The 144179-nt window shown below is 45.6% G+C and overlaps 1 protein-coding gene and 1 long non-coding RNA gene across 2 annotated transcripts in view; one reads left to right on the top strand and one right to left on the bottom strand.

Moving 5' to 3' along the window:
• Nucleotides 1-35030: 35030 nt before the first annotated feature.
• LOC142243645 (uncharacterized) lies at nt 35031-95398 on the bottom strand. The gene is made up of 3 exons (XR_012724389.1): nt 92711-95398; nt 39732-39926; nt 35031-37219 (listed from the first exon to the last, which is right to left on the bottom strand). It is a non-coding gene; the product is annotated as an uncharacterized LOC142243645 (long non-coding RNA).
• A 48756-nt stretch (nt 95399-144154) lies between these two features.
• Nucleotides 144155-144179, top strand: part of LOC142243644 (pituitary adenylate cyclase-activating polypeptide type I receptor-like) — a 275726-nt gene continuing 275701 nt past the window's right edge. The window contains 1 exon segment of the mRNA XM_075315754.1: nt 144155-144179. This exon segment is cut by the window's right edge and continues 433 nt beyond it. The gene's annotated coding sequence lies outside the window, so the exon portion shown is untranslated.

Here is a 144179-nt window from a genome sequence, read left to right as displayed (position 1 = left end):
TCTCCGTCCATGCGACGGACCTGGGCTGCCAGTTCCTCCATCGTGCTGCTTGGGGCTGTAGGTATTGGAGAGGTTGGTAGGGCAGGGGCCACCACAACGGGGGCCGTCTCAATGGGCCACGGGGCTGGCTCCAAGATTTCTGAAGCTAGGGGCTGCAGTGCTTTAATGGCCCGTTACTTTAACACGGCAAAGTCCACATCAGGGTGTTCTAGGGCCCACAGCTGGAGTTGTTTGCGATCCTCAGGGGATCTCATCCCCTGCACAAATTGCTCTACTAACATCTTGTTGCTGTCCGCCTCATTGATAGGATTCACCCGCTTTAGCGTGCGAAGGGCGGTTTGCAGACGTAAAGCATAGTCCCGAATGCTATCCACAGACCGTTGCCGGCACTGGTAAAACTGCATCCTCAGCTCAGCTTCAGTACGGGTCTCAAAGGCAGTCTGTAGCTTCTCAAAGATGGTGGCTACAGAGAACCGGTCCCCCTCGGCCCAGGTCTCCGCCTCCTGCTCAGCCGCGCCGGTTAACTGACCCAGCACTACCGCTGCACTTTGCTTATCGGTCAGGGGGTACAGTTCTAGCAACGGGTTAAGCTTTTTCCGGAAGACCTGTAAAGCATCAGGTTTCCCGTCATACTGCGGTAGCCAGGTAGCTCCGGGCGCATAGGGCAAGGAGAACGGCATCACCTGAGCGAGAGCGGGGGCCGCGGCACCTCCTGCCAGCACAGCCGGGACCTGGGCAGGCCCATTCCCATCCACGGGTGCCACTGCGGCTGCGACCACCGCTCCTCCAGCGGCTTCGTCGGGCGCAGACATCTTGTTTCCGTCCCCCTTAGCCTCTTTCCGGCCCCTCCTCTATCAGGGCGGGGTTTTGGCCTTCGCGCCTCTACTACTCGAGAAGACGCTCGAGCGGGAACTTTTCGCGCCAAAGATGGCGACTTCTGAAATTTTCCGGCCGGATACCTCCGGCGGTCACAAGGCGCACCTCTACCCAACGGCAGAGCGGTAAGATCCTGTTCGTGACGCCAAGTTGTCGCGGGCGGAGGAGGGGACGCCGCACTTTCCCACTGCTCGGGTCCGGCTGCCGCTGCGGCTGCTGCGGCCTGCTGCTGCTGCTCGGTGGCTCGAGCGATGGGCCGGATCCCGGGGACTCGAGCGGCGCTCCTCGCCCGTGAGTGAAAGGGGATTGGGATTTGGGATAGTTTATTGTCCGTGATGCTACCCACGGTTGTGGTGATTTGTTGACACCACCGCTGCTCTGTATGGGAATCCCGGGAGTGATGGTATGGAGCAGCTAGATGTTAGTCCTCCCGTCCGTGGGTAGGGGGTTGGTTGTCCCGGGGCCCAGTGATGAGGTGGGTGATGCAGGGCTTTGTGGGGTGCAGGGACGCGGGGGCAGCGCTGTGCCTTGCGGCACTGTGGTACTCACTCAGCCTGAGACGATGACAGAGTTCTCGGTAAAACACACGGCTGGAAAGACGGTTCCCACGGACGGCTGCACTTGCTTTCCCCAGTAGTTGACGGTGACGGTCCCTTTTTCCTGCACCTAAGATGATGATGGTTGCGATGGGTTCCCACCGGTAACCCGCTCCCCGGCTTGGATATGGGCCGGAGGAGCCCTACTTTGCCCGCAGGCGCTGGCCCTGAGAAACTGGTGCCCTGGTGGTGGTGGTGTCTCTCTGTAACGGTTGGACTGTTGCCTTTAATCGGGACTTGCTTGTTGGGAGACCCAGAGGTCCCCTTCACTAACGGATTTGGCAAATTCACGGCGACTCCTAGCCTTGCCGGGATCCGAAAGGCCCCTGCCACTGGTGCTGACTGCTCTTCGTATACCGCTCCGGTACCGCCGGGCCACCACCCGTCCGCGGTCCTTCCAGCAACCTCCAAACAGTCACCCCTGCGGACAGTCACCGCCGTCTGCTGACCTTGCTGTCTCTCAGTCCGGGGCACACACCCGGACCAGCTTCAGGCTGTACTGTCACTTTCCCTTTACTTCAGCTTCACTCTTTAGCTCCTCTACCACTTCCTTCTTCTTTCACTTCCCTAACTTCACTGCCTGGTTCTCCCGCCTCCAGGGCTGTGAACTCCTTGGTGGGCGGAGCCAACCGCCTGGCCCACCCCCTGGTGTGGACATCAGCCCCTGGAGGAAGGCAACAAGGATTTTAGGTTAGCCTTGGTGTTCCTTACTGGGGTGTAGGGTGTGGTGGTGTTGTGACCTGTGACCCCTGGCTTGCCCAGGGCGTCACACCTGCATGAGGGCTGGCTCTCAAAAGAGCGCCAACATGCAGGGATGAAGACCACGAGTACAGCACGAGTATCGCGAGATTACTCGGTCCCCGCCGAGTAGCCCGAGTACAGTGATACTCGTGCGAGTACCGAGTAGTGACAAGCATACTCGCTCAACACTAGTATTCACCCCTTTTGCTATGAAGTCCCTAAAAATTTCTGGGGCAAGCAATTACCTGCATAAGTCACGAGCTCAGTGAATAGAAGTCCACCTGTGTGCAATCTAATTGTCCCGGTGTCTGTCAGTATATACACACCTTTTCTGAATGGATACAGAGACTGCAACACCATAAAGCAATAGGCTCCACTAACCAAACAGCACTGTCACAGTTCCGCATCCACGTCCACATGGATAGGGGGCGGAGCCTTCGCCCGGGCCTCACTTCCGGAGCTTGGATGCTTTAAATACTGTCATCTTCGGTGAACCAGCGCCGGCTATAAGCTGTTATGATTCAGTGACCGAGGAGGATCAAGAAATGCGGAATCCCAAAAAGGTAACAGAGTGGCTGGAAACTTAAACTGCAGACCTAATCCTGACACACAACTAACAGTAGCCATGGGGCGTGCCTACCATGACTTGGACGCCTCGACAAAGTCGGAGAACTAAATAATCTCACAGATAGAAATATAAGAAAGCTAATCTGCCTCGGAGCAGTCCTCAAAGATAGATAGATAGCCCCCCACATGTAAAGACTACGGTGATATAGAAAAACACAATACAAAGCCAGAAAGGGCAGATTCAGTAAAGGTGAGGGCCATACTATCTTTACAGGAAAGGATAGGAAAGAGCAACTGTCTGCAGCCGTAAAAAGCCCTAATATATACCAGCACTTCTGATATGGAAAAATCCTGACGTCACACAACCTCTCCCCCACTGTATCAGACTCTGATGTTACTGGGATCCAAGAAAACTAATACAGATGAGGGACTGAATTAATACCAAGCATGACAAACACAATACCTTGCAGAATGGCGCTAAGTATACAGACACTCCCAGCAGGGAATGATCCTATTCCACCAAGAACTTCACACAGACAAAATAATAATCAAGCATTAGTATCAAAAGCAGAAAAAAACAACAAGAAAGTCGAAAACAAACAGCAGAGGTACAAAGACCACTTTTCTGAGAGGAGTTCTGGTAGTGAGCAGAGCTGGCTACAGAATGTCCTTCACACACAGGAGACATTAACCACCGGCAAGGAACCAGAGAAAACTACTCAGTTAAATAGCCCAATCTGACCCTGATTGCCAATCCTCCACAGGTGTGTGGCTTTCATTCCACACATCAACTGCACCGCCAGCACTGACCACAAGAGGGAGCCCCAAACTGGAAAACGTATTCCTCTGTCCCATCTCCTTCCGTCCCACAATAGCACCAGTTGTTCCCCCCTCTCTTACCTCCCCACTTGGTTGCTTCCTCTGGTACTGACCTCGGCCTGATCTCGACCCTGTCTCTGCTCGTTCCTCTGGTCTTCCTTCTCCCTGTACTGTGCATGACCCAGCCTGCCTGACCATCCCCCACTTCTGCTTTCCGGCTGATGCTCAGCACACTGGGATTTCCCCTCTTGGCTTATTCAGCTCCGTGTAATGTATTTCCCTGAAGGACTCCAGCTCCCCCTAGTGGCAGTCTGACAAGCACCACGAAGACCAAGGAGATCTCCAAACAACACCACGAAGACCAAGGAGATCTCCAAACAACACCACAAAGACCAAGGAGATCTCCAAACAGCACCATGAAGATTAAGGAGATCTCCAAATAACACCATGAAGACCAAGAAGATCTCCAAACAACACCATGAAGACCAAGAAGATCTCCAAACAACACCATGAAGACCAAGAAGATCTCCAAACAACACCATGAAGACTAAGGAGATCTCCAAATAACACCATGCAGACCAAGATGATCTCCAAACACCACCATGAAAAATAGGGAGATCTCCAAACAATGCCATGAAGACCAAGGAGATCACCAAACAACACCATGAAGACCAAGGAGATCTCCAAACAAGTCAGGGACAAAGTGGTGAGAGGTACAAATCAGGATTGGGTTCTAAAAAAATGTCCCAATCTTTGATGACCCCCCGGAGTACAAGCAAACCCATTATCATCAAATGGAGAGAACATGGTACCAAAGCTCTCCCTTGGGAAGGAGGGCATTAATCAGAGAGGCAGCACAGAGACCAAAGATAACCCTGAAGGAGCTGCACAGTTTCCAAGCAGAGACTGGAGGATCTGTCCATACGACCACAATAAGCTGTACACTCCGTAGAGCCGGACTTTACTTACAGCCAAATATTGGAAAGCTCGTTTTGATTTTGCCAAAAGACGAGATTAAAATTGAGATTTTTGGCCACCAAAGTAAATGCTATGTCTGGCGCTAGACTAACACAGCTCATCACCCCATGAACACCATCCTCACAGTAAAGCATGATGGTGGCAGCACCATGCTATGGGGATGTTTTCAGTAGCAGGGACAGGGAAGATGGAAGGTGGATGGATACAGGGATATTCTTGAGTAAAACCTGTTTCTGTCTGTCAGTGATTTGAGACTGGGACAGAGGTTTCACCTTCCAACAAGACAATGACTCAAAGCTCCTGCTAAAGCAACACTGGAGGTGTTTAGGGGAAATGTGTTAATGTATTGGAGTGACTGAGTCACAGCCCAGACCTTAATCCAATAGAGAATCTGTGGTCAAACATGAAGATCGCTGCTCTCTAGAGAAAACATCTCACTGGAAGGAGCTGGAGCAGATTTATCTTGAGGAACGGGCAACAATCCCAATGACAAGATGTGGAAATCTCAGACACTTATCCAAAGAGACTTTCAGCTGTAATTGCCGCAAGAGGAGGCTCTAGAAACTCCTGACTTTAGGGGGGTGAACAGTTATGCACACGGATGTTTTCCGTTGTTTTGTCCTATTTGTTGCTCGCTTCACAATAAAATGAAAAACAAATGTTCACAGTTGTAAGCAAGCACTTAAAATACCCACCAGTGAAATTCCAGGTTGTGAGGTCTTAAAACACAAAAAAATCCAAGGGGTTGAATACTTTTGCAAAACAGTATAATACTGATAATCAGTTTTCCTTTAAGGAGAGACCATAAAACCCATCGGTATAGATTCTACACGAAAATTGCCAAAGGGGGGAATACTTTTGCAAGATATAACACTGTAATATGGAAAATCCGTTTTCCCTGTAGTTTTCCTTTAAAGATCGACCATAGAACCTGTTGGAACAGTTTTTTTTCGAATAAGTTTTTCTGATGATCTTTCGATGACTGTGATTTTCCTCTGTATAGTTATGTGATTTGGTGGCTGTATCCTCTAATTGTGCAGATAATCCGGCGCTCGGCCCGGCCCCGCTAATACCGACCGCCGAGAGTGCACGCGGTGGTCACAGGCGGCGCGGACAGCGCGGTGCGCGGAGAATGGAACATTCTGTAATAATTAATGAAAAGGCTGCAGAGCAAAAATCTGCTCATTACAACTAGAATGTAAGAGACACGACTGGTGCCGGGAAATAAAGGGGCCGATGGAGGAGCTCTGTTACCATGGCAGCCGTCTGCACAGTTCAGAACCCCGTTCTCTGCCTCTGATTGCTTCCCCGAGGAGGTAAACAAACAGCTGCTTTATTTTATTTCCTAGCAAAAGCCTCTGAAAATACAAAATCTACCTACACGGTACAGGAAAATGCAGATCACACGCAAAAAAGAGGAAAAAGGCGCAAAAATAGCTAAAAACGACATCAAATAGTGTAATAAATAGATTAAATATACAAGTAAAGAAGTAAAACACAATAATAATAATAAATATAATAAAACAAAACATTGGAAGAAAAAGCAATGTAATACTGGAAAGCAAAACTGATGGTGAGAAATGAAAACTATACAATAAAATAATAAAAGTATCACTATAGTTAAATAATAATAATAATAATAATAATAATTTGCATTATTAAAAGTAAAATAAACAAACACTGGAAAACAAGATGGATGGTTCAGATTCTTAGAAATTAAAAATTATTATAGAATTTAATGACATTTTTCCAAAAATAATATTACTGGTTGTTAATGAATAATAATAATAATAATAATAATAATAATAATAATAATAATAAAACCACTGAAAATACAATATGGATGGTTTAGATTCTTAGAAATTAAAACTTATTATAAAATTGAATTACATTTTCATCATTAATATTATTTGTTATTAATGAATAATAATGTCTCATTATATCATTATTATTATTATTATTATTATTATTAAAAGGCAAATAAACACTGGCAAACAATATGGATGGTTCAGATTCTTAGAAATTAAAAATTATTATAGAATTTATTAACATTTTTACCATTAATATTATTTGTTATTAATGAATAATAATGTGTGATATTATTATTATTATTATTATTATTATTAAAAGGCAAATAAATACTGGAAAACAGTACGGATGGTTCTGATCATTAGGCATTAAAAATTATTATAAACTTTAATTAAATTGTTACCATTAATATTATTTGTTAATAATAATAATAATAATAATAATAATAATAATAATAACAACAACAACAACAATAATAATATATTATTATTATTATTATTATTATTTAGTTCAAGACCCGACATTTACCCCAATCCTGACCAGGCATATTTTTTTGGGATATTGAAATAATTTTTATATATTTTTTCGTGATACATGGGTCTTTATATTTCTGTTATTGTTATTCTCTCTCTTTTTGTCACATGGAGTTTTGCTCAGGCATCGACCAGCTGTGTGCTCATTAATGATCAGGCTAGCAAGAGTTAACCTCCGCTAGCCTGCTGGTTACCTCTGGGGTCACATGTTGTTGAAAACCAATCATAGTTACTCCCTGCCTTTTTAAGACGGTGGCATCTGTCTTCCCATGCCGACTATAGTCTTATGCTGTGCTGGTCTGTGGGCTGTTGTGTCCCAGTGCTGCTGGTGATTGTGCTGCTTTGCAGTTGGTGTTGTATTGTTTCCTCTCTGCTGTTACTTTCCTCCTTATCTCTCATTGTCTTATACCTCTGTGTGTGTGCTGTTGTGTCCCAGTCCTGCTAGTGATTGTGTGCTTTGTGCTTGATGTTGTTTTGTTTCCCCCTTGCTCTTATTTCCCTCCTATGTCCTTATTGTCAGTGTGACATAGAGTTTTGGTTTCCACTGTTTGTCTATATCTGTTGGTGTTATCACACTCTTATCCTGGTCCTCCTCTTGGCTTGGGTGTATAAGATCAGGAGCAGGGCAAGGAAGGTGGCTCAGGCATCCTCACCATCAGAGGTAACTCTGAGATAAGGGAAGGCTAGGGATCCCTAGCCTGAGGGCCGGTCTAGGAGCCCCTGTCCCCAGAGCTCTCCCCATCCACCATGACATTTTTATTACAGATATCAGTGGGAAAATAAAAGTAATAAATGTCTGCTTTTCATAATATTTTAATTATTTTTTCTATGATCATAAAAGACCCATAAAATAAAATTTAAAATTTGTTCCACTTACGGTAACAATTATTTTTATATATCAAATATGGGGCTAGCAATAATGGTTTGAATTGGTGGTGGCTTTTTTAAAAATGTATTTTAATCTATTCTTAACTGATTTTTTTCATGTATTTAACCTATTGTGCCCCCTTCCATAAATTCGTAAAAGAACTTTGGAAGGCATTTTAACATTTAAGTACTTTTTTAAAAAAATATCTTCTTTCCCCTGTAACTGGGTCTAGTATATTAACCCCAGTTACAGTGGAAACTCAGCTTTTTACCTACATAATAGTACTAACTGAGTCTCCAAATCCAAGAGCTACACCCCGCGGCCACATAACCGCTAGGTCCTGAGGAGAAGTTGCCATTAGCACTTCTTATTATTGTATACACAGTGCTTGTTCAGTGCTTTGTATACAGGTATCAGGAAGGCAGAGATTAAAATATATTGTTCCTGACTTCTCTATGGGTGTTGTAGTACCCACAGGGGAGCATAGTAGTGAACCCACAGGACCACAGAGGACTGTGGCAGCTGACCCCAGAGATGGACTCGGACAAAGCTTGAGGGAAGGAAAGGACTTTAATGATCAGAGCGTGACCAGCGCCAAACAACAAATGGTTCAAGGGTACAGAGTGCAAGTACAGCCAGCACAGGAACAGTCCTAATACCCGTAGGTATGGCAGAGTAGCACTGCACAGCAGGTACGACCTGAGCACCAGCAAAGTCCGGCCCAAAGTGGAGGTAGATGGTAACACCGAGCCAGGCCTTGATCCAGTAGTAGGAAGGGTGTTGACACAGGCGACTTGGTAAGGACCACCCCTGGTGGTGCTTGATCCAATCCAGCGGGCTGAAGCAGAGTGATCACGGCTGGACAGGTATGGACTCAGTGGAGACAAGGTACAGAGATTAGGGACAGAGTTAAACAACAAAGGCAGAGAACAGGGACCTGATGGGAAGCAACGCCACACTAAGGGACAGGAAGACGTTGCTCAGGCACCTCCCAGAAGAGGAGGGTGCCTTATATATCCAGTAGCTCTCTGCAATAGGCTGAGAAGCACTTCCAGGTTAAGGATTACTGGTCCTTTAAATCACAGCAGGATGTGGCAGGCGTTGTCTAAGGAAGGTCCTGGCAGACCAGTTCAGTGCATGCATGTTTCTAGACGAGCAGGCTACAGGCAGAGAGCTGGAGGAGGATCCAGGACTGCGATCCGAGAGAGTATCCTGTATGGAAGAAAGGACAGCGAGATGGGAGACCGTACGGAGCCGCGTGCTGGGCGCTGACCCCCCCTGCCCAGTAGGGGACGGACCCGCAGGTCAGGGCATGACAATGGGGAGTTAAGCAAATGATTAGTAAAGGTAATGAATGTGCTCCGATAAAAGCAGGAAAAAGACTGTTTATTTTAGAGAAGTTACATGTTTTTATAATGGTCGCTTGGGAAAGATTTGGAATCCTAGGGGCGCAATACTGTATCATATCTTTTCAATGTTTTGTTTATTAATTTTTAAAACACATACAGTGCCTACAAGTAGTATTCAACCCCCTGCAGATTTAGCAGGTTTACACATTCGGAATAACTTGGCATTGTGACATTTGGACTGTAGATCAGCCTGGAAGTGTGAAATGCAGCAAAAAAAATGTTATTTCTTTTTTTATTTTTTTTTTAAATTGTGAAAAGTTTATTCAGAGGGTCATTTATTATTCAACCCCTCAATCCACCAGAATTCTGTTTGGTTCCCCTAAAGTATTAAGAAGTATTTCAGGCACAAAGAACAATGAGCTTCACATGTTTGGATTAATTATCTCTTTTTCCAGCTAATTAAGACCCTCCCCAAACTTGTGAACAGCACTCATACTTGGTCAACATGGGAAAGACAAAGGAGCATTCCAAGGCCATCAGAGACAAGATCGTGGAGGGTCACAAGGCTGGCAAGGGGTACAAAACCCTTTCCAAGGAGTTGGGCCTACCTGTCTCCACTGTTGGGAGCATCATCCGGAAGTGGAAGGTTTATGGAACTACTGTTAGCCTTCCACGGCCTGGACAGCCTTTGAAAGTTTCCACCCGTGCCGAGGCCAGGCTTGTCCGAAGAGTCAAGGCTAACCCAAGGACAACAAGGAAGGAGCTCCGGGAAGATCTCATGGCAGTGGGGACATTGGTTTAAGTCAATACCATAAGTAACGTACTCCACCGCAATGGTGTCCGTTCCAGACGAGCCCGTAAGGTACCTTTACTTTCAAAGCGTCATGTCAAGGCTCGTCTACAGTTTGCTCATGATCCCTTGGAGGACTCTGAGACAGACTGGTTCAAGGTTCTCTGGTCTGATGAGACCAAGATCGAGATCTTTGGTGCCAACCACACACGTGACGTTTGGAGACTGGATGGCACTGCATACAACCCCAAGAATACCATCCCTACAGTCAAGCATGGTGGTGGCAGCATCATGCTGTGGGGCTGTTTCTCAGCCAAGGGGCATGGCCATCTGGTCCGCATCCATGGGAAGATGGATAGCACAGCCTACCTGGAGATTTTGGCCAAGAACCTCCGCTCCTCCATCAAGGATCTTAAGATGGGTCATCATTTCATCTTCCAACAAGACAACGACCCAAAGCACACAGCCAAGAAAACCAAGGCCTGGTTCAAGAGGGAAAAAATCAAGGTGTTGCAGTGGCCTAGTCAGCCTCCTGACCTTAACCCAATTGAAAACTTGTGGAAGGAGCTCAAGATTAAAGTCCACATGAGACACCCAAAGAACCTAGATAACTTGGAGAAGATCTGCATGGAGGAGTGGGCCAAGATAACTGCAGAGACCTGTGCCGGCCTGATCAGGTCTTATAAAAGACGATTATTAGCTGTAATTGCAAACAAGGGTTATTCCACAAAATATTAAACCTAGGGGTTGAATAATAATTGACCCACACTTTTATGTTGAAAATTTATTAAAATTTAACTGAGCAACATAACTTGTTGGTTTGTAAGATTTATGCATCTGTTAATAAATCCTGCTCTTGTTTGAAGTTTGCAGGCTCTAACTTATTTGCATCTTATCAAACCTGCTAAATCTGCAGGGGGTTGAATACTACTTGTAGGCACTGTATAACATAACATTCTCATTGTAACGTATGCGTATCTCATCAGGATGTATTTCAGAGAAGAGCAATAACTGCATACAGTGCTTCAGACACTGGCCATCGTTAGTTTGGTACTGAAAAAAATCTTGAGAATGGCCTTAGCATATAATTAGATCAGTTACCAACCAAATCGTCAATTCAATAAAACTACCTAGAAGACAAAGGGAAGAAGAGGAAGGAGCAGGGAAGGGTGGGGTACGGGAATAAGAGATGGGTAGGCTCTGAGAGCAATCAAGTGAAAAAGAGGGTGCTTGGTGATGACAGGTTCCGCTTGTCCTCTATGTGCCTCACCCTTGTGCTTCCTCTTCTGCTGCAATTATTGAGAGGAATTCTGCGGATTTCCTAAAAGCCATCCAAGGGTTTCAAACCTTGTGGAAGGGGTCTGGGCTAAGTTGAGAGAGGGAGGCCAGTTCCTCCGTGCGAAACAAGAGGTCTATTTTGCTAAGTACCTGCTTTTTGGTCGGGATGTTGGGTGTAATCCAGAGTGTGGGGACCAAAAGCTTACCCTCTGCCACCACAAAGGCTGCCAGTTTTGACAGAGAATTATTAGCCGGCCAGATCGGAAAGTTGAGTAGGACCATTTCTGGGGTGAGCTGGACTTTACTGCCCACAAGAGACAAAACCAGCAGTGAGATGTCCCGCGAAAAGGAGCTAATTATTGAGCACCCCCACCTTATGTGGATGTACGTACCCTCCTCCGCACCACATCTCCAGCACATTGAGGAAGAGGATGGGTACCATTGGTGCGACTGCACTGGAGTAGTGTACCACCTGGTTACCACTTTATATGAGTTTCCCTGAATTCTGATGCAGCGTGAAGGACCGTGTGATCGCCTGTAGATAAGGTTGACCTGTGGGTCAGAAAAGGTGATGCCCATGTCCCCCTCCCAGTTTCCCACAAAGGCCCTCTTCTTGGGTATACTATCGGAGATCAAAAGACTGCAAATTGGTGAAAGGACCTTCGTGGGAGACCTCAGTTGAGAGCATAGTGCCTCAAATTTCGTGAGTGGCCTTGGTGGGTTCCTTTCTAGTTGCAGGCTATGGACGAAATTTTTTACTCTATTACAATACTGTATCATATCATACGTTTTCAAGCAGTTCTAAGCAAAAAGAAAGGTAAGGAAATAAGAGAGACATATTTCCCAACATTTCTTAACACAATACTTTTCTCAAATACGAGATGAAGGAGAAGTAAAATACATGTTTCTTCATTCGGTGAATTCCAAACTCAATTGACATGAAAAGTGTCTTTTAAGTGTCTCTGAATGCAAATATGGGTGCAAGTGTCGCGGGCGGAGGAGGGGACGCTGCGCTCTCCCACTGCTCGGGTCCGGCTGCTGCTGCCGCTGCTCTGTGGTGGCTCGAGCGGTGGGTCGGATCCCGGGGACTCGAGCGGCGCTCCTCGCCCGTGAGTGAAAAGGGTGGGGATTTGATTGTGGGGGATTTGAGTATTGTCCGTGACCCGTGACGCCACCCACAGTTGTGGTGATATTGGTGACACCACCGCTGCTCTAGACGGGGGATCCCGGGAGCGGTGACAGGGAGCAGCTTTGTTGTTAGTTCTCCCTTCCATGGGTAGGGGGTTGGTTGTCCCGGGGCCCGGTGATGGGGTAGGTGTGACGACATGGACTCTCATGGGTTAAAGTTTCTTAACATTCAGCCAGACTATTGTTCTTATGTGTGCTAAGTCATGTTTGCTTAGCTATTGCTCTCCAGACTTTTCCAGTAATTATTGTATTGTAGTTGTGTATTGATAATGTAATTACCTTAGTAGCCATTGTCTAGTCGGTGACTTGCCGACTCCATGTAGATATACTGAGTTTTTCTATGCACATCATTTAAATGAACATTATCCATGCAGCTTGAAATTCATCCAATGGGAGAAGCAATCTTGTCCAACCAATCGATGAGGACGCAGTGTATCCTAAGGGAAAGTTATGGCTATAAAAGGGACTTCTTTAAGCCACCAGGTTGATGAAGGTTGATGGATGCTGATGGATCCAGTCTAAGCTCTTCGGAGCTGACTAGAGGATCAGGATATCTTATGGCTTCAATCTAGGGACTCCGGTTCCGGTTGGAGACCATATCCACAGCCTAGGGATTTCGACTCCGGCTGCCAGGATTGGAACATCAAACCAGGACTACCTAAGGAGGACACTCAGGTTGGGACAGTTCAGTCACCTTTTACAGACTTTGCAGACCTCAGACAGCTTTCTAAATCTGGCATTATTCCTTTCTCGGTGGGTGCCCGCCAAAAGCGGGGTGCTGCTGGACTGGAGTAAGCGGCCCTGGAAGCTCTGAGGCATGGACATTCTAAATCCCTGGTGAGCCAGCGGAAGGGTGAGACTCTGTTGCCTGTTACATTTGTGTGTTTTGCTGGTTATGTGTTATGTGCCGTTAATTGTTTGGGGATCCAATAAAGTCTAATTATTGTGGTTCCCTCACCCTGTGTTGTCTGAGTGGTGTTACGCCCACGGTTAAGGAGGCCAGCGTTCAGTTGGGATGAGCCCTGAGCCACGCTGTCTTTCTAAAGGCGGTGGGTTTTAGTGGACGAGAGCACCCACTGAGCCCCGTGTCTCCACAATTGGTGGCAGTAGGGATGGATGGCAGGCGGGATACGGGGCCTGGCGAGGTGCAGGGTCATGGGGGCAGCGCTGTGCCGCACGACACGGTGGTACTCACTCAGCCAGTAATTCACACAGAGTCTCTGGTCAAACAAACGGCTGGATGGACGGGTCCCACAGACGGCTGCGGTGTTTTTCCCCTGACCCCAGGTTAGTACTGTAAGTCCTTTCCTGCACCTTCCGTACGCTCCTCCTGCGCTCCGGTTTCCAGCTGGCTCCCCGGTTCGGTACCGGTGGGCCACCGCCCAGCCCCGGTTACCTACGGTTCCACCAGACTGTCTTCCCGGCTCTCGCAGATGGCCACTACCGTCTGCCTGACTGCTACACGAGGGCCCTAGGCTCCAACCTAAGCCCCAGTCTGCGTCTGCCTCTCTGCAGACCTCCTCTCTCTTCCTCTGCCTGGACTTGTCTGGGCTTGTTTCCTGCCTCAGGCCAGCTAAACTCCTCGGTGGGCGTGCCCATCTGCCTGACTCCACCCACCTGGTGTGTCTGTCTGAACCCGAGGAAGAAATCAGGTCTCACTGGGGATGACTGCTGTGAACTGCTGAGGGTGGGTGTGTGTGTGTGTTGTTACCTGTGGCCCCTGGCTTGTCCAGGGCGCCACACAAGCGCCATCTTGTCCTGTATTTTGGGTATCTTCATATAATCACGTCCATAACACTACAACAAGTTTGACAGTCGATGAAGAAAAGCGTGCCCTGACGGACACAGCAAGGGCAACCAAGAAAATGCACGGGTTGAAGTGTGAAAACCGAAACTTATTAAAAGTCCAACAGACAATAGAAGAATTGGGAACACAAAAAACAAGAATGGACAACTGGGAATACAAGGTGTTAGATGGACAATTTTTGGATAAGATCATCAGAAAACATGTCCTGTGGCTGAAAATGCAATTTGAAGAAAGAAACTGAAGGGCTAAAAAAAATAGGTCATTCGAACAAATGATAAAAGCCGGGATTGAAAAGTCTTCTGATGTTGCCAAGTGCAGACGGTGCGAGGAGTCAGAAAAAACAATAAAACGGTCGACTATTTTCTCAGTTCGTGTAAAAAGAAAGTTGCTCAGACAGACTACAAAGAGCCACATAATACCGAGGAACAATGACGAAAATTACCAATATGAACTGATATGTGGTCGAAAATGAGGATTTGGAAAAATTGTTGGCCCATATCACATCCAACCTCACCAACGTCAAGAAAAAGAGGATGTGGAGCGGCGACAAAGTATTACCTGGAAAAAAAACAAAAACCTTAGGGAGCACTTTTAAAACAATGACGACAAAGTCACCGTCAGTCAACTGCAGAGATTTACTCTGCTCATCCTGTGCCGATAATTTTCAACATCCTAAATTCAGAAGAACTCAAAATGTAATAAACACTGTCACAGGGTCCTTCTCTAATATCTCACAATTAACAGAGTGAGAGATCACTGAACAATCCAAAGAACATTTATTCCAAGCAAAATCCGAAAGTCCATCAAATAATCCACCACACAGAGGGTAAAGTAGTCCAGTAATGGGATAAATGTCACAGGAGGTCAGTGACAATCCTCCACCAAATAAGGTAAAGCGGGCTTTACACACTAAGACATCGCTATATGCGAACTCGTTGGGGTCACGGAATTGGTGACGCACATCCGGCCGCATTAGCGATGCCGTTGCGTGTGACACCTATGAGCGATTTTGCATCGTTGCAAAAACGTGCAAAATCGCTCATCGGTGACACGGGGGTCCATTCTCAAAAATCGTTACTGCAGCAGCACACATCGCTGCGTGTGACACCGCAGGAACGAGGAAGCTCTCCTTACCTGCCTCCCGGCCGCTATGCGGAAGAAAGGAGGTGGGTGGGAAGTTACATCCCGCTCATCTCCGCCCCTCCGCTTCTATTGGGCGGCGGTTCAGTGACGCAGTTGTGATGTCGCTGTGACGCTGAACGAACCGCCCCCTTAGAAAGGAGGCGGTTCGCCGGTCACAGTGACGTCGCCGGGCAGGTAAGTACATGTGACGGGTCCGGGCGATTTTGTGCGACACGGGCAGCGATTTGCCTGTGTCGCACAACAGATGAGGGCGGGTACCCAAACTAGCAATATCGGGACCGATATTGCAGTGTGTAAAGCGGCCTTAAGTCAGGTTCTACCACTCAATAGGTAGGTGCAATTGAGGTAAACAAATCTAACACAATACAATAATAACCTCAGCACTCAGATATATGGGCAAGAGATCATTTTGAAAATGTTGAAATTTTTTTATTTTGTTTTGATAAACTGCAAAAAGTGCACATAAGGTATAGCAAACCTGACGTTTCGGCTATCTAAAGGTCGCTTTACACGTTGGGGTCACGGAATTTGTGACGCACATCCGGCCGCTGTAGCGATGTCGTAGCATGTGACACCTATGAGCGATTTTGAATTCTCGCAAAAACGTTCAAAATCGCTAATCGGTGACATGGCCCCCTAATCTCGATTATTGCTGCTGCTGCGTTACGGTGTTGTTCGTCGCTCCTGCAGCAGCACACATCGGTATGTGGGACACCACAGGAACGAGGAACCTCACCTTACCTATGGCCGCCCGCAATGAGGAAGGAAGGAGGTGGGCAGGATGTAACGTCCCGCTCATCTCCGCCCCTCCGCTTCTATTGGGCGGCCGCTTAGTGATGTCGCTGTGACGCTGAACGAATCGCCCCCTTAGAAAGGAGTCGGTTCGCCGGTCACAGCGACATCGCTAGGCAGGTAAGTAGTGTGACAGGTCCGCGCAATTTTGTGCGCCACGGCCAGTGTTTTGCCCATGATGCACAAACGATGGGGGCGGGTACGCACGCTACCGATATCGGTCACAATATCGCAGCGTGTAAAGCGGCCTTAAGCCTTTCTCAAGGTTTAGCGTTGCCACCATTGCTTCACCAGGACGCTTCCTCCTTCCCAGGCTCTCACCGGCAGTGGCACTATTTCCTCAATATTCTATTCCATGATCCCTAGTGGAACCTTTTGTACTGCAATAATGTGGCACCTCTGAAACTACTCTGCTTGGCGGTCGCCTGTGATTCATGTCTCTTCTCCTTCCTCTACTGTCACGCTCCCCGGGTCCCGACGTCGTTCTTCACTCACCGCTCCGGTCCCCGGGTCCCCTGCCTCCAGCCACACATCCTCCTCGGCACCGCTCCCAGCTCTGGCCTCCGGCACCCGGGTGTCGCGCATGCGCATTAGGGCGCGCGAGCGGTCACTGACCTCCTCTTAAAGGCCCAGCACTCCCTAACAGGATATTGCATCAGTCAGGGTCAGGTATATTAGGAGCTTCCTGCCTGGAGGGCGTCGCCTGCTCTACGAGTTCTGCAAGCTAGGAGTCCAGGTCCCCATGTGCCTTGCCTGTGTTAATATTATCTCTTCCATAGAGCCTGCTCTGCCTCTGTAACCGGCTCCTGAATCCGGGATTGCCAAAAGGTCCTCCGGTGTCCGTCAGCGGGGAATCCCACCACCGTTACGTCTGCCTGTGCCCATCTGTGATCCCCGGCTTCACCCGGCTGCCTCCCCGTCACTTCCAGCTAACCCGGATCCTGCCTGAGCTTCCTAACTGGCACCCGTACCGGACTCCCGTAATTGTCTCCAAGACCTCTGTGGCTAAAAAGACTCCGTTCTACCTGTTCCCTGAGGGTCGCTATCCCAGTCCCGCTAGTACTCCGGCTACCGTGTACCTAGGCCCTCTGGTGGGGTGACTGGACAGTCCCTGTATAGGGGTTAGCTCCAGGTTGCCTCACTGGGGGAGTCCGGTACATGGCCCAGAGGATCCACCATCACCCGGACCTAACATCTACACTCAAAACCTTGAGAAAGGCTTAGATAGCCGAAACGTCAGGTTTGCTATACCTTATGTACACTTTTTGCAGATTATTAAACAAAATAAAAAAAATTCAAAATTTTCAAAATGATCTCTTGCCCATATATCTGAGTGCTGAGGTTATTATTGTATTGCGTTAGATTTGTTTACCTCAATAGCACCTACTTATTGAGTGGTAGAACCTGACTTACCTTATTTGGTGGAGGATTGTGACTAACCTCCTGGGACATTTATCCCATTACTGGACTACTTTACCCTCTGTGTGGTGGACTATTTGATGGACTTTCAGATTTTGCTTGGAGTAAATGATCTTTGGATCTCCAGAGATCTTGATGTTCCTTTGTCCATGGTTCACAACATAATCAAGACGTTTACAACCCATGGCACTGTAAGTAATCTCCCTGGACATAGGTGGCAGAGAATAATTGGTGAAAGGTAGTAACACAGGATAGTCCGGATGGTGGATAAGCCCCAATCAAGATCCAAAGAAATTCAAGCCGTCCTGCAGCAAAATGGACTGTTAACTTCTGAATGTATTATTTTTATGCCAATGGAACTGTATGAGAACTTGTATTTTACAAGTGAATCTTTGATTGTTTCATGAAAAATTCAAGAAAATGCAATCTGACTAAAAAAAAAAAAAAAAAGCTATTCTGGCTTTTATTTAACGCTGATAACTGAGTAATATAAATAGCATACTCCTATTTTATAGTTTGGATCTTTACTGACTCAGTGAGACCAAATATGTATAGTTTATTTAGATATTTTTACAATAAAATTACATTTTTATATTTTAATTATTATATTTTGTGTTGTTTTATATTATTTTTTAGTAAAAACTTTTTTCATTTCTTTTTCCTTGACAGGTTTGTATGGGGACTTGCTTTTTTCAGTAAAAACTTTACTATTTATTGGTTTGATTTTGGGGTTCATGCAACTTTTTTGTTTTTTTATAAAATAATTTTTAGTTAAGATGCCCAAAAAGAGCAATTTTGGACTTATTATTTTGAATAATAATAATAATAATAATAATAATAATAATACTATAATGAATAATAATAATACTATAATTATTATTAATAATAATACAGCTCTCACCAGGTAGGATAAAGAACATGCTACTTCTTATGGGTCAATGCCAAATATATAAAGTTTTATTTATTTTTGACGAATATGGTAAAAGACCTTTTTACAATTTTGTACCTGAATTTTTTTTATTTTTTTTTATTTTCAAACACAATTGTTCTAAAAGTTTTTTCTAAATTGGTCTCACTGTAGGACAAAAAAACATAAGGTGATTTAAAATAAAAAAAAAAATAAAAAAAAAATAAAAAAAAAAAAGGTTGCACGCAAATGTAAAATGTCTCAAAATTTAAATACAATTTCGGACAAACATAAAAATCAGTCCTGGGGGAAAACTGGAACAAATTTCACCAAAAGTTTTGAGACTTTCACAAAAAAGAAGTGATGAATCATAGAAAAGCAAATGGAAACTCCAAACCTCCAATGACAACCGTAAAAAAAAACAAAAGAAGAAATATAAAATAGACCTTAAAAAGGCGGAAATTAAAAGAAGAAAAAGGTGCAAAAGATAAAAACGTAAAAAAACCAACAAAAACTAGAGGAAAATGTAAATGCAACAATGACACACACCTACCTATGTTTGGAATCAGACCATTTACACAGATATATTGTTAGGATAAATAGAACTCGATTAGGTAGGACCAATAATATCCAATGGAGCTGCTCTGATGACAATTCTTTCATGCAGACTAAACATTCGCGTGAAATAAATCTCAGCATGAACTGTAACAAACTGCCCAAAATCTGGGTCATGCATCAAATCTGTCATGATCCCTCTGTGCAGAGCATCTTGCCTTTGGAGATGCTCTGCTGCACTTTCCTGAGTTACTGAGCCTGCAGTTTGATTGACAGCGCAGGATTCCATGTTGGTGCTGTTCGCTGAGGCGTTCCACCCTCCTAGTAATTGCTCAGGCTTCTTTACTGAGCATGCTCGCCAGTTGTATTTTCTGGTTCTGCAGTTGTGCTGTTGGCTTGTGTCTCTGATAGTGCTCTGATCTTTGTTCTCTGACCCCGGACTGTTATTTGACTCCGCTCTGCCTGCTCCCTGTTTCTGTTGTGATGACGATTTCCTGCCGCCGCCAGCACAGAGAGCAGTTGATCGGTGGGGGTGCCGAGTGTCGGATCATGGGCGATCAGACATTGATGACCTATCCTAAGAACCGGCCATCAATGTTAAAGTAGTGGACAACACCTTTCCATTAATACAGACCCTTAAATATATTCAGACCCCAAAATGAATCCAGACCCCCTCTAACACTAGGTCCACAGACTGGTGCAGACACTAAATCAGACGTCCTTAGATTAAACCCAGACCACAGACCAGTACCCCTCAAAATAATCCAGACTAAAACTTAATCCAGGTTAAGCTAGGCTCAGCAGCGGTGGTGCCAAGGAGAAGTATTAGATTACTGCTTTTTGGACATCCCCTTACCGACCTTATCTCTGGACGACTCAGTGAGAACTTCAATAAACGGCAGCAACGATCTTACTGATGAGTGCAAGCCGCCTGCTTGCAACCAGAGCTTGTGAAGGAACTGAATATTACCAGCAAGGAAAATGAAAGCATTTAAATCCAAGGGTAATCCGGCAAAACTTATACTAAACGAATCCCCGAAAAATCACTTTAGTTAGAATCTGAGTTATTGGAGTAATTAGGAGAAAATTGAGTTTACTGGTATTTATTTGCCTTTCTTCATTCCTAAGCCGCCTCCACCACCAGGCGGGTCACAAGGTTTATTTGGTTTTAGCTTTTTCCGGTCCACAATATTCTGCTAATATGAAATTTGCTTGTTTTGTACTGGAAACAAGTTTCTGTGTGTCTGATACCCTCCCTTCATATGTATTCACGCCCTCCGTGAGTGATTGATATTACCACTGAATATGCTCGTCTAATGAATGCGGTCGCGGTTTTAATCACCGATGTGTTGAGTGAGTGCTGGGAAATATATGAAAACAGCTGAGAGGAATGCTAATACTCTATTAATTAGAGCACTGCGCTCTCCTGGGGTTCATAACATAAGACGAGAAAGGATTACAAAAGCAAATGAATAAAATTACCGCTCAGAGAAGGACACTAGATAAATTAATGATAGACTTCAAGAGGACGCAAGAACCCGCGCTCCTCCAGCACCGAGCCCCGGCCAAGAGGCAGACAACAACCCACATAACTCACTGGGAATCCAGGGATTGTAGGGTTAAACAGAAATTAGATTTTTAAATACAATAGTTTTATAGTAGTTATATTCTTGTACATAGGGGCAGTATTATAGTAGTTATATTCTTGTACATAGGAGCAGTATTATAGTAGTTATATTCTTGTACATAGGGGGCAGTATTATAGTAGTTATATTCTTGTACATAGGGGAGCAGTATTATAGTAGTTATATTCTTGTACATAGGAGCAGTATTATAGTAGTTATATTCTTCTACATAGGAGCAGTATTATAGTAGTTATATTCTTGTACATAGGAGCACTATTATAGTAGTTATATTCTTGTACATAGGGGGCAGTATTATAGTAGTTATATTCTTGTACATAGGAGCAGTATTATAGTAGTTATATTCTTGTACATAGGGGCAGTATTATAGTAGTTATATTCTTGTACATTGGGGCAGTATTATAGTAGTTATATTCTTGTACATAGGGGGCAGTATTATAGTAGTTATATTCTTGTACATAGGGGCAGTATTATAGCAGTTATATTCTTGTACATACGAGGCAGTATTATAGCAGTTATATTCTTGTACATAGGCGGCAGTATTATAGTAGTTATATTCTTGTACATAGGGGCAGTATTATAGTAGTTATATTCTTGTACATAGGGGGCAGTATTATAGTAGTTATATTCTTGTACATAGGGGCAGTATTACAGTAGTTATATTCTTGTACATAGGGGGCAGCATTATAGTAGTTATATTCTTGTACATACGATCAGTATTATAGTAGTTATATTCTTGTACATAGGGACAGTATTATAGTAGTTATATTCTTGTACATAGGGAGCAGTATTATAGTAGTTATATTCTTATACATAGGGGCAGTATTATAGTAGTTATATTCTTGTACATAGGGGCAGTATTATAGTAGTTATATTCTTGTACATAGGAGCAGTATTATAGTAGTTATATTCTTGTACATAGGAGCAGAATTATAGGAGTTATATTCTTGTACATAGGGGACAGTATTATAGTAGTTATATTCTTGTACATAGGAGCAGAATTATAGGAGTTATATTCTTGTACATAGGGGCAGAATTATAATAGTTATATTCTTGTACATAGGGGCAGTATTATAGTAATTATATTCTTGTACATAGGGGCAGTATTATAGTAGTTATATTCTTGTACATAGGGGCAGTATTATAGTAGTTATATTCTTGTACATAGGGGCAGAATTATAATAGTTATATTCTTGTACATAGGGGCAGTATTATAGTAGTTATATTCTTGTACATAGGGGCAGTATTATAGTAGTTATATTCTTGTACATAGGGGCAGAATTATAATAGTTATATTCTTGTACATAGGGGCAGTATTATAGTAGTTATATTCTTGTACATAGGGGCAGTATTATAGTAGTTATATTCTTGTACATAGGGGCAGTATTATAGTACTTATATTCTTGTACATAGGGGCAGTATTATAGTAGTAATATTCTTGTACATAGGGGGCAGTATTATAGTACTTATATTCTTGTACATAGGGGGCAGTATTATAGTAGTTATATTCTTGTTTATAGGGGTAGTATTACAGTAGTTATATTCTTGTACATACGAGGAGTATTTTAGTAGTTATATTCTTGTACATAGGAGCAGTATTATAGTAGTTATATTCCTGTACATAGGGGGCAGTATTATAGTGGTTATATTCTTGTACATAGGGAGAGTTTTATAGTAGTTATATTCTTGTACATAGGGGCAGTATTATAGTAGTTATATTCTTGTACATAGGGGCAGTATTATAGTAGTTATATTCTTGTACATAGGGGCAGTATTATAGTAGTTATATTCTTGTACATAGGGGCAGAATTATAGTAGTTATATTCTTGTACATAGGGGCAGTATTATAGTAGTTATATTCTTGTACATAGGGGCAGTATTATAGTAGTTATATTCTTGTACATAGGGGCAGTATTATAGTACTTATATTCTTGTACATAGGGGCAGTATTATAGTAGTAATATTCTTGTACATAGGGGGCAGTATTATAGTACTTATATTCTTGTACATAGGGGGCAGTATTATAGTAGTTATATTCTTGTTTATAGGGGTAGTATTATAGTAGTTATATTCTTGTACATACGAAGAGTATTATAGTAGTTATATTCTTGTACATAGGAGCAGTATTATAGTAGTTATATTCCTGTACATAGGGGGCAGTATTATAGTGGTTATATTCTTGTCTATAGGAGCAGTATTATAGTAGTTATATTCTTGTACATAGGGGGCAGTATTATAGTAGTTATATTCTTGTTTATAGGGGTAGTATTATAGTAGTTATATTCTTGTACATACGAGGAGTATTATAGTAGTTATATTCTTGTACATAGGAGCAGTATTATAGTAGTTATATTCCTGTACATAGGGGGCAGTATTATAGTGGTTATATTCTTGTACATAGGGAGAGTTTTATAGTAGTTATATTCTTGTACATAGGGGCAGTATTATAGTAGTTATATTCTTGTACATAGGGGCAGTATTATAGTAGTTATATTCTTGTACATAGGGGCAGTATTATAGTAGTTATATTCTTGTACATAGGGGCAGAATTATAGTAGTTATATTCTTGTACATAGGGGCAGTATTATAGTAGTTATATTCTTGTACATAGGGGCAGTATTATAGTAGTTATATTCTTGTACATAGGGGCAGTATTATAGTACTTATATTCTTGTACATAGGGGCAGTATTATAGTAGTAATATTCTTGTACATAGGGGCAGTATTATAGTACTTATATTCTTGTACATAGGGGGCAGTATTATAGTAGTTATATTCTTGTTTATAGGGGTAGTATTATAGTAGTTATATTCTTGTACATATGAGGAGTATTATAGTAGTTATATTCTTGTACATAGGAGCAGTATTATAGTAGTTATATTCTTGTTTATAGGGGTAGTATTATAGTAGTTATATTCTTGTACATAGGGGCAGTATTATAGTAGTTATATTCTTGTACATAGGAGCAGTATTATAGTAGTTATATTCTTGTACATAGGGGCAGTATTATAGTAGTTAAATTCTTGTACATAGGGGCAGTATTATAGTACTTATATTCTTGTACATAGGGGCAGTATTATAGTAGTAATATTCTTGTACATAGGGGCAGTATTATAGTAGTTATATTCTTGTACATAGGGGCAGTATTATAGTAGTTATATTCTTGTACATAGGGGCAGTATTATAGTAGTTATATTCTTGTACATAGGGGCAGTATTATAGTACTTATATTCTTGTACATAGGGGCAGTATTATAGTACTTATATTCTTGTACATAGGGGCAGTATTATAGTAGTAATATTCTTGTACATAGGGGCAGTATTATAGTACTTATATTCTTGTACATAGGGGGCAGTATTATAGTAGTTATATTCTTGTTTATAGGGGTAGTATTATAGTAGTTATATTCTTGTACATATGAGGAGTATTATAGTAGTTATATTCTTGTACATAGGAGCAGTATTATAGTAGTTATATTCCTGTACATAGGGGGCAGTATTATAGTGGTTATATTCTTGTACATAGGGAGAGTTTTATAGTAGTTATATTCTTGTACATAGGGGCAGTATTATAGTAGTTATATTCTTGTACATAGGAGCAGTATTATAGTAGTTATATTCTTGTACATAGGGGCAGTATTATAGTAGTTAAATTCTTGTACATAGGGGCAGTATTATAGTACTTATATTCTTGTACATAGGGGCAGTATTATAGTAGTAATATTCTTGTACATAGGGGGCAGTATTATAGTACTTATATTCTTGTACATAGGGGCATTATTATAGTAGTTATATTCTTGTACATAGGGGCAGTATTATAGTAGTTATATTCTTGTACATAGGGGCAGTATTATAGTACTTATATTCTTGTACATAGGGGCAGTATTATAGTAGTAATATTCTTGTACATAGGGGGCAGTATTATAGTACTTATATTCTTGTACATAGGGGGCAGTATTATAGTAGTTATATTCTTGTTTATAGGGGTAGTATTATAGTAGTTATATTCTTGTACATATGAGGAGTATTATAGTAGTTATATTCTTGTACATAGGAGCAGTATTATAGTAGTTATATTCTTGTTTATAGGGGTAGTATTATAGTAGTTATATTCTTGTACATAGGGGCAGTATTATAGTAGTTATATTCTTGTACATAGGAGCAGTATTATAGTAGTTATATTCTTGTACATAGGGGCAGTATTATAGTAGTTATATTCTTGTACATAGGGGCAGTATTATAGTACTTATATTCTTGTACATAGGGGCAGTATTATAGTAGTAATATTCTTGTACTTAGGGGGCAGTATTATAGTACTTATATTCTTGTACATAGGGGGCAGTATTATAGTAGTTATATTCTTGTTTATAGGGGTAGAATTATAGTAGTTATATTCTTGTACATAGGAGCAGTATTATAGTAGTTATATTCTTGTACATAGGAGCAGAATTATAGGAGTTATATTCTTGTACATAGGGGCAGTATTATAGTAGTTATATTCTTGTACATAGCAGCAGTATTATAGTAGTTATATTCTTGTACATAGGGAGCAGTATTATAGTAGTTATATTCTTGTATATAGGAGCAGTATTATAGTAGTTATATTCTTGTACATAGCAGCAGTATTATAGTAATTATATTCTTGTGCATAGGAGCAGAATTATAGTAGTTATATTCTTGTAAATAGGGGGCAGTATTATAGTAGTTATATTCTTGTACATAGGGGCAGTATTATAGTAGTTATATTCTTGTACATAGGGGCAGTATTATAGTAGTTATATTCTTGTACATAGGGGGCAGTATTATAGTAGTTATATTCCTGTTCATAGGGACAGTATTATAGTAGTTATATTCTTGTACATAGGAGCAGTATTATAGTAGTTATATTCTTGTACATAGGGGCAGTATTATAGTAGTTATATTCTTGTACATAGGAGCAGTATTATAGTAGTTATATTCTTGTACATAGGGGCAGTATTATAGTAGTTATATTCTTGTTCATAGGGGCAGTATTATAGTAGTTATATTCTTGTACATAGGGGCAGTATTATAGTAATTATATTCTTGTTCATAGGAGCAGTATTATAGTAGTTATATTCTTGTACATAGGGGGCAGTATTATAGTAGTTATATTCTTGTACATAGGGGGCAGTATTATAGTAGTTATATTCTTGTACATAGGGGCAGTATTATAGTAGTTATATTCTTGTATATAGGGGGCAGTATTATAGTAGTTATATTCTTGTACATAGGGGGCAGTATTATAGTAGTTATATTCTTGTACATAGGGGCAGTATTATAGTAGTTATATTCTTGTTTATAGGGGTAGTATTATAGTAGTTATGTTCTTGCACATAAGTGAGATAAATCCCATAATCTTTTTTATATTTGGGGTTACAGGTTTCGGGGGTCTCGCTCTGGGCTTCTCCCCTCGTTTTTGTGGTGTTCTGCACAGTTGTGCTTTTTTTACTTCTCACTTAGTGTGACATATGTCTTATTCCATACTTGCTGCCACTTCTGTATGGCCATTTACTGTGCAGTATGAATCTTGCACTTCTAATGTCTCCATGGTAACAGCGTTCTTTCGGTGTTCGGCATCCGGGGTGGTAAAATTTGCACAGTAGAATCCTGGACTGGAGATAGACTTCTAATTCCCAAGTAGCACTTATTACAGAAGAGACTTTTCTGAAAACCGTCTTTGAAAATCAAGTACGACAAGATGAGACTGCAGAGTCCCGCGTCTCCGAGAGATAATCTGGCCTTAAAATGAAATTCCAGAGGGACCGATGCTCATTATGTACAGTCACTTGTAAGGAAAAGCCGAGGATCCCTCTACAATCCAGAGAGTGGGACCAGGAGTGTAACAAAGGCGGTTTGCATTTTCACAAGCTCAGAAGAGGATTGGGTGCAATTTTATAACAAAAAGACAATTTTTAAATTTACATAATAAATAAAAGCTTTATACACAAGAAGGAGCTTATTATATGCAGATTTATACAGCCACCACTAGAGGGAGCTCACTCCATACAGATTTATACATCCACAACTAGAGGGAGCTCACTACATACAGATTTATACATCCACAACTAGAGGGAGCTCACTACATACAGATTTTTACAGTCACCACTAGAGGGAGCTCACTACATACAGATTTATACAGCCACCACTAGAGGGAGCTCACTACATACAGATTTATACAGCCACCACTAGAGGGAGCTCACTACATACAGATTTATACAGCCACCACTAGAGGGAGCTCACTACATACAGATTTATACAGCCACCACTAGAGGGAGCTCACTACATACAGATTTATACAGCTACCACTAGAGGGAGATCACTACATACAGATTTATACAGCCACCACTAGAGGGAGATCACTACATACAGATTTATACAGTCACCACTAGAGGGAGCTCACTACATACAGATTTATACAGCCACCACTAGAGGGAGCTCACTACATACAGATTTATACAGCCACCACTAGAGGGAGCTCACTACATACAGATTTATACAGTCACCACTTGAGGGAGCTCACTACATACAGATTTATACAGCCACCACTAGAGGGAGCTCACTACATACAGATTTATACAGCCACCACTAGAGGGAGCTCACTTCATACAGATTTATACAGTCACCACTAGAGGGAGCTCACTTCATACAGATTTATACAGACACCACTAGAAGGAACTCACTACATACAGATTTATACAGCCACCACTAGGGGGAGCTCACTACATACAGATTTATACAGCCACCACTAGAGGGAGCTCACTTCATACAGATTTATACAGTCACCACTAGAGGGAGCTCACTTCATACAGATTTATACAGCCACCACTAGAGGGAGCTCACCACATACAGATTTATACAGCCACCACTAGGGGGAGCTCACTACATACAGATTTATACCTCCACCACTAGAGGGAGCTCACTACATACAGATTTATACAGCCACCACTAGAGGGAGCTCACTTCATACAGATTTATACAGCCACCACTAGATGGAGCTCACTACATACAGATTTATACAGCCACCACTAGAGGGAGCTCACTACATACAGATTTATACAGTCACCACTAGAGGGAGCTCACTACATACAGATTTATACAGCCACCACTAGAGGGAGCTCACTACATACAGATTTATACAGCCACCACTAGAGGGAGCTCACTACATACAGATTTATACAGTCACCACTAGAGGGAGCTCACTACATACAGATTTATACAGCCACCACTAGAGGGAGCTCACTGCATACAGATTTATACAGTCACCACTAGGGGGAGCTCTCTACATGCAGATTTATACAGCCACCACTAGAGGGAGCTCACTACATACAGATTTATACAGTCACCACTAGAGGGAGCTCACTTCATACAGATTTATACAGCCACCACTAGAAGGAGCTCACTACATACAGATTTTTACAGCCACCACTAGAGGGAGATCACTACATACAGATTTATACAGTCACCACTAGGGGGAGCTCTCTACATGCAGATTTATACAGCCACCACTAGAGGGAGCTCACTACATACAGATTTATACAGTCACCACTAGGGGGAGCTCTCTACATGCAGATTTATACAGCCACCACTAGAGGGAGCTCACTGCATACAGATTTATACAGTCACCACTAGGGGGAGCTCTCTACATGCAGATTTATACAGCCACCACTAGAGGGAGCTCACTACATACAGATTTATACAGTCACCACTAGAGGGAGCTCACTACATACAGATTTATACAGCCACCACTAGAGGGAGCTCACTACATACAGATTTATACAGTCACCACTAGGGGGAGCTCACTACATACAGATTTATACAGCCACCACTAGAGGGAGCTCACCACATACAGATTTTTACAGTCACCACTAGGGGGAGCTCACTACATACAGATTTATACAGCCACCACTAGAGGGAGCTCACTACATACAGATTTATACAGTCACCAGTAGAGGGAGCTCACTTCATACAGATTTATACAGCCACCACTAGATGGAGCTCACTACATACAGATTTATACAGCCACCACTAGAGGGAGCTCACTACATACAGATTTATACAGTCACCCCTAGAGGGAACTCACTACATACAGATTTATACAGCCACCACTAGGAGGAGCTCACTACATACAGATTTATACAGTCACCACTAGAGGGAGATCACTACATACAGATTTATACAGCCACCACTAGAGGGAGCTCACTACATACAGATTTATACAGCCACCACTAGAGGGAGCTCACTTCATACAGATTTATACAGTCACCACTAGAGGGAGCTCACTACATACAGATTTATACAGTCATCACTAGGGGGAGCTCACTACATACAGATTTATACAGCCACCACTAGAGGGAGCTCACTACATACAGATTTATACAGCCACCACTAGAGGGAGATCGCTACATACAGATTTATACAGCCACCACTAGAGGGAGCTCACTACATACAGATTTATACAGCCACCACTAGAGGGAGCTCACTACATACAGATTTATACAGCCACCACTAGAGGGAGCTCACTACATACAGATTTATACAGCCACCACTAGAGGGAGATCACTACATACAGATTTATACAGCCACCACTAGAGGGAGATCACTACATACAGATTTATACAGCCACCACTAGAGGGAGCTCACTACATACAGATTTATACATCAACCACTAGAGTGAGCTCACTACATACAGATTTATCCAGCCACCACTAGAGGGAGCTCACTACATACAGATTTATACAGCCACCACTAGAGGAAGCTCACTACATACAGATTTATACAGCCACCACTAGAGGGAGCTCACTACATACAGATTTATACAGCCACCACTAGAGGGAGCTCACTTCATACAGATTTATACAGCCACCACTAGAGGGAGCTCACTACATACAGATATATACAGCCACCACTAGAGGGAGCTCACTACATACAGATTTATTCACCCACCACTAGAGGGAGCTCACTACATACAGATTTATACAGCCACCACTAGAGGGAGCTCACTACATACAGATTTATACAGCCACCACTAGAGGAAGATCACTACATACAGATTTATACAGCCACCACTAGAGGGAGCTCACTACATACAGATTTATACAGTCACCACTAGGAGGAAACAATTTAAACAATAGTAAATTACAAATCAGTATATAGGGGAAATAATTATAGTTCAAACATCTATATATTGTTTGCTAGTTTTACACAATTACATGAAGAATGAAAGTCTTACTCGTCGCTATCATTGATTGCTTTGTGTTACTTTGTTTTCATTGAAAATCTCTTCTTGCAGCTTTGGCATTTTTGACGTCATCTATATCTGATGATTCTCCACATACGCACGCTGTACATTATAGATGAAGTCCTGGTCCCAGCGGTGAAGCGCTCGCTCTTGTTATACTTTAATATTGGCTGAATGAAGGTTCGTCTACTTTACCAGCTGCGGTGGATAATGAGGAACGGGGAAGATTGCATTGAAGGGATGTAAAGGTCATGGAAGACGTGGGCTTAACTACTAGATTTTTGGCATAGGTATAGCAGATACTATAGGAAGTAGCAGTTATCCCCTCTAAAATCTGAAGACAGCTAATGTATATTTGCCCTCTCGCCTGGAATGTCCAAAAGGATCCCTTTAAGAAAAAAAAAGCAATTTCCTGAAGTTGCAAAAGAGATGGAAAATCTCTTTAATGCTGTGAAAGACACAAGTAGCAGGAGACATAGCTAGAGTCAATGGACCCTGGAACAAAATCTGGACCTGGCCCTCTCCGTGAATGTTGATTAGATGCATAGGTGCTTGCAGCGTTTCAGATCTTGTGATAACATACGTATTTGCCCTTTCATGTAGCAATGTTTCCCATCCAGCAATAATTTCCCCCACCCTTGCCTCTTCCTGTAATAACATCACCCAACCCTGGCCCCTTACTGTAATAATGTTCTCCATACTGGCCCCTTTCCTTTAATAATATCCCCCAACCCTGGCCCCTTCCTGTAATAATATCCTCCACCCTGCCCTCTTCCTGTAATACTGTCCTCCATCCATGCAATTTCCTTTAATAATGTTCTCCATCCTGGCCCCTTTCCTTTAATAATATCCCCCAACCCTTGCCTCATCCTGTAATAATGTCCCCCCCCCCGGCACCTTCCTGTAATAATATCCCCCATCCTGGCCCCTTTCTGTAATAATGTCATCCACCCTGGCCCCTTCCTATAATAATGTCCTCTACCCTGGCCCCTTTCCTGTAATAATGTCCCCCACCCTACCCTCTTCCTGTAATACTGTCCTCCATCCATGCAATTTCCTTTAATAATGTCCTCCACCCTGGCCCTTCCTGTAATAATGTCCCCCACCCTACCCTCTTCCTGTAATACTGTCCTCCATCCATGCAATTTCCTTTAATAATGTCCTCCACCCTGGCCCTTCCTGTAATAATGTCCCCACCCTGCCCTCTTCCTGTAATACTGTCCTCCATCCATGCAATTTCCTTATCCTGACCCATTCCTGTAATAATGTCCCCTACCCTGGCCCCTTCCTGTAATAATGTCCACCATCCTGGCCCATTCCTGTAATAATGTCCCCCACCCTGGCCCCTTCTTGTAATTCTGTCCTCCATCCTTGCAGCTTCCTGTAACCGTGTCCCCCCATCATGAGCTCCTTCCAGGTATAATGTCCCCCACCCTTGCCCCCTCTTATAATAATGTTCCCCTCACTGGGTCCTTCTTGTATTAAGGGTGCTTTACACGCTGCGACATCGCTAACGATATATTGTCGGGGTCACGGTGTTTGTGACGCACATCTGGCGTCGTTAGCGACATCGCAGCTTGTGACAGCTAGGAGCGACTATCAATGATCGCAAAAACGGCAAAAATCATTGATCGTTCACACGTCGCTCCTTTTCATAATATTGTTGGTGGTGCATGCCGCTGGTTGTTCGTCGTTTCTGCGGTGTCACACATCGCTGTGTGTGACACCGCAGTAACGACGAACATCTCCTTACCTGCGTCCACCAGCAATTAGGAAGGAAGGAGGTGGGCGGGATATTCCACCCGCTCATCTCCGACACTCCTCTGCTATTGGACGGCTGCTGTGTGACGCCGCTGTGACGCCGCACAAACCGCCCCCTTAGAAAGGAGGCGGTTCACCGACTACAGCGACGTCGCAGGGAAGGTAAGTCCGTGTGACGGGTGTAAGCGATGTTGTGCGCCACGGGCAGCAATTTGCCCGTGACGCACAATTGACGGGGGTGGGTACGCTCGGTATCGATATCGCAGCGTGTAAAGTGCCCTTTACTGTCCTCCATCCTTGCACCTTCCTGTAATAATGTTCCCCATCCTGGCCCCATCTTATAATAATGTCATTCCATCATAGGCTCCTTCCAGGTAGAAGTACAGTGGTTCTCCTCATCCAAAGAAGTTCAGGGTCCAAAAATCAGCCACTAAGGTGAAGGCGTCTGTGTTCTGGGATAAGGAGGGCATGCTGCTAGTGGACTACCTTAAAAAGGGTTCTACCATCAATGCAAGGTATTACACTGAACTTTTGTACCAATTGAAGGCAGCTCTGAAGGCCAAAGGGCACGGCAAGCTGTCCAAAGGAATCTTGTTCTTGCAAGACAATGCCTCCGCTTACACTGCACAAGCAACCACGGCAAAACTGGCAGAGCCGGGCTTCCAGCTGGTGACCACCCACCTTATTCACCAGATCTAGCCTCCTCCGACTATCATCTGTTTCCAAACCTGAAGAAACACCTCAAGGTACCAAATTTCACACCATTTCTGATGCCATGGCTGCTACAGATGCCTGGTTTGAGGCTCAACCAAAATCCTTTTTTTTGCTAGACTTACAGAACTTGGAATACTGATGTAAGAAGTGTGTTGCCATCAGTGGAGCGTATGTGGAAAAAATGGAAAGTTTCATCATCCTATCTCGTTTCTTTCTGGGTAAAGCCAAAGACTTATCAGCAGCCCCTCGTAATGTCCCTGTTCTGTGGCTCTTCTCCAACAGATATAAAAAAATAAACAAACCCACAGACCTTCCTCCACTCCACCACAGAGTAACATCTTTTCCATAGTCAGCGCGGAAGGGTGACTTCAGCGTGCAAACAAGCAGAGCATGACGTTACTTCCACATGCCGCCAGTAACTTGCTTGCTGATGTCAGCTACCAGCCTCTGATTGGTTGGCAGTGTGTATTGCGGTGCAGGGACCCTGTGGGTCTCTGTGCTGCAATATATATCAGCTGAATGTGCAGACACACATTCAGGTGAGTTAATTGCTGGTCAACCTCCTACATAAGCTTGATTGTGGCTCCTGCATATTTCCCCTCAACTATACTGTACCATAATATATGTTGATGAAAGAGTTAATAATGGTGAAAATTCTATGTTGGTCCATCACCTTCTTACAAATAGAAGGACTTTTACCACTTGAATCCCTCTGCTATATGCTGAAGTCTCCACAACTTTTTCTAGTTGCTTTTTCTAGTTACTATTTAGTTGTAGAGATACTAATGTGTTGTCTAATTTGCCATTTTACTGAAAAATTTCATGTTAATTCTAATATTTGCTGTTATAGGTAATATAATAGATTATATGATGTATTATTTCTTCATGCTATGTTATACGGTCTTCAGATCTAGTGACCCTCTGTATTATGTGTGAAGAATTTGAGATGTGGGAGTCAATAGATTTTGGGAGAATAGCCTTGGGTTTAAATATTCCCAGGCAGGATGCTACTGTGTAACAGCAGTGAAGTGTGAAGTATTGAATGCATAACATAAAAAGTTAATACACTGAGCTGCTGTGTAAAATCATGAATCACAGGGAGTGAGGAGGTAGCATTAACATGCATGGCCATTCCTGGTGTGCAGAAGAAGCTCCTACTAAGGAGGATGCTACCTTGTTACAGCAGTGAAGTCTGGAGTGATGATTGCAGAACATAAAAAGTTAATACACTGAGCTGCTGTGTGAAATAATGAATCACAGGGAGTAAGGTTAGTTAGCATTAACATGCATGGCCATTCCATGTGTACAGAAGAAGCTCCTACCAAGGAGGATGATATTGTGTTACAGCAGTGAAGTGTGAAGTAATTAATGCATAACATAAGAAGTTAATACACTGAGCTGCTGCGTGAAATAATGAATCAAAGGGAGTGAGGAGTTAACAAACATGGTCATTCCTGGTGTGCTGAAGAAGCTCCTACCAAGGTGGATGCAACCGTGTTCATACAGTGAAATCTGGAGTGATGAATGCAGAACATATAAAGTTAATACACTGAGCTGCTGTGTGTAATGATGAATCAGAGGGAGTAAAGAGTTAACATTAACATGCATGACCATTCCTGGTGTGCAGAAGAAGCTCCTGCCTAATGTGAGCAGGTACATGCAGACTAGCAGACTGCCAAATTCAAGAAGAATACTTTTAGCTCAGCAGATCTTGTCTATCATAGTTAGCTTGACATTATTAACTGATACGGTTGCAGGGCTGGGCTCTGTTTCTTCCTTCTTCTGGGGCCCGCTCACAGGTGGTACCTCTGCATACTCCTCTGATGTCATCACCCATAGCCTTTTAAGGCTGGCTTGGGTGGCTGTATACTTATAACACTCTATTACCATTTATTTATCAGGGGGTTAGCTTTACTTTCCTCTTGACTGATCTTCATCCAGGTGTCTAATTCTCTTCAGCTACCCCTGACTTCTATTCAGCAATCAGTGTTTATTACCAAACTCAGTTCAGTGTCTGTAGATGATGATGTCTTCATATTCAACTCTGCTGCATCAAGATACCAGATACCCTCTCCATTTCCCACCTTTGTCTCTGCTACCAAGGTACCTTAAAATTAATTTATTTCTGTTGTGCCAAGGCTGGCTACATCTTCAACCCAACTGTGTCAAATTTCCAGGTAACTATTCTGGTGCTTACTTACAATTTACAACACTGCTGCAAGATACCAGTTTGCTTATACATCTCTGCTATTTTAATGTTACTGCAATCCTGCAGCAAGTTACCAGCTTACTCACACATCTCTGCTGTTTCGGGGAGTAACCGCACAACCTGGGCAAAATAAAGGATAACATCTTGCCTATGCGTCTCCTTCACTATTTGCACATCTGACTCAGATATATATAACTATATATATATATATATGTATATATGTATATATATATATATATATATATATATATATGTATATATATATATATATATTGGCAACACTGTCCCCATTGGGGCTCACAATCTAAATTCCCTAACAGTATATTTTTGGAATGTGAGAGGAAACCGGAGAATCCAGAGGAAACCCACAGAAACGAGGGGAAAATATACAACCTCATTGCTGATGTTGTGCTTGGTGGGATTTGAACCCAGGACCCCAGCACTGCAAGACTGCAGTGCTAACCACTGAGCCACCACGAGACTGCAGTGCTAACCACTGAGCCACCACGAGACTGCAGTGCTAACCACTGAGCCACCACAAGACTGCAGTGCTAACCACTGAGCCACCATACAGTGCTAACCCACTGAGCCACCGTACTGTCCTTACTAGTACTTCCAGCTCAGCTTTTCCTTTTACTATTTTGAATACACTGTTGTAATGGTTCTCGCAATGGGGACAGTGGTGATAATGTATGTAAAGCGCCACAGAATATGATGGTGCTAAAAAAGCAATGCATCATAAATAAATAATTAATGCTCTGCTGCATCATCGGCTCTGGTCCGTGCTCCAACCTTGACCTCTGGCTTAGAGAATCCTTATCCTCAAATGAGCCAAAAATAGTTAGGTGTGGTGGTGGGTAGCACTCATTATACTCGGTGTGCTGCCCCAAGGCTATAGAGAGGCAACAAAGGAGCAAATAAAGAAGATCAAGCTTTTGTTTCAATTTTTTTTTCAGGGAATACAGACTAGCTCAACTGGATCAGAGTAGAGAGAGGATGAGAACTGCCAAAGAAAGAAGAGAGAATAGAGAATGATTCCAATCTTGGAGAATTCCCAAACTATAGGAGTATGAGTGCTGATACCTTTCACCCAGGTATGGGAAGGCAGGTACAGGTGACGGACACAGGGATAACGGGAAAGGAGCTCAGGCCCTGACAACTAGCTAGCAGACTGGTATCCAAACTAACTAAGGACGTTGTGCAGGCACCTCCCCTAATGGGAGGGTGCCTTAAATACATAGTGCCTCTCAGCCATAAGCTGATAGGAATTTCTGGGAAATGGTGCACCGGCTCTTTAAGAGGACAGCCAGTGTGCGCTCACTTGTCTTACGTGCACTCCTGAGAACCCTATTCAGCATGTACAGGGCCTGGGAGGGGAAGGAGGTGACGGAGCACATGGGATGTCGGGTGGGAAAAGGGGAGAACAGAACTCAGCTTGGGCGGTGAGTAAGTCAGCATCTCTGCAGGGACGCCGCTGCTACACTGAGTTGTCAGCAATAATATGCAATCTAAAAGACAAGAGATATTGCAGGGCTTTGCTGCCAATAATGGCGACAATGAAGAGAGGCACTATGAGTGTGTGCTCTGCTGCATGGAGTTTATTTAAATATGATGGTAAGGTATACGTTCATACGATTAAATAAACAAATGCATTGTGGGAGACGCAGATACTATGTGAAAGTGAAGGAAGTGCTGCTGAAGAGCTATGCAGAATGAATGAAGTGCTGCTGAAGAGCTATGCAGAGTGAAGGAAGTGCTGCTGAAGAGCTATGCAGAGTGAAGGAAATGCTGCTGAAGAGCTATGCAGAGTGAAGGAAGTGCTGCTGAAGAGCTATGCAGAGTGAAGGAAGTGCTGCTGAAGAGACTGCCAGCAGACTGTCAGAAAAGCAGCTAATAAGTTGCAAGTGTCATTTAATTTCTCAATATAACTGTATACTCTGTTCAAGCCCATTGTCCTTTAAAGGAAAACTGTGACTATGAAGTTTGTTGCCTCCTGGAGGGGTAAGATCTTTTTGGGTTCAATGGGACACATAGTGTGACACCTGCCATGTACCAAACATTAATGAATCCCCTACAGAGGACAACAAGACTCAACCAAGGGAGAAGAATTAAGAGATGTTCAGGTTTTTTAAAAATGTAAAAGTAACAAAAAAAGACACATTTCTTCCTCCATACACAAAATAATAAGATTTCATCAGAGCCGAGTGTGAACGCGTCTGAGTGATGGAGCCGTATGGGATCTCAACAAAACGTACATTCCCTTTCCTAAAAGCCTCCTCCTGCCTGGCAGCCATTACTGTCCTCCTCGCAGCAGCGGAGACGTCTATTTTAGCTGCTGCTTATTTCAAAGAACTGACACAACGTGTTATTAAGACGATTGTGACGATCAGAGAGGATTATTCCGAAAGGAGCTAATTACACACGAGCGAGAAATGCGCAGCAACGGCGCAGACAGGAGTATAATGGCAGCACAGACTGTTCTGCTCTGATTGTAACTCCGTACTCAGGGACACCCGGTGTGGAGCCGCAGCCGCCATCCTGCCACTCAGCTCCGCAGGGGAGAAGCTCTGCACGCCGAGAAAATACAGAAGAAATCATCTACATCAGATGCACAAAGATCCTGAAAAAAAGGAAACAGAAAATTCAGAAACGGTGTAAAAACCCGCAATACAATGTAAAGATAAATAATACAAAAACTGAGATGGAAAATATTCCTATAACAATAACTATAATACTGCCCCTATGTACAAGAATATAACTACTATAATACTGCCCCTATGTACAAGAATATAACTACTATAATACTGCCCCTATGTACAAGAATATAACTACTATAATACTGTTCCTATGTACAAGAATATAACTACTATAATACTGCCCCCTATGTACAAGAATATAACTACTATAATACTGCCCCTATGTACAAGAATATAACTACTATAATACTGCTCCTATGTACAAGAATATAACTACTATAATACTGCCCCTATGTACAAGAATATAACTACTATAATACTGCCCCCTATATACAAGAATATAACTACTAGAATACTGCTCCCTATATACAAGAATATAACTACTATAATACTGCCCCTATGTACAAGAATATAACTACTATAATACTGCCCCTATGTACAAGAATATAACTACTATAATACTGCTCCTATGTACAAGAATATAACTACTATAATACTGCTCCTATGTACAAGAATATAACTACTATAATACTGCTCCTATGTTTAAGAATATAACTACTATAATACTGCCCCTATATACAAGAATATAACTACTATAATACTGCTCCTATGTATAAGAATATAACTACTATAATACTGTCCCTATGTACAAGAATATAACTACTATAATACTGCTCCTATGTACAAGAATATAACTACTATAATACTGCCCCTATATACAAGAATATAACTACTATAATACTGCTCCTATGTATAAGAATATAACTACTATAATACTGCCCCTATATACAAGAATATAACTACTATAATACTGCTCCTATGTACAAGAATATAACTACTATAATACTGCTCCTATGTATAAGAATATAACTACTATAATACTGCCCCTATATACAAGAATATAACTACTATAATACTGCTCCTATGTATAAGAATATAACTACTATAATACTGCCCCTATATACAAGAATATAACTACTATAATACTGCTCCTATGTACAAGAATATAACTACTATAATACTGCTCCTATGTACAAGAATATAACTACTATAATACTGCTCCTATGTACAAGAATATAACTACTATAATACTGCCCCTATATACAAGAATATAACTACTATAATACTGCTCCTATGTATAAGAATATAACTACTATAATACTGCCCCTATATACAAGAATATAACTACTATAATACTGCTCCTATGTATAAGAATATAACTACTATAATACTGTCCCTATGTACAAGAATATAACTACTATAATACTGCTCCTATGTACAAGAATATAACTACTATAATACTGCCCCTATATACAAGAATATAACTACTATAATACTGCTCCTATGTATAAGAATATAACTACTATAATACTGCCCCTATGTACAAGAATATAACTACTATAATACTGCTCCTATGTACAATAATATAACTACTATAATACTGCTCCTATGTACAAGAATATAACTACTATAATACTGCTCCTATGTACAAGAATATAACTACTATAATACTGCCCCTATATACAAGAATATAACTACTATAATACTGCTCCTATGTATAAGAATATAACTACTATAATACTGCTCCTATGTACAATAATATAACTACTATAATACTGCTCCTATGTACAAGAATATAACTACTATAATACTGCCCTCTATGTACAAGAATATAACTACTATAATACTGCCCCTATGTACAAGAATATAACTACTATAATACTGCCCTCTATGTACAAGAATATAACTACTATAATACTGCTCCTATGTACAAGAATATAACTACTATAATACTGCCCCCTATGTACAAGAATATAACTACTATAATACTGCTCCTATGTACAAGAATATAACTACTATAATACTGCCCCCTATGTACAAGAATATAACTACTATAATACTGCCCCCTATGTACAAGAATATAACTACTATAATACTGCCCCCTATATACAAGAATATAACTACTCTAATACTGCTCCTATGTACAAGAATATAACTACTATAATACTGCTCCTATGTACAAGAATATAACTACTATAATACTGCTCCTATGTACAAGAATATAACTACTATAATACTGCTCCTATGTACAAGAATATAACTACTATAATACTGCCCCCTATATACAAGAATATAACTACTATAATACTGCTCCTATGTATAAGAATATAACTACTATAATACTGCCCCCTATATACAAGAATATAACTACTATAATACTGCTCCTATGTACAAGAATATAACTACTATAATACTGCTCCCTATGTACAAGAATATAACTACTATAATACTGCTCCTATGTATAAGAATATAACTACTATAATACTGCGCCTATGTATAAGAATATACTATAAGACTTCGCAAACTTACAAGATTACATTAGATTCTATGTTATGAATACACATTTTGAGGAGCAGTTCTCAGTTTTCTTGTTACCTGTCCCTCATATATATATATATATGATGTAGCAGAGTTGTATTTGCGCAGTGTCTTCTTGTTTTCGGCTCCTCTATATGTTCATCAGTCGCTCCTGGAGATGAATATTTGAGCAGACTTGTGACCAGGGTGATATTCGCCTCCTGTTGCTTTGCTAATTAGTATGTGACCTTTCAGTGCAGGAACAGGTCTGTGCTGCAGATAAGAGGACAATGGTTATCAGAGCAGCAAGCTGTAGATTCAGATGTAGCAGAGCTGACATTGTCAGTTAACTGTTTCTCTTCTGCCCGGTTGTAATCAGAATCCAGTGATATTTCCCTTATACGGGATTAAGATTTACGCAGCTGTTGGAATATAATATTATTAATACTAAATGCTGGTATCGGGCACAGGAGGGAGCGGGCGAAACGCTGCAGAGTTGGGATTTCATGTGTTTTGGTGGCTGACGGAAATGACGATATGTCAGTCTGAAATTTTTGGTTGATGTCGTCGCAGTCTGGGGTCTGAGATATTTATTGCTTATTTTAAACTTATATATTATATGAATACTTTGTAGCGCCCCCTTTTGCTGCGATTACAGCTGCAGTCTCTTGGGGTATGTGTCTATCAGTGTTGCACATCGAGAGGCTGAAATTCTCGCCCATTCTTCCTTTGTAAACAGCTGGAGCGGAGTGAGGTTGGATGGAGGCGTTTGTGAACAGCAGTTTTCAGCTCTTTCCACAGATTCTCGATTGGGTTCAGGTCTGGACTGTGACTTGGCCATTCTAACACCTGGATATGGTTATTTGTGAACCATCCCATTGTAGATTTTGCTTTATGTTTGGGATCATTGTCTTGTTGGAAGACAAATCTCCGTCCCAGTCTCAGGTCTTTTGTAGACTCCAACAGGTTTTCCTCAAGAATGGTCCTGTATTTGGCTCCATCCATCTTCCCATCAATTTTAACCATCTTCCCTGTCCCTGCTGAAGAGAAGCAGGCCCAAACCATGATGCTGCCACCACCATGTTTGACAGTGGGGATGGTGTGTTCAGGGTGATGAGCTGTGTTGCTTTTACTCCAAACATATTGTTTGCATTGTGCCCACATAGTGTGATTTTGGTTTCATCTGAGCAGAGCACCTTCCTCCACATGTTTGGTGTCTCCAGGCGGCTTGTGGCAAACTTTAAATAGCACTTATTTTGTATATCTTTGAGAAATGGCTTTCTTCTTGCCACTCTTCCATAAAGGCCAGATTTGTGCAGTGTACGGCTGATTGTTGTGCTATGGACAGACTCTCCCACCTCAGCTGTAGATCTCTGCAGATCATCCAGAGTGATCATGGGCCTCTTGGCTGCATCTCTGATCAGTCTGCTCCTTGTGTGAGATGACAGTTTGGATGGACGGCCGGGTCTTGGTAGATTTGCAGGGGTATGATTCTCCTTCCATTTCAATATGATCGCTTGCACAGGGCTTCTTGGGATGTTTAAAGTTGTGGAAATCTTATTGTAACCAAATCCGGCTTTAAACTTCTCCACAACAGTGTCACGGACCTGCCTGTTGTGTTCCTTGGTCTTCATGATGCTCTCTGCGCTTTACACAGAACCCTGAGACTATCACAGAGCAGGTGCATTTATACGGAGACTTGTTACACACAGGGGCTTATATTTATCATCATCAGTCATTTAGGACAACATTGGATCATTCAGAGATCCTCAATGAACTTCTGGAGTGAGTTTGCTGCACTGAAAGTAAAGGGGGTGAATAATATTGCACGCACCAATTTTCAGTTCTTTATTTTTTACAAAAGATTAAAATAAGCAATAAATATCGTCCAACTTCACAATTGTGTCCACTTGTTTTTGATTCTTCACCAGAACATTACCATTTTTATCTTTATGTTTGAAGCCTGAAATGTGGGAAAAGGTTGAAAAATTCAAGGGGGCTGAATACTTTCACAAGGCACTGTAACTAGTGATGAGTTAGCACTACCATGCTAGGCTGCTCTGTACTCGCTCGTCATCACTAGTTACGAGTACCGAACACCCGAGCATGGTAGTGCCCGCTCATCTTTCTTTACAGATGTTTCTATCTTTTCTTCTCCATCTGACCCAGACCAACGTAATGACTTCTCTTAATATTTGACCAGAATGCTGAAATGAACCAGACCCTGAAAGGAGTTTTAAAAACAGAGATTAATCAGCGAGCCACAGAACATTTGGGGGGCTCCAGCGACCAGAGAATGGAGACCCTCAGCCCTGCTAGTCAGTCCGTCGGGCACAGTGTCCTGCCCCTTCCATCGGCCCCATTAATGCTGAATAGTGGGGAAGCATACATTGCACCACTGCTGCTCTATCCAATGGGGGTACACATGGCATGGCCGTCATGAGTCGGACCCCCAGTGATCAGACACTTAAGGCCTTGTCACACACACAGATAAATCTTTGGCAGATCTGTGGTTGCAGTGAAATCATGGACATATTGTTCCATTTGTACACAGCCACAAACCTGCCACTGATTGTCCACAATTTCACTGCAACCACAGATCTACCACAGATCTACCACAGATCTACCACAGATCTACCACAGATCTACCACAGATCTACCACAGATCTACCACAGATCTGCCACAGATCTGCCACAGATCTGCCACAGATCTGCCACAGATCTACCACAGATTTATCTCTGTGTGTGACAGGGCCTTTAATCTTTGGGGATACCCCTTTAAGGGCCAGGCTTTAAGACTGAGCAGATGAGATGTTCGGAGCCTTTTATACAGATGAAATCTTCTGCCCATTTAACTGTCCAATATCCGAGCGCAGAAATCTCACACTCCAATGACGGGCGCAAAGGATAGTTAAAGCAATTTTATACTTCAAAGGAAATCTGGTGTTATCATTTAATTATAGCTCATTCTGCTCCGTGATGAGCTCCTGCTTCAGAATCGATGTAACCCCCGGAAATTCTGGCAGATTACATTCCTCAGAGGAGCCGAGGACAAAACTGCCATTACTGCATGCGCCATTCTCTCAATGTAAAGGAAATCTGTCAGCAGGTTTTTGCTATGTAAGCTGAAGCTAGTATGCTGCAAGGGTTAATACAGAGAATTCAGGATGCCTGTCTTGTCACAGTCCGATCTGTTGTTTATTTACTATGTTTGTTTAATCAGCAGGACCCTTATCATTGCTTGAATTAGGCTGTGTGCACACGTTGCGTTTGTTACCGCGGAAACGCTGCGTTTTGAACCGCAGCGTTTCAGTGGCAAATTGCATGCGTTCAGCTTTCCCAGCAAAGTGTATGGGAAAGCTGAAAAATCAGTGCACACGCTGCGTTTCTTTCCGCAGCGTTTTGGATGCCAAAAATCGGTGCGGAAATAAAAGCAGCATGTCACTTCTTTTGTGCGTTGTGGCTGCGTTCTCTCCCCCATTGAATCAATGATGTGGGGTCAGAACGCAGCTACACCGCATGGACCTGCTTTTTAGTTGCGGTCCGCGGCCTTTGTCGGCACGCCAGAACGCAGGCATTTACCTGGAAGTGAGGTCAAGAGGTTTCCTGTTGACCTCACTTCCTGGCAAAGCCCCCGGTGTCGCCAAAGTGCCCGCCCCGACCCCCCTCCCGAAAATCCAACATGGCCGCGCGCACAGAAGCGCACCGGCCGCCCTGCTCCTATGTTATCTGTCGCATGTGCCTTGAGACATGCGACAGAAAAATGCACCCAGGCCCTGCCCGTTCACCCCAATTCCCCCCGGTGTCATACATACCTGCCCGTTGACCCCAATTCCCCCCGGTGTCATACATACCTGTCCGGTCGCAGCGCTGATCCCCCGCGGCCCCCTCCTCCTTCACAGCAGACGCCGGCCGGTCACATGTTCCGAGCAGCTGACAGCCAGCACTGTGTTCAGAGAGCTGTGCTGGCTGCTCGCACTCTGCAGCTGTGACCCGGGGAGAGTGGGTGCAGATTTTTGGCACCCACTCTCCTCAAATGGAGGGTCTGCCCTCCTAGAAAATGGGGGATACGTTCCCTGAACGTGCCCCCATATTCTAGAAGGTCCAGAGCCGACGTGGGACATCCAAATGGATTTCTGCGGACCCATTTTTTTTATTAAATTGGAGAACAAGGGAATGATTTGGGGAGTGTTTTTTCTAATAAAAAAAATTTTGTTGTCTTTTTTTGCTTTTGTTTACTGTCAATTAGTTATGTCGGGTGTCTGATAGACGCCGTGACATCACTAATTGCTGGGCTTGATGCCAGGTGACATTACACATCTGGTATCAACCCCATTTATTACCCCGTTTGCCAACGCACCAGGGCGCGGGATGAGTTGGGGCGAAGCGCCAGGATTGGCGCATCTAATGGATGCGCCACTTCTGGGGCGGCTGTGGCCTGCTATTTTTAGGCTGGGAAGAGTTCAATAACCATGGCTCTTCCCACCCTGAGAATACCAGACCCCAGCTGTCAGCTTCACCTTGGCTGGTGATCTAATTTGGGGGGACCCCATGTTATTTTTTTTTTATTATTTTTATTTATAAATAAAAAAAAAAACCTGGGGAGCCCTCCAAATTGATCACCAGACAAGATGAAGCTGCCAGCTGTGGTTTGCAGGCTACAGCTGTCTGCTTTACCCTGACTGGCTATCAAAAATAGGGGGGACCCCACGCCATTTTTTTTTTTGTTTTTGTGATAAAAACTAGGCTAGGCACCCTTTAGTGCCACATGAAAGGTACTAAAGGTGCCAGCTTAGAATATGCAGGGGGGGGTGGGACGTTGTATATATATTTGACCTCCATTGACGCTTTTTAGGCTGGATGCCCACAATCGGGGTTTGCAGCGTTATGGGCGCTGAGTGTTTTCCCTGCGTCCATGACGCTGCGTTGTGCAGTAGAAGCACAGTGGAAGGATTTTTAGAAATCTCATGCCCACTGTGCTTCTTTTCTCCGCAGCATAAACTGACCGGTGGCGTGGCTTCCCGAGCCTCAGCATGTCAATTTATGCTGCGGAGACGAGTGTTCTCTGCAGGTAGCATAGAGCTCCACAGCAGCCTGAACCCAAATCGTGGGCATGGGCAGCTGCATTCTCCCGTGGACAACACTCACATCTCTGCAGGAGGCTGACACTGTGTACTAGACGCCGTGTCGCTGGATCATGGCCACATAGCCTTAGGCCCCTTTCACACGTCAGTGATTCTGGTACGTTTGTGCTTTTTTTTAAACGTACCAGAATCACTGACATACGCAGACCCATTATAATGAATGGGTCTGCTCACACATCAGTGATTTTTCACTGCACGTGTCTCCGTGCGGCGTACCCGCGTGTGCGTGATAGCTGCACGGAGACATGTCCATTTTTTTCTGGCATCACTGATGTTCCACAGACCACGCAGTGGTGTGGTCCGTGAAACACGTGCCAGAAAAAAACGTGCTTTTAAAATAAAAATCATTTTAATTCACCCGGCGTCCAGCGATGTCCTCTGCAGCCCGTTCTCCCTGCTGCTTCTGAGCCGGCTCATTATTGTCGCGCATATTCATGATGCATGACACAGCCGACCCGGAAGCAGCTGCTGCGGGGGTCAGCGCCGGCCGGATGCTGCACCGCGGGAGCGATCAGCACCATGGAGAGCGGGAGCGGGTGCAGGTGAGTGAATCTCTAAGTGCAATCACGGGCCACGGAGAACGGAGCCCGGATTGCACTTAGACAACCCATGTGTGCTGTGATTCACGCCACACGGAGGGACATGTGCGTGTTTTACACACCAGTGAAAAACGTCAGTGTTTTTCACTGACGTGTGAAACGGGCCTAAAAGTGAGAATATTGTTGCTACAGCAACATTTTGGGGGAAGTAGCTGTGGATTCAAAATGCTTAATATACTCCTGAATAAAATCCTTGAGGGGTGCAGATTCCAAAATGGGGTCACTTGTGGGGGTTTTCTGACGTATAGGTACCCAAGGGGCTCTGCTAATGTGACATGGTGCGCGAAGTTTATTTCAACTTTTCCAAAATTCAAATGGTGCTCCTTCCATTCCAAGCCCTCCCATTTATCCAAACAGAATGTGGAGAAGGAAATGACATCACAGGTTTTTTTTTCCAAAGGTCTGTGTTCAACCAACTTTATTAACACTGACAAGTCTTAAAAAACGCACCTAAAAAAACGCATGAAAAACGCATGAAAAAAGCATGAAAAACGCATGAAAAACGCATGCGTTTTCGATGCCTTTTTCTCAAAAAGCATTGTTTACAATTCTCCCCTCTGCCAGAGGGTGCGTTTTTTTCCGCGCTGAAAAAAAAGCAACGTGTGCACATACCCTTACAAAGTCATGTGCACAGCACTGATTAGCACCTCACTGTCAATGTACAATCATTGAGAGCATGGTGTTGTCAGAACAGCACTCTCAGCTCTGCTACATGGCTAAATCTAAAAGTTATAAAAATGGGCCGGACATTATTTGGGCCTGAATTATTGTCCCCCTGAACTTAATATTTTGTTGCGCCCTTTACCCTTTGGAATAAATCCCTTCTATCAGTCGCCTCCTGTCCCCGTCCACAGCTTCTTCCTCCTCTCACCTTGAATCTCGGACTCTTCTTTATAAGCGTCTCACGGTCTCTCATATCTAAAGGCGTCTTCTTTTCTCTTCCTCTCCTCTTCTCTCCTCTCCTCTTCTCTTCTCTTCTCTCCTCTTCTCTTCTCTCCTCTTCTCTTCTCTTCTCTTCTCTCCTCTTCTCTTCTCTTTTCCCAATTTTCAGATCTCTCCACAAGAGTCAATGGGACTCATTGCGGCCACTTCAGAACTCTCCAGCGCTTTGTTTCCATCCATTTCTGGGGCTTTTTGAAGTATTTGGGGTCATTGTCCTGCTGGAAGACTCCTGATCTAGGACGCACCCCCAGCTTCCTAACACTGGGCTCTACATTGCCACCCAAAATCCTTTTGGAATCTTCACATTTCATGATGTCTTACACACAGTCACTGCACCCAGTGCCAGAGGCAGCAAAACATATCTGACCTCCACCATGTGTGACTGTAGGTGCTGTGATCTTTACTTCGTGGGCCTCATTCTGTTTTCAGTAAACAGTAGAATAATGTGCTTTACCAAAAAGCGTTATCTTAGTCTAATCTGTCCACAAGACGCTTTCCCAGAAGGATTTTGGTTACTCACGTACATTTTGGCTTTTTATGTCTCTGTGTCGGCAGTGGGGTCCTCCTGAGTCTCCTCCATAGCATTTCATTTCATTCAGATGTGGACTGATAGTTCTCACTGACACTGATGTTCCCTGAGCTGCAGGACAGCTTGAATTTCTTTTGCCCTTGATTGGGGCTTATCCACCATCCGGACTATCCTGCGTTACAACCTTTCATCAATGTTTCTCTGCCATCCAGGGAGATTATCTACAGTGCCATGGGTTGTAAACCTCTTCATTATTTTGTGTACCGTGGACAAAGGAACATCAAGATCTCTGGAGATGGACTTGTAACCTTGAGATTGTTGATGTTTTTCAACAATTTTGGTTCCCCATTCCTCAGACAGTTCTTTTCTCCTCTTTCTCTTTCAGACACTCAAAGATTGAGTGAACTTCTCCTTTTTTTATCTGATTTTAGGTGTGATTCTCATATTGCCCACACCTGTTACTTGCCTCAGGCGAGTCTCATCGAGCATCACATGCTGGAAATATAATGCAAGATTAAAGCCCGGGCCCTTAATGGATATGGGCTTCTTTAGGTACCATTTTTTTTTTTATTTAATGAAATTAAAAAAAAAATTTAAAAAAAATTCTACGCATGAAGGATTTAGCTAAGAATCAGTCAGCTTGTTCTGTGGCTCTGTGACTCTTATATCTGTCTATTTCTGAGCTTTTCTCGGCTGATTTATATCCAGCTCAACTTTGGTCCAAAGAACAAGGAGAATGATGTCCCTCTACTAATAGGAATTAGAGGATATTATTCCTCAAATACAAAATCACTCCTTTAAGATTCAAAAATCTGCTAAATTGTTCCAACGGATCTAAAGCATTTTATTTAACGTTTCGGCCAAACAAGACCTTCATCAGAAATATGCAGATCCGTGCGGAAGCGAAGATACGTGTTGCACAATAGAAATAGCGAATCCGTCACAATAGGTGAGGTGTGGATCACTTGCAGCGATTTATCATATTTTTGGATCTTAAAAGAGTGCAGTGATTTTTTATTTTATAAATTAGCTGAGAGGAGCTCATAAAAAAACATCATAGAGTTACAAAGTTTCCACCTGGAGAGGCTCACTGATGGATTCTCAGTTAACTCAGTACGCAACTGGTAGATTTGAGCTGATTTCACAAAATTTGATTCAAGGGAATATATTTGATTTGCATTGAATAAATTCTGTAAAAATTTAATCTGCTGGGAAAGTGTCACAGGTGACAGACAGTCCTGTGGTGTCCGGGTAGAGAAGGTCACAGCGTTTAGCTGCACAAACTGCTCCCTGGCCTTCTATCATTTCTGATTGGTTTTCATCCCTTTCCCTTTATAACCCTGGGGCATACTCTTTTGAAAGCTGAAAGCTGAAACCCTCCCAAATGTGGTTTAGGTTATGAAAATAAAGTTGCTGAAATATTGATCATTTAATGAACACAGGTCAGATTTTGGCAAGACAAAAGTTTTGTCGCCCACAGAAATTAATGTGTTCAAACAAATCATTAACTTCTCATACAAAGATATGCTGCATAACATTGGTGAATGAAGCTGTGGTGCTATTAGAGCCATATGTAATATTTTGTGTGACTTCCATGAGCTTGAAGGACGGCATCCATGAGGGTTAACAATGATTCATACAATTTATTGCTGAAGTCATCAGGAATAGCAGAGAATGCATCTTACATGCCTCCCGGAGTTCATCTAGATTCTTTGGTTTTGTCTTCCAAGCTTCCTCTTTCATCCTACCCCAAACATGCTCAATGATGTCCATGTCCGGTGACGGGGCTGGCCAGTCCTTGAGCACCTTGATCTTCTATGCCAGGAGGACCTTTGTTGTAGAGATGGATGTATGGGATGGAGCACCATCCTGCTGCAGAATGTGACCCCTTTTATGATTGGGAATGTAAGAGGTAGCTAATACTTCTTGATATTTTAGGTTATTGATATTGCTTTCCACCTTGCAGATGTTTCGCACACTCCCATACTGAAAGTAACCCCAGACCATGATCTTTCCACCACCAAACGTAACTGTTTTCTGGATCCATACGGGCTCCAGTAGGTCTCCTGCAGTATTTGCAGTGGCTGTGGTGTAATTCAACTGAAGATTCATCAGAGAAATCCACCTTCTGCCACTTTTCCAGCGTCCATCTGTTTAGCAGGCTGTGGGAGTTGGCAAACGCCACACATTTTTTTAATTGCCTTTTGTTTAGTGCTGGCTTCTGGGCACTGATTCGACCATGGAGACCATTTCGAGACAGAATCCTACAAACTGTTCTAGTTGACACAGGGACTTGAGGTGACCAGGCCTGTTGGAGCTCTGCTGCAGTGGAAGAGGGGCTGGCTTTGGATTTTCTAACCAACAAACGTTCCTCCTAAGCAGTTGTCTTGCGGGGTCTGCCGGACCTGGGCTTGTCAAAAACATCTCCAGTCTCTTCAAATCTTTTTTTTAATTCTTTGTACTTGACGCTGAGACACATTAAAGGTGCAGCCACCTCTGCAGTGGATCTGGTCTTCTGCCTCTTAATAATCAAGGCTTTGGTGGCAGGGTGGATTTTTGGCATGTTCTCAGAGGTCAAGGTGCAGTTCAAGTGAAGGTCTGGGGTGCTGGGTTTCTTTTTATACACACCCACTAATTAACCGATTATTTAGTGAGCACAGGTGAGGATGTAAACTAAGATTGGGTGCATTATATGACAAAGCTACAAGACTTCTGTCTTGACAAAATCTGACCTTTCTATGTTCATTAAATGATCAATATTTCAGCTTTGCAGAAATTTTATTTTCATAACCTAAACCAAATTTGGGAGGGTTTTAGCTTTCAAAAGAGTAATTTATAAAACCAATGGATGAATAATCCCCAGAGGGGCATTGCAGCTATAAGTCCCCGTACTGGCAGCCAGACTGGCTTACAAAGTCTCCTTAAGGAGAATAGTGTTCCCCCCGTGGTCCCCACATAGCTTTTCAGAGCCAGACCAGACACCCCATACTTTGCACTGACGAGGGGCAAACACCCCGAAACACCATGTCTGCAAATTGGTATTCTGATCTGGCATATATATCCTAAGTCATATGCAAATGATTGTTAAAAATCCAATTCTGACTTTTAGGATTGCTACTTCCAATAGGTTACGCTGTGCTAGAGTTTGTCTCCTTTCGTGGAGAGACAATTTGAGTAAAACCAATGGATGAATTTAAAGTCAGGTTATAAGCTTTTATTTGCATAACATGGATAAGCGACAGAACTTCTGTCAGGGACTGTACTTTGCTTGTGTCACGCTGTACTCTAATATGTACAATAGCAGTACAGCGCAGTAATGTGGGACTGAGAGGATTCCTGAAACTATCTGAGAAGGTAGTTAGCTGGTAAACCACTAGGGGGCGTAAAAGTGGAGGAAACGTATGAGCAGGGAATTCCCTAGCAGAGGTAATACTAGTCAAGCCCACCAGATGGCAGTAGAATCGTCAGAAAGCCGTGTCACAACATGAGGTCTTGTAAGTACACAAGGGCAAAGTCTAAACGTAGTCAGAGGGAAGCAAATAGTCAGTAGCCGGGAAATCAGAGCCTAGAAGCGAGGGGGAGTGGGAAGACAAGACAGAATTCAGGTAAACAGATAAGGAACGAACAGGGAGACAGCGGGAGAGACACTGTTGGAAACAGACAACAGAGGAGGTTACCAGGTCAGGTGAACACGGAGGTCAGGAGGGGGCAGGGCAGACAACAGGTCACTCAAGAGCAGAACACAGCAGAGCCAGAAGTATCACTGGCGAAGTCCAAGAGAAACAGTGCCCTAATAAAGCAGCCTGACCTCCAGAACGAGGCAGAAAGGATTAACCCCTAACGTGACCTGCATCAGAAGTGAAACTAAAAAAAGGCTCAGCTCCAGCGGAGCCAGGAGTCAATCATGACAGCTTGTCTGGTGATATTTGATACATTTGTATCAAGTCTTCAGTGCAAGCAGGCGGCTTGCATACATCAGAAGAATCTTGGTGGTTGTTGTAGCTTCTATTCGTGAGACAACTAGAGATAAGTTGTTTGTAGCTTTCCCCTGTGTGTCCTCCCTGTGTCTTCTTTAGAGCTTAGCAGGGTTGACAAAGAGCTCATCCCATGTGCTCCCAGATCAGGGTCAGCCTAGGGTCAGGTATCTGGTTCGGCGCATAGGTGTGGAACCTATCTAGGGCGGTGAGGATTCCCAAGGCCTAGCGGTAAGCTTGTTCAGGGGTCTTCATTTCCCCCTTCCTAGGCACAGGACTTCTCTTCCTTTCCTTTCGCCATTTCCTTGGTACTCCCCCGCACCTAGCGTGCCAGAATGGATGAAAAGATAAATGTCATGCTCAGCTGTCCTCGACCCTCCCAATACCTGCTTCACCGCCTCTCCTTGTCCGTTCCTTCTTTCGTTCCTTCTTTGTTTTCTATTGGGAGCCACAACTTATAGAATGTGAAGTCATTAACAAATGCCGAGTCAGCAGCGGCAGCACCTGCCGTAGGGCACGGAGGGAAAGTAGAAGAAAAAGTAGTCGATCGGAGGATTGAACGGGGAGTGGCGCCAGAACGGGTGTGGGGCTTTCCGGAGCTGAGCATAGTAAAGTTCAGTTGATTATTGATTTTAGCCCCTTCCTGATCCGCAGAATCTAGCAAAGTAGCTGAAGGCCACCATTTTTAATTATTCGTTCAAAGTGATCACCAAAAATTTGGGTTTACCTAAATCTACAAAATTGGGGAAAATCGAAACAAAATTCTCTAAACTGTATTGTTCAATGCAACGGCTACAGAAGGCAAATGGTGCTGTCACGCTGTGGTATGGAAGACACTGAAGTAAACGGGGAGTGTTGCTTTAGGGAAGGGAGTAGTTAGAAGACCAACCACAAGGGGGCGATAGGTAGTAAACAAGCCTGCACTAATGTAACACTGCCCCGAAGGGAAGCACTGCAGCTCAGATATATGAACAGTAAGCTGGAAAGCCCACTAGAGGGCAGCAGAGTAGTCAGCAAGCTGGGTCTGCAACCGAAGGTCTCGTCAATAGGAAAGGTGAAGGCAAAGCGTGGTCAGGTGATAGCCAAAAGGTCAGGAAGCGGGAAGCCACGAAAACAGGTGCGGGAAGGATGGGGATGAGGACAGGAACGGGGACATGGGTCAGAGGTCGGGCAAAAGGCAAAAGACGGATGAACGAAGGAGGACTAGAGACCAGAGGGGAACAGAGGTAGAGACAAGGACAAGATGAAAGCCACAGGTCAAATCAGGTCAGGGGGAAGACGGAGGTCAAATCAGGTCAGGGGGAAGACGGAGGTCAGGACGGCACAGGACAGAACACAGGTCACTAACGGGAATGTAACACAGCTGAGCTGGAAATATCACTGGCGTAGCACAGGAGGTGCAGCGTCAGGATAATGCGGCCAATAGATCAGAGGATTAACCCCTCAGGACCTGGAACCAAGGAAGGAATACCAGCAATGACTCAAAAACGCTGAGTCAGGCATGGATCACGATAGGTGCAACCTCCTTAGTGAGGGTCAATTGCAAAAATCTCCAAAATCCGTGCATTTAAGTAAAAAAATAAATATCCCTGACGGTGTCAAGAAGGGGCGGGGGGTCCCTCAATGTGCAGCGCTGCTGAAGAGGTCCATTATTACAGGGCTGCTATTATTTCATTTTCTTGCTTATAGCCTGGGACGGGTCCGGAGAAAAGCACAGGGGAAAAGATTAGAAAATAAAAAAAACTATTGACACATAAGTTACTCCATAATGTGCCAAAGCCGACAGCTCCGATGTGAGTCACGTTTCTTAGGCCGTGAATTCACAAAATGTCAGCGTAGTTTCTTAAAGGAAATCGATAAAAAGTTGAAAAATATGGAATAAAATACAACTGAGAATGATGTCTTCTGCCATTGGGGCGTTCACGCTGCTCTTTCACCCTCCATCATTATACCCTGGCTATATGAGAGCGCAGCGGTCCGCTCTTACCCCCCTCCATTCCAGTTTTTTGTTCTCTTCCACTTCTATGTTACGACGCTGTGCACGAGCGCGAGGAAACAAGGAAGCGGCATTTACCGGGGAAGGATCTCAGTGTGAGAGCTGCCGCTCACTGGAAACCATCATTATGTTACCGCAGCTTTTTTGTTTTTGACAGGAGCTGTCGACGTCGATGTAGGAAGCGGCGCAGCACATCACGCTGACAGGCATTTTCTTGTCTAATTTCCCCTCACTCAATTTGCCACGTTAGGAAGATGCCGGTAATAATGTCGCCAGACTGTGCTCCCTGTATACACATCTCATCCTGATGTATACAGGGATCCCCCGCTGGGGGGAGACCGGGGGGAGGAAGACGCCGCGTTCTATACACGTGCAACAATGTATCAAATGAGGAAGACAGAAATGTAACAAATTGTAACACATTATATAATGGGCAAAATCTTATCCCAAAAGTTCCAGTCACCGGTGATAACGCTCCGGAGCCTTTCATCTGGATCTCACATGTATAAGTATTCCATTACCACACAAGCAATTCCCAAGACATTGTCATCACGAGAAGATGTTTAATTAGCAGGAGACAGATTAATGCTGAAGAGCTGGAGGGGTCCGGAGCCTCCACCGACCAATCCCGGAGTCACCACTGAGCGCACAAGAGGCCAGTACTGAACCATTCCAGGGTCCACAAAAGTAAAAGTATAGAAAGATAAAAAAAATGGTGATACAATAAATGATGTGATTGGTCACAATAAAGGAAACTAATCAGCTGCACTAATTGGGGAAATTACAAGGCAGCAACAGGCGATGGACAACGGGTGACGGACGATGGGCAACGGGTGACGATCGACGAGCGACAGGCGATGGGCAACGGGTGACGATCGACGAGCGACAGGCAATGGGCAACTGGTGACGAGCGACGAGCGACAGGCGATGGGCAACGGGTGACAGACTATGGGCAACAGGCGATGGGCAACGGGTGACGATCGACGAGCGACAGGCAATGGGCAACGGGTGACGAACCACAAGCGACAGGTGATAGGCAACGGGTGACGAGCGACAGGCGATGGGCAACGGGTGACAGACTATGGGCAACAGGCGATGGGCAACGGGTGACGATCGACGAGCGACAGGCAATGGGCAACGGGTGACGAACCACAAGCGACAGGTGATAGGCAACGGGTGACGAGCGACAGGCGATGGGCAACGGGTGACGATCGACGAGCGACAGGCGATGAGCAACGGGTGATGGACGACGAGCGACAAGTGATGGGCAATGGGTGCCGGACGACGAGCGACAGGCGATGGGCAACGGGTGACAGACGACGAGCGACAGGCGATGGGCAATGGGTGACGGACGACGAGCGACAAGCGATGGGCAACGGGTGACGGATGACGAGGGACAGGCGATGGGCAACAGGTGACGACCGACGAGCGACAGGCAACGGGTGACGAGCGACAGGCAACGGGTGACGAGCGACGAGCGACAGGAGATGGGCAACGGGTGACGAGCGACAGGTGATGGGCAACGGGTGACGGGCGATCGGCGTACTGATTACATGAAATCGCATTTTACTCTAAGGGGTACTTAACACGTTGCAATATCGCTAGCATCGGCTAGAGATGCCGAGCGCGATAGCACCCACCCCCATCGCACATGCGATATGTGGTGATTGCGGCCGTAGCGAGCATTATCGCTACGGCAGCGTCACACACATACCTGCTCGGTGACGTCGCTGTGACTGCCGAACTATCCCTCCTTCAAGGGGGTGGGACGTTCGGCGTCACAGCGACGTCACTAAGCGGCCGGCCAATAGAAGCAGAGGGGCGGAGATGAGTGGGATATAACATCCCGCCCACCTCCTTCCTTCCACATTGCCGTCGGGACGCAGGTAAGGAGATGTTTGTCGCTCCTGCGGGTTTACACACAGCGATGTGTGGTGCTGCAGGAACGAGGAACAACATCATACCTGCGGTCGATCCGAAATTATGGAAATGAACGACGTTACACAGATCAGCGAGATTATAGGCTTCTGGGCTCGTTCATTGTTCCATCTAGGATTTACACGTTACGATGTCGCTACCGGCGCCGGATGTGCGTCACTAACGACGTGACCCCGATGATATAGTGGTAGCGATGTCACACCGTGTAATGCACGCCTAAAGGCCCCGTCACACACAGATAAATCTTTGGCAGATCTGTGGTTGCAGTGAAATCATGGACATATTGTTCCATTTGTACACAGCCACAAACCTGGCACTGATTGTCCACAATTTCACTGCAACCACAGATCTGCCAAAGATTTATCTCTGTGTGTGACAGGACCTTTAGTCCAGGCTAGATGTGTGGGAAGCTCCAATGATGGGCTGGTATAACCCTTCAGAGTAGAACAAGCGCACTGTACTCCCCTGATGAGATAGGAGGGCGAAACGTGTTGTGAGGCGCTAGGGGCCCCTATAGGGACATTCTTCAAGGATTGCAGATGTGGACTGTCTTTGTAAGGATGGAAGTTTTGGGATAAAGTAGGGCCCTAGTACCCTGACAGGGACAGTGTTGCCCCCCAAACTCCAGCCCGTAAGATTATGCCAATAAGACAGAGGAGAACAAGACCTGAAAACAACACACCGGATGATACTGTTCCACATCCAGAGGTAAAATCTCTTCAAATTGAGATGAAGTTTGTATATAATGCACCTTAGGAGTTTGTATATAATGCACCTTAGGAGTTTGTATATAATGCACCATAGGAGTTTGTATATAATGCACCTTTGGAGTTTGTATATAATGCACCTTTGGAGTTTGTATATAATGCACCTTTGGAGTTTGTATATAATGCACCTTAGGAGTTTGTATATAATGCACCATAGGAGTTTGTATATAATGCACCATAGGAGTTTGTATATAATGCACCTTAGGAGTTTGTATATAATGCACCAGGAGTTTGTATATAATGCACCATAGGAGTTTGTATATGCACCATAGGAGTTTGTATATAATGCACCTTAGGAGTTTGTATATATTGCACCTTAGGAGTTTGTATATAATGCACCAGGAGTTTGTATATAATGCACCAGGAGTTTGTATATAATGCACCAGGAGTTTGTATATAATGCACCATAGGAGTTTGTATATAATGCACCATAGGAGTTTGTATATAATGCACCAGGAGTTTGTATATAATGCACCATAGGAGTTTGTATATAATGCACCTTAGGAGTTTGTATATAATGCACCAGGAGTTTGTATATAATGCACCAGGAGTTTGTATATAATGCACCTTTGGAGTTTGTATATAATGCACCTTAGGAGTTTGTATATAATGCACCTTAGGAGTTTGTATATAATGCACCTTAGGAGTTTGTATATAATGCACCATAGGAGTTTGTATATAATGCACCTTAGGAGTTTGTATATAATGCACCATAGGAGTTTGTATATAATGTGTGACGCCCTGGACTAGCCAGGTAGTCACATACATAACAACACACACACCCCCACCGTAGGCAGTCACAGCAGCCAAACCAAAAACACTTGTTGCCTCCCTCCAGTGTCTGATGTCCACACCAGGTGGGGCGGAGCCAGGCGGTTGGCCCCACCCACCGAGGAGTTCACAGACCTGGAGGCGGGAAAAGTGGGAGTTCAGTCTTGGAGGCGAAAGTGAGAGGAGTGAACACTTGAGGTGTCTGGTTAGGAGCCCAGACACTGACAGCAAGGTTGGCAGACGGTGGTGGCCGTCTGCAGTAGTTAGTGAATCTCTGCAGAGCGTTGGCCCGCCGGTACCAAACCGGGGAGCGGAGTAAAGTTAAGCACACAGGCAGGGCCATCGGACCCCGACCAGGCTTGGAGCCGCCGTCAATAGTCAAATCCGAATGTGACAGGAACCCCAGAGGCTTCTCAACGACTAAAGTCCCGATTGAAGGCAACCGTCCACCCAGAGAGGATATACAGCCACCGCCACAGGCTAGAGATCCAAGGGCCAGCGCCTGCGGGCAAAACGGGCTCCTACGGCACCTATACGCCGGGGAGCGGACTACCGGTGGGCAACCACAGGAGTCAAGAACATTTTCAAAGGTGTAAGGAAAGACAGCCACCATCAGCCGTCCGGGGAGAGCACAACAACACTGCAGCCGGCTGCGGGACCCGTCCATCCGGTCGTTTTGGTTTACCAACGACTCTGTCAGTGATTGTCTGAGTGAGTACACCAGTGCCGTCCGGCACCGCGCCGCGCAGTCCCTGCACCCCAGCCATCCGGCCTCCCCGTTACACCATCGGGCTCCGGGATCACCACCCCCTGCCCATGGAGGGGACAACATCCTAGCTGCTCCCTACCATCTCTCTCGGGATCCCCGTCACCAGCAGCGGTGGTGCCATCATCACCACGTCCCGTGGGTGGCGTCACGAACAATCTCCCTAACCAAACCACCCCCTATTCACTCAGGGGTGAGGAGCGCTGCTCGAGTGTCCGGCCCACCGCTCGAGCCACCGAGCAGCAGCAGCAGAAGCCCCGGACCCGAGCGTGGCGAGTGCGTCCCCTTTGCCCGCGACATAATGCACCTTAGGAGTTTGTATATATTGCACCATAGGAGTTTGTATATATTGCACCATAGGAGTTTGTGATGCCGAACGCACCTCCCCCTTGAAGGAGGGATTGTTCGGCGGTCATCGCGACGTCGCCGAGCAGGTATGTGCGTGTGATGCTGCCATAGCAATAATGTTCGTTACGGCAGCAATCACCACATATCGCATGTGCAACGGGGGCGGGTGCTATCTCGCTGGACATCGCTAGCCGATGCTAGCGATGTCGCAGCATGTAAAGTACCCCTTACAGAGATGAGGCCTTTAAAAGTGTGCATCATTCTGTCCATTACTATCTGGTGTACAATACCTGTGGTAATATGGTCCTATGGAATCTCCCAGGCAGTGCCCATCCTTCCTTTTCAGGAGCGCGTTCCATCCATTGTACTCTGTGGAATGCACGCCGCCACTCGGAACGCATAGAGGCAGCGCTCACTCAGCGTCAGCCAATCACATCATCTGATGGCCGGGTCACCACCTTATTAGGAAGCGGACCCGCTCAGTGAAGCACATGTGACGCCGCCTCCTGGAACGCATAGAGGCAGCGCTCACTCAGCGTCAGCCAATCACATCATCTGATGGCCGCGTCACCACCTTATTAGGAAGCGGACCCGCTCAGTGAAGCGCATGTGACGCCGCCTCCTGGAACGCATAGAGGCAGCGCTCACTCAGCGTCAGCCAATCACATCTGGTCTGTTTTTCAAGGATTTGCCCTTTCTAAAAGTAATGTGTGAATAGTCTCCTAGTTTTTCTTTTACATCCCTATCCAGCATTAGAATGGGCCAATGCCTCTCCGGGATGGGTCTCAGTTCTTCTGGTCCATTAGAGTATGGGGTATACATCTGATGACGTCTTCTCCAGCCCTGATAGGGTGGGAATTAGGAGTTCCGGTCAATTTCTAGTCTTTCTTTGATTCTAGGCCTAAGATGGAGCAGCACCGGAGCTGAGCATTTCCAGCTGCCGCTGCTTCCGGGACCAAAAACAGCTGATCGTCGGGGGTGCTGGATGTTGGCCCGATTAGACATTGATGATCTATCCTAAGGAGAAGCCATCAATATAAAATTAATGGACAATCTCTTTAACCCTCTCAGCCCTCTCCTGTACCTGAGAGGGAGCATAGCACCGGTGATACCAAGATATCGGAGATCTTTGGAGGAGCCCAAAATTTGGGATGAGAAATAAAAAGCTTAGCTGCAAATGTACTGACATTGGATGCTACGTAGAAGCGCAGAGCATGGTACGTTTCCATCAATTTCCACCGTGAGATTGAAGGATTCGCGCTCTATTTTTTAATGCAAAAATGGATAAAGTTTTATATAAAATTCCACAAATACAAGTGGAAAAACTGAAAGGATTACTAAAAACAATCCGCAAAAAGTAACGGAAAAGCCTTGATACATTTGGCGAGTCCATTAGGCTTTCTCTCCTCCCGGTAATGCTTCCGCGACTTATTGTGCAGAATGGGAGCAATTTGCTGTTTGAAACAATTTAATTTTTGATAAAAGCTCCATTGTCGTCCTCGCACCTTTGATTCATGGTGGAGTGGAGGCGAGAACGCTGCCGTCTGATGTAAAACAAATCAGCACGATTGTTCTTTCCTCCGTGGACTCATAAGTCGGCTCCAGTGAGTCACCTGCATGATATCATCACCCGCAGACCTCAATGGGCTTCACTGGGAAACTGAGGACGAGGAAATGATTATAGGGGCGGCGGTCACAGACGTCTTCCACTGTTAGGAGACTTGTGGCAGGTTTGGACCCTGAGTCTCACTTAGCCTTATGAGACTTGTTTTGGTGTATTAGGGGTTAATGTCAGTTTTGTGGTCAGCAGCTTTCTAGCCGTCCATGTCAGGTGCAGCTGCTTAGTGACAACATCCATCACCTTTAAGTAGTGGCAATTCCCAGCAACCGTTGCTGTTGATAGAATCCTTTCTATCCTGGCCGTCTAGGTGGAAAGAGCTGCTGGCATTCTGACATGAGCCCATCCGACTCCTACCTTGTACTCTGGCTACAGATGTGGAGTTTTAATTGTATCCTTTTTCCCCTAGCCGTCCATGTCAGGTACAGTTGCTTAGTTACAACATCCATCACCTTTAAGTAGTGGCAATTCTCAGAAACCATTGCTGTTGATAGAATCCATTCTGTCCTGGCCGTCTAGGTGGAAAGAGGTGCTGTGGTTCTGACCTGAGCCCATCCGACTCCTACCTTGTAGTCTGGCTGCAGCCGTGGAGTTTGTGTTGTATCCTTTTTCCCCTAGCAGTCGATGTCAGGTGCAGCTGCTTAGTTACCACATCCATCACCTTTAAGTAGTGGCAATTCTCAGCAACCATTGCTGTTGACAGAATTCATTCTGTCCTGGCCGTCTAGGTGCAAAGAGCTGCTGGAGTTCTGACCTGAGCCCATCCAACTGCTGCCTTGTAGTCTGGCTGCAGCCGTGGAGTTTGTGTTGTATCCTTTTTCCCCTAGCAGTCCGTGTCAGGTGCAGCTGCTTAGTTACCACATCCATCACCTTTAAGTAGTGGCAATTCCCAGCAACCGTTTCTGTTCATAGAATCCATTCTGTCTTGGCCGCCTAGGTGGAAGGAACTGATGGGGTTCTGACCTGAGCCCATCTCACTGCTGCCTTGTAGTCTGGCTATAGCTGTGGAATTTGTGTTGTATCCTTTTTCAACTAGCAGTCCGTGTCAGCTGCAGCTGCTTAGTAGCCACACTTATCACCTTTAAGTAGTGGCAATTCCCAGCAACCGTTGCTTTTGATAGAATCCATTCTGTCCTGGCCGTCTAGGTAGAAGGAGCTGCTGGGGTTCTGATCTGGGCCCATATGACTGCCACCTTGTACTCTGGCTACAGCTGTGGAGTTTGTTTTGTATCCTTTTTCGCCTAGCCATCCGTGTCAAGTGAAGCTGCTTAGTTATCACATCCATCACCTTTAAGTAGTGGCAATTCCCAGCAACCATTGCTGTTGATAGAATTAATTCTGTCCTGGCTGTCCAGGTGGAAAGAGCTGCTGGGGTTCTGACCTGAGCCCATCCGACTCCTACCTTGTACTCTGGCTACAGATGTGGAGTTTGAATTGTATCCTTTTTCCCCTAGCCGTCCATGTCAGGTACAGTTGCTTAGTTACAACAGCCATCAACTTTAAGTAGTGGCAATTCCCAGAAACCATTGCTGTTAATAAAATGTATTCTGTCCTGGCCGTCTAGGTGGAAAGAGCTGTTGGGGTTCTGACCTGAACCCATCCGACTCCTACCTTGTACTCTGGCTATAGCTGTGGAGTTTGTTTTGTATCCTTTTTTGCCTAGCCATCCATGTCAGGGGAAGCTGCTTAGTCAGCACATCCATCACCTTTAAGTAGTGGCAATTCCCAGCAACCATTGCTGTTGATAGAATTCATTCTGTCCTGGCCGTCCAGGTGGAAAGAGCTGCTGGAGTTCTGACCTGAGCCCATCCCACTACTGCCTTGTAGTCTGGCTGCAGCCGTGGAGTTTGTGTTGTATCCTTTTTCCCCTAGCAGTCCATGTCAGGTGCAGCTGCTTAGTTACCACACCCATCACCTTTAAGTAGTGGCAATTCCCAGCAACCGTTGCTGTTGATAGAATCCATTCTGTCTTGGCCGCCTAGGTGCAAGGAACTGATGGGGTTCTGACCTGAGCCCATCTCACTGCTGCCTTGTAGTCTGGCTACAGCCGTGGAATTTGTGTTGTATCCTTTTTCAACTAGCAGTCCGTGTCAGGTGCAGTTGCTTAGTAACCACACTCATCACCTTTAAGTAGTGGCAATTCCTAGCAACCGTTGCTATTGATAGAATCCATACTGTTCTGGCCGTCTAGGTAGAAGGAGCTGCTGGGGTTCTGATCTGAGCCCATATGACTGCCACCTTGGAGTCTGGCTGCAGCCATGGAGTTTGTGTTGTATCCTTTTCCCCACTGTGTGTCTACCTTTCCCTTGTGTTGTATTAGTGCAGTGGTGGGACTAGTGATCCTTACCTGTCGGGCTCACTAGCCAGGGTTACTGCAAGGCTTTCCTAGGGTTTCAGGTATCCTGCTTGGCTACAAATGCCGAACCTGTATAGGGCTGGCTATGAGTGCAGGGTACAGCTTGCAGGTGAGTGCAGTAGGTGTCCTACCTTCCTTCTCCCTAGCTCCAAACCCTACCATCGTTAAGTGTCCCTGGTGTTCCCCTTTGTTTTTTTTTTGTAGTGTGCCAAACAACCGTGTCACACCGTGTATTCGAACTTCTCCCAGTTCAAGTGTGACAGCAGCAAATGCCAAATTTGAGAATATTTTTCTTCTTTTTATTTTAATCCAATTTCAATTAATTTCCAAAATGTTCACAAATAAAATTGGCTGAATTCACACTCACCTTGTTTCCGGAGGCACTGACCCCTGCAAAAAGTGTTTACTAATAACTGTGCAGGTCTGCTTTTGCACATGTATACTTTATTAGTCCAATTTGACAATGTATTTTTCAACAGGACAATGACCCCAAACACCCCTCCAGGCTGTGTAAGGGCTATGTGACTAAGAAGGAGAGTGATGGGGTGCTACGACAGATGACCTGGTCTCCACAGTCACCAGACCTGAACCCAATCGAGATGGTTTGGGATGAGCTGGACCGCAGCGTGAAGGCAAAAGGGCCAACAAGTGCTAAGCATCTCTGGAAACTCCTTCAAGACTGTTGGAAAACCATTTCCGGTGACTACCTCTTGAAGCTCATCAAGAGAATGCCAAGAGGGTGCAAAGCAGTAATCAAAGTAAAAAGTGGCTACTTTGAAGAACCTAGAATATAAGACATATTATCAGTTGTTTCACACTTTTTTGTTAAGTATTTCATTCCACATGTGTTAATTCATAGTTTTGATGCCTTCAATGTGAATCTACAATTTTCAGAGTCATGAAAATAAAGAAAACTCTTTGAATGAGAAGGTGTGTCCAAACTTTTGGTCTGTACTGTAGATACAAAAAGTAAAACACTCCAGGCTCCTCCAATGCAGCTAAACACCACAGCTGCAATAATCACAACTCCTCAGCTTCTTCCAGAGACAAGCTCCTTCCAAAGTGGTCAGCATAGAAATGAGAATTTATAATTGGCATTAGATGTTAAGACACGTGACTTTTTATAGCAAATGGGACTGGTCACAAAAGAGCTGCACCTCAGATTAAGGCTCCAAAGGGTAGCCAGATAGGAAAGAGTCTTTAACCCGTACAGCACTAAAAGAAAGTAGATTCACTCAGATACAAGTTGTAGATCTGCGCATAATGAGGCGTTGTGATCTTATGGTTGCAAAATTCACCAGAGGTGTCATGAGTGTGTCCCACCCGGGGGAGACTTCGGGTGAGTCTAGTATCAGAAGGTCACAGCGCCTTGCTTCTGGCAGATCCACTGCTATTAATTGAATAACATCTGTTGCTAGTAGTGCTGTGAGGGTTAAGCACCCTTTCCTGCCTGACTGCCGGCTGCAGTTTTCAATCTCAGGTGCAGCTCTTTGAGCTCACTCCCCTTCACTATTTACGGTCATGTGCCTGATCAGCTGATGCCTGTGATAGAAACTGACTCCTCATTTCTATGTGATTCACTTTGGAAGGAGCGAGCTCTGCAAGAGGTTTATCGTGTTGTGTGCAGCAGTGGTGTTTGCTGCACAGAAGCTGCCTCGAGTGTTTCCCTGATCATGTGTATTTCCCCTGTCTGTTTTCCTACCCTTGTGTTTGGGTATTGTAGAGGTGAGACTAGTGATCTTGTTGGCCTGCTCACTAGCCAGGGTGAGTTTAGAGCAAACGAGGGCTTAGAAAAGTGGTCAACGATGGGGTAAAAGAAACAGTATAAAGACACCGGGGAGTGACGTTTTCAGTTGCAGGTGAGTGCAGGTGGTGACCTCACTTCCTTCTCCTTAGTGCCAGGGACCTCTGTTGTATCGTGACCCCTGTGTACCCTTTGTGTATGGACACCTACTGGGGTTCTTTGTATCTGATTTAACCGTTAGTCACGTCCGTGACAAGAAGTCTCCCTAGAGCGGGACACACTCATGACAACATCAAGCCTTTACTGCAGCCTGTGCCACATTTGGCTTTATGTACATGTATCTACTGCATATAGCATTTCTTATCATATTCTTTTTGGCAAGGTTTTAATAATTAGGATTGAAAAGATTCGTTATAGTGTATGTATGTTACAATAATGGTGTCATGATTCTTCCGTGCAGAGCATCTTGCACACAGGTGATGCTCTGCCGTGCCTTCCTGAACTACAGAGCCAGCAGTGACATTATTCCTCTGTGCAGAGCATCTTGCACACAGGCAGTGCTCTGCTGTGCCTTTCTGAATTACGGAGCTAGCAGTAATATTATTCCTCTGTGCAGAGCATCTTGCACACAGGTGATGTTCTGCCGCGCCTTTCTTAATTACAGAGCCGGCAGTGACATGTTTTCTTTGTGCAGAGCATCTTGCATATTTGGAAATCCTCTGCTATGTTTCTCTGAGCACTAGCTGGCAGGGTGTTTGACATAGCAGGATTCCATGCTGGTTCAGGGAGGTGCCGTTACTCAGCTGTTCCACCTTCCTGGTAATTGCTCTGTTTCATTACTGGGCATGCTCTCCCAGAACCTGCATGGAAACCAGTGCTGTCAAACAACCTGCCAGCTAGTGCTCACAGATACACAGCAAATATGCAAGATGCTCTGCACAAAGGAAACATGTCTCTGCTGGGTCTGTAGTTCAGGAAGGCGTGGCAGAGCATCACCTGAGTGCAAGATGCTCTGCACAGAGGAATAATGTCACTTCTGGCTCTGTAGTTCAGGAAGGCGTGGCAGAGCATCACCTGAGTGCAAGATGCTCTGCACAGAGGAATAATGTCACTTCTGGCTCTGTAGTTCAGGGAGACGCGGCAGAGCACCACCTGTGTGCAAGATGCTCTGCACAGAGGAATAATGTCACTTCTGGCTCTGTAGTTCAGGAAGACGCGGCAGAGCACCACCTGTGTGCAAGATGCTCTGCACAGAGGAATAATGTCACTTCTGGCTCTGTAGTTCAGGAAGGCGTGGCAGAGCATCACCTGAGTGCAAGATGCTCTGCACAGAGGAATAATGTCACTTCTGGCTCTGTAGTTCAGGAAGGCGTGGCAGAGCATCACCTGAGTGCAAGATGCTCTGCACAGAGGAATAATGTCACTTCTGGCTCTGTAGTTCAGGGAGACGCGGCAGAGCACCACCTGTGTGCAAGATGCTCTGCACAGAGGAATAATGTCACTTCTGGCCCTGTAGTTCAGGAAGACGCGGCAGAGCACCACCTGTGTGCAAGATGCTCTGCACAGAGGAATAATGTCACTTCTGGCTCTGTAGTTCATGAAGGCACGGCAGAGCATCACCTGTGTGCAAGATGCTCTGTACAGAGGAATAATGTCATTGCCGGCTCTGTAGTTCATGAAGGCACGGCAGAGCATCACCTGTGTTCAAGATGCTCTGTACAGAGGAATAATGTCATTGCCAGCTCTGTAGTTCATGAAGGCACGGCAGAGCATCACCTGAGTGCAAGATGCTCTGCACAGAGGAGTAATGTCACTTCTGGCTCTGTAGTTCAGGAAGGTGCGGCAGAGCATCACCTGTGTGCGAGATGCTCTGCACAGAGGAATAATGTAACTTCTGGCTCTGTAGTTCATGAAGGTGCGGCAGAGCATCACCTGTGTGCAAGATGCTCTGCACAGAGGAATCATGACAAATGGTAAAAAAAAGTGGCAATGGAAGGGGTATGGTAAAAAGAAAAAAAAGCATACCTTGACTAAGAATGTAGGTACCACTAGCAGCAACAAAACCCCCACCACGACCACTGTCACCAGCCTCCAACAAAAAATGACATCTCACTCATCTGGGCGGCACGGTGGCTCAGTGGTTAGCACTGCAGTCTTGTGGTGGCTCAGTGGTTAGCACTGCAGCCTTGCAGCGCTGGGTTCCTGGGTTCAAAGCCCACCAAGGACACCATCTGCAAGGAGTTTGTATGTTCTCCCCATGTTTGTGTGGGTTTCCTCCGGGTACTCCGGTTTCCTCCCACACTCCAAAAACATAGTGATAGGGAATGTAGATTGTGAGCCCCAATGGGGACAGTGTTCCCAATGTATGTAAAGCGCTGTGGAATTAATAGCACTATATAAATGAATAAAATTATTATTATTATCTCAGTCATAGTAGAATGATGTTACCTCTGACAGCAACACTGTCAGTTTAAGTCTGTCTTCTGCACAGAACCTAACTGATTATAAATGACAGAGGGATCCTTTTAGCATTTTTAGACTATTTTTGAATTTTAAGAAACATGAAAAGTCCCTCGTTACACTGTTGGCCCCGACCGGTTTACCATCTGATTCTATGGCAAGGTCAGTTTGACATTACAAAGGCTATGTTTGCATTAAAGGAATTGAAAGGGGACGGACATAGTCCTAGGAGATCTCACATATTTTCATAGTATATGATGTTTGGCAAGTTTATGTGCCGCAAATGAAATTTTGGGGTAAATTTGCTGAATCTGCTAAATTTGAATGTCAGAAGATTTCATTAGTCTGGTAATAGAAAATGGATGAAACGGAATACAATGTGTCCATTTCTTAGCTAAGAGCAGTTCCTTTCCTGGAGGACTCGAGGGTGAATCGGGAGGTGGCTGATCGGTTGTTTGCCGGGAGTTTGGTAGTAGAAGTTTGGGATACCTTCTTTTCAAAGAGGATTTGTCCAATGAAGCAACATAATTGCACTTTATTAACAATAAACTGGAAAATCCCTTTAAGTTGAATGTTCTCAAGCTCTTACTTCTTGAGTCATCATCATGGCCGCTTATCATCATTCCAGGGCCAAAGCCAAAAATATCTCTCCCCACAGTATCCTCGTGTCTGGTTGAGTACAGGCTCGCATTATTTCCTACGCTAATATTACTTCTGCAGCTTACAAGCAATCTAATTTCAATCTTTCAATCTAATTACATTTTTGGCTATTACACTGCTTTACAAACTGATTTCTAAAATCCTATTAGATTCATTCTGAATGATGTAATTACAAAGTTAAATAATAAAATGTTTTTACTTTGTGTGTAAGAAGCATCATCTGCAGAACGGCATGAAGGCTTCATCTCCCGAGTGAATGGGTTGGCCATCATTAGAGGCCACACGGCTGCTTTACTCTAGAAACAGCGCCATCCCTGTCCCTGGGTCATGTCTGGTATTGCAGCCTGTGTATCGCTCTTCTAGATAGAAATGAGCCACGGTTTTCTAATTCTTACAAAATCTATAACTTGTATACAGTGGGGAATAAGTATTTGATCTTCTGCTGATTTTACAGTTTTCCACCTACAAAGAATGGAGAGATCGGTAATTTCTATCGTAGGTAACTTCACCTGTGACAGAATAAAAAATATCCCGAGAATCCTATTGTATGATTTATAAATAACTAGCTGTAGTACCCGGCGTTGCCTGGGATAGTAACTGTCTCTCTGTCTCTCTCCCAATCTCTGTCTATATGTCGCTGTCTGTCTGTCTGTCTGTCTGTCTGTCTCTTTCCTTGTCTGTCTGTGTCTATGTCTCTTTCTGACTATTTCTATCTCTGTCTGTATTTATATCAGTCTATCGGTCTCCATCTCTGTGTCTGTCTGTCTCTCTCTATCTCTGTGTCTGTCTCTATGTGTGTGTCTGTCTCTTTTCCGTCTGTCTTGGTCTGTCTCTTTCCAGGTCTGTCTCTTTCCAGGTCTGTCTCTTTCCCCGGCTGTCTCTTTCCCCGGCTGTCTCTTTCCAGGTCTGTCTCTTTCCAGGTCTGTCTCTTTCCCCGTCTGTCTTGGTCTGTCTCTTTCCAGGTCTGTCTCTTTCCAGATCTGTCTTTTTCCCCGTCTGTCTCTTTCCCCGTCTGTCTCTTTCCCCGTCTGTCTCTTTCCAGGTCTGTCTCTTTCCAGGTCTGTCTCTTTCCAGGTCTGTCTCTTTCCAGGTCTGTCTCTTTACCCAGCTGTCTCTTTCCAGGTCTGTCTCTTTCCAGATATGTCTCTTTCCCCGGCTGTCTCTTTCCTCGGCTGTCTCTTTCACCGGCTGTCTCTTTCCAGGTCTGTCTCTATCCCCGTCTGTCTCTTTTCCGTCTGTCTTGGTCTGTCTCTTTCCAGGTCTGTCTCTTTCCAGATATGTCTCTTTCCCCGGCTGTCTCTTTCCCCGGCTGTCTCTTTCCCCGGCTGTCTCTTTTCCCGTCTGTCTCTTTTCCGTCTGTCTTGGTCTGTCTCTTTCCAGGTCTGTCTCTTTCCCTGGCTGTCTCTTTTCCGTCTGTCTTGGTCTGTCTCTTTCCAGGTCTGTCTCTTTCCAGGTCTGTCTCTTTCCAGGTCTGTCTCTTTCCAGGTCTGTCTTGGTCTGTCTCTTTCCAGGTCTGTCTCTTTCCAGATCTGTCTTTTTCCCCGGCTGTCTCTTTCCCCATCTGTCTCTTTCCCCATCTGTCTCTTTCCCCGTCTGTCTCTTTCCCCGTCTGTCTCTTTCCCCGTCTGTCTCTTTCCCCGTCTGTCTCTTTCCAGGTCTGTCTCTTTCCAGGTCTGTCTCTTTCCAGGTCTGTCTCTTTCCCCGGCTGTCTCTTTCCCCGGCTGTCTCTTTCCCCGGCTGTCTCTTTCCCCGGCTGTCTCTTTTCCCGTCTGTCTCTTTTCCGTCTGTCTTGGTCTGTCTCTTTCCAGGTCTGTCTCTTTTCTGTCTGTCTTGGTCTGTCTCTTTCCAGGTCTGTCTCTTTCCAGATATGTCTCTTTCCCCGGCTGTCTCTTTCCCCGGCTGTCTCTTTCCCCGGCTGTCTCTTTCCCCGTCTGTCTCTTTTCCGTCTGTCTTGGTCTGTCTCTTTCCAGGTCTGTCTCTTTTCTGTCTGTCTTGGTCTGTCTCTTTCCAGGTCTGTCTCTTTCCAGATATGTCTCTTTCCCCGGCTGTCTCTTTCCCCGTCTGTCTCTTTTCTGTCTGTATTGGTCTGTCTCTTTCCAGGTCTGTCTCTTTCCAGATATGTCTCTTTCCCCGGCTGTCTCTTTCCCCGGCTGTCTCTTTTCTGTCTGTATTGGTCTGTCTCTTTCCAGGTCTGTCTCTTTCCAGATATGTCTCTTTCCCCGGCTGTCTCTTTCCCCGGCTGTCTCTTTCCAGGTATGTCTCTTTCCCCATCTGTCTCTTTTCCGTCTGTCTTGGTCTGTCTCTTTCCAGGTCTGTCTCTTTCCAGGTCTGTCTCTTTCCAGGTCTGTCTCTTTCCAGGTCTGTCTCTTTCCAGGTATGTCTCTTTCCCCATCTGTCTCTTTTCCGTCTGTCTTGGTCTGTCTCTTTCCAGGTCTGTCTCTTTCCAGGTCTGTCTCTTTCCAGGTCTGTCTCTTTCCAGGTCTGTCTCTTTCCAGGGCTGTCTCTTTCCAGGGCTGTCTCTTTCCAGGGCTGTCTCTTTGCCCGGCTGTCTCATTCCAGGGCTGTCTCTTTGCCCGGCTGTCTCTTTCCAGGGCTGTCTCTTTGCCCGGCTGTCTCTTTCCAGGGCTGTCTCTTTGCCCGGCTGTCTCTTTCCAGGGCTGTCTCTTTGCCCGGCTGTCTCTTTCCAGGGCTGTCTCTTTGCCCGGCTGTCTCTTTCCAGGGCTGTCTCTTTGCCCGGCTGTCTCTTTCCAGGGCTGTCTCTTTGCCCGGCTGTCTCTTTCCAGGGCTGTCTCTTTGCCCGGCTGTCTCTTTGCCCGGCTGTCTCTTTCCAGGGCTGTCTCTTTGCCCGGCTGTCTCTTTCCAGGGCTGTCTCTTTGCCCGGCTGTCTCTTTGCCCGGCTGTCTCTTTGCCCGGCTGTCTCTTTCCAGGGCTGTCTCTTTGCCCGGCTGTCTCTTTGCCCGGCTGTCTCTTTGCCCGGCTGTCTCTTTGCCCGGCTGTCTCTTTCCAGGGCTGTCTCTTTGCCCGGCTGTCTCTTTCCAGGGCTGTCTCTTTGCCCGGCTGTCTCTTTCCAGGGCTGTCTCTTTGCCCGGCTGTCTCTTTCCAGGGCTGTCTCTTTGCCCGGCTGTCTCTTTCCAGGGCTGTCTCTTTGCCCGGCTGTCTCTTTCCAGGGCTGTCTCTTTGCCCGGCTGTCTCTTTCCAGGGCTGTCTCTTTGCCCGGCTGTCTCTTTCCAGGGCTGTCTCTTTGCCCGGCTGTCTCTTTCCAGGGCTGTCTCTTTGCCCGGCTGTCTCTTTCCAGGGCTGTCTCTTTCCCCGTCTGTCTGTCTGTTTCTCTCTTTACCCATCTGTCTCTGTCTGTGTCTGTCTGTCTTTTTCTGTCTCTCTCTATCCATCTCTCCACCGACATCATATAACCTCACGCATAAGCTTCTTATACTAACAGTTTATTTTGTTCCTATAGCAACCACTGACAGTTTCTATTAATAACCTGTAGCTCCCACCTCCATTCAGCTTATTGGCGGCAGGATTTTAGAGACTAACTGTAAAGCACGGGGTTTAAATTTTCTGTCAAAACATAGTCTACGATGCTCCCTGGGTCACATAGCGTGTCTGTACAAAATTTCCACACACAATGAGCTTTATTAGATTAATTTGCATTTTATTGCATGAAATAAGTATTTGATACAATAGAAAAACAGATCTTAATATTTGGTAAAAACCTTTGTTTGGAATTACAGAGGTTGGACATTTCCAATTTTTCTTGACTAGGTTTGCACACACTGCAGCAGGGATTTTGGCGACTCCTCCATACAGATCTTCTCCAGATCTTTCAGGTCACTCCTCCATACAGATCTTCTCCAGATCTTTCAGGTCACTCCTCCATACAGATCTTCTCCAGATCTTTCAGGTCACTCCTCCATACAGATCTTCTCCAGATATTTCAGGTCACTCCTCCATACAGATCTTCTCCAGATCTTTCAGGTCACTCCTCTATACAGATCTTCTCCAGATCTTTCAGGTCACTCCTCCATACAGATCTTCTCCAGATATTTCAGGTCACTCCTCCATACAGATCTTCTCCAGATCTTTCAGGTCACTCCTCCATACAGATCTTCTCCAGATCTTTCAGGTCACTCCTCCATACAGATCTTCTCCAGCTCTTTCAGGTCACTCCTCCATACAGATCTTCTCCAGATCTTTCAGGTCACTCCTCCATACAGATCTTCTCCAGATATTTCAGGTCACTCCTCCATACAGATCTTCTCCAGATATTTCAGGTCACTCCTCCATACAGATCTTCTCCAGATCTTTCAGGTCACTCCTCCATACAGATCTTCTCCAGCTCTTTCAGGTCACTCCTCCATACAGATCTTCTCCAGATCTTTCAGGTCACTCCTCCATACAGATCTTCTCCAGATCTTTCAGGTCACTCCTCCATGCAGATCTTCTCCAGATCTTCCAGGTCACTCCTCCATACAGATCTTCTCCAGATCTTTCAGGTCACTCCTCCATGCAGATCTTCTCCAGATCTTCCAGGTCACTCCTCCATACAGATCTTCTCCAGATCTTTCAGGTCACTCCTCCATACAGATCTTCTCCAGATCTTCCAGGTCACTCCTCCATATAGATCTTCTCCAGATCTTTCAGGTCACTCCTCCATACAGATCTTCTCCAGATCTTTCAGGTCACTCCTCCATGCAGATCTTCTCCAGATCTTTCAGGTCACTCCTCCATGCAGATCTTCTCCAGATCTTCCAGGTCACTCCTCCATACAGATCTTCTCCAGATCTTTCAGGTCACTCCTCCGTGCTGGTCTTCTCCAGATCTCTCAGGTCACTCCTCCATATAGATCTTCTCCAGATCTTTCAGGTCACTCCTCCATACAGATCTTCTCCAGATCTTCCAGGTCACTCCTCCATACAGATCTTCTCCAGATCTTTCAGGTCACTCCTCTGTACAGATCTTCTCCAGATCTTTCAAGTCACTCTTCAATACAGATATTCTTCAGATCTTTCAGGTCACTCCTCCATACAGATCTTCTCCAGCTCTTTCAGGTCACTCCTCCATACAGATCTTCTCCAGATCTTTCAGGTCAATCCTCCGTGCAGGTCTTCTCCAGATCTTTCAGGTCACTCCTCCATATAGATCTTCTCCACATCTTTCAGGTCACTCCTCCATGCAGATCTTCTCCAGATCTTTCAGGTCACTCCTCCATACAGATCTTCTCCAGATCTTCCAGGTCACTCCTCCATACAGATCTTCTCCAGATCTTTCAGGTCACTCCTCCGTACAGGTCTTCTTCAGATCTTCCAGGTCACTCCTCCATACAGATCTTCTCCAGATCTTTCAGGCCACTCCTCTGTACAGATCTTCTCCAGATCTTTCAAGTCACTCTTCAATATAGATATTCTTCAGATCTTTCAGGTCACTCCTCCATACAGATCTTCTCCAGCTCTTTCAGGTCACTCCTCCATACAGATCTTCTCCAGATCTTTCAGGTCACTCCTCCGTACAGGTCTTCTCCAGATCTTTCAGGTCACTCCTCCATATAGATCTTCTCCACATCTTTCAAGTCACTCCTCCATACAGATCTTCTCCAGATCTTTCAGGTCACTCCTCCATACAGATAATCTCCAGATCTTTCAGGTCATTCCTCCATACAGATCTTCTCCAGATCTTTCAAGTCACTCCTCCGTACAGATCTTCTCCAGAGCTTTCAGGTCACTCCTCCATACAGATCTTCTCCAGATCTTTCAAGTCACTCCTCCATACAGATCTTCTCCAGAGCTTTCAGGTCACTCCTCCATACAGATCTTCTCCAGATCTTTCAGGTCACTCCTCCATACAGATCTTCTCCAGATCTTTCAGGTCACTCCTCCATACAGATCTTCTCCAACTCTTTCGGGTCACTCCTCCATACAGATCTTCTCCAACTCTTTCGGGTCACTCCTCCATTCAGATCTTCTCCACATCTTTCGGGTCACTCCTCCATACAGATCTTCTCCAGATCTTTCAGGTCACTCCTCCGTACAGATATTCTCCAGATCTTTCAGGTCACTCCTCCGTACAGATATTCTCCACATCTTTCAGGTCACTCCTCCTCACAGATCTTCTCCAGATCGTTCAGGTCACTCCTCCATAGAGATCTTCTCCAGATCTTTCAGGTCACTCCTCCATACAGATCTTCTCCAGAACTTTCAGGTCATTCCTCCATACAGATCTTCTCCAGATCTTTCAGGTTTCAAGGCTGTCACTGAGCAACATTGAGTTTCAGCTCCTCCAAAGATTTTCTATTGGGTTGAGGTCTGGAGACTGACTAGGCTAATCTAAGACCTTGAAATGCTTCTTAAAGAGACTCTCCTTAGTTTTCCTGGTTCTGTGTTTCGGGTCATTGTCATGCTGGAAGACCCAGCCAAGATTCCTCTTAAATGCTTTTACAGAAGAAAGGAGGTTGTTGGCCAAGTGGATTTTGCGGCCGCTGTATTACTCCTGTATTACTTATTGTGTGTTACACACACAAGGTAAGCAACCAACCCTCTTGATCTATTTTCTGTTATTTTTCGGTAAGACCCTATTGTGCTTGTCTATCCACAGTAATCTATATGACAAACTAGAGTATCAGAGAGCGGAGTTGCTGTCACGGGTGACACAGTCCTGTGGTTTCTGTCAATAGAAGGTCACAGTGTTTGGCTGTGCAAAATTCTCCCTAACCTTCTATTATTCCTGCTGTCAGTATTCATTGGTATAGGTAGCTTTCCTGCTGGGTTTTCTCTTCCCCTATTACAGTCAGCACAGCCCTCCATCCCTCCAGCAGCTGATATCCGTATTCTGCATGTGCTTAAATACTCCCATCTCTCCTGGACCTGTGCTGATGATATTATTCAGTTCCTTCACAAGCTCTGGATGCAAGCAGGTGGCTTGCACTCATCAGTAGGATTATTTCTGCTTTTTACTAATCTTCTTCGTGAGTCGTCTACAAGTAAATTGTTTGATTTCCCTTTTTTGTTACCCCTGTGTGTCTTTTAGCGTCTAGTGGGGTTGACGAAGAGCTCATCTCATCCTCTCCCTACCAAGGGGCCAAATCAGGGTCAGCCTAGGGTCAGGTATCTGGCTCGGCGAATAGGTGAGGAACCTATCTAGGGTGATGAGGGAACCCAAGGCCTAACGGAAGGCTTGGTCTGGGGTCACCATCTCCTCCTTCCCTAGGTTTCCGTTCGCTTAGTACTTCCCCATACCTAGCGTAACAGTTGCATAGGAGATTCAATGTAGTGAAGCAGACACAGCAATGTAGCAGAGCTGGCTACGCTGATAATAAGGAACTGTAGCAGCAGAGATGAGCTGCACAATACGTTCAAAAAGGCAGAGCTGGGGCAGTGATGTAGCAGAACAAGGTCAGCGATGAAGAACCAGGATAGCTACAATAATTTAGTACACGTGTTCACTGTATCATTGATGAAGCAGAACCATCTCAGAGGTGAAGAACCAGAACAGAGTAGGTGAGCTAGCAACAAATCCAAAGTAGCAGCGAGGAAGACAATTGCCTGAATACTCAGTCAGTCTACCATTGCCTGAGCCAGTGATGTCACGTCACAGGAGTGAGTCAGGTTGCACCGGCAGCCTGAAGCACACAGTATCAGAGGGACTTGGCAGCAGAGGATGGAGGAATCTGCACCTACTGCTGGATCCTGGAGAGGTGAGAAGCAAAGATCCTGGGCAGGAACCTTATACCTTTACATGTTGACCAGAATAGCTAAGATAATTTAGTAAATGTGTTCTCTGTATCATTGATAAAGCAGAGGTGAAGAACCAGAATAGAAGAACTGAGTGAGCAACAAATCCAAAGCAGCAGCAAGGAAGACAATTACCCGAATACTCAGTCAGTCTACCGTTGCCTGAGCCAGTGATGTCACAGGAGTGTGTGAGTGTAACGCCTGCCTGTATCCACAGACTCAGACGGGCTGTAATGGACAGGCTAGAGGGAAGCCACTCGCCAAGCAGGACCCCCAGAACCCTGAAACCCTTTAACCCCTATACAGGGATTTGGAATTACACAGGACCCTGGAGATCATTGTGGAGACACGGGGCTCAGTGGGCGCTCTCGTCTGCTAAAACCCGACACCTTTAGAAAGACAGCGTGGCTCAGGGCTCATCCCAACTGAACGCCGACCTCCTTAACCGTGGGCGTAACACTACTCAGACAACACAGGGTGAGGGAACCACAATAATTAGACTTTATTAGATCCCGAAACAATTAACGGCACATAACACATAACCAGCAAAACACACAAAATGTAACAGGCATCAGAGTCTCACCCTTCCACTGCTCACCAGGGATTTAGAATGTCCATGCCTCAGAGGTTCCAGGGCTATTTACTCCAATCCAGCAGCACCCCGCTTTTGGCGGGCACCCACCGAGAAAGGAATAATGCCAGATTTAGGAAGCTGTGTGAGGTCTGCAAAGTCTGTAGCCAGGTGACCAAATTGTCCCAACCTGGGTTTCTTCCTTAAGTAGTCCTTGGTTTGATGATATAATCCTGGCAGCCGGAGTCGAAATCCCTAGACTGTGGATATGGTCTCCAACCGGAACCGAAGTCCCTAGATTGAAGCTATAAGGTATCCTGATCCTCTAGTTAGCTCCTAAGAGCTTAGACTGGATCCATCAGCATCCATCAACAAACACCTGGTGGCTTAAAGAAATCCCTTTTATAGCCACAGCCTTCCACTTGGATACACTGCGTCCTCATCGATTCGTTGGACAAGATCGCCTCTCCCATTGGATGAATCTCAAGCTACATGGACAATGTTCATCCAAATGATGTCTACAGGAAGACTGAGGGTATACATGTAGTCTGGAATGCACAGACTAGACAATGGCTACTAAGGTAATCGCGTTAGCAATACACAACTATAATACAATGGTTACTGGAAGAGTCTGGAGAAACAATAGCTAAGCAAACATGACTTATCATACATAAGAACAATACGTCTGGCTAAATGTTAAGAAACTTTAACCCATGAGAGGCACTGGGTGTCCATGTCGTCACAATCACTACCTGTGGAAGGCTGCAGTCCGATGAGAGTAGTCGTTAGGCAGGGTCAAACCAGGAATAGCAGAACAGGGACAGAATCAGCAGGCAAGGACATAATCAGAAACAAGCAGAGGTCAAATCCGGATTGGGCAGCGAGGTACAAAAACAGCAGGCAGGAGGGTTGTCAGGAAACAAGCGGTAATCAGCACATGAAATCACAGAACAGGACGAAACAGGAGCCAGAATATCAGAACTATCTCTGGCAGAGGTCAGCAGACAAGAGGGGCATTATAAAGGGTGTGGTGTCTTCCCATAGGCTGTAGCTGAATGATGGTACTTCAGCTGGGAGACACCCGCCACCTATAGTCAGCCAGTGGCACTGCAGATCCCAAGGAAACCCAGACCAGTGAATGAGCAGTGCCTGCACCCACCGGCGCCGCTGGCATCGACTCCTCTCCCATCACCAGCACCATCCACGGCAGGAATACGGCGTCGCCTGGCGATCGAAGTAGAAGTCGATGGAGCCGTAACAGTCAGGTTGCAGCGGCAACCTGAAGCACACAGGATCAGAGGGACTTGGCAGCAGAGGATGGAGGAATCAGCACCTACCGCTGGATCCTGGAGAGGTGAGAAGCAAAGATGGTGGGGAGATACCATCCTTTACATGTTGACTGTCATGTATATCCCATACACCCTGAATCAATGGAGGAGTAAAATCTGTTTCGAGTCTTTCTCCTTTTCTCCATCCACAAAAGATCTGAGCTTTTCTTTTATTGCTATGATTATTGTTATTCTTTGGGTTGAGAAGCTTTCAGCTTAAAATTAGTGAAGGCGACAAACAAAGGCGGCGATGGTGGAGTTTGCAGCGCTAGCGGTGGTTTTGGTGGACGTGACGTCTCTCGCTAATGTTGCGCTTTGCGGTGGGGGCTTCGTCAGTCTATTTAGGACGTGTAGTGGAATCAATAGAACATCGCGCTTTGTCACAACACAATATCTGTAATCAACTCCGCAGAAAGGAACACGTCGCTTCCTCCCCTCCCCCGGCTCATGGCGCTGATACTGAACCCTCCGCACACTGCTGCAATAATGAGCGCGTGTGAGTGCGAGGCGGCACAATGCAGCCGTAATGAACCTCTCCGGAAATGTAGACAATGCAACAATATGGCCGTGGCACCACCATGTTCTGTCTCCTACATTCAGACCCCCATCCTGCCCAAAGCTCTCAGGGGGGCACTGATCCTCGCGATTATAGAGGTCGCCATTCCTGATGTATTAATAAGCACTGGCGACCACATGGTGTCTTACGTCCTACAAGCAGGGACATGGGTATAAACAGTAGGAGCATGGCTGTAGGTGCAGCACCCCAGGGGGTCGAGGAAGGCGCGGGGCAGCGGCGCTGTGAATGACAGGTGGATGCAGTCTCTGCGGGTTCTAGGTTTTGTACTCACAGTTATGACGCTCAACCGGAAAGTACCTGTGATGGGCCCCGTCAAACCCGGATCCTTTAGAGGTCAGAGCCGCTGCAATGGACGGTGGGCCCTTCCTCCTAGCGCTTAGTGTTGGATCCCCGTGACCTGAAGCTCTTGGGGACCCCTGATTCTTGAAAAGTGGTTACTCCCTGCCCGTATGCAGGTGCCGCAGTCCGTTGTGGGGCCTGCCTTGGAACATGACCCCAGATCCGATCTGGCACTGTGCTCCGGGAACTGTGGGTGCTGGAGGAAGGTGCAATCCCCCAAGCCTGCAGATTTTGGCGGACAACTTGAAGTATAATCCACCCTAGGATTCTGTACCCTGTCTTACGCCGGTCCCGAGACAGCAATCAGGCTCTCCCCTCAGTGACCGTTTTAACTTCTGCGTTCCACCAAAGCCACTGGTAAAACCCAACTGCTCTCTTCTTCTCATGCTGGAGAAGTGTCTAACTGTTGTGTTGGCTCCTAACTTCCCCAGGTGGTTGCTCCTCCCATCCCAGGTTTCCGACACTAGTGGATTGAGGATGCCAGGTGTGGTGGTATCCTAAAGACCCAAACACGCAAGCGACCCTTTTTGACCCAAACCTAGCCCGGACCACCGACCTCCTCTCGATCCGGGTTGAGCACTGCACCTTAAGTCAGGTGCAGTACCCTGTGGCGACTGAAGCCTCAGGGGCGCCACATAGGGACTTAAAGAGTTATTTTCCATCCAAAAAACAAGTTATTCCCTATCTAGTGGAGGTGATAACTTGCTGATTGCTGGGGGTCCAATGTCTGGGATCCCAAGTGATCTGGAGATCAGGACTCTGATCCATTGTCAATGGGACTGTCAGAGAAAGTTGCGTACAGCCCTCGGCTTTCTCTGAAAGTCCCATTGATAATGAATAGAGCAGAGGCTGCACAAGAGGTCTGCAGATTATTACTATCATAGTGCCATAATTGGGGGTCCCAGCAGTCAGAACCCCAGTAAATACTCTATTTTATGGATAGAGCATTATTTGAATGGACCCTCCATCGCTTGGCACATGCTGCTTTTAATGGAGTCCAAGAATTTTAAAGTTGTGCCTACATCGTACCTTTTAAATACCGTATCTGCAGCTGCATCCCCCTCCTATCCCTCTTCTTTGTCTTTTATTTCTAACTCTCTAATATTCCCATATGCTAATCCTCTATATGTTACTTACTAATAGGGGTTGTCCCACCAACCCCCTCACCCCCACAAGTCTTGCTTCTCTATTCACTAATAACAAGGTGCTATATCTAAGGGAGGCTGAGTGCAACTGTTCAGGGAAATTGGAGACTCTGAATTCTCTTTGAATTTTGCAAAAATATTCCAATGCAACTAATTTTTTATTTTTTTTTGCAATTTGCTTTGTGCAAATTTAGAAAAATGGCAGTTGGGTAAGTATCACGGCCAGCTCTCTGCTACTAGAGACTTGTGACAGGATCTGGGTCGCAGTCTCTCTTTGCCATATGAGACTCCTCATATTAAACGCTTTCCTTCAGTGCAAAAAGGGTTAATATCAGTTTTGCTTTCCAGCAGCTTCTGACTCCAGGCTTCAGGTGCTTCCAGTTGGTGACCACTCCCTTCCTCAATAATTGGTCACATCTTCCAGTAGTGGGTGCTGGTTATTCTGATTCATTCTGGCCTTGAGGTGGAAGGAGCTGCTGGAGCCCTTGTTGTGTGAAGTGGCATGGGCTGTAGTCCTGGTGTGTGACTGCAGCCGTGAAGCTGGGTTGTTTCCCCTGTCTGTCATATCTTTCCCTTCATGTTGTATTAGTGCAGTGGTGGGACTAGCGATCCTCACCTGCCAGCTCACTAGCCAGGGTTTACTGCAGGGTTTCTCAGGGCTTCAGGTTCCTTCTCGGCGACAGGTGAGGAACCTGTATAGAGACTGGCTAGGAGTGCAGGGTACAGCGGCAGGTAAGGGGAGGAGGTGTGCATCTTCCCTCTTACTAGCAACAGGGCCTACCGTTGTTAATGTTTCCCCGGTGTAGCCCTTGTTTGTTGTGCTATATACCCTCTTTGTTGTATGTCTCGCCCGCACGCCGAACCTTCCCAAGTCTGTGTGTGGCACTAAGACTTTTTAGGAATTATAAAAAAGGGGGTGTGAGGGGGAAGTGGCTCACCTGTTCAATGAGCGGTTCATCTGCCCAACCACCATTGCAGCCCATTGCCTCTTCTTTCCTCCACCTCCTGATCTCTCTTGGCATCTTCACCTGGTCTGGTAGACCCCTGATGCCAAGACACCAAGGGGGTGTTGTGATATCAGAGGCCTCCTCATTGCTGGTTGCCCCACTGCTGCATTTAGTTGCCTGAAGATATTGTTGGGAAGTGGAAAAAAAAGTCTGGATGGAGCGAAGGACCCGACGGTGGGCACCAGTGGGATGGCTAAGTATTATTTTTTTACACCATGTGCTTTTTATTCTCTGGGATATTTAGAGACTCCAGAGCACAAAAAGAAAAATTGGACTTGCATCAAATAACGTCAACGCAACGTGAATTCCTGTGTCAGATTTGATGGAACTGTTGACCAAATTTACGGAAATCTCACCTCTGGCACATAAAGGAGGGTCCTAAGCTCTGGACCCGCCTCCATGCCATTCTCCTTAGTAGGACATATCGGCAGGGGCCGGCCAGGTGGATCTCCATCTTTATAGAGCCAGGTTCCTCTCTTTATGTGCTTAGGACCAATATTCACCAGTCACATTACGTTCTGTGCTCGGAGGGGAATGTTGATGGGGAGCAGGCGGCAGACTCACCGGATCTGCTGTCTGTCAGGAGGAGATAAGCAATGTGTGTAGCTCCAAGCAGTAAAAAAAAAAAAAAAAGTAATTCGTTAAAAGAAAAAAAAAAATCTGCAATTTTGAACTAAATAGGTTCAGCTCCATGGAAACGGGTTCTGATAAAGAATAGATGGCAATCTGCAATAATGTGAAACAGATCTTATAGGTCCACGTGAATCCGCCGCACGCTGCTCTCAGGAGAACCTCGCGGCAAAAACAATACCAAAAACAGCAACTGAGACTTTTTTTATTGTCACCTCCCCCCCAAAAAGTGCAATATAATATCTATATATGGTATGATAAATAATGCCGCCATATAGTGCCCAGATAACACTATCCCACATAGCATCATACACAATACTGCCAATCAGGGCCTAGCAGTACACTTAGGAGCCCACTGGAAACAAGCCCTTACGAAAAATGACAAAAAAATACCTATATAGTGTGTGGAAAATAATAGCCCCATATAGTGCCAACATAACACTATCCTACATAGCATTGTACACAATACTGCCAGTCAGTGCCCAGTAAAGTGTTCAGGAGATCTCTGAAAATAAAAGTTCTTAACAATTTCCTTTTTATTGCAGGAAAAAGGACCATATACTTAAATATGGTATGACAAATAATACCACCATATAGTGCCCACATTATGCTATATCACACATAATACCACCATTTAATTACCAGTACAGGTCCCTGGAAACAAAATCTCTTAGCAGTTGCCTTTTATTACCGCTCTAAAAAAACAAACAAACGATATAATAAATAACACCGCCATATACTTACATAATACTATTGCAAATAACTGTCACAAGGAGGTTTTTACAAACATTGCCGACTGTCATGGCAGCATCAGGATCTGTGGAGACTAAATATTTTGGCACTCTGCCTGTTACCTTCTCTGATGTCTGTGATCAGCTCACAGACCTGTAGTTAATCCCTGCTGGTCTGCTTGTTAGTCTCCTTTGATCACATGCTGTGGAAGAGCCAGTCACATTCGCTCCCCTCCTATATATACTGGCTGGTCACTTCCTTTCATTCCAGCTATAGCTTTTCTATACTGGTCTGGTGAGGGGTTGTAATCCAGACTTACTGGTGGTTGTGGTACGTCATTGCTGTGAGCGGTTGTGGTGTTAACCCTTGTTGTCCTTTTGTTGCTGCCTTCCTGCTCTTGCTTTTCTCCTTAGTTTCTTACTGTTTGTTCCTGAGAGTTTGCAGTGTGTCTGAGTTTTGCTTTTTTCCCCTGTCTGTTTTTATCTGTGTTGCCATCACACGTCTGCCCCTTCCTTCCCTGGAGGGGTGAACAGATTAGTTCTGGGAGAATAGTAGGCACAGGACTCTGGCCTCTTCACCATCAGGAGTAATCCGGAGGTTAAGGAGTATTGCACCTTGTCCATTCATAGAAACATGTAGCAAAGCAGGTAGTGCTGAAATGCAAGAGCTCAGGTGAAGTAACCTGTCTTTCCAATCCTATATGACGCTTTTAATCCTGTCTATTTCGGGGCGGAGCTTTGTTATGGCATGACAATGTGCAAATTTCCAAAGGGGCGGAGTCTATTAACTGCTGCAGGAACTGAGCAGATTGCTGCAACCTGGAACTCCTCATTTTGGCCTAACGTTCCTCTTGGAACTTCTGGATTTTCTGGCGGATTGTCGCTCCCTTGGTTTCGGCGGTGGCGTCACTCCGCGCACTTGACATTTAGCGGTCCGTGCACTATTCCTGGTACATCCGGTCGTCAATCTGATGACAAATATCACATTTTCTTTCTATTATCCGAGGAAACGGTGGAAATTGCCGGATCTCTCTTGTTGAATCAGGCAGGTAATGATGGAAATTGCGCCGGCACTTTCTGAGCGGCCGCCATTTCATAAAAAGGTGAGAAATATCAACAAGAAATTGTGACTTTCCCGAGCACAAGACGGAAGAAAGGGAAGGAAATTATTTGTTTCTACATTTTTAAAATTTTAATTTTATCACAGTAAAAGGTTTTGTCCCCTGCAACTCTCGCCAAATATATTTACAGGGGAAATCCACCTTTTATACCAGGGCACAGATTATTGAGCAGCGATTTTCAGAATTAAGGGTCAGAAATCCATCCACCTCACAGGTGCGGCATATCAAGATGCTGATTAGACAGCATGAGCATGCTGTCCAGCCTAAGGCGCACCTGTGAAACAATCATACTGGCCAGCTTACAGCGCACCTGTGCAATAATCATGCTGTCCAGCCTAAGGCGCACCTGTGAAACAATCATACTGGCCAGCTTACAGCGCACCTGTGCAATAATCATGCTGGACAGCCTAAGGCACACCTGTGCAAAAATCATGCTGTCCAGCCTAAGGCACACCTATGCAATAATTATGCTTGCCAGCCTAAGGCGCATCTGTAAAATAATCATGATGGCCAGCCCAAGGCACACCTGTGCAATAATCATGCTGGCCAGCCTAAGGCACACCTGTGAAATAATCATGCTGTCCAGCCTAAGGCACACCTGTGCCATAATGATGCTGGTCAGCCTAAGGTGCATCTGTGCAATAATCATGCTGGCCGGCCCAAGGCACACCTGTGCAATAATCATGCTGGCCAGCCTAAGGCACACCTGTGCAAAAATCATGCTGGCCAGCCTAAGGCACACCTATGCAATAATTATGCTTGCCAGCCTAAGGCGCATCTGTAAAATAATCATGATGGCCAGCCCAAGGCACACCTGTGCAATAATCATGCTGGCCAGCCTAAGGCACACCTGTGAAACAATCATACTGGCCAGCCTTCAGCGCACATGTGCAATAATCATGCTGGCCAGCCTAAGGCAGACCTGTGAAATAATCATACTGGCCAGCTTACAGCGCACATGTGCAATAATCATGCTGGCCAACCCAAGGTACACCTCTGCAATAATCATGCTGGCCAGCCTAAGGCGCACCTGTGAAACAATCATGCTGGCCAGCCTAAGGCACACCTGTGCAAAAATCATGCTGGCCAGCCTAAGGCACACCTGTTCAATAATCATGCTGTCCAGCCTAAGGCACACCTATGCAATAATTATGCTTGCCAGCCTAAGGTGCATCTGTGCAATAATCATGCTGGCTGGCCCAAGGCACACCTGTGCAATAATCATGCCGACCAGCAAAAGGCACACCTGTGCAATAATCATGCTATCTAATTAGCATCTTAATATGCCACACTTTGAGGTGGATGGATTGTCTCCACAAAGGAGAAGTGATCGGTAACCGATTTACACAAATTTGTGAACAATATTTCCGAGAAAAAGGCCTTTTGTGCAGATAGAAAAATTCTTATATCTAAGGGGTACTTTGCACACTACGACATTGCAAGCCGATTGTTGCGATGCCGAGCGCGATAGTCCCCGCCCCCGTCGCAGCAGCGATATCTTGTGATTGCTGCCGTAGTGAACATTATCGCTACGGCAACTTCACATGCACTCACCTGCCCTGCGACGTCGCTGTGGCCGGCGACCCGCCTCCTTCCTAAGGGGGCGGGTCGTGCGGTGTCACAGCGACGTTACACGGCAGGCGGCCAATAGAAGCAGAGGGGCGGAGATGAGCGGGACGTAAACATCCCGCCCACCTCCTTCCTTCCTCATTGCAGGCGGGACGCAGGTAGGAGATGTTCCTCGCTCCTGCAGTGTCACACACAGCGATGTGCGGCCGCAGGAACGAGGGACAACATCGCATCTCCTATTGGTGCGACATTATGGAAATGACCGACACTGCACCGATCATACAAAATCGTTTATCGTAGTAAAAAGGATTCACACACTCCGATGTCGACAGCGAGGCCGGATGTGCGTCACTGTCGACTTGACCACACCGACATCGCAGCTGCAGTGTCGTAGTGTGCAAAGTTCCCCTTAGAGTTCAGCTCATGAAAAATGGGAACAAAAATAAGTGTTGCTTTATATTTTTGCTCAGTGTCACTCGTCACCCATCCTAAATGTCCCCTAAACTCTATTAAGCAGTTACAGAAGACCCTTGTGTTTGGAGTGAAGCTGCACTGTAAAGCAATGTGACGACAGAGGCGGTGGCATCTGAGGAGGGTTATAGGGTCGTTCTTACAACAATAAATGGAGAAGCAGCGACCGTTAACCCCGTATCCTCTGAACTCTCCTCCATCATGCGTTTTGCTCGTTTTCATGGACGTGAATTATTCAGTTTCCTTATTTTCTCACGATTGCTCATTTATTTTCTAAATCGCTTTTCTAACCCACGACGGCTGAAAAATGACTGGAGCCATCTCAGCGACTAGAAGTCCGCTCCGCTGATTTATAAGGCGCCGACTCGGCCATTATTTCATCACAGAAATTCACATTTATCTCATCCGTAGAGAACGCCGAGTGCCCGGTAAAATATCGCCACGTCGTACCGGCATGTGGATGTCATAGAGGGAATCTTCCACATAGGAGGCAGGGAGGAGATCCGCTAACAGGCGGCCATATGTAAGTGATGCCCCCTGCTAATCCCCTTATGGGGACACATCAATAATACAACCATTGCCGGAAGACGCCCAAACATCACCGCCGGGCACCACCGACCAGTCTGTCTCCTCCATAGAATCAATACAAAATGTTTCTAATAGGTTTGAGCACCGAGTGTATGTTTTGGAGTGCAAACCTCTAGACCATTAAAGCCAGCAGCACCCTTTTTATTTGCCAAAATTGAACAATAAGTAGCGGTGAGAATGGCCAAAAGTAATCCGGATGGGGAACACCCAATAAAAAGGAGTCTCATTACCAAGGTGCCACACAAGAAACATCTCACGATGAGTAAAACCAGAGAGCTGTCTCAACACCTTCGTTACCTCATTATTTCAAAACATACTGATGACATAAAGCAAGATTGATATATAAAACTAAAAACTGACCAGCACCTCCAAACAGAAAAAGGCAAGTGTGAACAGGCGCAAGCTGCTATGACTGCATAATATAGAAATAAGAGGATACAGCTGCCTCTGGAAGCGCCAAGATATATGCGAGCATTGCACATATCAAATTTGAATTGCATTAGTGCAATATAGAAAGTCATAACAGCTTGCACCTGACGAACTTCAGCTCAGCCCGTTAGACCATGCCAGAAGCATGGTCTGAAAGGCTTCTGTCAATGTCTCACTGACAGGTGCAATGCATTGCAATTCTAGTGTATTGCAAAAGATTATCTCAGAAATCAGAGAATTAAACATTAATGTTCAATATAGGGTAAAGTAAAAAAGTAATAAAAAAGTACAAATTTAAAAATTATAAAAAAAATCAGAAAATAAAGGACAAAAAAATGAAAATAATATTATACTAATTAATATGTATATTTATGTAAAATAAAAAAATATATATAAAAAAAATCACATATTTGTTATCACCGAATCTGGAACAATCCGATCTATAAAACTGTCACGCTAGTTAACCCCCTTCAGTGAACACCGCAAGAAAAAAAGTTGCAAAAACTATATCTTTTCATCATAGAGCTCACAAAAAAGGTCAAATAAATCGTGATCAAAAAGTCAAATAAAAATGGCACCGTTAAAAACGTCATGTTGTCCCGCAAAAAAACAGCTCCATGCAAGAAAAAATAAAAAAAGCTATAGCATTCAGAACACAGCAGTGCAAAAATTACTATTATTTCTATAAAAATAGTTTTTATGGTGTAAAAGCGGAAAAAACATTAAAAAAAACTACATAAATGTGGTATTGCTGTCATCGTACTGACCGGAGGAATAAAGTCGCCTAATCACCTATACCGCGAGGTGAACGGTAAATATATAAAGTCAGCTCTCCAACTGCTGCTGATTTGTTCATTATTTCTCACAAAGCAGTACAAAGCGGCTCACATTTATCCTGCGCTCTACACTGAGCACTTACATCGGGGATTACATGTAAATCTCTGAAATCGTGATTCAGAAAATTCCCTGTAATGAGGCAGAGGGAGTCACTTCGAACTCCTGTCTGTGCTGTGGTCCGGCGGTGTCCATATTTTTACGCATCTTTTTAGACATACACAAAAGTACAGTCAACAACAGTTTTTTGCACCTTTGAAAAGACGAACACCGCTGTACAGAGGCCAAACAGAGTCCGGAGTAACTCTGCTGCCTCATTACAGTGAATGGTTCGGTCGTGGGTTTTACCTGAATTATGTATTTTGGATATGTAGGAGGAAACCCTGATTTAAGTGCTCAGCAAAGAGAACAGGATAAATGTGATCTGATCCAAATTGTCACCAAATAGCATTCAACTCAACCCAGAAAAACACAAGTCTCCTCTGAGGTCCATCATCTGTTGACAGAAATATAGGCGACGTCCATGTTACTGGTAACACAAAGAAAAAACGGAAAAACGCTATGGCTCCCCCCTCACAATAGAAATTCAGTTAAATATGCACTCCCAAATCCAAATAGCCCTTCTCCCTTCTGAGCCCCACAATGTGCCGAAACCATAGTTAGCATCCCCCTGTTTGGTAATCTTGTAGTGAGGATAGCCCACTTAATTTACAGGGTGCAGGTCTCCAGAAACACGAACTCGGTACAATATGCAGGCACTACAATGTACTGGGCACAACAAGGACTTATTTGCAATTTTTAGTTCTAAAACATTCACTGCATTTTATTCCATTGGTGTTTTCCAGAGACAAAATCATCACTACACTCATAGATGAATTCTCAGAGGGGTGTAATTTAAAAAATGTGGTCACTTGAGGGGGTTTCTGTAATTCTGGCACTTAGAGGCTCTGAAAATGGAGTCTGCAAACTACTCTAGGAAAATCTATGCTCCAAAAATCAAATGGCGCTCCTTCCCTCCCAAGTGCAGCGGTGCGGCCAAACAGTACTGTACGGTCACATGTGTGCTATTGCCACGTTCAAGAGATTTTGTGTAACACATTATGAAACCTTTTCTACCTATTCCTCTTGTGAAAATTAGAAATCTTGGGTTAAAACAACATTTTAGTGGTAAAAATGTAATTATTTTTTCTACACCGCCCAATAATATAAAATTTTGTGACATAGCTGTAATGGCAAAATGCTCACTGCACTGCTGGATGAATTCATTGAGGGGTGCAGTTGTAAAATAGGATCACTTGTGGGGGGTTTCTGCTGTTCTGGCACCTCAGGGGCTTTGACAATGTGATATGGCATCCGCAAACCATTCTAACTAAATCTGCACTCCAATATGGCGCTCCTTCCCTCCTTCACTTTGTATGGCACCTCAAAAGTTGCTTTTTGTTTTTTTACCACATATGAGGTATTGGCGGACTAATTAATACTTTGAATCCAAAGCAACGTTTTAGTTGAAAAAAAATGGTATTTTTTTATTTTCATAGTTCAATATTACACAATTCACCTGAGGCATTAAAATTGCTCACTACATCCCTGGATGAATTCCTTCAGAGGTGTAGTCTCAAGAATGGGGTTACTTGTGGGGGTGTTTCTGTTTTGGCATGTCAGGATATCTTCAAATGCGATACGGTGTCCGCTATCGATTCCTGCCAAAATGGCTCTCCTTCCCTTCTGAGCCCTGCCGTGCGCCCAAACAGTAGTTTTCCATTACACATGGGGTATCGGCGTACTCAGGAGAAATTGCACAACAAAGTGTATGGTGCATTTTCTCCTGTTACCCGTGTGAAAATACAACATTTGGGGCTAAAACATAATTTTCAATGGAAAAAAATGTGATTTGTTATTTTCACGGCTGAACGTTATAAAATTGTGTGAAGCACCCTGGCGATAAAGATGCTTATAACACATCAGATAAATTCCTTCAGGGGTCTAGTTTCCAAAATGATGTCACTTGTGGGGGAGCTCCACTGATTAGGCACATCAGGGGCTTTGCAAAGCAAATGTGACATGGCGTCCTCTATCTATTGCTGACAATTTTGTATTCCAAAATTCAAATGTTGCTCCTTCCTTTCCGTGCGCCCAAACAGTAGATTTCCACCACAAATGAGAAATTGCTGATAAACTCTGCACCCTTCTAACAAAAAAAAAGTTATGTTTCAAAAGTTGCGCTGATGTAAAGTAACATGTGGGAAATGTTATTTAGTAGCTACTTTGTGTGATAGAACTCTCTCATTTAAAATTATAAAAACAAAAAGGTTGAAAATTGCACAATTTCCAAATGTTTGCCAAATTTCTCAAATTTTCACGAAAATTATTGTCTTAAATATACAACTATCATGAAGTACAATATGTCAGGAAAAAACAGTCTCAGAATCACCGGGATCCGCTGAAGCTCCAGAGTTATAACCTCATAAAGTGACACTGGTCACAATTGCAAAAAATTGGCTCGGTCATGAAGGTGAAAAATGGGTTCGGGTGTGAAGGGGTTAATGTTGTCATTTCCGATCCTGAGCTCTTTTTTTTTTTTTTTTTTTTTCAAAAATTCCTTTAAAAATTGCTGTCCTTTTAATCTCCGCCGTCTGATGTTTCCATGACAACTGTATTGACAGCGCGAGGCTGCGGGGAGATGGGCGCGCTGCCCTCCGGACATGTGCTGCGCTGGGCAGGAGCCGGCGATTACCAGGTGTGGGTGTCTTTTGTTTTTTCTTTCTTTTTTTTTTGCAAAATAACAGTTTAGCTTTTATTATATTTTGGCTTTAATTTAATCACAAAAAAATTGCAAAAAGGAACAAAAAAAGCTTCAAAGTGGATTTACCCGACACAGCAAGAAGCCCCCGAAATGTACAGAATGCCGTTCAGAGCTGTGGAAAGCTGGGTGATGGCAAAGAAAAAAGGAGGACACCAGTGTGTATGATAGCACCATGACGGATCGCACTATGTGGCACTATTTACTATGTGGTATAAATAAAATGGGCGCAGCATTGTAATAATATAGTGTAGTGCACTGTATGGCACTATTATTATCCGGCACTGTGTCAGTATTATGCTGTACACGTGTAGTATTGATTTATGGAATGAAAATTTAAAGCAGCATCGGGATTGCACTGGATTAAAGCTTACAATATATTGCACTATACGATGCTGTGATTAATATTGTGCACTGTACCTTTATACTGTATATGCATAAATCAGGCAGTTATATGGTCATATTATATAATATATGGCACTGTATGGAAGCATTACAGTTATATGCACAGTAACACACTGTTTTATTAGCAAAGTACTGAATTATTAGGAGCAGCTCTGGAGAATAATACAGGATCAGTAATGTAATGTATGTACACAGTGATTGCACCAGCAGAATAGTGAGTGCAGCTCTGGAGTATAATACAGGATCAGTAATGTATTGTATGTACACAGTGATTGCACCAGCAGAATAGTGAGTGCAGCTCTGGAGTATAATACAGGATCAGTAATGTAATCTATGTACACAGTGATTGCACCAGCAGAATAGTGAGTGCAGCTCTGGAGTATAATACAGGATCAGTAATGTATTGTATGTACACAGTGATTGCACCAGCAGAATAGTGAGTGCAGCTCTGGAGTATAATACAGGATCAGTAATGTAATGTATGTACACAGTGATTGCACCAGCAGAATAGTGAGTGCAGCACTAGAGAATAATACAAGATCAGTAATGTAATGTATGAACACAGCGACTGCACCAGCAGAATAGTGAGTGCAGCTCTGGAGTATAATACAGGATCAGTAATGTATTGTATGAACACAGCGACTGCACCAGCAGAATAGTGAGTGCAGCTCTGGAGTATAATACAGGAGGTAACTCAGGATCAGTAATGTAATGTATGTGCACAGTGACTGCACCAGCAGAATAGTGAGTGCAGCTCTGGAGAATAATACAGGATCAGTAATGTAATGTATGTACACAGTGATTGCACCAGCAGAATAGTGAGTGCAGCTCTGGAGTATAATACAGGATCAGTAATGTATTGTATGTACACAGTGATTGCACCAGCAGAATAGTGAGTGCAGCTCTGGAGTATAATACAGGATCAGTAATGTAATCTATGTACACAGTGATTGCACCAGCAGAATAGTGAGTGCAGCTCTGGAGTATAATACAGGATCAGTAATGTAATGTATGTACACAGTGATTGCACCAGCAGAATAGTGAGTGCAGCACTGGAGAATAATACAAGATCAGTAATGTAATGTATGAACACAGCGACTGCACCAGCAGAATAGTGAGTGCAGCTCTGGAGTATAATACAGGATCAGTAATGTATTGTATGAACACAGCGACTGCACCAGCAGAATAGTGAGTGCAGCTCTGGAGTATAATACAGGAGGTAACTCAGGATCAGTAATGTAATGTATGTGCACAGTGACTGCACCAGCAGAATAGTGAGTGCAGCTCTGGAGTATAATACAGGATCAGTAATGTAATGTATGTACACAGTGATTGCACCAGCAGAATAGTGAGTGCAGCTCTGGAGTATAATACAGGATCAGTAATGTAATGTATATACACAGTGACTGCACCAGCAGAATAGTGAGTGCAGCTCTGGAGTATAATACAGGAGGTAACTCAGGATCAGTAATGTAATGTATGTACACAGTGACTGCACCAGCAGAATAGTGAGTGCAGCTCTGGAGTATAATACAGGAGGTAACTCAGGATCAGTAATGTAATGTATATACACAGTGACTGCACCAGCAGAATAGTGAGTGCAGCTCTGGAGGATAATACAGGAGGTAACTCAGGATCAGTAATGTATGTACACAGTGAATGCACCAGCAGAATAGTGAGTGCAGCTCTGGAGTATAATACAGGAGGTAACTCAGGATCAGTACAGGATCAGTAATGTATGTACACATTTATGTAAATATTTTATCTTTTCATAGGACAAGACTAAAGATCTGACCCAGTCATACAATGTGCAGTGTCAGTGTGCAGCTTGTATAATAGTGTAAATTTGATGTTCTCTAAATAACTCAACACACAACCATTAATGTCTAAACCGCTTGCAATAACAATTAGTACACCCCTAAGTGAAAATGACCAATTTGTTGCCAAAGTGTGAATATTTTGTGTGGCTCATGCTTCCCTCAATGACCCTCCACCATCATGCCTGACTGTAGGCAGGACATACTTCTCTTTGTGCTCTTCACCTGGTTGTCACCACACACACTTGACACCATCTGAACCAAATAAGTTTATCTTGGTCTCATCCGACCACAGGACGGTTCCAGTAATCCATGTCCTTAGTCTGTCTTCAGCGAACTGTTTGCAAGTTTTTTTGTGTATCATCTTTACAAGAGGCTTCCTTCTGACATGTCAGCCATGCAGAGCATTGTGATACAGTGTGCAGTGTATGGTCTGAGCACTGACAGGCGGACCCCCACCCCTGTAACCTCTGCAGCAATTCTGGCAGCACTCATATGTCTATTCTGAAAAGACGACCTCTGGATATGGCGCCGAACTCGTGCTCTCAGGTTCTGTGGTCGGCCATGGTGAGGCTTGTTCTGAGCTGTCTGGTTATACCGCTGTATGGTCTTGGCCGCCGTGCTGCAGCTCAGGGTCAGGGTGGTGATAATCTTATCTGTACATTGTATAAAAGCTGCGCACTGACACTGCATATTGTATACAAGCTGCACACTGACATTGTGCATTGTATACAAGCAGCACACTGACACTGCACATTGTATAAAATCTGCACACTGACATTGTGCATTGTATACAAACTGCACACTGACACTTTACATCGTATACAAGCTGCGCACTGACACTGCATATTGTATACAAGCTGCACACTGACATTGTGCATTGTATACAAGCAGCACACTGACACTGCACATTGTATAAAATCTGCACACTGACATTGTGCATTGTATACAAACTGCATACTGACACTTTACATCGTATACAAGCTGCACACTGACACTGCACATTGTATAAAAGCTGCACACTGACATTGTGCATTGTATACAAGCTGCACACTGACACTGCACATTGTATAAAATCTGCACACTGACATTGTGCATTGTATACAAACTGCACACTGACACTTTACATCGTATACAAGCTGCACACTGACACTGCACATTGTATACAAGCTGCACACTGACACTTTACATTGTATACAAGCTGCACACTGACACTGCACATTGTATACAAGCTGCACACTGACCCTGTACATTGTATACAAGCTGCACACTGACACTGCACATTGTATACAAGCTGCACCCTGACACTGTACATTGTATACAAGCTACACACTGACACTGTACATTGTATACAAGCTGCACACTGACACTTTACATTGTATACAAGCTGCACACTGACACTTTACATTGTATACAAGCTGCACACTGACACTGCACATTGTATACAAGCTGCACACTGACACTGTACATCGTATACAAGCTGCACACTCACACTGCACATTGTATAAAAGCTGCACACTGACATTGTGCATTGTATACAAGCTGCACACTGACACTGCACATTGTATACAAGCTGCACACTGACACTTTACATTGTATACAAGCTGCACACTGACACTGCACATTGTATACAAGCTGCACACTGACCCTGTACATTGTATACAAGCTGCACACTGACACTGTACATTGTATACAAGCTACACACTGACACTGTACATTGTATACAAGGTGCACACTGACACTGCACATTGTATACAAGCTGCACCCTGACACTGTACATTGTATACAAGCTACACACTGACACTGTACATTGTATACAAGCTGCACACTGACACTGCACATTGTATACAAGCTGCACACTGACACTGTACATCGTATAAAAGCTGCACACTGACACTTCACATTGTATCACAGGGTCAGCTCTTCAGTGTTGTCCCATGAAAAGATATAATAAAATATTTACACCTATGTGAGGGGTGTACTCACTTTCTGGTATACTGTATGTGACTCGCCCACCCCAGGGCTATGGGACACCCGGTGCCGGACCGGACTAGTCCGGTGGTAGTCAGTGGTGGCTGGGCCCGGCTCCGTGGCCCTGGTGGGTGTCAGTTGAATATGTGGCTTGAATTAAAGTTTGTGTTCGTGACGCCACCTGTGGTATGCGGCTACTAAGCCGCCGCTGCTGTGTGAGGCCTCCGGGATGATGTTATGGCAGCAATGGTAGTACTGCTCCCCACAGGTGGAGCAATGCCCGGGGCACGGTTGGTGTTTGTGGAAGTCTATGGTGCTGCGTGACTAACACGGTGCAGGGCCGACCAGCAATGAAAGAAACAGGCACAAACAGTAGTCTCTTTACCTTCTCCTCTTTTACTCGGCAGAAACTTAGTCCAGGGAGACCGTTACAGATGGTAAAGATGATCCGGCCGGCCTGGAAGTGCCTGGGGTGATCTTTGGCCAGTTGAGTATGAGGCCTACTCCTTAATCTTTCTCTGCTGTGTTAGGACACTGCACTTTGGGTTTGCAATTGCCCTCTTGCTGCTGGGACTTGTTGTTCGTCCCCTTTTCTGTGTGGTAGACTGCGCAGGCCCTCTCTGGTGCTTCTCTGCTGGAGCCCACACCGGGCCCTTGGGATGCAGCTGTACCTTCAGATTACTTCTGGGCCAGGGGCTTGCAGCTCTCCTGCCCTCCGGATTCAGCTACCAGGGATAGATTTTATGCCCTGGCAACTACAGACTCCGATGTCCGAGTCCCTGCTGTGCCTCTCTGCTCCCCTTGCTTCACTGGGCCAAGCTATCCCAGCTCTAGGCCCCAGTTTACAAGGCAGCACTACTCTGCGTCTGCACTCTTTCACTCCTGTGTCCAGACTAACAACTACCACTTCCTCCTTCCAGCCAGACTTAAGGAATGCTCCCTGAAGTTCCAGGTTCAGAGCTCCCCCTGCTGGCCGGAGGGAGAACTGCGGTTGGTGTTACACTTACTGGCCAATAGATCTCCCAATTACCTCCAGGCTCAGCATTAACCCTTTGGGAGGGCAATGCTGTTGTGGCGACCAGGTCCTGGGGCGCCACACTCCCCCTTAGTTAAATTCAGTACTCCCGGACTGTAGAAACAAACATGACATGTTAGAACATTTCATCCCATTATGGGAGGCGCAAATACTTTAACGTTACAACCTTAAACATTACTATAAGAGTCCAGTGTGGCTCCCTGCCGGGTGTCCATTACACTGCTCCATGGGGGACCCGCCGCGTTCAAACCCCCAACGTAGGCTCTGGGCGTGCGTCAGAGCATTGATGACCCCACTCTATGCACGCCGGACGGGTTTTTCTTCAGGGGTGTTGAGCACACTGGTGCTAACTATGAACAATTTAGGTGTTGGCCACCCATAGTCCAGTGGCCCAATTGTCCATTTTCGCAATCACAGAAAAAGAAAACATTTTGTACACAACATGGCAGACATTTTGCATAACTATTTACATTCTAATAAGTACTCTTTAGCTTGGCCAGTATCTGGGCTGCTGTCCCTTTATCTGTATCAGGCCAGGACTTCGCTTCACGCTGGGCTGCGCCGGCTAGCTGTCCCATTACTATGCCCACCTTCTGGCTCTCAGTCAGAGGATACACCCGGAACAAGCTGTGCAGGCTTTCTCTGAAGTCACTCAAGGTATGGGACTCCCCGGAGTACTGCGGCAGCCATTCTGCTCCTGGTATGTACGGCATGGTGATCGGCATTACCGGCGCTACAGTGGGGGCTGGGGCGACGGCGACTGGGACTACTTCGGCCGGTGCTGCGGCGCCCTGGGCGATGGCAGCCACCTGCTCTCCCTCGGAGTCGGACATCTTCCTCCCCCTTAGTGAACCTTACCAGGCTCCGTTCACTTTTCAAATTTTCTTCCGGGTCGCGCGGGGTTAACAGCGTTCTGCTCTGATGGCGCGCTCCCTTCGCGCTCTTTGTCAGGCACGCCCCCCTTCTTCCTGCGCTCGGCGCGGCTAATGGCGGCGGCAATTTACAACCAGTACACAGTCTTTTACACAGTTCTTCAGGCGCACAGTACCCGGTGTGACCGGGCACGAAATCCTGTTCGTGACGCCAAAGTTGACTCGCCCACCCCAGGGCTATGGGACACCCGGTGCCGGACCGGACTAGTCCGGTGGTAGTCAGTGGTGGCTGGGCCCGGCTCCGTGGCCCTGGTGGGTGTCAGTTGAATATGTGGCTTGAATTAAAGTTTGTGTTCGTGACGCCACCTGTGGTATGCGGCTACTAAGCCGCCGCTGCTGTGTGAGGCCTCCGGGATGATGTTATGGCAGCAATGGTAGTACTGCTCCCCACAGGTGGAGCAATGCCCGGGGCACGGTTGGTGTTTGTGGAAGTCTATGGTGCTGCGTGACTAACACGGTGCAGGGCCGACAAGCAATGAAAGAAACAGGCACAAACAGTAGTCTCTTTACCTTCTCCTCTTTTACTCGGCAGAAACTTAGTCCAGGGAGACCGTCACAGATGGTAAAGATGATCCGGCCGGCCTGGAAGTGCCTGGGGTGATCTTTGGCCAGTTGAGTATGAGGCCTACTCCTTAATCTTTCTCTGCTGTTTTAGGACACTGCACTTTGGGTTTGCAATTGCCCTCTTGCTGCTGGGACTTGTTGTTCGTCCCCTTTTCTGTGTGGTAGACTGCGCAGGCCCTCTCTGGTGCTTCTCTGCTGGAGTCTACACCGGGCCCTTGGGATGCAGCTGTACCTTCAGATTACTTCTGGGCCAGGGGCTTGCAGCTCTCCTGCCCTCCGGATTCAGCTACCAGGGATGGATTTTATGCCCTGGCAACTACAGACTCCGATGTCCGAGTCCCTGCTGTGCCTCTCTGCTCCCCTTGCTTCACTGGGCCAAGCTATCCCAGCTCTAGGCCCCAGTTTACAAGGCAGCACTACTCTGCGTCTGCACTCTTTCACTCCTGTGTCCAGACTAACAACTACCACTTCCTCCTTCCAGCCAGACTTAAGGAATGCTCCCTGAAGTTCCAGGTTCAGAGCTCCCCCTGCTGGCCGGAGGGAGAACTGTGTTGAGTGTTAACTTACTGGCCAATAGATCTCCCAATTACCTCCAGGCTCAGCATTAACCCTTTGGGAGGGCAATGCTGTTGTGGCGACCAGGTCCTGGGGCGCCACATATGCATATATATAAATGTGTTCTTGTTGTGACCCTCAGTTAGCGGTGGGTGCTCAGTTTTCGGTGCGGGGGCGGCCCGTCGTTTTCTGAACATTCCGGCACTGATTGATTACAGATAAGGTCGGCAGTTAAAGTGCAATGTTCTTAGTGGAATGTAGCGATCTGGATCCGTTCTTGCTGATATTTTAGTCGATACAATATATCAATGTTTAAAAATAGTTTTTGCAGGATCGGATTTTTCGAGGATCATAAATTTCACGGCGTCGTGCGATCAGTTGTCATGAAGACATGTCACGGCGTCACTGTCCCGGGCGAGAAACGGTTAAACTCTTAATGGAATAATTTGCTTCCTGACAGCTTGTAAGCAAACTTCCAAGATTGGCTCCATAGCAACAACAGAGGGAACCTGCCGACAGCGACGATCCCGCCATTATCATAATCGCTAATAAAGTCATAGCAGCCAACGCAATATTAACCCTTTACAGACCCCAGACCCCCTCCGTCATCTCGCTCATATTACAACCCCTCGATTACTTCCTCCCAGTTTGCCCATAAGGGTTTTTCCATGTTTCGTGACGTCTTTATTTCCATACTTACCGTATATGTTATTTTTGGATTTGTAGATTTTTAGATAAAATGTTCCTCCCCGGAGATTTGTTTGGCCCCCTGCAGATGACGGCGGGGTGCATGGGTCCTTCATGCTCTTCCTCTGCCCATTAGATAAAACAGATGATGCAAAGTTTGAAATATTTGTAAACTTTTAACCTTTTGTTTAAATCAGTAATTTGTGTTAAATTAGATTTTTTTTCCCCTATTTTCATCGGGAACTGAAACTTTTTAAAACTATAACTTCTATTTGTTTTAGGAAATTCCCTTCTACATTAACAGACACTTTGTTTTGTATTGAGGCATGTAAGGAGCATGTGCAAAGGTCATTGTGAAGGGAGGGGGAGGCGTAGTGGTGGGCGAACCTGAACCGTAAACTTTGGGGTCCGTACTGGATACCTAGTGTCCATGCACAGTCCCCAAACAGAGTTCTCAGGGAACTCTGTGTAACTATTCGGAAAAAGAAAGAAAATAAGCAGGAGCGTTATAGTTACCGAGTTTCCCGCAGGGCTGTGACACTACTTCCGGGTCCGCTCATTAACCCTCATACATATTCACTGCTTCCCCCGCCCACCCGAAATCACACAAGCAGTCTGCGACCCTGTAGCGTAAAATAAATGAATAAATAAATTGGCGTAGGGTTCCCGCCATAATGTGATACCCAGCGTAGATAAAGCAGCCCCCAGCCATGTGCTTATTTTGGCTGTGTATGTTTTTTGTTTGTTTTTCTTAATTATTTAAATAAATAATTTATAAAAATGGCATGCAGCCCCCGCCAATTTTGATACCTATCCATGATAATGCTGACAGCTGGGGGCTGGTATTCACAGGCTGGGGAGGCCAATGGTTATTGGGCCCCTCCTGCCTAAAAATAGCAGCCTGCAGCAGACCAGAGTTGTCACATCCATTAGATGCCACAATACCGGAACTTTACCCTGCTCATCCTGATTGCTAGATTGCCCTGGTGCGGTAGCAGTAAAGATAATATAGGGGGTTAATGACAGCTCACAGCTGCAACTAAGCCCTAGATTAATAATCTGTAAGTCAAAAGAAATATACTCAAATACCAAAAAAATCCTTTATTTGAAACAAAATACAAAAAACCCACCCTCTTTCTCCAATTTACTAACCTCAAACATTCACTTCCGATGTAATCCACACGAGGTCCCACAACAATCCCAGCTCTGCTACATACTGAAGTCACAGCGCGTGGGCACATTCGAAAACATGACTGTGAGCACTGATGTCACCTAGTTTATCTGTGGTCACAGCTGGAGGTTCCCATGGTACTCCCCATGTCACCGCAGGTAAACTGACCTCAGGTGACCTCATGACTTCAGTGACCTTATCTTAGGTGAATGGATTCACTTCAATGAGACCTGTGTCCCCTGGTAGAAAACCACATTTTTTTTTACCAAAAGATATGACGCAGATATGGTGCTGAAATTTATACTCCAAATTCCTGCACCAATACTGCATCTTCTGGCAAAAAATGCATCTAAATATGATGCGGTTTTGAGGCGATATTGAAGCGGGTTTTTTTTTTACAGAAGATGCAGATTGGGTGCAGGAATTTGCTGTATAAATTTCAGCACTAAATCTGCATCTTTTGGTAAAAAAAGCGGCGTTTTTTTGATAGGAGATGCAGATCTCATTGAACTGAATGAGGTAACTTGAGGTGAGTTTACCTGTGGTCACAAGGGGGACCGTGGGAAGCTCCAGCTGTGACTGCAGATAAACTAAGTGACGTCATTGCTCAGTCAGTCTCTGCCTGAAGCCGCAGTGGGCAGTCATGTTTCCTAATGTGACCACGCGCTGCAACTTCAGTATGTAGGCCCACACCTGTCAGGCACCTGACACAAAAGTAACCTTCTGTATTTCTTGGCTGAGATGGCAATATTGGGATGGCCAACAGAGGTAGCAATACCTATTGAGATGGTTCACTGGCAACTCTTTAGCAGGCATTCACAAGTAGCAATCCCTATTTCTATTATGAAATGCTGATTTGTAGCACACAGCTTCCCCTACACTGCAAGTCCCTATTCTACACTATCACTCACCTATCTATCTCAACTACCTATGAGTAAACCCCTATGTAAGCTAACTGTCTAGCGGCAGCACCTTCCCTAAGCTTTAACAATCACAAAGTGGCGCCGACGCCGCATATCCGCATTTTATATGCAGACGGACATGTGACTTAGGCAGCCAATGACACAAGCCCTTGTGACCGAACCTTATAGATGTTTTGTTATTAGAAAAGTATTTTGGAAAATGAACATAGTTGATCATTGCCGGGTTTTCCCGAAAATGCTCAGGTACACGACCTGGAAGCGGATAGGTAAATGCTCGTACCGAATTTGAAATTGGCGAATAAGAACCGAGCGAGGTCGCTCATCGCTAACTGTGCATAGTCTACCAATATTGTGATGGCGAATAGGCATCTACACAGACAGAATAGCCATAAATCATTTTCTCTCAGTCACATGGACCACAATATGGGTAGAAAGGTCAGTGACCAATTACAACCCGGGAGGAACAAGTGAGTCTGAACCTTAGTAAGCCCTTAACCCCTAACCCCCGGGCGATTTTCCGTTTTTCCATTTTTGCTTTTTGCTCCCCTTCTTCCAAGAGCCGTAGCTTTTTTATTTTTCCATCAATCTTGCCATATCAAGGCTTATTTTTTGTGGGACGAGTTGTACTTTTAAATTAAACCATACGTTTTGCCATATAGTGTAGTGGAAAACAGCAAAAAAATTCCAAGTGCGTAAAAATTGCAAAAAAAGTGCGATTGCACGATTGTTTTGGGATATTTCAGTCACTATGTTCACTATATGGTAAAACTGATGTGTGGGTGTGATGCCTCAGGTCAGTGCGAGTTCGTAGACACCAAACATGTATAGGTTTGCTATTATCTAACGGGTTAAAAAAATTCAGATGTTTGTCAAAAAAAAGTGGCGCACCTTTTGCGCCATTTTCTGAAAACAATAGCGTTCTCATTTGTTGGGATTTGGGGCTCAGTGATGGCTTATTTTTTTGTGTCTTGAGCTGACATTTTTAATAATGCAATTTTTGTGCAGATGTTACATTTTTATCGCCTGTTATTGCATTTTGCGCAAAATTTGTGGTGACTAAAAAACATAATTTTGGTGTTTGGAATTTTTTTGCCGCTACGCCATTCACCCATCAGATTAATTGATTTTATATTTTGATAGATCGGGCATTTCTAAATGCGGCGATAATAAATATGTGTATATTTTTTACATTTTTTGTAACCCTTTCATTTTCAATGGGGCAAATAGGGGGTGATTTAAACTTTTATTTTTTTGTTTGTTATTCTTTAACTTTTATTTAACTTTTTTTATTTTTCTAATCCCCCTTGGGGACTATAAGGATCAGCAGTCTGATTGCTGGTTCATTTCTGCAGATCACAGCTGCATTGCTCTGATCTGCAGAAAAGCTGCTTTAATCTTAGAGACGGCGATCTGCCGGGTGTAAGAGGAAGTGACTCATGATAGCTACAGGAGTCATCACATGACCCTATGGTACCATGGTAACCATCGATTCCGCGTGATCACGTCACGTGACTTCCGATGGAGCCAGGGGAGTAAGTGCGTACCACAGCTGGGATGTACATTGCACTGTCACATTTTGACGGCACAGTGTAAGGAGTTAACAGGCATGAGTGGAGAGTGGATCCACCCACACCTGATAGGTGCACATGTCAGCTGTTCAAATCAGCTGACATGTGCGTGACTCATCGCCGGCTCACCGCAGCAGCGAGTATACCGACATGGGCAGGACGTACCCAGTACATCCAATGTCGGTAAGAGGTTCAATTAAACTCTCCACATTCAGGGGCAGCAGAATCTCTCACAGGCCTGTACTGTTTTGTATACTCTTGTTTGTCTTATTTTACCATTCTTTGTGCTTCCCTGGTTAGTTCACCATCTGGTTGGGCCGAACTCCAGGGAACAACTAAACCTTTAAAATTGCTGTTATACCGTGAACGTAGATTGTTGGACCCGGGAGGTCCAGATCGGTGCCCGAAAAGTTTCAGCTCAGACCTAATGTGAGTGCAGTGTAACAGGAGTTCATTCTTGGTATGATGGTTGTTTTCTGTCTGTTCTATCAGACCCCCTGTAAAATGAATGAGGTTTTACTCTTATTTTACCTCCAGTTTTTCAATAGGGCTCAAAAGTGCAGGAATAGCACAAATCGCAGAGATAACAGAGGAGCATCCACGGACGCTTTACAGTTCATCTCTAATTTGTGAGGGCCTGGTACAATTAGCATGTCATCCCTACCCACGAAAAAGATTTGTATTTTGGGAACAACAAAGGAAGGGACAGCGTATGGTAGGGACACAACAAAAAAGAGGTCACCTTGATATTGGCTGTTGGGCTCATATAACACTGGCCATTCTTGTGTGCTGACTATCTCAATTTTTACGTCTTTCATAGCAGTAATGTGACGCCCTGGCAAAACCAGGTAGTCACAAATAGGCCCCTGCATAACACCCTGCCTCATTAGGAAACACAGAGCCAGCCAGAAACCCTAGTCACCCCCCTTAGGGACAGTTAGACACACCAGTCGGCGTGGCCAGGCAGTTGGTGCACGCCCACCCAGGGGTTTAGACAGCCCGGGGCGGGAAAAACAGCAGTGCAGTTCAGAGTAGTGGAGAGTGAGGTCAGGCCTGAAGCAAACTGACAGGTACCAGGGTAGGAGCCCTGGTGCCTTTGGCTAGGAGGCAGATGGTGGTCTCCGTTAACAGGAGATGGGAAGACGATTTGATGGACCGGAGGTGGACCGGGCCAGGGTTGTAGCCCGCCGGTACCGACACTGGGAACCGACCCGGAAACCGTAGCACAAAGGGGGGTACTCAGACCCTGAAGCCAGGAACCAGAACCTACTGGAACTGGTTAATTAACCGATTGAGGCCAGGACTAGAGGTCCTGTCAAACCCAAAGTCCCTCATAGAAGACAACAGCCCACCGATTAGGGATAAGAAGTCACCGCCAAGCACCATAGATCCCACAGGCCAGTGTCTGCGGGCACGGTTCCTTAGGCCACATCCAGCCGGGAGCTGTGACTCCTACGTTTCATACAAGGAAGTTTTTTCTACAAAAACAGTGCAGGAAAAGGATAGAGACCACCAGCCGGGTAGGGGATCCCGAACGCAACCTATCTAAGGTGGTGAGGGACCCCAGGGACCAGCTGCAGGTTTGGTCAGGGGTCACCATCTTCTCTTCTCTTTCCCTAGGCACAGGGTTTCCCTTTCGCCATTTGCTTGGTACTTCCCCGTACCTAGCGTGACAAGAATGTATTATATTCTCTATTAATGATTAACTGCAGTGAGGGAACTCCCAGCAGCGTACCTTAAATTATTGTATTGTACCTTTAATCCCGTTTTAGGTCGCCCACACAGTCCTCTGAGACTCCAGAAGATCTCTCCTGGGTTTGGTACTGAACTGAAACATCTCCTGTCCAATTTCAGCCATGAGGAGGACATTGTGAGAAAACCTATAGAGTTGGAGAATCATGCCACCATCCAGCAGAAGCATCCTACAACCAAGATTCACGCTCTAAAGACTCAACAGCGTCATGGTGGGAGAATTGTTTTGGCTACTCTTGGTCCTAAACAATATTAGGTATATTGGGCTTTATAATTTACAGAAGGACCAAAAGACTGGACCCTCAACTGCCCAGAGGTCAGGTCCAGCACCATGATCTCAACCAGAGATGTAGGAAAAAGAGTAAGGTCCCCTAATTTTCTAAGGTATTAGCCCCTTCCACCCTAGCATTGGTGAAGTTTCTGAGGAATGAATTGAAGTTCGGTTGGTGTTCCTTCCAACAGTCAACTTAGGTATGGTGATATCCCTCACTACTCAAGAAGTTTGACCCTACTTGTGAAGACCTACGTATCTATCCATGGAAGAACCTCATCAAGGTTTAAGGTTAAAGGAGAAATGCTTGATGAAAGTTGTGCTTCTGCTGAAAGAATGTCATTCCACAAATAATTGTACCCCCAAATGAAGGAGGTGCTACGTAGGTCATCCTATGGATCGTGAGGGTGAATCCATTCCAGATTCTGACCAGTAAAAGATGACTTTGGGACAGGCGGATACCGTAAGATTGGCAACGACAGGACAGTGGAGAAAAGACAGTGAAGAACCAACAAAGACCAAGAAAGACTCAGTTGGTGTATTCTGTAGACGGAGACCTTGGGTTACGGGAAAGAGCTGGGAAGAGGTGATGGCCGTGACGGGTGATGTCTAAGTACCTAACTGCAGAATTATACTGCACCCCATCCTGAACGGTCACCAGTCATAAAAACAGGGCTGAGCAGGCAAGTAAATCCCAGCATAACATTTCCCTCAAATTTGATTGTTGTGTTATCAACAACAGGGGGATTCTAGAGGGCTGTGCCTATATATATATATATATATATATATATATATATACATATACTTGTTTTGTATATATATATATATATCTATATATATAATTGCCTTATTCTGTCTGTCTGTCTGTCTGTCTTGCTCCAAAATTGTGTCCTTACGGTGACACAAAGCTGATTGGCCGCTGGGCTCGCCATGGCCCCGTCCCCCCGCACGGATTGGCCGCTCGCCTCGCCTCGGCTCCACCCCCCCACGGATTGGTCGCTCGCCTCGGCCTGGCCCCGCCCTCCGCATGGATTGGCCGCTCGCCCCGGCCCTCCGCACGCATCGCCAGACATAACCTTGCGATGCTGGGATCGTGACGGAGCCGGTGAACGCTGGTAACCATTATACACATCGGGTAACTAAGGTCCCTTAGTTACCCGATGTGTATCATAGTTACCAGTGTACACCGGCTCCCGGTACACATGTGCAGGGAGCCGGCATTATACTCCTCTCCCCCCAGGACTACTCCTCCTATGATAGTCCTCCTATTATACTCCTCTCTGAGTATAATAGGAGAACTATTATAGCATGGGGGATGGAGCACGATGGGGTGCGCAGCATGGGGGATGTAGCACGATGGGGAGTGCGCAGCATGGGGGATGTAGCACGATGGGGGGTGCGCAGCATGGGGGATGTAGCACGATGGGGAGTGCGCAGCATGGGGGATGTAGCACGATGGGGGGTGCGCAGCATGGGGGATGTAGCACGATGGGGACTGCGCAGCATGGGGGATGTAGCACGATGGGGAGTGCGCAGCATGGGGGATGTAGCACGATGGGGGGTGCGCAGCATGGGGGATGTAGCACGATGGGGAGTGCGCAGCATGGGGGATGTAGCACGATGGGGAGTGCGCAGCATGGGGGATGGAGCACGATGGGGAGTGCGCAGCATGGAGGATGGAGCACGATGGGGAGTGCGCAGCATGGGGGATGGAGCACGATAGGGAGTGCGCAGCATGGGGGATGGAGCACGATGGGGGGTGGGCAGCATGGGGGATGGAGCACGATGGGGGGTGCGCAGCATGGGGGATGGAGCACGATGGGGGGTGCGCAGCATGGGGGATGGGGCACGATGGGGGGTGTGCAGCATGGGGGATGGAGCACAATGGGAGGTGCACACCTCCCCCCAACACACACACACAACACACCACACACACACTGGGAACCACAAACACCGCCATACACAGACACCCACACACACAGACAACGCCACACACACACAACACCCAACACACAAACACCGCGGCATACATAAATATACGCACATACCGCACAACACACACATTGCACAAAACATACCTCCCCCCAAAATACACCACACCCACACAAACCGCGCAACACACACACACACACACAACGCTACATACACAGAGCGCTCCACAAACAACACAACACACATACAACACCGCTCTCACCCCCCGCCACACCCAGACAACACCCAGAACATGTACAGCCCCTACACAAACACTTGGTAACTACACACAACAACATCTATATATATATATATATATATATATATATATATATATATATAACAAAAATCATACATGAACTACACAATACGTAAATTCTAGAATACCCGATGCGCAGAATCGGGCCACCTTCTAGTATATATATATATATATATATATATATATATATATATATATACACAAAACAAGTTTCTCAGCGCTGGCAGGACACTAGCCAAGTCTTTCACCGGGAAGGAACAACCACGGGAAGGGCAGTCTCCAGTCAAGGAAACCGCCTATGCGAAACATGGTATCCATCCACAGACAGATGTTTCGGGGTATTTGCCCCTCATCAGTGTGGAGTAGGAAACTGGCTAGTGGGAGCAATGCCTAGTAGAAGACTACATAGGTAAGGATGGTAACCTTGGGGATGTTGATCTGCCTGAAGTTGACCATCCTTACCTATGTGTATATATATATATATATATATATTGCGTATCCATCTATGGTATTTACCAGTTGTTCCATTCTGTCCTATGAGCTAAGGAAACAAAGGTACATCATGGCCCTCAGCCGGGGATGGGGGGATGAGTCTTGATCAGTTGGTGGGGAAAGATATAATAGCCTGTTGACTTCATCATTATAAATTAGGGAGTGAGAGAAGACATCTTCAGTCTTAAAATGAATTGGAGGTGGGTGACAGAGGATGCTATCAGGTACTAAGCAGTATTTGGGCCCCACCTGCATGTTGGTCAGATGTATGGGCCCTTGTAGCGCTCTACATCCTATAAAAACACATATGTTCACCCCCCTGACTCCTTGGTATAATGTCCCCCATCCTGGCTCCTTTATGATATAATGCAATTCTTCCTGGTGTAATGTCCCCTATCCTGACTTCTTCTTGGTATAATATCCCCGATTCTGACTCCTTCTTGATATAATGTGCTTTTTTTTCTGGTATAATGTCCCCCATCCTAACTCCTCGGTATAATGTCCCAAATCCTAGCTCTTTCATGGTATATTGTGCTTCCTCTTTGCATAATGTCCTCCATCCTGACTCCATCCTGGTATAATATCCCCTATGCTGACTCCTTTGTGGTATAATGTCATCCATCCTGACTCCTTCTTGGCATAATGTCCCCCATCCTGACTTCTTTCTGGTATAATGTCCCCATCCTGACTCCTTCTTTGCATAATGTCCCCCATCCTGACATCTTTCTGGTATAATGTCCCCCATCCTGACTCCTTCTTGGCATAATGTCCCCCATCCTGACATCTTTCTGGTATAATGTCCCCCATCCTGACTACTTCTTGGTATAATGTCCCCCATCCTGACATCTTTCTGGTATAATGTCCCCCATCCTGACTACTTCTTGGTATAATGTCCCCCATCCTGACATCTTTCTGGTATAATGTCCCCCATCCTGACTACTTCTTGGTATAATGTCCCCCATCCTGACTTCTTTCTGGTATAATGTCCCCCATCCTGACTCCATCCTGGTATAATATCCCCTATCCTGACTCCTTTGTGGTATAATGTCATCCATCCTGACTCCTTCTTGGCATAATGTCCCCCATCCTGACTTCTTTCTGGTATAATGTCCCCATCCTGACTCCTTCTTTGCATAATGTCCCCCATCCTGACATCTTTCTGGTATAATGTCCCCCATCCTGACTCCTTCTTGGCATAATGTCCCCCATCCTGACATCTTTCTGGTATAATGTCCTCCATCCTGACTCCATCCTGGTATAATATCCCCTATCCTGACTCCTTTGTGGTATAATGTCATCCATCCTGACTCCTTCTTGGCATAATGTCCCCCATCCTGACTTCTTTCTGGTATAATGTCCCCATCCTGACTCCTTCTTTGCATAATGTCCCCCATCCTGACATCTTTCTGGTATAATGTCCCCCATCCTGACTCCTTCTTGGCATAATGTCCCCCATCCTGACATCTTTCTGGTATAATGTCCCCCATCCTGACTACTTCTTGGTATAATGTCCCCCATCCTGACATCTTTCTGGTATAATGTCCCCCATCCTGACTACTTCTTGGTATAATGTCCCCCATCCTGACATCTTTCTGGTATAATGTCCCCCATCCTGACTACTTCTTGGTATAATGTCCCCCATCCTGACTTCTTTCTGGTATAATGTCCCCCATCCTGACTCCATCCTGGTATAATATCCCCTATCCTGACTCCTTTGTGGTATAATGTCATCCATCCTGACTCCTTCTTGGCATAATGTCCCCCATCCTGACTTCTTTCTGGTATAATGTCCCCATCCTGACTCCTTCTTTGCATAATGTCCCCCATCCTGACATCTTTCTGGTATAATGTCCCCCATCCTGACTCCTTCTTGGCATAATGTCCCCCATCCTGACATCTTTCTGGTATAATGTCCTCCATCCTGACTCCATCCTGGTATAATATCCCCTATCCTGACTCCTTTGTGGTATAATGTCATCCATCCTGACTCCTTCTTGGCATAATGTCCCCCATCCTGACTTCTTTCTGGTATAATGTCCCCATCCTGACTCCTTCTTTGCATAATGTCCCCCATCCTGACATCTTTCTGGTATAATGTCCCCCATCCTGACTCCTTCTTGGCATAATGTCCCCCATCCTGACATCTTTCTGGTATAATGTCCCCCATCCTGACTACTTCTTGGTATAATGTCCCCCATCCTGACATCTTTCTGGTATAATGTCCCCCATCCTGACTACTTCTTGGTATAATGTCCCCCATCCTGACATCTTTCTGGTATAATGTCCCCCATCCTGACTACTTCTTGGTATAATGTCCCCCATTCTGACTTATTTCTGGTATAATGTTCCCCATCCTTACTCCTTCTTGGTTAATGTTCCCCATCCTGACTCCTTTCTAGCATAATGTCCTCCATCCTGATTACTTTTTGGTATAATGTTCTCCATTCTGAATCCTTCCTAGTTTAACGTCCTCCATCAAGATTCCTTCCTGGTATAATCTCTCCCATACTGAATCCTTCTTGGTATAATGTCCCCCAACCTGATTCCTTCCTCGTATAATATCCCCCATCCTGGCTTCTTCCTGGTATAATGTCCTCCATTCTGGACTTCTTCTTAAAAAATACAGCCATACTGTGCTAAATAATGCCACTCTACAGTGCTCAAATAATACTGTTATACCGTACTCAAATAGTACCATTATACAGTGCTGTGATAATAATCGTATAATACCGCCATTCAGTGCTCATCACTTTTGAGCACATAACAGCTCAGTGCATGAAGTAATCTAACACTGACATACAATGTCTATATGATAGTGGCGTAGTATGAGCATTATATATTCAGATTTAGGCCCCCGGTGGCGCCCCCTTCAGAAATACCAGCTTTACTGCCCTGTGCACTTTCCCATTTCTTCTGCTCATATCCTTGATCTCATGGTGCAGTATCATTATTGCAGTGCAGCCGTCGCTGCAGATACAGAAAACAGGAGCCAGGAGTCTGCAGGAACAAAGCGCAGGAAATAAATCACTGATGAGTCCTCCCGGGTGATGTGTTGTATAGACGGGGATTTTATTCTGTGTCTCCCACCCTGTTATCACCAGTGGATGTGCACATGAATTATTAATAGCCATGAATAATACAGCGAGAGAGATATATTACAGTGTGTCTGTGTGTGCATGTAAATGTATATGTGCAGAATGTGCGTATATACTGTGTGTGGGATTATATCTATGATTTCTGCACTATGTAGTATTTATGTGTGCGCTGCTGATTGACAGCCATAGGGAGAATTCTATGATAGAGCCGGACTATTAAAACTTGTATGGACTAGAGTCCAGGGGGCGGGCTTATTAATGATTGACAGATGTCTTTGTATACACACTTGTACAGAGAAGGTTGTCAGTTTAAGCATTTTCTCATTCTGAGTATAGGAAACACTGGGCAGGTTTGTTAATGATTGACAGCCTTTACGATATACGTGTGCACATGCAGATAGCTGTCAATCACAGATTAGCACCGCCCACAGCTTAGAATCAGCAGGAATTAAAAGGAAATAAGTACATTATATATATACTAAGTTATTTCCCCCAAAAAATCACCTCCCGCCCTCTAATATGCTGCCATCTGACAGAATATTTATCCCTGTTAGTGCTCTAAAAACTATAAAGACATACTGTATGTGTTGCCTCCCCCTATTATGTAGTAATGTCCTCCATCCTATCCTAATGTCCCTTATTCTGGGCACCCACCTGGTATATGTCTCCCATCCTGGGCCCCTTCCTGGTATATATGTCCCCATCCTGGTATATGTCTCCCATCCTGGGCCGCTTCTTAGTATATATGTCCCCCATCCTAGTATATATCTCCCCATCCTGGGCCCCTTCCTGATATATATGTCCCCTATCCTGGTATATATGTTCTCCATCCTACGCCCCTTACTTGTATACATGTCCCCATCCTGGTATATCTCCCCATCCTGGGCCCTTTCCTGGTATATATGTCCCCCATCCTAGTATATATGTCCCCATCCTAGACCCCAACCTGGTATATGTCTCCCATCCAGGGCCCCTTCCTGATATATATGTTTCCTATCCTGGCATATATGTTCTCCATCCTACACCCCTTACTTGTATACATGTCCCCATCCTGGTATATCTCCCCATCCTGGGCCCTTTCCTGGTATATATGTCCCCCATCCTAGTATATATGTCCCCATCCTAGACCCCAACCTGGTATATGTCTCTCATCCAGGGCCCCTTCCTGATATATATGTCCCCTATCCTGGCATATATGTTCTCCATCCTACACCCCTTACTTACAGGATGTCCCCATCCTGGTATATCTCCCCATCCTGGGCCCTTTCCTGGTATATATGTCCCCCATCCTAGTATATATATCCCTATCCTAGACCCCAACCTAGTATATGTCTCCCATCCTGGGCCCCTTCCTGGCATATATGTCACCCATACTAGTATATATGTCCCCATACTGGGCCCCAACCTGGTATATATATTCCCAACCTGGGCTTCTTACTGGTATATAGGTCCCCCATTCTTCTGCTGTTCTCTAATGCCCAAAAACTTTCTTCTCACCTTCCCCTGCTTCCACTGCACCTGGCGTCCTCCTCTATAGCCAAGGCAGGTGCCAGCATGCTTGCTATGGCACATGATGTCACTGCCAGACGTAGCCTGTCACAGGCGTCAGCTGCCAGCCTCTGATTGGCCACTGGCTCCCTTATTTCCTATAACACATATCTTCACATATTCGTTGCCTCGGCCGCAGTGAACGCTCCTCTCACCGGACGCCGATAATTCAGTCCTTATTTTGCCCTCTTCTGGTCTCCCTCCTTGGACGCTCCTTTTCAGGGTTTAACCGGAGTCTTCTGCTCTCGGTCTCGGCACCGTCTTTGCCTCCTCAGATTTTGGAAGGCATGCTTCTGATCATTATTACATCTCTACTAAAATGAGCAGCAATATGACTCACGCCTGGCAGAATTAGGAATAATTGGCCGTCTCTGCAGCCCTGTGTTTTAGAGGGAGCTAGAAAAACATTGTCTTAAAGGAAAATATCCAGATTAAAGAAGGTACATAAAAATATGTGCACCCCTGGTAATTATTGAGTGCATGTGTTTCAGCCACAGCCATGGAGCAATCAATTGTCACAATGACTATAGGATAGAAGGGAACCGACCAGCATAGAATAAACTATAGCTGGCATTGGTGGAAGGCTTCAGCCAGCATAGATAGGAGGGGAGCAGATGTGATTGGCCTCCCCACAACATGTGATTAAAGAAGCAAACAGACCAGCAGAGATTAACTCTTGCTAGTCTGCCTATGAATCAGCACACAGCAGGTTGATGCCAGAGTCTGCTTGTGTTGATCACAATCACCAGAAAAACCATCGGGCGGAGTGTCATAATCTGCAATCTGAAAAATTCCCAAACGTCACTGTCTGTTTTCTGTACATTTCTGCATCACAACATGCAATAGTAATTGTCACGGGGTCCTTCTCCAATATCATATAATCAACAGAGCGAACAATCCAGAGAACATTTATTCCAAGCAAAATCAGACAGTCCATAAAATAATGCACCACACAGAGGGTAAAATAGTCCAGAAACACGGATATAGTCCAGTAAGTGAAAAATGTCCAGGTCTCTCTGGGGAGCCTCAGCTTCTCCCACAGAGGCTGAATCTTCCTGCTTCTTTCTTGAAGTTCTCAGACAAACTGAATAATCCCCCGGTAAACAGAGAGTTTAGGTAGATCCCAGGTCCCCATCCCCCAGACTTAAGGACAAAAGCCTGGCAGGGGGTGATTAACCTGCAAACAAGACAATGTACACACAAGGAATACACAGAATGGACAGAGCACCTCGTCTAAGATATGAACCTACACAAAATGATATGCAACCCCCCATATTCCACCATCACAGTAATCTGCCCCAATTATGAGGTTTTTTGTATTAAATATATATATATATATTTCCATGTTTTTTTCTTCCATGTCACAGATTGTATTAAAAAATAAAAATGAAATCTTGCAGTTCTCACATCGGCCACTGGAGCTTTTTTAGACTTTAACTTCCTGTTGTTTCAGGAAATAACACATGTACATTAACAGCAATCTAGTAACCATGTACAAAGGTCATTGTGAAGGGGGAGGGAGGAGGTGAGCTGTGACATTACCTATGGTGATTGATTAGTCGATCCTGTATTATCTCCTGCATAAAAAGGTGTTATGAGTCATTGGAGGAGGTGAGCTGTGACATCACGTAATGTGAATGGTGGATCCTGAGTTATCTACTGTATATATAAGTGTTATCAGTCATTGTACAGGAAAAGGAGGAGGTGAACTGTGACATCTCCCATTGTGAATGGTGGATCCTGTGTTTCTACTGTATATAAATGTTATCAGTCCTTGAACAGGAGGGGGAGGTGAGCTGTGCTATGACCTATTGGGAATGGCGGATCCTGTGTTATCTACTGTATATAGAGGTGTTATCAGTCATTGTACAGGATGAGGAGGAGGAGGTGATCTGTGACATCACCTATTGTGAATGGCGGATCTTGTGTTATCTACTGTATATAGAGGTGTTATCAGTCATTGTACAGGAGGAGGTGAGCTGTGAAATTCGCTATTGTGAATGGTGGATCCTGTTTTATTTACTGCATATAGAAGTATCAGTCATTGTATAGGGGGGGTGCGCGGTGATATCATCTATTGTGAAAGGTGGATCCTGTGTTGTCTACTGTATATAGAAGTATTAGTCATTGTATAGAGGAGGAGGAGGTTAGCTGTGACATCACTTATTATGAATGGTGGATGCTGTATTATCCACTGTGTATCAAGGTATCAGTCATTGTACAGGAGGAGGAGGTGATCTGTGACATCACCTATTGTGAATGGCGGAGCCGGTGTTATCTGCTGTATATAGAAGTATCAGTCATTGTATAGGGGAGGTGCACTGTGATATCATCTATTGTGAAAGGTGGATCCTGTGTTGTCTACTGTATATAGAAGTATTAGTCATTGTATAGAGGAGGAGGAGGTTAGCTGTGACATAACTTATTATGAATGGTGGATGCTGTATTATCCACTGTGTATCAAGGTATCAGTCATTGTACAGGAGGAGGAGGTGAGCTGTGACATCACCTATTGTGAATGGCGGAGCCGGTGTTATCTGCTGTATATAGAGGTGTTATCAGTCACTGTAATTTTACCTCTGATTATACTGAGCCTGTTGAAAACTCTTCCTGAAAGGACAGAAGCTAGAGTCTAAAAAAGCCACAGAGGCAGTAGTGACAGGTGGAGGACTGTGGGACCTCCAGCTATGACCGCAAATCACCTGAGAGACGTCACCGCTGATCGCGCGACTCACTCAGTCTCTGCCTGAAACTAAGGGGTACTTTACACGTTGCGACATCGCTACCGAAATATCGTCGGGGTCACGGTTGTTGTGATGCACATCCGGCGCCGGTAGCGACATCGCAGCGTGTAAATCCTTGGAGCGACGATGGACGAGCGCAAAACAGTCAAAAATCGCTGATCTGTGTCACGTCGTTCATTTTTATAATGTCGGGTCGACCGCAGGTACGATGTTGTTCCTCGTTCCCGTGGCAGCAGACATCGCTGTGTGTAAACCCGCAGGAGCGAGGAACATCTCCTACCTGCGTCCCCCAGCAATGCGGAAGGAAGGATGTGGGCGGGATGTTACGTCCCGCTCATCTCCGCCCCTTCGCTTCTATTGGCCGGCCGCTTGGTGATGTTGCGGTGACGCTGAACGCACCGCCCCCTTGAAGGAGGGATAGTTCAGCGGTCACCGCGATATCTCCGACCAGGTATGTGCGTGTGAAGCTGCCGTAGCGATAATGTTCGCTACGGCAGCGACCACCACATAATGCATGTGCGACGGTGGCGGGTGCTATCGCGCTCTACATTGCTAGCCGATGCTAGCGATGTCGCAACGTGTAAAGTACCCCTTACAGCAGGCGGTCATGTTCAATGCCAACTCAGTTTACATTCAGATGTAGCAGAGCTGAAATCGTTGTGGGACCTTGTGTGGATTACGTTGGACCTGCAGCAATGTCTTTTATTCCAAATAAAGGATTTTTTGGGTATTTATTTCTTTTCACTTACAGAATAGTAATGGGGGGATCTTCTAGATGCTTCCAATTACTAATTTAGGTCTTAGTGACAGCTATGAGCTGACATTAACCCCTTATTACCCTGATTGTCACAGCAAAAGGGCAATCAGAAAGAGCCAGGTAAAGCGCCGGGACTGTCACATCTAATGAATGTGGCAATTCCAGGCAACTGCAGGCTGCTATTTTTAGGCTGGGAGGGGGGGGGGGGGGGCAATAAGCATGGGTCTCCCCAGCCTGAGAATACCAGCATCCAGCTGTCGGGATTTATCATGGCTGGGTAGCAGTTACAGCTGTGCCGGAGCCTCGGTAAGTACAAAGCGCTTGCTCATATCCCTTTATTCCTTCTACCACCATTTTTAATCAGCGGATTCTAGTCCCCATACACTTATATGGGAACCGTCGTCCGGCTAGATAACCAGGACCAATCTCGGGCTGGAAGCAGGATTTTTTTTAACCCGGTTAGACCCACAAGTCCCAGGTATCTGCAGCTCCGCCCATCACTACTTGTAGCTAGTAATGAGGGAGCACTACCATGCTCGGGTGCTCGGTACTCGTAACAAGAAGCTGTGCTCGGATGGGCACGAGTGAGTACTGGACAAGGATAAGGAAGGTTGTGGAGAACTTGAGCATTTTTCCAGAAGATGTCCCGGAATGCTTAAGTTCCCCATTTACCTCCATTATACTCGGGATCTCAATTCGCTCCTCTCCGAGTGTCCAATTGCTTGTTACAAGGACCAAACACCCGAGCATGGCAGTGCCCGCTCATCACTAGTTACGAGTGCAGAGCATCTGAGCATGGTAGTGCCCGCTCATCACTAGTTACGAGTACCGAGCATCCGAGCATGGTAGTGCCCGCTCATCACTAGTTACCAGTACTGAGCACCCGAGCATAGTAGTGCCCGCTCATCACTAGTTACCAGTACTGAGCACCCGAGCATAGTAGTGCCCGCTCATCACTAGTTACGAGTACTGAGCACCTGAGCATGGTAGTGCCCACTCATCACTAGTTACCAGTACTGAGCACCCGAGCATGGTAGTGCCCACTCATCACTAGTTACCAGTACTGAGCACCCGAGCATGGTAGTGCCCGCTCATCACTAGTTACCAGTACTGAGCACCTGAGCATGGTAGTGCCCGCTCATCACTAGTTACCAGTACTGAGCACCCGAGCATGGTAGTGCCCGCTCATCACTAGTTACGAGTACTGAGCACCTGAGCATGGTAGTGCCCGCTCATCACTAGTTACTAGTACTGAGCACCCGAGCATGGTAATGCCCGCTCATCACTAGTTACCAGTACTGAGCACCCGAGCATGGTAGTGCCCGCTCATCACTAGTTACGAGTACTGAGCACCTGAGCATGGTAGTGCCCACTCATCACTAGTTACCAGTACTGAGCACCCGAGCATGGTAGTGCCCGCTCATCACTAGTTACGAGTACTGAGCACCCGAGCATGGTAGTGCCCACTCATCACTAGTTACCAGTACTGAGCACCCGAGCATGGTAATGCCCGCTCATCACTAGTTACCAGTACTGAGCACCCGAGCATGGTAGTGCCCGCTCATCACTAGTTACGAGTACTGAGCACCTGAGCATGGTAGTGCCCACTCATCACTAGTTACCAGTACTGAGCACCCGAGCATGGTAGTGCCCGCTCATCACTAGTTACGAGTACTGAGCACCCGAGCATGGTAGTGCCCACTCATCACTAGTTACCAGTACTGAGCACCCGAGCATGGTAGTGCTCGCTCATCACTAGTTACCAGTACTGAGCACCCGAGCATGGTAGTGCCCGCTCATCACTAGTTACCAGTACTGAGCACCCGAGCATGGTAGTGCCCGCTCATCACTAGTTACGAGTACCGAGCACCTGAGCATGGTAGTGCCCGCTCATCACTAGTTACCAGTACTGAGCACCCAAGCATGGTAGTGCCCACTCATCACTAGTTACCAGTACTGAGCACCCGAGCATGGTAGTGCCCGCTCATCACTAGTTACCAGTACTGAGCACCCGAGCATGGTAGTGCCCGCTCATCACTAGTTACCAGTACTGAGCACCCGAGCATGGTAGTGCCCACTCATCACTAGTTACCAGTACTGAGCACCTGAGCATGGTAGTGCCCGCTCATCACTAGTTACCAGTACTGAGCACCCGAGCATGGTAGTGCCCGCTCATCACTAGTTACAAGTACAGAGCACCCGAGCATGGTAGTGCCCGCTCATCACTAGTTACCAGTACTGAGCACCTGAGCATGGTAGTGCCCACTCATTACTAGTTACCAGTACTGAGCACCCGAGCATGGTAGTGCCCGCTCATCACTAGTTACAAGTACTGAGCACCTGAGCATGGTAGTGCCCGCTCATCACTAGTTACCAGTACTGAGCACCCGAGCATGGTAGTGCCCGCTCATCACTAGTTACAAGTACAGAGCACCCGAGCATGGTAGTGCCCGCTCATCACTAGTTACAAGTACAGAGCACCTGAGCATGGTAGTGCCCGCTCATCACTAGTTACAAGTACAGAGCACCCGAGCATGGTAGTGCCCGCTCATCACTAGTTACAAGTACAGAGCACCCGAGCATGGTAGTGCCCGCTCATCACTAGTTACAAGTACAGAGCACCCGAGCATGGTAGTGCCCGCTCATCACTAGTTACCAGTACTGAGCACCAGAGCATGGTAGTGCCCGCTCATCACTAGTTACCAGTACTGAGCACCAGAGCATGGTAGTGCCCGCTCATCACTAGTTATCAGTACTGAGCACCCGAGCATGGTAGTGCTCACTCATCACTAGTTACCAGTACTGAGCACCAGAGCATGGTAGTGCTCACTCATCACTAGTTATCAGTACTGAGCACCCGAGCATGGTAGTGCTCACTCATCACGTTACCAGTACTGAGCACCAGAGCATGGTAGTGCTCACTCATCACTAGTTACCAGTACTGAGCACCTGAGCATGGTAGTGCCCGCTCATCACTAGTTACGAGTACCGAGCACCCGAGCATGGTAGTGCTCGCTCATCACTAGATACCAGTACTGAGCACCAGAGCATGGTAGTGCCCTCTCATCACTAGTTACCAGTACTGAGCACCAGAGCATGATAGTGCTCACTCATCACTAGTTACCAGTACTGAGCACCCGAGCATGGTAGTGCCCGCTCATCACTAGTTACCAGTACCGAGCATGGTAGTGCTCGCTCATCACTAGTTACCAGTACTGAGCACCAGAGCATGATAGTGCTCACTCATCACTAGTTACCAGTACTGAGCACCCGAGCATGGTAGTGCCCGCTCATCACTAGATACCAGTACTGAGCACCAGAGCATGGTAGTGCTCGCTCATCACTAGTTACCAGTACTGAGCACCCGAGCATGGTAGTGTCCGCTCATCACTAGTTACCAGTACGGAGCACCAGAGCATGGTAGTGCCCGCTCATCACTAGTTACCAGTACTGAGCACCTGAGCATGGAAGTGCCCGCTCATCACTAGTTACCAGTACTGAGCACCAGAGCATGGTAGTGCTCACTCATCACTAGTTACCAGTACTGAGCACCCGAGCATGGTAGTGCCCGCTCATCACTAGTTACCAGTACTGAGCACCAGAGCATGGTAGTGCCCGCTCATCACTAGTTACCAGTACTGAGCACCAGAGCATGGTAGTGCCCGCTCATCACTAGTTACCAGTACGGAGCACCAGAGCATGGTAGTGTCCGCTCATCACTAGTTACCAGTACGGAGCACCAGAGCATGGTAGTGCCCGCTCATCACTAGTTACCAGTACTGAGCACCAGAGCATGGAAGTGCCCGCTCATCACTAGTTACCAGTACTGAGCATCTTTTTTGTGGGGTTTTTGTTCTGAGGCTCTATTTGCTTTTAGCCCCCTATTGACTTTTTTTCTTTTGTTTTTTTCTGCATTCTTGGACCCCAGTCACTTGGGTATTTGCTAAATCAGGTTGTGGCAAACTGCTAATGAAGCTTTTTTGAGGCTGTCAATAGCTACGTGCGCACAAAGTTTTCAAGGAGTTTTGGAGAGGAAACTGAATTTTTAAGGAGTCATGAGTTTTTGAAGAAAGTGTGGGGAGTTTCCTCCCAGTGTCAGGTCAGTATTTACCTCCAAAATACTCCATATATATGAAAATATCCAACACTCCATGTGCAAATATCCAATACCTGACAACGGTTTACAGCAGAAGATTCTTCAAACAATTCTGGAGTTTTTTGTTTTTTTCTTGAAGCTTCCTTTGTGTCGTTTTTTGGTCATTTCATCAGTGGATTTCTGAGCTTTTTTCGTGGTCTTTCTGTTGTTTATTTAATGTTGTTTTCTGATATTTTTTTTTCATTTAATTGAATTATGAAGAAACCTCTAGCAGTTTGTTAAACAGTGGCAATATGCTTCAAAAAATGGCCAGTCATCTTCCAGGGGTCTTTTCAGCTTTCCCGTTGACTTGCATTGCAAAGTACAGCGTGTCTTCCGGGCGGGAAAACGGTAGAAGAATGGACCAGTCCCTTCATTTACTTTCTTGGCGTTTTTAGAAACCTGTAGTGGTTAAAAGACTTTAAAAAACCTGATGATGTGAACAGCGAGTCTCTTTACTTAGAAATGCAGATATTCATTCTTTTGAACGCTTTTGATAGGTGTTTTTTAGGAGGGTCAAAGCTTTTGAAGCGTTTTGAGATTTAGTGGACGATTTCTGCTCAGTTTCTTTTCAAAAAACTCCTCAAAAGACTCAGAGAGCACAAAGTCTTAGGGTATGTGCGATCAGCGTTACTTAGACGCTGGCACATCTGCTGAGTTTTCCCAGGCAAAGGAAGGCGGCTTCACCATCGTTCTTGGCCCAGGTCTTACCATGAGGCAGCTTCACCATCGTTCTTGGCCCAGGTCTTACCATGAGGCAGCTTCACCATCGTTCTTGGCCCAGGTCTTACCATGAGGCAGCTTCACCATCGTTCTTGGCCCAGGTCTTACCATGAGGCAGCTTCACCATCGTTCTTGGCCCAGGTCTTACCATGAGGCAGCTTCACCATCGTTCTTGGCCCAGGTCTTACCATGAGGCAGCTTCACCATCGTTCTTGGCCCAGGTCTTACCATGAGGCAGCTTCACCATCGTTCTTGGCCCAGGTCTTACCATGAGGCAGCTTCACCATCGTTCTTGGCCCAGGTCTTACCATGAGGCAGCTTCACCATCGTTCTTGGCCCAGGTTCTATCCTGACGCAGCTTCCCCATCATTATTGGCCCAGGTCCTATCCTTAGGCGGCTTCACCATCTTTCTTGGCCCAGGTCCTTTCCTGAGGCGGCTTCACCATCTTTCTTGGCCCAGGTCCTTTCCTGAGGCGGCTTCACCATCTTTCTTGACCCAAGTCCTATCCTGAGGCGGCTTCCCCATGGTTCTTGGCCCAGGTCTTATCCTGAGGCAGCTTCACCTTAGTTCTTGGCCCAGGTTTTTCCTTGAGGTGGCTTCACCATCTTTCTTGGCCAAGGTCTTATCCTGAAACGGCTTCACGATCGTTCTTGGCCCAGGTCTTACCCTGAGGCGGCTTCATCATCTTTCTTGACCCAGATTTTATCCTGAGGTGGCTTCACCATCGTTCTTGGCCCAAGTCCTATCTTGAGGCGGCTTCACCATGGTTCTTGGCCCAGGTCTTATCCGGAGGTGGCTTCATCATCATTTTTGGCCCAGGTCCTATCCTGAGGCAGCTTCACCATGGTTGTTGGCTCAGGTCTTATCCTGAGGCGGCTTCACCATCGTTCTTGACTCAGGTCTTATCCTGAGGTGGCTTCACCATCATTCTTGGCCCAGGTCTTATCTTGAGACGGCTACACCATCGTTCTTGGTCCAGGTCTTATTCTGAGGCGGCTTCACCATTGTTCTTGGCCCAGGTTCTATCCTGACGCAGCTTCCCCATCATTATTGGCCCAGGTCCTATCCTTAGGCGGCTTCACCATCTTTCTTTGCCCAGGTCCTTTCCTGAGGCGGCTTCACCATCTTTCTTGGCCCAGGTCCTTTCCTGAGGCGGCTTCACCATCTTTCTTGGCCCAGGTCTTATCCGGAGGTGGCTTCATCATCATTTTTGGCCCAGGTCCTATCCTGAGGCAGCTTCACCATGGTTGTTGGCTCAGGTCTTATCCTGAGGCGGCTTCACCATCGTTCTTGACTCAGGTCTTATCCTGAGGTGGCTTCACCATCATTCTTGGCCCAGGTCTTATCTTGAGACGGCTACACCATCGTTCTTGGTCCAGGTCTTATCCTGAGGCGGCTTCACCATTGTTCTTGGCATAGGTCCGTTGCCGGCATCTTTATACTGTGAAGTCTAGAGAGCGGGCGGCTTCTCATGAAGCATGATCATGTCAGATTTCTTAACCACTTCAGGGTTTCCAAGTCCTGAAGCTGTTAAAAGAAGTATTATAAGATGGAACATATGCACAATGTCGTTTTCACATTACTCTGCATCATGTTCATTTTATGGGGCACTTTTGCGGATCTTTTTTCTCCACGGATCTCCTTGCAAGGAAGTGTGGGATTTCCTTGTGAGATTCCATAAGTAGCTTTGGATTAACGGTAGGCATGTCCATAGATATATCTAAAGCAGATGCAGAGGCAAAATAAAAAATTACACCAAATGTCGTTAGCAAAGAAAATCACCAAACTGGAGGATGAGATGAAGACATACGCAGAAAATGGGACAAGTAATCCAAGGACTGGATGATAAATTCACAGGAACAAGACAAAAGCAGAATACAGAAAGTAAGGTCAAGGTCAGAGGTCAAAGTTAGTGCTAAACAAATATAAACTAACCTGCATAGTGCTCATCTTTATCCAACATCAATGGTATTAAGCATCTTCCTGGAAGGAGACCACCCGGCACAGCTGGAAGCTGTCTTCCTAGAAGAAGGCCACCCTGGAAAGCTGGAAGCCGTCTTCCTGGAAGAAGACCCCCCCGCCACAGCTGGAAGCTGTCTTCCTGCAAGAAGACCACCCAACACAGCTGGAAGCCATCTTCCTGGAAGAAGACCACCCACCACAGCTGGAAGCCATCTTCCTGGAAGAAGACCACCCGCCATAGCTGGAAGCCATCTTCCTGGAAGGAGACCACCCGACACAGCTGGAAGCCATCTTCCTGGAAGAAGACCACCCGCCACAGCAGTAAGCCATCTTCCTGGAAGAAGACCACCCGCCACAGCAGTAAGCCATCTTCCTGGAAGAAGACCACCCACCACAGCTGGAAGCCATCTTCCTGGAAGAAGACCATCCACCACAGCTGGAAGCCATCTTCCTGGAAGAAGACCACCCACCACACAGCTGGAAGCCATCTTCCTGGAAGAAGACCACCCACCACAGCTGGAAGTAGTCTTCCTAGAAGTAGACCACCCAGCACAGCTGGAAGCCGTCTTCCTGGAAGAAGACCACCCGGCACAGCTGGAAGCCGTCTTCCTGAAAGAAGACCACCTGGAAAAGCTGGAAGCCTTCTTCCTGGAAGAAGATAACACAGCACAGCTGGAAGCCTTCGTCCTGGAAGAAGACCACCCGCAGCAGCTGGAAGCCTTCTTCCTGGAAGAAGACCACTTGGCACAGCTGGAAGCAGTCTTCCTGGAAGAAGACCACACAGCACAGCTGGAAGCCTTCTTCCTGGAAGAAGATAACACGGCACAGCTGGAATCAGTCTTCCTGGAAGAAGACCACACAGCACAGCTGGAAGCCTTCTTCCTGGAAGGCTACCCGGCACAGCTGGAAGCCTTCTTCCTGGAAGAAGATAACACGGCACAGCTGGAAGCCTTCGTCCTGGAAGAAGACCACCCGCAGCAGCTGGAAGCCTTCTTCCTGGAAGAAGACCACTTGGCACAGCTGGAAGCAGTCTTCCTGGAAGAAGACCACCCACCACAGCTGGAAGTAGTCTTCCTAGAAGTAGACCACCCAGCACAGCTGGAAGCCGTCTTCCTGGAAGAAGACCACCCGGCACAGCTGGAAGCCGTCTTCCTGAAAGAAGACCACCTGGAAAAGCTGGAAGCCTTCTTCCTGGAAGAAGATAACACAGCACAGCTGGAAGCCTTCGTCCTGGAAGAAGACCACCCGCAGCAGCTGGAAGCCTTCTTCCTGGAAGAAGACCACTTGGCACAGCTGGAAGCAGTCTTCCTGGAAGAAGACCACACAGCACAGCTGGAAGCCTTCTTCCTGGAAGAAGATAACACGGCACAGCTGGAATCAGTCTTCCTGGAAGAAGACCACACAGCACAGCTGGAAGCCTTCTTCCTGGAAGGCTACCCGGCACAGCTGGAAGCCTTCTTCCTGGAAGAAGATAACACGGCACAGCTGGAAGCCTTCGTCCTGGAAGAAGACCACCCGCAGCAGCTGGAAGCCTTCTTCCTGGAAGAAGACCACTTGGCACAGCTGGAAGCAGTCTTCCTGGAAGAAGACCACACAGCACAGCTGGAAGCCTTCTTCCTGGAAGAAGATAACACGGCACAGCTGGAAGCCTTCTTCCTGGAAGAAGATAACACGGCACAGCTGGAAGCCTTCGTCCTGGAAGAAGACCACACAGCACAGCTGGAAGCCTTCTTCCTGGAAGGCCACCCGGTACAGCTGGAAGCCTTCGTCCTGGAAGAAGACCACCCGGCACAGCTGGAAGTTGTCTTCCTGGAAGAAGACCACCCGGCACAGCTGGAAGCCTTCTTCCTGGAAGAAGATAACCTGGCACAGCTGGAAGCCTTCTTCCTGGAAGAAGACCACCCGGCACAGCTGGAAGTTGTCTTCCTGGAAGAAGACCACCTAGAAAAGCTGGAAGCCTACTTTCTGGAAGATGACCACCTGGAACAGCTGGAAGAAAGACAGCTATGGCCATAAGTTGAATCGGGGTGAAGTGGGATACTGGTCTAAATGAAACTGGCATCACAGGAGGGTGACTTGTCTGTGCAGCCCCTAGCCCATCTTCTAATGAGTTTTGGTTTGAGGCTCTGTTTTTATTGCCTTTCGGAGACCATTTTTATGGGTTCAACCAATGTCAACTTGGAACAGCATTAAAGAGAAATCCTGATCTGAGGAGAACACTCTTCTGGGATAATGATATCACTCATGGGTCAGTGACTGAAGAGACGCGTGGAGATACGTCTCCGCTCCCACTGGGACATAATGACATTTTTGATGTTTCTCGCTATACTCCACGCCGATTGCTGCTCTAATCTCCCCCCATTTGCCGCCTCCATCGCTGACGGATCAGAGGTTAATCTTCTTACCGAGTTCACTGTACGGGGTAATGAAACGCGACTTTCATCCAAATTTATTCTGCATTTCTTCACTCGGCAGCTGTAGAATATCCATACTAAATTCTGAAGAAATGACGGAAGCGGATGATGAGGACCTGAGCTTCATGTCGGAGAAAATTCCTAATGTTTTACTGGATTTACCGGACAACAGTGAAATGTTCTATCATCTGCGGAGTTTCCTAAATTTGCAGATGATTCCACAAATCTCATTATGACTTTTACAATATGATTTTATTGTCATTATCCTGTTCTAGAAGAAAAGAATAAAATTAAAGAAAAAGAGCAGCTGGTGGTGCGGAGCTCACTGATACCAGCGCGTCCTGTTATAGGAGCCACCGGACAAGTCCGTCCATCACATTTCTCCTCCTGGATCTTCCCCATCATCTGTGACTGATATTACTGAGAAGTGGAAGGAGCCGCAGCAACTCAGCCCCAAAGTGGAGACCCCGTAATGTTACAGAGCAGGGGGCCGAGTGCTGAGGAGCAGAGGACAGAAAGTCCCCACCGCTCTGACGACCCCATAACCAGGGGCATAGCAATCGTGAGCTCAGGGATCACGACCAAGCCCTGGGGTACAGTGACCTGCCGGCCCCAGCACCTGTTTCAACTAGATGTGCGTTTGAGGGCGCGCATGCAGCTGAAATACATTGCGCACACTGTAAGTGGGCGCACAGTGACGTCATGCGCTGCGATGCTTACACATTGGTCAGTTGTGGCGTGCCATCAATGGAGGATTACACCGGGGGAGTGAGGGGAAGGTGAGTATAATCATCAATTTTTTTACAGTGTGCGGCACCCGGGTCTATCCTATATACCAGGATGCAGCCAAGATGGGAACATAAACCAGGTGGGGCCATTATGGGGACATGCATAGCAGAATGGGACAATTATGGGGACATACATAAAAGGATGGGGCCATTATGGGGACAACTATACCAGGATGGGGCCATTATGGGGACATCTATACCAGGATGGGGCCGTGATGGGGACATATATACCAGGATGGTTCCATTATGGAGACATCTATACCAGGATGGGGCCAGGATGTGGACATATAGATGGGCCATGATGGAGACATATATTATTATACATATAATATTATTATGATTATTATTTATTATTATAGCGCCATTTATTCCATGGCGCTTTACAAGTGAAAGAGGGTATACGTACAACAATCATCAGCAGCACAAAACAGACTGGTATAGGAGGAGAGAGGACCCTGCCCGCGAGGGCTCACAGTCTACAGGAGGAGAGAGGACCCTGCCCGCGAGGGTTCACAGTCTACAGGAGGAGAGAGGACCCTGCCCGCGAGGGCTCACAGTCTACAGGGAATGGGTGATGGTACAATAGGTGAGGACAGAGCTGGTTGCGCAGTGGTGTACTGGATTGAGGGTTATTGTAGGTTGTAGGCTTGTTGGAAGAGGTGGGTCTTGAGGTTCCTCTTGAAGCTTTCCACGGTAGTGGAGAGTCTGATATGCTGGGGTAGAGCGTTCCAGAGTATGGGGGAGGCACGGGAGAAATCTTGTACGCGATTGTGGGATGAGGAGATAAGAGAGGAGCAGAGAAGGAGATCTTGTGAGGATCTGAGGTTGCGTGCAGGTAGGTACCGGGAGACTAGGTCACAGATGTAGGGAGGAGACAGGTTGTGCATGGCTTTGTATGTCATGGTTAATGTTTTGAACTGGAGTCGTTGGGCGATGGGAAGCCAGTGAAGAGATTGGCAGAGTGGCGAGGCTGGGGAGTAGCGAGGGCAGAGGTGGATTAAGCGGGCCGCAGAGTTTAGGATAGATTGGAGGGGTGCAAGAGTGTTGGAAGGGAGGCCAGAGAGCAGGAGGTTGCAGTAGTCGAGGCGGGAGATGATGAGGGCATGCACTAATGTTTTTGCTGATTCTTGGTTACGATAAGCACGGATCCGGGAGATATTTTTGAGTTGTAGTCTGCATGAGGTGAAGTGGGCTTGGATGTGTGGCTTGAAGGATAGAGCAGAGTCGAGGGTTACTCCAAGGCAACGAGCTTGTGAGACTGGGGAGAGTGAGCAACCATCAAGTTTGATGGAAAGGCTTGGTGGAGGAGATGAGTGAGGAGGAGGAAAGACAATGAACTCTGTTTTGTCCATGTTACGTTTTAGGAATCGCGCAGAGAAGAAGGATGAAATAGCGACAGACATTGTGGGATTCTGGGTTAGTAGAGAGGTAACGTTAGGTCCAGAGAGGTAGATCTGTGTGTCATCGGCATAGAGATGATACTGGAAGCCGTAGGACTCAATGAGCTGTCCCAGGCCGAAGGTGTAGATGGAGAACAGCAGGGGTCCAAGAACTGAAGCTTGGGGGACACCGACAGATAGGGGGCGAGATGAGGAAGTGGTGTGAGAATGGGAGACACTGAAAGTTCGGTCGGTTAGGTATGAGGAGATCCAAGATAGGGCCAAGTCTGTGATGCCCAGAGATATATATACCAGGATATAGCCATGATGGAGTCACACACCAGTATGTGGCCATGATGGGGTCATGATGAAGACATATATACCAGGATGAGTCTATATATGCAAGGAAGGGGTCATGATAGGGACACGTATACCAGGATGAGGCCTTGATGGGGACATATATAACAGGATGGGGCCATATATTCGAGGATATAGCAATGATGCAGTCATACACCAGGATGGGGGACATATTTACCAAGAAGTGGCCCAGGATGGGGGACATTAGTACAGAATGGGGGTCAGTACTACACAAATAAGGGGAGTATGTATGTACTTATATGTCTTTATAGGATTCAGGAAGCTACTATGACCCATACATCTGACCAACATGTGTAGGAGGGGCCCCCAGGCTCAAACTTTGCATTGGGGCCCATCAGACTCTAGTTACGCCACTTTCCCATAGCTACGGAGTCCAGACCTCCTCTGCTAACATCAGCACGAACACTGTTACACTGTAGCATATACCTCTTTTTATGCATCCCATGATTTAATTTGCTTTGACACTGACCACCAAAGTTTTGTTTGCCATCTACCCATACGCCCAAGTCTTTTTCAGTGAGACTTTTACCCTGTGTTGTTTTATTTTCTCTGCCCAAGTGCATCACTTTACATTTATCTACATTTATCTTCAATTGCCATTTCTCAGTCCAAGTCTCCAGCTAATATAAATACTTCTGTAATATTAAATTATCCTTCTCTGTGATGATTACCCTGAAGAATTTAGTATCGTCTACAAATATTGAAATTCTACTCTGTATGCTTCCTGCCAGATTATTAATAGATATTTTAAAAAGAAGAGGGCCCAATACTGACCCCTGTGGTAACCCACTGATAACTGTGACCCAGTCTGAGTGTGTTCCATTACTAACTAACCCTTGTTTCCTATCACTGAGCCAGTTCTTAACCCAGTTACACATATTTCATCACCCATTCCCTGTAGACTGTGAGCCCTCGCGGGCAGGGTCCTCTCTCCTCCTGTACCAGTCTGTTATGTACTGTTAATGATTGTTGTACATATACCCTTTCACTTGTAAAGCGCCATGGAATAAATGGCGCTATAATAATAAATAATAATAATAATATTTCCCCTTAGTCCCATTATTCTTATTTTATGTACCAACGTTTTGTGTGACACTGTATCAAACAACCTTGAAAAGTCCCGACAGACCCATACACAATGTTATCCTGGTTCAGTCTAGAACTTACCTCCTCTTAAAAGCGGATCAGATTACTTTGACAGGACCGATCCTTGTCATTAACCCATGATGATACTGGGTCATGAGGTTATTCTTATTCAGATACTCCAGATTTTCCCCCCCAAAGTAAAGGTTACATTTACCGGTCTGTAATTTCCAGGGTCAGATGTTGCGCCTTTTTTGAATATTGGCACCACATTTGCTCTGCGCCCGTCTTATGGTACAGACCCCGTTATCATGGAGTCCTTGAATCTTACAAATAACGCTCCGTCAGATGATTTTTGAGGGGCCAACACTATCATTTTCTATTTTCTTATTCTTTATGAATTTGAAGAATAATTTCAGATTATTTTTTCTTTCTTTTGCACTGAGTCTCTGTCTCAGTCGTGCTGCCCTGATTTGTTTGTTTTTTTGCACAATTTATTTTTTTTCTTTATGATTATTTATTGCCTTGGTACTACACTTTAGTATTATTTCCTTCTCTCCTTCTTCTTTTATTATCTACTTGTATCTTCCCTCTTCTATCTTTTCCTTGTCTCCTTCACCTTGTAATATTTCCTCAGCTCCTCCCTTGTGAATTATTTCCTTGACTCCTCCCTCTTGTTTACTTCCTCCTCCCCTCCCTCTTGTATTATTTTTAGCTCCTCCCTCTTGTAATATTTGGCTCCTCTCACTTGTCATACTTCCTTCCCATCTCCCTTTTGTATTATTTCCTCCTCTCCTCCCTCTTGTACCATTTCCTCCTCTCCTCCCCCTGTATTATTTTCTTGGCTCCTCCCTCTTGTATTACTTCATCTTCACTATTGTTTTGCTTTAATCCCGTGTACGCTTTTTTTTGTCATTGGCTGATGCTATAGCAGGCACACTGAAACTAGCACTATTGTATTGATCATATGCCTAACACTATACACTATAGCATGTGCACCACAACTGACACTGTTGTATTGATTATACTCCTGGCACTATAGCATGTGCACTACAACTGACACTGCTGTATTGATTATACTCCTGGCACTATAGCACGTGCACTACAACAGACACTGTTGTATTGATTATACTCCTGGCACTATAGCATGTGCACTACAGCTGACACTGTTGTATTGATTATACTCCTGGCACTATAGCACGTGCACTACAGCTGACACTGTTGTATTGATTATACTCCTGGCACTATAGCACGTGCACTACAGCTGACACTGCTGTATTGATTATACTCTTGGCACTATAGCATGTGCACCACAACTGACACTGCTGTATTGATTATACTCCTGGCACTATAGCACGTGCACTACAACTGACACTGCTGTATTGATTATACTCCTGGCACTATAGCACGTGCACTACAACTGACACTGTTCTATTGATTATACTCATGGCACTATAGCACGTGCACTACAACTGACACTATTGTATTGATTATACTCATGGCACTATAGCATGTGCACTACAGCTGACACTGTTCTATTGATTATACTCATGGCACTATAGCACGTGCACTACAACTGACACTGTTGTATTGATTATACTCCTGGCACTATAGCACGTGCACTACAACGGACACTGTTGTATTGATTATACTCCTGGCACTATAGCACGTGCACTACAACTGACACTGTTGTATTGATTATACTCCTGGCACTATAGCACGTGCACTACAACTGACACTGTTCTATTGATTATACTCCTGGCACTATAGCATGTGCACTACAACTGACACTGTTCTATTGATTATACTCATGGCACTATAGCACGTGCACTACAACTGACACTGCTGTATTGATTATACTCTTGGCCCTATAGCATGTGCACTACAACGGACACTGTTGTATTGATTATACTCCTGGCACTATAGCACGTGCACTACAACTGACACTATTGTATTGATTATACTCCTGGCACTATAGCACGTGCACTACAACGGACACTGTTGTATTGATTATACTCCTGGCACTATAGCACGTGCACTACAACTGACACTGTTGTATTGATTATACTCCTGGCACTATAGCACGTGCACTACAACTGACACTGTTCTATTGATTATACTCCTGGCACTATAGCATGTGCACTACAACTGACACTGTTCTATTGATTATACTCATGGCACTATAGCATGTGCACTACAACTGACACTGCTGTATTGATTATACTCATGGCACTATAGCACGTGCACTACAACTGACACTGCTGTATTGATTATACTCTTGGCCCTATAGCATGTGCACTACAACGGACACTGTTGTATTGATTATACTCCTGGCACTATAGCACGTGCACTACAACTGACACTATTGTATTGATTATACTCCTGGCACTATAGCACGTGCACTACAACGGACACTGTTGTATTGATTATACTCCTGGCACTATAGCACGTGCACTACAACTGACACTGTTGTATTGATTATACTCCTGGCACTATAGCACGTGCACTACAACTGACACTGTTCTATTGATTATACTCCTGGCACTATAGCATGTGCACTACAACTGACACTGTTCTATTGATTATACTCATGGCACTATAGCATGTGCACTACAACTGACACTGCTGTATTGATTATACTCATGGCACTATAGCATGTGCACTACAACGGACACTGTTGTATTGATTATACTCCTGGCACTATAGCATGTGCACTACAACTGACACTGTTGTATTGATTATACTCCTGGCACTATAGCACGTGCACTACAACTGACACTGTTCTATTGATTATACTCATGGCACTATAGCATGTGCACTACAACGGACACTGTTGTATTGATTATACTCATGGCACTATAGCACGTGCACTACAACTGACACTGTTGTATTGATTATACTCCTGGCACTATAGCATGTGCACCACAACTGACACTGCTGTATTGATTATACTCCTGGCACTATAGCACGTGCACTACAACTGACACTGTTCTATTGATTATACTCATGGAACTATAACACGTGCACTACAACTGACACTATTGTATTGATTATACTCCTGGCACTATAGCATGTGCACTACAACTGACACTGTTGTATTGATTATACTCCTGGCACTATAGCATGTGCACCACAACTGACACTGCTGTATTGATTATACTCCTGGCACTATAGCACGTGCACTACAACTGACACTATTGTATTGATTATACTCCTGGCACTATAGCACGTGCACTACAACTGACACTGTTGTATTGATTATACTCCTGGCCCTATAGCATGTGCACTACAACTGACACTGTTGTATTGATTATACTCCTGGCACTATAGCACGTGCACTACAACTGACACTGCTGTATTGATTATACTCCTGGCACTATAGCACGTGCACTACAACTGACACTGCTGTATTGATTATACTCCTGGCACTATAGCACGTGCACTACAACTGACACTGTTGTATTGATTATACTCCTGGCCCTATAGCACGTGCACTACAACTGACACTATTGTATTGATTATACTCCTGGCACTATAGCACATGCACTACAACTGACACTGTTGTATTGATTATACTCCTGGCACTATAGCACGTGCACCACAACTGACACTGCTGTATTGATTATACTCCTGGCACTATAGCACGTGCACTACAACTGACACTGTTCTATTGATTATACTCATGGCACTATAGCACGTGCACTACAACTGACACTATTGTATTGATTATACTCATGGCACTATAGCATGTGCACTACAACTGACACTGTTGTATTGATTATACTCCTGGCACTATAGCACGTGCACTACAACTGACACTATTGTATTGATTATACTCCTGGCACTATAGCACGTGCACTACAACTGACACTGTTGTATTGATTATACTCCTGGCACTATAGCATGTGCACTACAACTGACACTATTGTATTGATTATACTCCTGGCACTATAGCATGTGCACTACAACTGACACTGTTGTATTGATTATACTCCTTGCACTATAGCATGTGCACTACAACTGACACTGTTGTATTGATTATACTCCTGGCACTATAGCATGTGCACTACAACTGACACTATTGTATTGATTATACTCCTGGCACTATAGCATGTGCACTACAACTGACACTGCTGTATTGATTATACTCCTGGCACTATAGCATGTGCACTACAACTGACACTGTTGTATTGATTATACTCTTGGCCCTATAGCACGTGCACTACAACTGACACTGTTGTATTGATTATACTCCTGGCACTATAGCATGTTCACTACAACTGACACTGTTGTATTGATTATACTCCTGGCCCTATAGCATGTGCACTACAACTGACACTGTTGTATTGATTATACTCCTGGCACTATAGCATTTGCACTACAACTGACACTGCTGTATTGATTATACTCCTGGCACTATAGCACGTGCACTACAACTGACACTGTTGTATTGATTATACTCCTGGCACTATAGCATGTGCACTACAACTGACACTGTTGTATTGATTATACTCCTGGCCCTATAGCATGTGCACTACAACTGACACTGTTGTATTGATTATACTCCTGGCACTATAGCATGTGCACTACAACTGACACTGTTGTATTGATTATACTCCTGGCACCATAGCATGTGCACTACAACTGACACTGCTGTATTGATTATACTCCTGGCCCTATAGCATGTGCACTACAACTGACACTGTTGTATTGATTATACTCCTGGCCCTATAGCATGTGCACTACAACTGACACTGCTGTATTGATTATACTCCTGGCACTATAGCACGTGCTCTACAACTGACACTGTTGTATTGATTATACTCCTGGCCCTATAGCATGTGCACTACAACTGACACTGCTGTATTGATTATACTCCTGGCACTATAGCACGTGCTCTACAACTGACACTGTTGTATTGATTATACTCCTGGCCCTATAGCATGTGCACTACAACTGACACTGTTGTATTGATTATACTCCTGGCCCTATAGCACGTGCACTACAACTGACACTGTTGTATTGATTATACTCCTGGCACTATAGCACATGCACCACAACTGACACTATTGTATTGATTGTATGTATAGAATTGTTTTATGACCTCTGATTTCTAGGACATTTCCTCCTCTCGGGCAGGTTGGGTTGGATCACATTCTCCATGATACTGCGGTGCCGGGTCCTGTCTCCCGTCTGTTTCTCGCCGCCTTACACTAATGTAGCTTTGATGTAGTCGTATAATAAATAATGCAGCATATAACAGGCCGCAATGTAAAAGAATAACAATTAATGAGCGACGGCTCAGCCCCGAAGGAGCAGCAGATTCCACCGGGACCATGTGCGGAATACATGATTACCATACAGAACTATTGTCTCATGTTCAGGGACATAGAACATGCCGGCCGGAGGGGAAGCTCATCATCAGCATATGGCACCTCCAAGCACCCAGGCACAGTATATACCGAGAGATGAGGTATATACACACCTGGAAAACTGTGTACAATATATACATTACTGATCCTGAGCTATATCCTGAATTATACTCCAGAGCTGCACTCACTATTCTGCTGGTGCAGTCACTGTGTTACATACATTACATTACTGATCCTGAGTTACATCATGTATTATACTGCAGAGCTGCACTCACTGTTCTGCTGGTGCAGTCACGGTGTACATACATTACATTCCTGAGCTTGAGTTACATCCTGTATTATACTCCAGAGCTGCACTCTGTAACATTATAGTTAATTGCATAGTAAGACACTATATTATTAGCAATTTACTGAACTATTATGAGTAGCTCTGGAGTATAATACAGGATGTAACTAGGGATCAGTAATGTAATGTCTGTACACAGTGAGTGCACCAGCAGAATAGTGAGTGCAGCTCTGGAGTATAATACAGGAGGTAACTCAGGATCAGTAATGTAATGTCTGTACACAGTGAGTGCACCAGCAGAATAGTGAGTGCAGCTCTGGAGTATAATACAGGATGTAACTAGGGATCAGTAATGTAATGTCTGTACACAGTGAGTGCACCAGCAGAATAGTGAGTGCAGCTCTGGAGGATAATACAGGATGTAACTCAGGATCATTATAGGATCAGTAATGTATGTACACAGTGACTGCACCAGCAGAATAGTGAGTGTAGCTCTGGAGTATAATACAGGAGGTAACTCAGGATCAGTAATGTAATGTATGCACACAGTGACTGCACCAGCAGAATAGTGAGTGCAGCTCTGGAGTATAATACAGGAGGTAACTCAAAATCAGTAATGTAATGTATGTACACAGTGACTGCACCAGCAGAATAGTGAGTGCAGCTCTGGAGTATAATACAGGAGGTAACTCAGGATCAGTAATGTATGTACACAGTGACTGCACCAGCAGAATAGTGAGTGCAGCTCTGGAGTATAATACAGGAGGTAACTCAGGATCAGTAATGTATGTACACAGTGACTGCACCAGCAGAATAGTGAGTGCAGCTCTGGAGTATAATACAGGAAGTAACTCAGGATCAGTAATGTAATGTATGTACACAGTGACTGCACCAGCAGAATAGTGAGTGCAGCTCTGGAGTATAATATAGGAGGTAACTCAGGATCAGTAATGTAATGTATGTACACAGTGACTGCACCAGCAGAATAGTGAGTACAGCTCTGGAGTATAATACAGGAGGTAACTCAGGATCAGTAATGTAATGTATGTACACAGTGACTGCACCAGCAGAATAGTGAGTGCAGCTCTGGAGCATAATATAGGAGGTAACTCAGGATCAGTAATGCAATGTATGTACACAGTGACTGCACCAGCAGAATAGTGAGTGCAGCTCTGGAGTATAATACAGGAGGTAACTCAGGATCAGTAATGTAATGTCTGTACACAGTGACTGCACCAGCAGAATAGTGAGTGCAGCTCTGGAGTATAATACAGGAGGTAACTCAGGATCAGTAATGTAATGTATGTACACAGTGACTGCACCAGCAGAATAGTGAGTGCAGCTCTGGAGTATAATACAGGAGGTAACTCAGGATCAGTAATGTAATGTCTGTACACAGTGACTGCACCAGCAGAATAGTGAGTGCAGCTCTGGAGTACATGTATTAATTCTATGTTTATAGGTTGTTGTTTTGTACTTGCTGCAATTGTTCATATTTGTTTTGCTGTTTCTGTCATTAGTTTACAATCTTCTATTTCTGTTTTTTTCCCTCTGCGCCCTTTAATCTTTGGGTGAATCTCGTGCACTTCCCGCAGTTTTCTTGCTGTAATACAACTGTTTGGCATCTTTTAGTCCGGAGAAAGGAAACTGTGGTTTTGAGTGGCATCCAATTGTCTAAATAAAATGGGATTAATTAACTGTATAAAAAGTTGATGATTTCATTATTCAGGCGCCTGTTGCTTTTCCTTTTATTGGCAGCGGAATCTATCAATATAAATAATGGTGGGGGAGGAGGGGGATGCAGCTGCAGTGGCTCTCAGTCTGTAAGGCATGCTGATTGGCTCAGAGCAGTTAGTGCAGCAGGAGGAGCCTGTGATCCAGCACTCCTGGAGACAGAACTCGTGCAGGTGACAACTTCTTATAAGACATCTAGAAACGCCTGAGGAAGGATCGTGAGCACTGGAATAAATGACTGCTGTTATAATAAACTCATCCATTATTAAACCTGCCAGGGAGGAAAAGTAATGGAAGTGACATCCACGCTCTGACACTGACGGCTCCATCACTGAGGACGTGCCATTATCTATATCGGATGTGTTACGCTGTCCGTGGCAGCGATGATGGCAGCGGGCTCGCATGTGGCTGACTATGATCCGGAGACCTGGAAACGTATCGTCTACATGTGTCCACAATATATAGAAGGGCTCAGAGTGCTATCAGATGTACTGGTCAGAAATAGCGCCACTTGTGTCCTCAGGTCATGTTAGGTACTGCAGCTCACCTTTCCTGAATGAATGGCACTGAGCTGCAATACCTCACACAACCATTACAGAGGGGTGGCGCTGTTTTTATAGAAAAAGCAGGTATGTTTCCTGAATCCAAAACAACCCATTCAGAGAGTTGCAATGCGGGAGCTCCGAGAAGAGTCACACTGGTTCTTTGTCATATACTAATATCCCCAGCTGTAAGAAATAAGAGTTCCCCTTTAAGATGCCATTTTGACCAAAGGCAATAATAATAATAATATAAAATCAATGTATTATTATTATTTACTAATTATTATTATTTACTAATATCCCCAGCTGTAGAAAAAAAAATAAGATATCCCCTTTAAGATGCCATTTTGACCAGAGGCAATAATAATAATAATATAAAATAAATGTATTATTATTTTAATATATTTTAATATTATTATTATTATTATTATTATTATTATATATTACTATTTACTAATATTCCCAGCTGGAACAAATAAGTGTTCCCCTTTAAAGGTGTCATTTTGACCAGAAAATATAATAATAAAATTATTAGTAACAACAACAACAACAACAACAATAATAATAATAATAATAATTATTATTATTATATATTTGTATTATTACTATATTAGATTTTATTAATTATTATTATCATTATTATTATTATTATTATTATTATTATTATTATTATTATTAAATACTAATATCCCCAACTGTATCAAATAAGAGTTCCCCTTTAAGGTGCCATTTTGAGAAGAGTCAATGACAATAATAAATTATTATTATTATCATCATCATTATCATTATTATTATTATTATTATTATTATTATTATTATTATTATTATTATTATCCCCAGCTGGAACAAATAAGAGTTCCCCTTTAAGGTGTCATTTTGACCAGAATATATTATTATTATTATTTACTAATATCCCCAGCTGTTAGAAATAAGAGTTCCCTTTTAAGGTGTCATTTTGACCAGAATATATTATTATGATTATTATTATTATTATTTACTAATATCCCCAACTGTTAGAAATAAGAGTTCCCCTTTGAGGTGTCATTTTGACCAGAATATATTATTATTATTATTATTATTTACTAATATCCCCAGCTGTTAGAAATAAGAATATATTATTATTATTATTATTATTATTTACTAATATCCCCAGCTGTTATAAATAAGAGTTCCCCTTTAAGGTGCTATTTTGGAGGTTCCTGCAATACTTGGATCTTGAATAGGAAACGAGGAGCTGAATGATGAGTATTTTGGGAACTGGGGATCGCGGGATGATGGGGCTCTCCGTTTTATTAAATGCTGCTGAATATTGAATGTCACCTTTGGGTCGGATTCTGTTAATAACGAGAGGAGCGCAAATTTTAATATTACCGAAAAAAAAATGAGATCTGGAGGAAATCAGCCGAAATATAACCCTGAATGTGATGAATATTTATATACTCCAGCAGCAGAATGCTCCGCTCCCGAGGACGCAGCGCTATCAGGAATGCCTGGTGGTGAGTCTAGTGCGCACCCCCAGGCCGGCGACTGATTGGTGGCGTGATCCTAGAGAGCGAGGATGACGGACGCGTGATGCGAGGCGCGGGGATGATCACATCTAAATCAATTGGCTTCTACAACTTGCAGCAAATGAACCTGAAAAAATGGAAATGTAACCCCCTCACCTTTTTTGGGGGGGATCTAATGTATCTAAAATGAAAGTTAGGTAATTTGGTAAGACAGTTGTTATCCCCATACTATTTGTTTTCAAGCTTAGTTGAACTTTTCAGAATAAGCTATTTTGTATATAAACTATTTCTGGCCATTTCCACCATTCTTTCATTTCCAGTTGTCTCTGAGCTGGTGGGTGCAGACTGGCTGCTATGATGTCTCCCATACACAGCACACACAGACATGACGGATTCCTGATCTCCTGCCTCTATGTACCACAAGTTTATAAACAGGACCAACATGGAGGAAATTATAAAGCAGCACTGAGCCCTGCAGTGGTGAATGTGACACTTGGGTGAGATAAAACAATTACTAGAAAGCTGCAGAATTATACATTATACAGGACATTATACATTATACAGGAGATTATACAGCTGCAATGAGCGTGGTAGCTTTGGTTCCACATCTGGGTTGAGATATAACACTAGAAAGCAACAGCATGAGGGATATTATACAGCAGCAATGAGCAGTGTGGCTGTGAATCCAGCTTTGAAGTGAGTTAAAACACTTACTAAAAAGTCACAGCAAGTAGGACATTGTACAGCAGTAAACTCAGCAATGGCAGCTATGATTCCAGATCTGGGGTGAGATAATATGCTTACTAGAAAGCAGCAGATAGCATGTAGGGCATATTGTACATCACTACTGAGCATGGCAGCTGTGAATCCAGCCCTGAGATTAGATACACCACATATTAGAAAATGCAGCACGCAGGGTATATTGTACATCACTACTGAGCATGGCAGCTGTGAATCCAGCCCTGAGATTAGATACACCACATATTAGAAAATGCAGCATGCAGGGTATATTGTACATCACTACTGAGCATGGCAGCTGTGAATCCAGCCCTGAGATTAGATACACCACATAATAAAAAAGCAACATGTAGGGCATATTGTACATCACTACTGAGCATTGCAGCTGTGAATCCAGCCCTGAGATTAGATACACCACATATTAGAAAATGCAGCATGCAGGGTATATTGTACATCACTACTGAGCATGGCAGCTGTGAATCCAGCCCTGAGATTAGATACACCACATAATAAAAAAAAGCAACATGTAGGGCATATTGTACATCACTACTGAGCATTGCAGCTGTGAATCCAGCCCTGAGATTAGATACACCACATATTAGAAAATGCAGCATGCAGGGTATATTGTACATCACTACTGAGCATGGCAGCTGTGAATCCAGCCCTGAGATTAGATACACCACATATTAGAAAATGTAGCATGCAGGGTATATTGTACATCACTACTGAGCATGGCAGCTGTGAATCCAGCCCTGAGATTAGATACACCACATATTAGAAAATGTAGCATGCAGGGTATATTGTACATCACTACTGAGCATGGCAGCTGTGAATCCAGCCCTGAGATTAGATACACCACATATTAGAAAATGCAGCATGTAGGGTATATTGTACATCACTACTGAGCATGGCAGCTGTGAATCCAGCCCTGTGATGAGATAAAACAATTAATAGACAGCTGTAAGTAGATAATGATTCCAGATTTGGGATGAGATAAAATGCTTACCAGAAAGCAGCAGCATTGGGAATATTATACAGCAGAACTGAGCAGAGTAGCTGCAAATCCAGCACTAGAGTGAGATAAACACTTAAGGTACCGTCTCACTAAACGACGTACCAGAGATTCCGACCACGATTTCACCTGGTCAGGATCGCTGGTGCGTCACTACATGGTCGCTGGTGAGCTGTCAATCAGGCACATCTCACCAGCGACCAGCCACCAGCGACTCTGCGCTTGGTAACCAAGGTACACATCGGGTTACTAAGCAAAGTGCTTTGCTTAGTTACCCAATATTTACCCTGGTTACGTGTGCAGGGAGCCAGTGCTGGCAGCCTGTAAGCGTGTACGCTGGTAACCAGGGTAAATATCGGGTAACCAAGCAAAGCGCTTTGCTTGGTTACCCGACATTTACCAAGGCTACCAGCGTACAACGCTTAGTGCTGGCTCCCTGCACACGTAGCCAGGGTAAATATCGGGTAACTAAGCGAAGCGCTTTGCTTAGTTACCCGATGTGTACCCTAGTTATGTGTGCAGGGAGCCAGCGCTAAGCGGTGTACGCTGGTAACCAAGGTAAATATTGGGTAACATTAACTTTACGATGACCGTAATTAAAAATGCTTGAGAGTAAAGTGGGATAAATGTATTAAGGGGTGCAGGTGTTTCCCTGTCTGTACCCCCCATAGTTATGTCTGAGGCATGAGAACACGTGCCATAGAGGAGGACCATGGGGTCCTGGGAAAGGAGGAGGACAGCTGGAACTGGTACCATCCCCTAGACTCCAGCAACATATTTGGAAAGAAAGTGACCCTAAGATGTTTGAGACGGTGTAAATGGGAACAACACCCGGCTCTTGGTGCTGATCATAAGAGGCTTCATGGTTGTCTTCTAGGGATGATCAAAAGGGAACCAGCACGATCTGAAATTGGCATGCATCATATAAAAAGTGAAAATTCACAAATTTATTCCAACTGTACTATAATAAAAAAATGAGATTTTTAGCAAATAATTGATCAATTTTTTGAGCCACCCCTGCCAACGTCACGGCAAATCTCAATAGGGGGGTCCTACTCTACATTCTGTATTTCATGTGCCATGCGGCCTCCTAGATAAAGTTAAAAGCAGAACCATAATGGAGCACACATACCTGCAACCTGTATATAGCCGCTTCCATGTTGCAAAAAAGGCACTTGTGCATAGAGACCAGCCCAGGTCCCAGCATGTGGAGCAAGCCCTACACATACCAGGACTAGTGCCTGGTATGTACAGTTAGTACAGTTGGAATAAATCTGTGAATTTTCACTTTTTATATGATGCATGCCAATTTCAGATCGTGCTGGCTCCCCTCTCTCTCTGTTTGGTCGTAGTTATGCTACAAATTCTGGTGGCCGGTCACCACCATGCCATGCACGCCTGATTTTGGTTTGCTTTGTATTCCTCCTGTTGGTAGCTGTTCAGACTCAGTTACCTCACCCCTTTCCACAGGCAATGCTAATTAAGCACCATTCTTGGATCTGGTCCGCCTTTATCAATGGTTGCTGTTTGGCACTGGGAGGATCAGTTCTGATATAGTCCTGGTATGGTGCAGAGCTTGCTCCACATGCTGGGACCTGGGCTGGTCTCTATCCACAAGTGCCTTTTTGCAACATAGAAGCGGTTATATACTGGTTACAGGTATGTGTGCTCCATTATGGTTCTGCTTTTAACTTTATCTAGGAGGCCGCATGGCACATGAAATACAGAATGTAGAGTAGGACCCCCCTATTGACATTTGCCGTGACGTTGGCAGGGGTGGCTCAAAAAATTGATCAATTATTTGCTAAAAATCTCATTTTTTTATTGTAGTACAGTTGGAATAAATCTGTGAATTTTCACTTTTTATATGATGCATGCCAATTTCAGATCGTGCTGGCTCCCCTCTCTTTCTAGGGATGATCGAATACTTCGATTATTCGGCTTCGCGCATATTTTCCGAATACCTCGCCGCTATTTGATGCGCAATGTAAGTCTATGGGAAGCCCGAATAGTTCTGAATAGTTGTTATTCGGGTTTCCCATAGACTTACATTGCGCATCAAATAGTGGAATAGCGGCGAGGTATTCAGAAAATATGCGCGAAGCCGAATAATTGAAGTATTCGATCATCCCTATTGTCTACAGATAGGAGTCGGTTCGTAGGCTCCCATCCGGCGGTGTCACACATGGACTAGCGGGCGTCCATGTTTCAACAGAGATGGAAAGGGAAAGGGAGCCCCTGACAATAGGGAGCGGGGCACGGGACACCTCCTGACACCTGTGTCTGGCCTCTATATGAGTCCTTCCCATCGTCGCCGTCACGTGCCTAGTCCCCCACTGTCCCTCCACTCATCCTGTCTAGTGCCAAGACCAGTGAGTGCACTAGACGTCACCACTACTGTAATATAACACAGGGGAAGGAGGACAGAGAGGGGGACATAGACAAAAGGATATGCACCCACTGCTGCAGCCAAACACCAGGGCTTCAACAGCAGAACTCCAACAGCAGCACTCCAGCAACAGCACCAGTCCAGCAACAGCACCAGTCCAGCAACAGCACCAGTCCAGCAGCACCAGTCCAGCAGCAGCACTCCAGCAGATCTCCAGCAACAGCACTCCAGCAACAGCACTCCAGCAACAGATCTCCAGCAACAGATCTCCAGCAACAGATCTCCAGCAACAGCACTCCAGCAACAGCACTCCAGCAACAGATCTCCAGCAACAGCGCTCCAGCAACAGCGCTCCAGCAACAGCGCTCCAGCAACAGCGCTCCAGCCGCAGCACTCCAGCAACAGCACTCCAGCAACAGCACTCCAGCAACAGCACTCCAGCAACAGCACTACAGCCACAGCGCTACAGCCGCAGCACTCCAGCAGCAGCACTCCAGCAGCAGCACTCCAGTAGCAGCACTCCAGCAGCAGAACTCCAGCAGCAGAACTCCAGCAGCAGAACTCCAGCAGCAGATCTCCAGCAGCAGCACTCCAGCAGCAGATCTCAAGCAGCAGATCTCCAGCAGCAGCACTCCAGCAGCAGCACTCCAGCAGCAGAACTCCAGCAGCAGAACTCCAGCAGCAGAACTCCAGCAGCAGATCTCCAGCAGCAGCACTCCAGCAGCAGATCTCCAGCAGCAGATCTCCAGCAGCAGCACTCCAGCAGGAGATCTCCAGCAGCAGCACTCCAGCAGCAGATCTCCAGCAGCAGCACTCCAGCAGCAGCAGCACTCCAGCAGCAGATCTCCAGCAACAGCAGCAGTCCAGCAACAGCACTCCAACAGCAGATCTCCAGCAGCAGCACTCCAGCAGCAGATCTCCAGCAACAGCAGCAGTCCAGCAACAGCACTCCAACAGCAGATCTCCAGCAGCAGCACTCCAGCAGCAGCACCGCAACAGCAGCAGTCCAGCAACAGCACTCCAACAGGAGATCTCCAGCAGCAGCACTCCAGAAACAGCACTCTAACAGCAGCACTCCGCACTCCAGCAGCAGCACTCCAGCAGCAGAACTCCAGCAGAAGAACTCCAGCACCAGCACCTCAACAGCAGCACTCCAGCAGCAGAACTCCAGCAGCAGAACTCCAGCAGCAGAACTCCAGCAGCAGCACTCCAGCAGCAGCACTCCAGCAGCAGCACTCTAACAGATTTTCAGCAGCAGAACTCCAGCAGCAGAACTCCAGCAGCAGCACTCCAGCAACAGCACCAGTCCAGCAACAGCACCAGTCCAGCAACAGCACCAGTCCAGCAGCACCAGTCCAGCAGCAGCACTCCAGCAGATCTCCAGCAACAGCACTCCAGCAACAGCACTCCAGCAACAGATCTCCAGCAACAGATCTCCAGCAACAGATCTCCAGCAACAGCACTCCAGCAACAGCACTCCAGCAACAGATCTCCAGCAACAGCGCTCCAGCAACAGCGCTCCAGCAACAGCGCTCCAGCCGCAGCGCTCCAGCCGCAGCACTCCAGCAACAGCACTCCAGCAACAGCACTACAGCAACAGCACTACAGCCACAGCGCTACAGCCGCAGCACTCCAGCAGCAGCACTCCAGTAGCAGCACTCCAGTAGCAGCACTCCAGCAGCAGCACTCCAGCAGCAGATCTCCAGCAGCAGATCTCCAGCAGCAGATCTCCAGCAGCAGAACTCCAGCAGCAGATCTCCAGCAGCAGCACTCCAGCAGCAGATCTCAAGCAGCAGATCTCCAGCAGCAGCACTCCAGCAGCAGCACTCCAGCAGCAGAACTCCAGCAGCAGAACTCCAGCAGCAGATCTCCAGCAGCAGCACTCCAGCAGCAGATCTCCAGCAGCAGATCTCCAGCAGCAGCACTCCAGCAGGAGATCTCCAGCAGCAGCACTCCAGCAGCAGATCTCCAGCAGCAGCACTCCAGCAGCAGCAGCACTCCAGCAGCAGATCTCCAGCAACAGCAGCAGTCCAGCAACAGCACTCCAACAGCAGATCTCCAGCAGCAGCACTCCAGCAGCAGATCTCCAGCAACAGCAGCAGTCCAGCAACAGCACTCCAACAGCAGATCTCCAGCAGCAGCACTCCAGCAGCAGCACCGCAACAGCAGCAGTCCAGCAACAGCACTCCAACAGGAGATCTCCAGCAGCAGCACTCCAGAAACAGCACTCTAACAGCAGCACTCCGCACGCCAGCAGCAGCACTCCAGCAGCAGAACTCCAGCAGAAGAACTCCAGCACCAGCACCTCAACAGCAGCACTCCAGCAGCAGCACTCCAGCAGCAGAACTCCAGCAGCAGAACTCCAGCAGCAGCACTCCAGCAGCAGCACTCCAGCAGCAGCACTCTAACAGATTTTCAGCAGCAGAACTCCAGCAGCAGCACTCCAGCAGCAGCACTCCAGCAGCAGCACCGCAACAGCAGCACTCCAGCAGCAGCACCGCAACAGCAGATCTCCAGCAGCAGCACTCCAGCAGCTGCACTCCAACAGCAGATCTCCAGCAGCAGCACTCCAGCAACAGCACTCCAACAACAGATCTCCAGCAGCAGCACTCAAGCAGCAGATCTCCAGCAGCAGCACTCCAGCAGCAGCATTGCAACAGCAGCAGTCCAGCAACAGCACTCCAACAGGAGATCTCCAGCAGCAGCTCTCCAGCAACAGCACTCTAACAGCAGCACTCCGCACGCCAGCAGCAGCACTCCAGCAGCAGCACTCCAGCAGCAACACTCCAGCAGCAGAACTCCAGCAGCAGCACTCCAGCAGCAGCACTCCAGCCGCAGCACTCCAGCAGCAGATCTCCAGCAGCAGATCTCCAGCAGCAGCACTTAACAGATTTTCAGCAGCAGAACTCCAGCAGCAGCACTCCAGCAGCAGAACTCCAGCAGCAGCACTCCAGCAGCAGCACCGCAACAGCAGCACTCCAGCAGCAGCAGCAGCACCGCAACAGCAGATCTCCAGCAGCAGCATTCCAGCAGCTGCACTCCAACAGCAGATCTCCAGCAACAGCACTCCAACAGCAGATCTCCAGCAGCAGCACTCAAGCAGCAGATCTCCAGCAGCAGCACTGTAGCAGCAGATCTCCAGCAGCACTCCAGCAACAGCACTCCAACAGCAGCACTCCAGCAACAGCACAGCAACAGCACAGCAACAGCAGCAGCACCGCAACAGCAGATCTCCAGCAGCAGCACTCCAGCAGCTGCACTCCAACAGCAGATCTCCAGCAACAGCACTGCAACAGCAGATCTCCAGCAGCAGCACTCAAGTAGCAGATCTCCAGCAGCAGCACTGTAGCAGCAGATCTCCAGCAGCATTCCAGCAACAGCACTCCAGCACGCAGCACTACAGCACGCAGCACTCCGCACTCCAGCAGCACTCCAGCACGCAGCACTCCAGCACGCAGCACTCCAGCACGCAGCACTCCAGCACGCAGCACTCCAGCACGCAGCACTCCAGCAGCTGCTTGAGACTTCCTCCCTCTAAGGTGGTCAGAACAGAATGAATCTATTATCGGCATTAGGTGATGGAACATGTGACTATTTCAAGGGAAGAGGTGTGGTCCCAAACTGGCTGCACCTGAGAAGAACTAACCTGTAGCTACCAGCAAGGAAAGTGTCATTAACCCTTGCTGCAAAATCAGAAAGCAAATACATTTAAAACACTAAGCCATAGGAAGCTCAGATCCCAGCGCTGTCACAAGTCTCTCAAGGATGGGAGAGGGACACTTGTGAGAGGCTGGCAGCGATTACTGATGGGGCCACTTACCCAGGATTCTTCTCATCTCTAGTAAGTGCTGATTGTGCTCTATTTGGCCATCTTTAGGACCCCCATATAATGCATATGGAGGTGGAGAGGTGGTACTGTGCATGTGCCAGCAGGGTGGTGGGCACACCATGCAAATTACACAGAGGCCTTATGTCATCACTGTAGTGTGGTACAAGCGTCATGTTGGCGCCTCATCATTTTTAGGTGCAGATAGAGAAGGGCACCCAGATTCTCCTGATAGGTGGGAGTCCCTTCTATAAGCCATGTGCTGGGGCCCCCACCACAACCTGGGGCTCCCGCCACAACCTGGGGCCCCCACCACAACCTGGGGACCCCGCCACAACCTGGGGCCCCCGCCACAACCTGGGGCCCCCGCCACAACCTGGGGCCCCCACCACAACCTGGAGCCCCCGCCACAACCTGGGGCCCCCGCCACAACCTGGGGCCCCCGCCACAACCTGGGGCCCCCACTACAACCTGGGGCCCCCGCCACAACCTGGGGCCCCCACCACAACCTGGGGCCCCCACCACAACCTGGGGCCCCCACCACAACCTGGGGCCCCCGCCACAACCTGGGGCCCCCACCACAACCTGGGGCCCCCACCACAACCTGGGGCCCCCGCCACAACCTGGAGCCCCCACCACAACCTGGGGCCCCCGCCACAACCTGGAGCCCCCACCACAACCTGGGGCCCCCGCCACAACCTGGGGCCCCCACCACAACCTGGGGCCCCCACCACAACCTGGGGCCCCCACCACAACCTGGAGCCCCCACAACAACCTGGAGCCCCCACAACAACCTGGAGCCCCCGCCACAACCTGGAGCCCCCACCACAACCTGGGGCCCCCGCCACAACCGCTCACAGAAATAAACAGTAAACACTATAATGTTAGAATGTTAACTTAAGCATAGATTTATTTTATTGCTATTTCAGCGACACTGGTGTTACTCAGTAGTGTAAAGTTGTCGGAAAGTTTCCGTCTTGACATACACAGATTAGGGCCCTTTGCTCGTGGGGCCCCCGGGAGGTGCTCTACAATGCGAGGCTTCCTCCAAGTCTCCCCGTATCATCCCAGGTCCATTATTCGGGGTCTTCTTTGTCCCTTCCACCCCCAGGTCGCGGGGTGCACGATGTGTGGAGCCCTGCAGAGGGGCACGTGACGGGAGCGCAGCGGCGCACAGCTGCACAGCAATCCTCGGCGGCAGCGGCGCTGCGCCCTCATCACACTGCTGCGGCTCCAGCTCACACAGATGAATGACTCA

Source organism: Anomaloglossus baeobatrachus, chromosome 6 (assembly GCF_048569485.1).
Source record: "Anomaloglossus baeobatrachus isolate aAnoBae1 chromosome 6, aAnoBae1.hap1, whole genome shotgun sequence".
In the NCBI taxonomy this organism is placed as follows: domain Eukaryota; kingdom Metazoa; phylum Chordata; class Amphibia; order Anura; family Aromobatidae; genus Anomaloglossus; species Anomaloglossus baeobatrachus.
Note: the sequence above shows the minus strand (reverse complement) of the source record. Positions and strands in the feature narration are given on the sequence as shown.